Raw genomic sequence first — 144,179 nt, 5'->3', positions numbered from 1 at the left:
TCAGTTTCGTGGAAAAGCTTAAGGATGATGGGAGTAAGTCCTCTTTAAAGATTTGGAAGAATTCACTAGTGATTCCATCTGGTCCAGGACTTTTTTGCTTGGGGAGACTTTTTTACCATTTCAATTTCCTTGAAGGTGATAGGTCTGTTCAGGTATACCAGGTCTCCTTGGTTCAGCCTTATGAGGTTATAGGAATCTAGGAATTTATCCATTTTCTATAGATTTTCGTGTTCTGTGGCATAAAGCTTCTTAAAGTACTCCCGGAGTATCCTTTGAATTTCTGTAGTTTCTGATTTAATGACTCCCTTTTAATTTCTGATTTCGTTCATTTCCAGGAATCTTTTGATTTCCTTTCTGATTTCTTTTCTAAGCCACTCGTTGTCCAATAGTGAGCTGTTTAATTTCCAGGTATTTGCTTTTGTTTTCTGTTTGTGTGTGTGATTTACTTTTAATTTCAGTGCATTGTGGTCTGAGAAGATTGATAATACAATCTCTATCTTCTTAATTTCATAGAGGTATGTTTTGTGGCTACGCGTGTTGTTTATGTTGGAGAATGTCCCACGCACACTTGAAAAGAATGTATATTCAGCTTTTTGAAGATGAAGTGTCCTGTATATATCTACTAAGTCACTTTCTTACATTTTTCTCCTCAGATGACGTATATCCTCGCTAAGCTTGAGTCTGTTTGATCTATCAAGAGATGATAAAGCGGTGTTGAATTCTCCCACTAGTATTGTGTTGCTATTGGTTTCTTTCTGTAAGTCTATGCGTAGTTGTTTTAAGTACCTTGCTGGTCCCTCATTAGGTGCATATACATTTAGTATTGTAAGTTCTTTCTGTTGTACAGGTCTCTTGATCAATAAGAAATGGCCTTCACTCTCTCTTGTGACCTTGTTCAGTCTGAAATCAATGTGGTTTGATACTAGGTTGGCTACCCCAGATTTTTATGGGAGTCGTTTGCCTGTAGGATTGTTTTCCAGCCTTTGACTTTGAGCCCGTGTTTGCTCTATTGAGATGTGTTTTTTGCAGGCATCAGAATGTTTGGTTCAATTTGCTAATTCATCCTGCCGCTGTGTCTTTTAATTGTTGAATTTAACCCGTTGATGTTGAGAGAGATTATTTTCATGAGGTTTTGCCCTTTCTTTTGAAATTTGCTGTATTTGAGGGGTCTGTCTTGTCTTAAAGTAGCCCATGTAGTTGTTCTTGTAACCATGGTTTTGAGTCTATGAAGTTCCTGAGCTGTTGTTTGTCTGTGAAACTGTGTATTGTTCCTTCTGTTATGAATGAGGGGCTAGAGCGATTGCACAGTGGTAGGGCATTTGCCTTGCACGCAGACAACATCGCCGACCCGAGTTCGATTCCTCCGCCCCTCTCGGAGAGCCCGGCAAGCTACCGAGACTATCTTGCCCACACGGCAAAGCCTGGCAAGCTACCCGTGATGTATTTGATATGCCAAACACAGTAACAACAAAGTCTCCAATGGAGACGTTACTGGGCCCGCTTGAGCAAGTCGATGAACAATGGGAGGACAGTGACAGTGACAGTTATGAATGAGAGTCTAGCTGGGTAAAGTATTTTTGGTGAGGCATTTATTTCTTTGAGTTTTTTCACTATATCCCAGCACTTTTTTCAGGCCGTGAGGGTTTTATCAGACAAATCGGCTGTGAATCTTAAGGATGCTTCTTTATAGGAAATATCTTTCTTTGTTCTTGCTGCTTTCAGAATTTTATCTCTATCTAAGGTTTTGGTCATTTTGATCAGGATGTGTCTTAGGCATTTTTATTCGGATTTCTTCTAGCTGGTACCTTTCGGGCCTCCTGAATGTGGTCGCATTTTCTTCAGCTCTGGGAATGTCGCAGAAATGATGTCTTTGACAGATTCTTCATCAGGGTTTTATTCCTGTCCCTCTGGACTCCAATCATTTTTATGTTACTTCTCTTGGCTTCATCACGATCTTCTCTTGCCATCTCTTCCCGGATTGTGAGTCTCTTTTCTGTTTTCTGCTCTTTTCTGGAGAGTCTCTGGACTTTATCTTTGAGCTCACTGATTCTGTCCTCAGCAGCTGTTACTCTGCTTCCGAGGCCTTCCACTGAGTTTTTGAATTCACCTACCAGGATTTTCAGGTCTGACATTTTGATTTGTAATTTTGTTTGCATTTTCCTCATTTCTACCTTCAACCTCTTGTCTTTTATTGGCACTGCTTTCCATTGTTTCTTTTAGCTCCCTAAGTATCCTCAGTAGCTCCCTTCTAAATTCCTTGTTAGAGAGGTTGTCTAGGACTTCATTACTGTTGGGGTCTTATGGGATAGCTTCGTCAATAAGTAAGGTTGGTGGGCTTCTTTCTTGCTTTATCATTGTGACCTGTGTGGTTTAGAACTTCACGCTCACTGTTACTATTCTGCTTATGATGCAGAATTAATTGAGATGGGCTTGATGAATTATTGGCTTATGTGTTTCTGGCGGTTAAGCTAACCTAGTGAAAGTTCCATCTAGAGGGTAACTTATGGTTCCTATGGGACATGTAAGGGGAAATAACTCACAGTCACATTAGCGGCAGTGGCTCCAGGAAGGGGTCCTGCCGCGGAGCGGGTACCTGAATGAGTGAGCAGAGGGTGTTTGGAACGGTTCAGCTTTGGGTGCATGCGGTGTGCCTCAATTCCTGTTTCCCGCAGACCAAGGATGAAAACCGGCTGTTTTCAGGGGGGAGGGTCTAGTTAGACACGCAGTCCTGGGAATGGGTCCTGCTGCCGTTCAGGTACCTGGATGAGAGTACAGAATGCCTGGAACAGTTCAGCTTTGGGCAGTGTGCCTCAATTCCCGCCCACCACAGATCAAGGATGAAAACCGGCCATTCTTAGGGGTCTAGTTAGACATGCAGTCCCGGGAAGGGGCCCTGCCCCAGGCAGGTACCTGGATGAGTCTTATTTTTTACATTACTGAAGTGCCTCATGGCTATTCTGTTATTGAATTATTTTATCCTTGATTATATCAAGCTAGGTCCTGAAATGAATTGACAGATTAAAGTTGAGTTGAAATCATCTTTTCATATGTATTAGTTAATTATCTAAACTTGAATGCAACAAAATAAAACTGACAATATAAAATAGTTCTCACAATGTCATTTGCCCATTATTATATGAGTAATTTGGAGAAAACTTATTAATTTGCTAAAATATTAATGGATCGGATTCAACCTTACATTTTTATCTATATCATGTGTGGTTTTCTGAGCTAATAAAACACCAACAATGATTTTCAAAGTTTCATGCATGCAAAATAGTAAGAATTTTGACAACTAAATTGGTAATTATATTGAGCATTTCACTGAAAAAATCAGAATAAATGCTTTTTCCTAATGGTTTTAAAGAATATTTTAACTGATTTTGAACTGAATGGTTTCTTTTGGGGATTGGACAAAGAGGATTATATCTAATAAACAATTTATGCCAGTGTTAATTGAAATACTCCATGGATTCTAGCAGTAGACAAAAATCATTTTAATTGAAAAGTTACCAATGTTAGGGACACAAAATACCTTATACCTAAGTTTGTGGAATAGAACCAAAGACCTTCCATTAAGTTCGAACTCATCTTTTCATAAAACAGATTTACATGGCAACCTGAATCATTGCTTTGATATTGACAAAATTTCAAGTGCTTGACTTGATTTGTTCTTCTATATGGTAAAGGTAAAGGCCCTCCCGTTGATCGTCGATTTGCTCGAGCGGGCCCAGTAACGTCTCCATTGGAGACTTTGTTGTTACTGTGTCTGGCATATGAATACTCTCGGTAGCTTGCCGGGCTCTCCGAGAGGGGTGGAGGAATCGAACTCGGGTCGGCCATGTTGGCCGCTTGTAAGGCAAACGCCCTACCCGCTGTGCTATCGCTTCTATATGTAAGTACCTATTTAAAGAGACTATTTGCAGTCAATATGCAAACAAATCAGAAAATCAAACAAAATGCCAACAGCAACCCCCATCCTTTAGAAGAGAACTTATATAAAATGTTCATTGGATTCACATTAACTTTTCTGGTTCCTAAATTCACCAAATTCTCTAATAAGTGCTAACTTATCCTTTCACTGAACCTACTTTAAAACAGACCAAAGGTTGGGGAAAACCGTCTCAGCAATCAACGGTTCCAGAAACAAATCCATGTATCAGGAGAGGCATGAATGCATAATTTAAATGTAAAAGCAAATTAACAAATAACTTTAAAATATTTTTAACTTACAAGCTGTGTAAATACAGTTCAAAGCAAATAAAATCAATGGTCCTTTCCCACCAGAAATAAAATCAACAATGATTCCCAAAAAGGAACCAATTACACTAAGTACAAAGTTAAGAACAATTTGTTATTGCTCCTATTGAATAAAATATTTTCCAAAAACCTTCCAATAAGACCTTCTGAATCAATTTTTTTATATCATGGCTCAGATTATTTTGACAGACCCCCTTACTTCTAACAACAGGATGATGTATGAAATCTAGGTCAACAGACAAAAATAGATCAAACCAACTTGAATCCAAATATTGATAGACTAAATTAGGAGAACATTAAGAGTGGTAAAAATCTTCAAGTTCGTTTACTAAAGAGGCGTTTTGATGTCAAAAAGAATATTTCAGTAGGAAAGACAGAGCAGCAAGGAATGGTGGGTCTCAGACTGGAGGCACCTCTGAAAGAGAGCCCTAAGATTCAAAAACCTAATACCTCAAATAACAGATCAGAGGACCGATGGAAGTAGTGATCCAAGACACAACTGCTAGTGTGGACAGGAGTTAATCTCCACCATCATATCTCACAAAAAGCACAAATTATCCTGTTATATGGAAGTCTCATTAGGGCAGCCTGACGACACAAAACATATTAGGACAAAATAGCATTAGCCCCTACTCCAACTAACATTACAATAACAACAATAACAACAAAAATGAAGGCAATTGTGAGCAAAAGACTCCAATCTGCCAAGGGCAGGATTGTAAAGCAACACAGAAACCCACCAGGCTTAGTGAGTGAGGACACTAGCACAGATGACCAAACCATTAATAATAAGCTATATATCCTCTCTGATAAGGACTTTAGAATGGAGCAGTTAAAGATGCAAAAGGAGATCAAAGAAACAATGCTAAACACTACCAATAAAATAACAAAGGATATGAGGACAGAGCTCATTCGCCAACTCGGCATGGCGCAAGCCTCAGGCAACTGCAAGCGAATGTCCGAATGTCCGAGCTCAAAAGCAGTGCAGAGACGTGATAAAGGAGAACCTCAAAGAGAGAAGAGCAGCAGAGCCAGAAAAAGCATCTGCAATGCCCAACTGTCCTTCACTAACTACAAGACAAAGATGACTGCCCTCCAACGTCCTGATGGATCTATCACATCTTCCAGACGGGAAATGGAGAAGATTATCCATGACTTCTACTCAGATCTCTTCAATAGCCATGCCCACCTACCCACATACCAAATTTTGCAGGATGAATATGTCGTTCCCAAAGTTCTCCCTTCCGAAATCCAACACGCAATTTCATCGGTAAAGAAGCGAACAGCACTCGGCCCAGATAAGGTCAGGCCCGAACATCTGAAGAACCTTCCATCAGTACTCTTCAGTACACTGGCTCGGCTCTTCACATGCTACCAGTCTGAATGCAAGGTTCCGTCACAATGGAAAACCAGCAGGACTGTTCTACTGTACAAGAAGGGAGACATACACAACATTGGCAAGTATCATCTGATCTGCCTGTTGTATATCCTCTACAAGCCATTCACTTGAGTCATCCTGAGTAGGATTGGCAGAACACTAGATGAAGGACAGCCATGCTAGCAAGCTGGGTTCCGAAAAGGATTCAGCATGATTGACCATATCCACACGGTAACCTAGCTCATTGAGATTTCTAAGGAGTTCAAGATGCCGCTCTGTCTAACATTCATTGATTTAAAGAAGGCCTTTGATTCTCTTGGGACTGAAGTGGTCATCGAAGCCTTAGCCAAACAGGGCATTCAAACTCAATACATCAGGATCCTCTGTGAGCTGTATTATGGATTCACTACCAGGATCTCACCATTCTACAAAGAACTGATCATCCATGTCAAGAGAGGGGTTAAGCAGGGTGATACCATTTCACCAAAACTCTTCAGTGCCACCCTTGAGAACGTCATGTGATGACTGGAATGGGAAGGAATGGGGGTGAAGATAGGCGGTCGGCAACTACACCACTTCCGCTTTGCTGATGACATCATTCTAATGACACCAAACATTAGCCAAGCGGCACAAATGCTGGCCGACTTCGACCGTGAGTGTGGAAAAGTCGGACTACACTACAGCTGAATCTCACAAAGACAATGTTTATGAGAAACGGTCTCATTCCTGACGTTCCATTCACTCTCAATGGGACAAACATCTCCGAATGCAACAGTTATGTGTACCTAACATAAAGTACAGTATATGTAGATCGAGAAGTTAACCTGACAAATGACCTGGTACCTGAGATGTGCAGGAGAAAGAGAGCGGCTTGGCAGTGCCTTCAAGAACGTCGAAGAAATAGCTAAGAGGATGAAGAACCTCTGGCTCTGGGCACATCTCTTCAATTCCACTGTTCTTCCTGCATTAACATACGCCTCAGAGACCTGGGCCCTATGAAAACAGGATGAGACTGCTATTTGGGTCTCCCAAAGAGGAATCAAAAGAGCTTTGCTTGGAGTATCATGCTTTACTTGAGGGAAAAATTCCGGATTTCCGACCTCCGTTGACAATCAAGAATCAGGGACATTCTCTCGTTTGCCAAGGTGTCAAAAATCAGATGGGCTGGACACGTAATGCTATTTGAGATGACCACTGAACTATAGCCGTTACCAACTGGAATTCATGGGACATCAAAAGATCGCGTGGCCACCCACCTACAAGATGGTCAGACTTCTTCATCAAGATCCTGAGCATTCGGTTTGAGGCTCTTAGTTTTCCTGGATCGAGCAGACACCGTTGGGCTACACTAGCATGCAGCAAGGACGAATAGAGGCATTACTGGCACCAGTTCGGAGCAAATCTATGAGTAACAAGATGTCAAGTGACCAAGTGATCAAGTGATGAGGGTAGAAATGAGGAAAATACAAACAAAAATACAAACAGAAATGACTGATCTGTAAATCCTGGTATATGAAATGAAAAGTTCATTGGAAGGCCTCAGCAGCAGAGGAACAGCTGCTGAGGGCAGAATCAGTGAGCTCCAGGATGAACTGCAAAGAATCCCCAGACAACAGCAGAAAATAGAAAAGAGCCCCCAAATAAATCAACAGATCACAAGATAACATTTGGATGAATTCAAGAAAAACAATATAAGAATCACTGGAGTACAAGAGGGGCAGGAAGAAAACACTGATGAAGAAGCAACTGTCAAAACCATCATTGCTGACAAGTTCCCAGAGCCAAAGAATGCTTGTATCAGAATCCAGGAGGACCTAAGGGTAAATGAAATTCAAATGAAAAAAACTCCAAGACACATACTATTCAGAATGATGAAAACCATAGATATAGAATACTGAAAGCAGAAAGATCAAAGAAGGAAATTACTTATAAAGGAGAATTGTTAAGATTTACAGCAGTCTAATCTGAAGAAACCCTCCAGGAATGAAGACAGTGGTGGGATATAGTGAAAATCTAATGCAATGTACAACTCACAAAAATATTTTACTCGGCTAGACTCTCATTCATATTTCAAGGAACAATACACTGCTTCACAGACAACAACTCAGGAACATCACTTGTAATCCCTTGTCATCCCGTTGTTCATCAATTTGCTCGATCAGGCACCAGTAACCTCTCCATTTGTCCCTGTCACATGTTCCAAGAATAAGTTCTTCTCCAGTGTCAAAAATGATGTGATGTAATTGATGCCTTCTTGTCTCAGTCAGATCAATGATGTCGTACTTGATATACTGTACTTGCACCATCAGGTCTTCAATGGATGCATCCAAATCCAGCATATATGCATTGAAGTCCTTTGTTTTGGCAGCCTAGTTCAGCCCTGAGATTTTATCAGCCTCTCCTTGCTCTTTCTTCTTAATGCTGCCGTATTGGGTATTGGCTCTTTCAGGGTCAGGGGAATGAAGCCCATTATTGTTACTGGTTTTGGCATTTCAAATATGCCACGGGTAGCTTGCCAGGCTCTGCCGTGTGGGTGGGATACTCTTGGTAGCTTGCTGGGATCTCCGTGAGGGATAGAGGTTTTTAGGGCAGCCTCTAATCGACCTTGCAGGTGCTCCCAGTCTACCGGATGCAAGTTTTTGGTTGACTGGCATGTTGTAATGAACTGTAGCACCTGTTGTTTCACTCTTCACAAGTTGACACCGTTGCCACCCCACCCCCCCGCCACGATGAGGCGGTGAACCATATGGCTCACACCGTATTTGAACCCCGTCAAATATGGTGTGGTAATTATGCAAAATGTTTAGGAAGTGTCAGGATGTGTCATAAAAAGCGGCAGAAGCAGCTCAAAGCGGCGGAAGTGGTTCATAGAGGAACATGGCCTTGAGGGTGCCATGAGCAGATTATCTGGCGCCAGCAGGGAGTGGCTTATGCATATGACCCCTGGTTCACCAGAGATTGGGGGAAGTAGGCAGAGGATCTCTGATCCCAGGTCCTGTTGAGCCCAGAGTCCAAACGCAGTAACATCACAGACTAAAAGCCATGGTTACAAGAAAAACTAAACTAGCTATTTTAAGACGAGAGAAACCCTCAAACACATCAGACTACTTCAGAAAATTGGAGGGAAACCCCAAAACAGTAATATTTCTGAAGGCCAATGGGCTAAGTGAACCAAGAAAGAGAGTCACAATAGCATGATATATATTTTTTTAAATTTTATTAGTGAAACACCATGAGGTACAGTTGTAGACTTAAAATTTTTGTGCTTGGGTTTCAGTTATACAATGATCCAGTACCTATCCTTGCACCAGTGCCCATTCTCCATCATTTACATTTTTTAAAAAAAATTTTGTTAGTGAAACACCATGAGGTACAGTTGTAGATTTATAAATGTTTGTGCTTGGGTAAAGAAACTTTGGTACATACACACAATGGAGTACTATGTAGCTGTTAGAAAAGAGGAAGTCATGAAATTTACATACAAGTGCTACTACATGGAAAGTATCATGTTAAGCGAAATGAGCCAGAAAGAGAGGGATAGACATAGAAAGATTGCATTCATCTGGGGAACATAAAGTAACAAAATAGGACACTAACACCCAAGAGTGGTCGAGATTAGTACCAGGAGTTTTGCTTCATACCTTGGAGGCCAGCCATACACTCTAGGGGAAATGCCATGATATGTTGAACTCAACCCTCTGCTGCATTCCAGAAACACATCTGAACAGTCAGACATAGACTCAACTTGAAAGGCTGGAGAACAATTCTCCAAGTAAACAACCCCCTCAGAAAAGCCTGAAAAACTACTGAACAATCAGTGTCTGAGAGAGGAAATAAAAATATAAATAAAAAAACTCCTGGAAACAAATGAGAATGATGACATGAGATACCAGAACCTGTGGAACACAGCAAAAGCATGTTAAGAGGAAAGTTTATACCTCTGCAAGCATTTATCAGGAAGAAAGAAATGACCCACATAAATAATTTGACCTTACTGCTGAAGATCTTTGAAAATGATCAACAAAAAGAGCCTAAATCAGGCAAAAGGAAGAAAATAGTAAAATTTTATAGCACAAATTAACATCCTGGAACCCGAAAAACAATCAGAAAGATCAACGAAACCAAGATCTAGTTTTTTGAGAAAATAAACAGATTTACAAACCACTAACAAGAAAAGAGAGAGTGATCCCTAATAAACAGAATCAGAAATGCACACGGGAACATCACAACAGAACTACAGAAATTCAAAAGATTATCATTGAAATTCTTATGCCACTAAACAAGAGACACTCAAAAAATGGATAAATTCCTGGATTCCTATAGCCTCCCAAGGCTTAACCAAGAATATTTGTAATACCAAAAAAAAAAACCTATCACTATCAAGGAAGTTGAAATGGTAATCAAAAGTTTTTTTCCCAAACAAAAATCTTGGACTAGATGGATTCAGTAGTGAATTATTTCAAACCTTTAATGAGGACATACTACCAATATTTTCAACCTTTTCAAGGAAATTGGAGAAATAGAAACACTTCTAAACAGTTTTTATGACGCAAATATGATCCTGATTAAAAAGAAAGATAGAGACACGACCAAAAAAAAAGAAAATTTCTGGCCAATATCCCTGATAAACACAGATACAACCATCCTAAACAAAGTCCTAGTAAATATAATCTTAGAATTCATCATAAAGATCATACAAAATAACCAGTATAATTCATACCTGGGATACAAGAGTGGTTCATCACTCAAATTAATCAACATAATCACCATATAAACATAAATAAAGATAAAATCCATATAATCATATCAATACTTGCAGAGAAAGCACTTGACAAGATCCAGCACCAGTTCATTGTAAAAAAAATACTGTCAACAAAAAGGGAGTTTAAGGAGCTTTCCTCAATATAGACAAAGCCAAAAATAAATTTTTTTTTAAAATTTAAAAAGCCACAGAAAACATATTCTCAATCGAGGAGAACTAAATCCTTACCTCTAAGATCGGGACAAGACAAGGTTACACATTCTTGCCATATCTATTCAATATAGCACCGAAAATACAAACCATAACACGTAAGAAAAAGGGAATGCCCTGACACAGAGGCAGGGTGGGATGGGGAGATGGGGGGTGGGAAGGATACTGGGATCCGTGGTGGTGGGAAATGGGCACTGGTGGAGGGATGGGTATTTGATCATTGTATAATTGAAACCCAAACACAAACATTTGTAAGTCTACAACTGTACCTCATAGTGTCTCACTAATAAAAATAAAAAATATATCGATAGCACAGCGGGTAGCCTTACACGTGGCCAACATGGCCGACCCGAGTTCGATTCCTCCTCCCCTCTCGGAGAGCCCGGCAAGCTACCGAGAGTATTTGATATGCCAAACACAGTAACAATAAAGTCTCCAATGGAGATGTTACTGGGCCCGCTCGAGCAAATCGATGATCAACGGGAGGGCCTTTACTTACTTTTACTTATATATCAATGTATATCAATGACATCCAGATAGGAAAGACAAAGGTCGAGATATTACCATCTGCAAATACATGATAATTATACTTAGAAAATCCTGAAGGCTCTAAAAAAGAGCTCCTCACCAAACAAAGGGTGTTGGGAGTATCCTCCCAGGATGGAAGAAGCATGCTGAAAGTAGACTCTAGACAAAACATGATTGCCACTCAATGCCTCTTTTGGAAACCACAGCACCCAAAAGGAGAGAGAGAACAAAACGGAATGCCCTGCCACAGAGGCAGGGTGGGATGGGGGGGTGAGGGGGGTGGTAGGGATACTGGAATTAGTGGTGGTGGAGAATGGGCACTGGTGGAGAGATGGGTACTCGATCAATGTACAACTGAAACCCAATCACAAAAATTTGTAAGTCTACAACTGTCTCTCATGGTGTTTCACTAATAAAAAAAATAAAGGACATTAAAATATGAAAAAATTAAAAAAGAGCTCCTAAAAATAACAGCCTTGCATAGAAAGTGGCAGGTTACAAAATCAATTCTCAAATGGCTTTTCTATATGCAAATAATGAAATATAAAAAAGATATATAAAAATATTCACAATTGTGCCTCAGAAAATCAAGTACCTCAGAACCAGCTTAACGGGGGTGTGATGCCGCCAGCAGGTCAATCTGTACCTGTGAGGCGATTGCATCAGCAGCCTGATGGTGCCTTCAGACTTCCAGATACCCCAAAATTGCTGCTGTGCCTTTCGCCAGACCCCAAAAACTTGGGGCAAAGTTTACCAAGAAAGTAAACAGCCAAAAGTTAGGAATGTGGGAAAAATACCCACAAAACACCTCAGGCTCAGATATATAATTGGAGGCATGGCCTCTCTGGTTCCTGATTGAACTGCTTAATGACCATGATCCAAGAGACTCAGAAACAAATCTCGAAACCCAGCGGCTTTTGGCAGAAATGCGTCTGGTCCCTGCAGTAGGTTACTGGTGCTGGGCTAACCCAGGTGGGAATAGGTTTCGTGCCTCGACCTGTTCCCCATGGCGGCCCAGTGGCCGCCATCCTCCAGAGGCTACTGGACAGTCAGATTTGGGCCCGCAGTGACAAGACACGCAGGGCCTCACGGGCAGTGTCAAGACACGCAGGGCTTCACGGGATGGGGGTGGAGCCGGTCCTGTCCTCCCCACCCCAACGAGACCCTAAGATATCGCCCACGAACGGCTTCTCTGGCTCCTGATCAAGCTGTTTAACGGCCATGATCCCAGAGACTCAGAAACATATATCAAAACCCAGCGGCTTTTGGCAGCTATGCGTCCGGACCCCACAGTAGGTTACTGTCACCGGGCCACCCCAGGGGGGAAAGGGTGTTGTCCCTCTGCCTGCTTCCCTCTGGCGGCTTGATGGCCGTCATCCTCCAGAGGCCATTGGACAGTCAGGTTTGGGCCCGCAGTGTCAAGACACACAGGGCCTCATGGGCAGTGTCAAGACACGCAGGGCTTCACTTGATGGGGCTGGAGCTGGTCTTGTCCTCCCCACCCCACCGAGACCCCAAGTCATCACCCTCGAAGGGCCTTTCTGGCTCCTGATAAAGCTGCTTAATGGCCATTATCCCAGAGACTCTGGAGCAAGTCTTGGAACCCAGCAAGTTTTGGCAGAAATCCCTCCAGATTTAAGTGTTAAAATTTCGGAATTTCAAAGTTTCGTGGCCACTACTGCAGCCACATGACATCATATGTTATTCATAACCAGCAATAGAAAACAAATTGTCTACTGTTGCCTTTTCAGCAGAACTGAATATTGGGGTAAAATCTCAAATAATAATGGTGGGTCTGGTGTCAAAATATTGAATGTGATCAAAGTAGAGAGAGAATAATGTGGAAATCATCTGCCCCACAGGTAGGGGAAGGTTGTGGGATGGGGGTATACTGGGGTTGTTGGGGGTGGAGAATGGGCACTGGTGAAGGTACGGGTGTTTCATTGTATGACCGAGACTTAGACCCAAAAGCTTTGTAACTGCTCTCACGGTGATTCAATAAATAAAATTATAAAAAATGAAAAAAGTAAGGTGGAGTTCATGCATAATTCAATCAGCTAATCGGTGGCTGAATAAATTGCAGTACTCCTACATAAAAAAGAACCAGCTTAACTAAAGAGGTGGAGGACCTGAACAAAGAAAACTACAAAACACTACTTCAAACATGATTGCCTCTCAATGCGTCTTTTGCAGACCACAAGACCCAAAAGGAGAGAGAACAAAAGGGAATGCCCTGCCACAGAGGCAAGGTGGGATGGGGGGGATGGGAGGTGGGAGGGATACTGGGACCCGTGGTGGTGGAGGATGGGCACTGGTGGAGGGATGTGTACTTGATCATTGTATAACTGAAATCCAAGCACAAAAATTTGTAAGTCTACAACTGTACTTCATGGTGTTTCACTAATAAAAATTGAAAATGAAAGAAATAAAAGAAGACACAAGAAAATAGAGATGCATCCTCTGCTTCTGGATCAGGAGGATTAACATTGTCAAAACATTAAGACCCCCCAGAGCATTATATAGATTCAATGTGGTCCCTACAAGGATACCCATGACAGTTTTCAAGAAAAAGAAAAGTGCTCCTGAAAAAAATATGGAGCATTAACCCCTGAGAATATCTAAAGTAATCCTTGAGAAACAAAAGATTGGAGGCATCAGTTTCACCAATTACAAACTCTACTACAAAGCAGTAGCAATTAAAACAGTGTGGTATTGGAATAAAGACAGAAAGTAGATCAATGGAGTAGAGTTGAATATCCTGAAACAGACCTTCAAATATATAATAACTTAATCTTTGATAAAGAAGAAATAAATGTGAAGTGGAGCAAGGAAAATCTTTTTAACAAGTGGTGCTGGGAAAACTGTAGAACATGTAAAAAATGTACTCACATCTCCCACTAAAACTCCACAAAAATTTAAGTTCAAAATACATTATAGACCTCAATTTTAGACCTGAATGGGAAAATATTTACCTAGTACCCATTAGATAAGGAATTAATATCCATGGTATGTAGGGCACTGGTAGAACTTTACAAGAAAAAAATCTTCTACCCCATCAAAAAATGGGGAGAAGGAATGAACAGAAACTTCCTCAAAAACGAAATACGAATGCCCAAAAGGCACATGAAAAGATGCTCTACATCACTAATCATTAGGGGGATGCAAATCAAAACAACAATGAGATATGACCTTACACCACAGAGACTTGCCCCCATAATAAAAAGCAAGAATAGCCTGTACTGGTGAGGATGCAGGGAGAAAGAGACTCTCACTCATTGTTGATGGGAATGACTACTGGCCCAGCCTTTTTGAAAGCAATATCGGCATTACTGAAAAAACTAGAAATTGAGCTTCCATCTGACCCAGAAATACCACTTCTGGGAATATATCCCAGGGGTTGAACAAATACAGCCAAAATGGAACCTACATTTTTATTATCATTGCAGCACGGCTAACAATAGCCAGAATTTGGAAACAACCTGAGTGTCTGAAAACAGATGACTGGATAAAGAAATTATGGTACATATACACAGTGGAATACTATGCAGCTGATAGTCAAAAATGAAGTCATGAAATTCGCTTATAAATGGATGGGCATGGAGAGTATCATTACAACACAAACACTGAGAGGCCATAATGTTTGGTCCTTTACACACTTTCAGCACACATCTCCCATCCTGAGCAATGGATGGGCATGGAGAGTATCATTACAACACAAACACTGAGAGGCCATAATGTTTGGTCCTTTACACACTTTCAGCACACATCTCCCATCCTGAGCAATCCCTCCAACCATCAATGTTATAATGGTCCTATCTCTATCCTAACTGTCGTCTTTCTCAGCACATGCAGCAGGCTTTCAACTGTGGACCAATCCTCCTGGCCCTTGTTTCTACTGTCCCTTGGTGTTAGTCTCAAACTATGTTATTTTATGTCTCACGAATTATGTGAAATGATTAAGAAGGAAAGGGACAGACATGGAATACTGCAATAATTCGTGAGACATAAAATAACATAAATAACCATCCAATTAAAATTCTGACTTCAGTTGTATCACCCCTTTCAAAACTTTAGAATGGGATGCACAAAAATGTGGACGTGTGACATCTTAAACGCTACACATCTGATATATCAGCACACCACATTGGATGGGATCTGAAGTTGAAGCCAACGAATTTCAATTAAGAAAATATTAACACACAAGGCTTAAGCAATAACAACATGTTAGTAATCTTTTATGCAATGGCTTAGTGGCCCCAAGGTGAGATACAACAATCTTCACTCACTTTCTTCTAAGGAAAACTTTTTAATAATTTTTAGTGAATTATTCATAACACACAATACAAAATAAATTATTTAGGGTCTGCTCTGGGGCAGACTTGGGGGATGGTTGAGAAAATTGGAAATAATGGTGGTGGGAAGGTTTAGTGGTGATGGAATTGGTGTTGGAATATTGAATGTAATAAATCATCATGAAAAATTTAATAAAAATTAAATTAAAAATATAAGATATCAGCTCATAGCCTTAGGTTTCCAAAATATAACTTTTCTATATTTTCCCTTTACTATTAGATATTTTAGGGCAAAAATTTCTGTATAATCATGTTCTTTTTTCTATTTGGAGCAAAAATGGGAGGAGTTCCTTATCTATTTGATTAGAACAGAAATTATCACACAATTTTCCCTTGAAATGTTAAAGATGGTTGTATTCAATATCCCAGCAGCCCGGCAGACCTCCACTACCTCCACTACCTTCACTACCCAGCCGCCGACACGCTCCAGGATGCTTTCCCAACACTAGGGCTGAGACTCATGCACGAGTAAAGCCCCACAGAAGCAGGGAAGCTGAACACTGTGACCTTGGACTCCAGGCTTAACAGACCCAGGAACAGATATCCTCTGCCTGCTCCCAGCAGCCCAGCAGACCTCCACTACCTTCACTACCCAGCCGCGCTACGCTCCAGGACACTGTCTTGACACTCGGGCTGAGATTCACACACGAGTGAAGCCCCACAGAACTAGATAAGTGGAACTCTGTGACCTTGACTGTGACCTTGGCCGAACGACACATCATAAAACACTTAATACAAGATTACCGCACCATATTGATGGAGTTGAAATATGGTTTTAACCATAGGAACACCTGAAAGGATGATTAGATGCCACCCTAAAAGCCTCTTTCTCGCTAGGAGAGCCTGGCAAGCTACCAAGAGTGTCCCACCCGCATGGCAGAGCCTGGAAAGCTATCCGTACAATATTTGATATGCCAAAACCAGTAAATACAATGGGTCTCATTTCTCTGACCCTAAAAGGTCCACCAATATGGAAGCGTTAAGAAGGATGAGGAAGAAGAGGCTGATAAAATCTCAGGGCCGAACTAGGCTACCAAAACGAAGAAGGACAAACATGACTGTCTATACTTTCAATGCATGTAGGCTAGCATCGGATGCATCCATCGAGGACCTAATGGTGCAAGCGTGAAAGATCAAGTACAACATCATTGGTCTGACTGAGACACGAAGGCATCAATCACATCATGCCATTTTTGACACTGAAGAACTGTTCCTTGGAACATGCGACAAAATAGGCGCCGATGGTGTCAGTGTCCTTGTCAACACAAACTTGGCCATAAACATTGATTCATTTGAATGCTTAACAACCCGAATCAGATGATTACACTTGAATGGATGTGTCTCACTGCTGGCAGTTCCTATCTTCGTTGTCTATGCACCAACATCCAATTATGATGAAGGAGAAATTGAGAAGTTCTACACGGAGCTGGAGAAGTTCTATAAAGAAGATAAAACCTTCTACAAGATCATTGTTGGTGATTTTACTGCCAAGATAGGATCGAGAAGATCACCTGAAAAACTCCACATCAGGACCCAGGGCCTAGAATGGAAGGAACACGTTGAGAGACTGACTGAGTTCATCATGTCGAACAAGACCATCCATGGTAACTCACAATTCTAGAAGACAGAATCTAAATGATGGAAATGGGAGTCTCCCAGTGGACGGGTCCTCATGAAATTGACCACATATTTTTCAATCGACAGTCTTGCCTGACCGATGTTGCTGTTGTCCCTAAATTCCAAACGGGATCGGACCACCATCTCCTTCGTGCAAAATTCTACTTCACAGAGTGGGGAGAAAGGGCTGCAAAGTTTAAGAAGAGAACTCCCAGAATGACCACCAACTGGGAGCTCTTTGGCACTATTGAGGCAACATGGGAAGATGCTGTCGTTGACAACATTGATGAATAATATGATCGACTGGATCAGCACCTCCAAGATTGTGTGAAGAACGCTGAAAGAGAGATAGCCACAAAAAGACTCCTGTCTTCAAAAACTCTTGAGCTCATTCGCCAAGGTGGCTTGGCACAAGCCTCAGGCAACCGCAAGCAAACGTCCGAGCTCGCAAAACAGTGTGGAGATGCAATAAAGGAAGACCTCAAAGAGAGAAGAGTAGCAGTGCTGGCGGATGTGGCAGAAAACGGGAAAAGCATTTGCAATGCCCACCTGTCCTTCACCAACTACAAGACCAAGATGACTGCACTCCGACGTCCTGATGGATCTATCACATCATCCAGACGGGCAATGGAGAAGATTATCCATGACTTCTACTCAGATCTCTTCAATAGCCATGTCCACCTGCCAACATACCAAATTCTGCAGGATGAATATGTCGTTCCCAAAGTTCTCTCTTCCGAAATCCGACACGCAATTTCATTGGTAAAGAAGCGAGCAGCACCTGGCCCAGACAAGGTCAGACCCGAGCACCTGAAGAACCTGCCATCAGTGATCATCAGTATACTGGCTCGACTCTTCACACGCTACCTGTCTGTATGCAAGGTTCCGTCTCAATGGAAAACCAGCAGGACTGTTCTGCTGTACAAGAAGGGAGACATCCACAACATTGGCAACTATAGCCCGATCTGCCTGTTTTTTGTCATCTACAAGCTATTCACTCGAGTCATCCTGAATAGGATTGGCAGAATACTTGATGAAAGCCAGCAAGCCAGGTTCCGAAAAGGATTCAGCACGATCGACCATATATACTCCTTAAACAAGCTCATTGAGGTATCTCGGGAATTCAAGATGCCTCTAACATTCATTAATTTAAAGAAGCATAGCTCTGGCATGCGGGTACCAGGACAATTTTTTCTGAACCGCGCGGCCACGCTTATATACAAAGTGATCAATGGAAAGTAAATCATCCAACATTTCTCCCTGAAAATCAGGCTTAACTCTTTTGCAAACCACAACACCCAAAAGGAGAGAGGGAACAAAGGGGAATGCCCTGCCACAGAGGCAGGGGGGAATGGGGGGAATAGGAGGTGGGCGGGATACTGGGATCCGTGGTGGTGGGAAATGGGCACTGGTGGAGGGATGAGTATTTGAAAAAATAAATAAATAAAAAGAAAAAAGAGAGAGGGTTTAGGCAGGGTTATACCATTTCACCAAAACTCTTCATTGCCACCCTTGAGAATGTCATGCAATGATGGGAATGGGAAGGAATGGGAGTAAAGATAGACGGTCGGCAACTGCACCACCTCCATTTCACTGGAGACATCCATTCTAATAACACCAAACATCAGCCAAGAAGCACAAATGCTGGCCGACTTCGTCCGTGAGTGTGGAAATGTTGGACTGCAACTGAATCACATGAAGACAATTTTTATGAGAAACGGTTTGGTTCCTGGTGTTCCATTTGCTCTCAATGGGACAAACATCTCCAAATGCAACAGTTATGTGTGCCTAGGTCGATAAGTCAACATGACCAATGATCTGGCACCTGAGTTGCACAGGAGGAAGAGAGCAGCTTGGAACGCCTTCAAGAGCATGGAAGAAATAGTTAAGAGGATGAAGTACCTCTGGCTCTGGGCACATCTCTTCAATTCCACTGTTCTTCCTGCATTACATATGCCTTAGAGACCTGAGCCCTACGAAAACATGATGAGAATGCTATTCAGTTTCCCAAATAGGAATTGAAAGAGCTATGATTGAAGTGTCATGCATCACTCAAGGGAGAGAAAGAATCCGGAGTTCCGACCTCCATCAACGATCAAGAATCAGGGACGCTGTCTCCTTTGCCAAGATATCGAAAATAAGGTGGGCTGGACATGTAATGAGATTTGGTGATGACCGCTGGACTTGAGCCATTACTGACTGGATTCCATGGGACATCAAAAGATTGTGTGGCCGCCCACCTATGAGTTGGTCAAACTTCTTCATCAGACCCTGAATGATTGGTTTGAGACTGTTTGTGTTCCTAGAATGAGCAGATGCCATTGGGCTACACTAGCACATGACAGGGATGAAAGGAGATGTTACTGGTGCCCGCTTGAGCAAATCGATATGTATATCAAGTGATCAAGTGATCCAGTTTTCAATATGTTAAATACTAACCTGCTCTTATTAAAAACTAAGTAAATACATTTTTAAAATATTTCTGAGAATGTAAAATAGTACACCCTATTTGGCAGAGCCTGACAAGCTACCCGTGATGTATTCGATATGCCAAACACAGTAACAACAAAGTCTCCAACGGAGACGTTACTGGGCCCGCTCGAGCAAATCGATGAACAACGGGAGGACGGTGACAATGATTTGGGAAAGAGTCTAGCAATTCCTCAAATGTCTTAATATGAAATTTCAATATGACCCAATAATTGTGCTTGTTTTGGGCCACACCAGGCATTGCTCAAGGGACCATATGCAGTGTTGGGGATCAAAGGGTGGAAGTCACATGCAAGGCATACACCTTAACTACTGTAATATCTCTTCATTTAATGGCACAATAACTATTCTGATGTAAATACTTGAGATAAATGGAAATTTATGTCTATACAAAAATTTATACATGAATGCTTACAGTAACATTAGCACTACGAGCCAAGGAATATAAACAACTCTATGTCTATGAAGTAATGAAAGGATTAACAAAGTACAACATATTGTCTTGCTGAAAAAATATTTGATCATAAATGGTACAAATGCCAATATTAGTTATAACATTAATGAACTTTGAAAACTTTATGATGTGTTAGAAAATCCAGACACAAAAGGATACATACTCTATGATTCTATTGTTAAAATATGGCCAGGGCAGCAAAATATATACAAAAAGATTAATATTTGCCAGGCGGTTGAATCAATAACAATTCTCTGAGAATGAATCTTTGAAGGAGTTCTAGCTTTGCATGATGCCTCAAATAGCTGTAAGGTCATTGGTTTCCTCTGTGGCTGCATACTGTTCATATTCAAGGCTATTGTGGATCTGGAGAGGAAGGAATGGGAGTAAGGTAAATTAAAATGGAATAAAGTTCACCACTCTCTCTGAGATAGCTATTTTCCTTGAATAAATAATCTCTGAATTCCTCAAGCCTCAGCTTCTATGGAAAATAGGAAGAATTTCCTTCAAACAAATGGAATAACAGAACTCCCATATGACTCAGAGATCCTATTTCTTTGTTTCTATGCCCAAAACACAAAAATATCAATTTAAAAAGATATATGCAAACCTATGTTTATTGTTTAGTACAACAGAGAGAATATGGAAACAACCTATTATACAATAAAAGATGAAAGGATAAGGAAGTATTGATATATATAGACAAAGGAATATTATACAGGTGTAAGAAAAGATAACATATACTGCAATGTGGATGGAAGTAGTGTGTGTCATGTTAAGAAAAAGAAGTCAGAGGGAGAAGAACAAATACTGGATGAAGTAACTTATGTGTTTAAAATATAGAGACAAAACTAGAAAATATATAATATCAAACAATGACATACTCTTGGCCTTGGGTTACAAAACTGATTAAGAAACAGTGGGGAAGGGGAAATGAGTATCAGACCAGAGGTGATGTACAATGGTGGAAAGTAATGATCACTCAGATGGTGGAGGGGGGTGCAGTAACTTTGCTTATTAGTATCATAAACTTAAAAAACCTACTCTAAGCATAAAAATTTTATTCAAACATCTATTTCACTCTTTTTCATTTACTTGTAACGAAAATTTTTTTCATATTTTTTTCCTATGTCATTTTTGCTGCTATATAGAATTAATCTGTTTGGTGGTAAATGTTGGAATTAGGGGCTGGAGAGATAGCACAGCGGGTATGGCGTTTGCCTTGCACACGGCTGACCCGGGTTCAATTCCCAGCATCCCATATGGTCCCCTGAGCACCGCCAGGAGTAACTCCTGAGTGCAGAGCCAGGAGTAACCCCTGTGCATTGCCAGGTGTCACCAAAAAAGCAATAAATAAATAAATGAATAAATAAAAGGTAATTGATTCTTTTAAAAAAAAGTTGGAATTAGTGGTGGTGGTTGCACCACTGTGAAAATACCAAACCACTGAATTAATAAAGCTAAAAGTATGATTTTGGAGCTCCCCAGCTTCCAACTTTGGGGAAGCATACTCTGCGTGACTCTCTGCACACCAGTCAACCATAGGGACCCATACCAACTAAAATAATCTCTAAATCAAATCATGTGGGCCTAGTGGTATCAGCAGTCATACTGACACCCAGCCTGTGCACATGTATTAGAAGATAACTCGACTCCACTCTACTTAATCCATCCCCCACATAGCAAGGGGTAGAAGAAAACAACAGGGTCTTAACTATGTTCCAGAATACCTCCACTGAAACCCTGGTAATTAAATGAGAGAACTATACATAAATGTCCCACTGAAATACCATTACATAGTAATAGAAATAGTCAGAATTGGAGATCAGAAACAGTAGACCCTTAGTATAAAACAACAAATCAGAGCAGTACCTCAAGAATTAAGACCCTAAAGTTCAACTACCAGTACACACAGAACTCTAAGGACAATGGGGAAACAAAATTATTAACCTGTACTGACAGAGAAGTCCAGGCCAAGTCCTCAAACTCAGCTAAATTCTCAAGGCTCCTTCAGCAGGTCCTCAAATCAACACTTCATTCAATGGCAAAGGAAATTAAGCAATACATTGGTAATTAAGCAGTCACTAGAAGAGAAATTCAATCAAGTCAATGACAAACTGATTCCAACAATAAATCTATACAACTGGAATTGAAGGAGATAAAGAATACAACAGCAACAGAATTCTAGATACAGGGAACCATATCAGAAAATATAAACCAGCGCAACAATGAGGTAACAAAAGAAAAGAAAGAAGGCCAGTACTCCATGGGACTAGCAGGAACCAGGCTGGAGACAGCCCCAATTCTGAACTCAAGCTGCAAAGACCTAAAATGACAGGTCAAAGGCCCGGTGGGAGTTGCTTCCAGAGTTTCGAGTTAGTCTCCCTCTCCATACCCCACCAGAACCATAAATTAGACTCTTATGTGGAGCTTTCACTAGGGCAGCGTGATTACCTAAACACATTAGACCAGTAATTCATTATCCACAACCTCAATTAATAACTACAGCAAAAACACAATAGTAATAGTGAGTGTGAAAGTCCAAACCACACAGGTCACAATGGTAAAGCAACACAGAATCCCACAAGGCTTAGTGAGTGAAGAAGCTAGCCCAGATGGCCCAACCAATAATAGTGAGCTATACAACCTTTCTGACAAGAAATTTAGAAGTGAGATATTAAGGATACATAGAGAACAATGGAATGCACTGCCAATAAAATACAAGAGGATTTGAGAGCAGAATGAGGTAAATGCAAACAAAACTACAAACAGAAATGACAGATCTGAAAAACCTAGTAGGCAAATTGAAAAACTCAGTGGAAGGCCTCAGCAGTAGAGCAACAGCTTCTGAGGACGATCAGTGAGCTCCAAGATGAGGTGCTCCAGAAAAAAAACATAAAATGGAAAAGAGTCTCAAAATAAGTGAACAGATGCCAAGAGAAAATCAGGATGAAGTCAAGAGGAATAACATAACATAATCATTGGAGTCCTAGAGGGAGAGGAAGAAAACTCTGATGAAGAGGAAACTGTCAAAGCCATCATTGCTGAGAAGTTCCCAGAGGTGAAGAGCACATGCAAGCAGATTGAGGAGGCCCGTAGGGTACCATTTAAAAGCACTGTAGCACTGTTCTCCCATTGTTCATCGATTTGCTCGAGTGGGCACCAGTAACGTCTCCATTGTGAGACTTGTTGTTACCGTGTTTGGCATATCGAATACATCATGGTTATCTTGCCAGGCTTTGCCGTGTGGGTAGTATACTCTTGGTAGCTTGCCGGGCTCTCCGAGAGGGGCGGAGGAATCGAACCCGGGTCAGCTGGGCCAGCTGCTTGAAAGGCAAACGATCTACTGCTGTGCTATTGCTCCAGATCCACCACTTAAAAGCAATATATTGCCTCCTGGCACAAAATGGATGCCTGATTTGCTGCCTCCCCCACACTCACATTATGGGAAACTTCATGGTATCAACAGTATGGCCTCAGTTCTGGGAAATGTCCCAGCTTGTAAATGTTTATCTAGAGCACACCCTCAGTTTAACACGTCCTCTATGGTTATGTCTAAACCTGATGTGGCAGCCACTACACATCTAAAGGTTACGAGGGCTTGGGGGCTATCAGCCTACTGACAGTATGTGACTCATCCCACGCCCCTGCTTGCCTCTTCCCCTTCCCTGCCTGAGTTGGAGGGGGGATAAATACCTGTGGTGTGAAATAATAAAGAGAGATCCTTCACCATCTCCTGCATGATGGAACCCTGTGTGTCTCGAGTGTTGCTTTCACCCTGAGGGCCTTCCCCTGGCTCGGCCCCGCAGCGCCGGACGCGGCAGCAATCCAAATAAAAGTACTCCAAGGTGTATCCTTATCAGAATGACAAATAACATAGACAGAGACAAAAATTTAAAAGCAGCAAGATCAAAGAAAGAAATTACTTATAAAGGAGCATCCTTAAAATTTACAGCAGATATATCTGATGAAACTCTTAGAGCTCGAAGACAGTGGTAGGATATAGGAAAAAACTCAATCAAATAAATGCATCACCAAGAATACCCAACTAGACTCTTGTTCTTATTGGAAGGAAAAACACATATCTTCATAGAAAAACAACTCAGGAACTTTATAGACTCAAAGCCATTGTTAGTAAAGTAAGTAAAGGCCCTCCCGTTGATCATTGATTTGCTCGAGCGGGCCCAGTAACGTCTCCATTGGAGACTTTGTTGTTACTGTGTCTGGCATATCAAATACTCTCAGTAGCTTGCCGGGCTCTCTGAGAGGGGCGGAGGAATTGAACTCGGGTCGGCCATGTTGGCCACGTGTAAGGCGAACGCCCTACCCGCTGTGCTATCGCTCCAGCTCCAGCCCTTGTTAAAAGAAAAAAAAACTAAATGGACTACTTTAAGATAAGACAAGCTCCTCAAATATGACAAACATTGGCAGAAAGATGGGCAAAACACCACAATAATAATATCTCTCAACGTCAATGGGCTAAACGCACAAATTAAGACACAGAGTGGCAGAATGGATCAGAAAATTGAACCCAACATTCTGCTGTTCACAAAAAAACACATCTGAACAGTCAGAGAAAACACAGACTCAGAGTCACAGGCAGAAAATAATTCTTTTTTTACCATTATTTTTCTTTTTAAAAAATTTTTATTAGTGAGACACCATAAGGTACAGTTGGAGACTTACAAATTTTGTGCTTGGGTTTCAATTATACAATGATCAAATACCCATCCCTCCACCAGTGCCAATTTCCCACCACCATGGATCCCAGGATCCCTCACCCCCCCCCCCCACATTCAGCCCATTCCACCCTGCCTCTGTGGCAGGGCATTCCCCTCTGTCCTCTCTCCTTTTGGGTATTGTGGTTTGCAAAAGAGGCATTGAGTGGCAATCATGTTTGGTTTATAGTCTACTTTCAGCATGCCTCTCCCATCCTGGGATTTCTTCCCATCCTGGGATTCCCATTCAGATTTCTTCTTTGAGAAAGTTTCTGTTCATTTCATCGCTCCATTTTTTGATGGGGTTGTATGTTTTCTTCTTGTGGAGTTCAACTAGTACCTTGTATATCCTTGATATGAAACCCTTGTCGGATGTGTATTCGGCGAATCTCCTTTGCTATTCTGTAGACTGTCTTTGTATTTTGTTAACTGTTTCTTTTGAGGTGCAGAAGCTTCTTAGTTTAAGATAGTCCCATTTGTCTATCTCTGTCTTTACTTGCTTGGCCAGTAGTGTGACATCTTTGAAGATACCGTTAGCTTCAATATCTTGGAGGGTTTTGCCAACTTTGTCTTCAGTGAACCCTATGGATTCCGGTCTGATGTTGAGGTCTTTAATCCATTTTGATCTTACTTTTGTACATGGTGTTAGGCAGAGATCTGAGCCCACTTTCTTGCAGGTAGCCATCCAGTTTTGCTAGTAAAATTTGTTAAAGTGGCTTTCTCGGCTCCTCTTCATTTTTCTTTCCCCGTTATCGATGACCATATTCTTGGGGGTAGATGTCAGTATATTCAACCCTGTTCCATTGGTCTACAGCGCTGCCTTTGCTCCAGTACCATGTTGTTTTAATTATTACTGCTATGTAGTAGATTTTGAAGTTAGAGAGTTTGATTCCTCCCATTTTCTTTTTCCCAAGAATTGCTTTAGCTATTCGTGGGGGTTTATTGTTCCATATAAATTTTAGGAGTGTTTACTCCATTTCTTTAAAGAATATCATGGATATTGTAATAGGGGTTGCATTGAATATGTACAGTGCTTTGGGATGTATTGCCATTTTGACAATGTTAATTCTCCCGGTCCATCAAAAGGGAATATTTTGCCATTTCCTCGTGTCCCCTTTTATTTCCTGAATAGAGTTTTGTAGTTTTCTTTGTACAGGTCCTTTACTTCCTTAATTACGCTGATTCCTACGTACTTGATTTTCTGGGGAACAATTGTGAACGGGATTGTTTTGTTCATGTCACTTTCTTCTTTTTCACTATTTGCGTATAAGAAAGCCATGGACTTTTGGGTATTGATTTTATAGCCTGCAACTTTACTATACAAGTCTATTGTTTCTAGGAGTTTTTTGGTGGAGGTTATTGGGTTCTCTAAGTATAGTATTATATCATCTGCGAATAGTGAGAGCTTCATTTCTTCCTTTCCTATCTGGATGCCTTTGATATCTTTTTCTTGCCTAATCGCTATTGCAAGTACTTCCAGTACTATATAGAACAGCAGTGGAGAGAGTGGGAATCCTTGTCTCGTCCCTTATCTTAGTGGGAAGGCTCTCAGTCTTTCCCCATTGAGGATAGGGAAAAACCTCTACTAGAAAGCAGTAATGATTAAAATATTATCGTACTGGAACAAAGCAGAGATTCAGATTGATGGAATAGGGTTGAATATACTGAAATCACCCCTGAAACATATGACCATCTAATCTTTGACAAAGGAGTAAGAAATGTGAAGTGGAGCAAGAAAAGACTCTTTAACAAAATGTGCTGGAAAAACTGGATAGCTACAGGGAAAAAAATATGAGCTCGACAACAAAGCTGAAGGGGACCCTCTCCTCATTTCAATCAGGTACAGCCCGCCTCCAGGGCCTCTTTCTGGGCATGCACAGCTAGCTCGATCTCATAGCACAGCCGGTCTTTTCCCCTGATATGGGCAGGACCAGCGCAGGGACACTTTCCAGAGCCGCGGCCGCATTACCCGGGAAATACTCTCCCACTACATATGCTCTAGGAACCATAAGCTACCTTCTTAGATGGAATCTTCTCTATTTTAGCTCAGCCACTAGAAACACAGTAGCCAAAAACTCATAAGCCTATCTCAACTCACACTACATATCAAGCAGTATAGTAACAGTGAACGTGAAGGACTAAACCACACTTGTCACAATGGTAAAGCAACACAAAAGCCCACCAAACTTTCTTATTGAAGAGGCTAGCCCAGAAGACATCAACAGTACTGTAGTGTTAGACAACCTCTCTGACAAGGAATTCAGAATGGAGCTACTTAGGATGCTTAGGGAACTAAAAGAAACAATGGAAAGCAATGCCAATAAAAGACAAGAGGATTTGAAGGCAGAAATGAGGAAAATGCAATCGGAAATGTCAGATCTAAAAAACCTGGTAGGCGAATTGAAAAACTCAGTGGAAGGCTTCAGCAGCAGAGTAACAGCTTCTGAGAACAGAATCAGTGAGCTCGAAGATGAAGTTCAGAAACACTCCAGAAAAGAGCAGAAAACGGAAAAGAGACTCACAGCTCGGGAACAGATGGCAAGAGAAGATCGTGATGAAGCCAAGAAGGGTAACATACGAATTATTGGAGTCCAGATGGACAGGAAGAAAACCGTGATGAAGAAGAAACTGTCAAACACATCATTGCTTCAACGTTTCCAGAGCTGAAGAAAACTTGTAACCACATTCAGGAGGCCTGAAGGGTACCAGCTAGAAGAAATCCGAATAAAAATACCCCAAGACACATTCTGATCAAAATGACCAAAACCTTAGACAGAGACAAAATTCTGAAAGCAGCAAGATCAAAGAGCGAAATCTCTTACAAAGGAGCATCCTTAAAATTCACAGCTGATTTTTCTGATGAAACCCTCATGGCCCGAAAACAGAGGTGGGACATAGTGAAAAAACTCAGTGAAATAAATGCCTCGCCAAAAATACTTTACCCAGCGAGACTCTCATTCATAATAGAAGGAACAACACACAGTTTCACAGACAAACAACAGCTCAGGAACTTCATAGACTCAAAACCATGGTTACAAGAACAACTAAATGGGCTACGTTAAGGCAAGACAGGCCACTCAAATACACCAAATTTCAACAGAACAATGGGACAAAATCCCATAACAATAATCTATCTCAATGTCAATGGGCTAAACGCACCAATTAAAAGACATAGAGTGGCAGGATGGATTAGAAAATTGAACCCAACATTCTGCTGCCTGCAAGAAACACATCCCAATAGTCAAAGCAAAGACAGAATCAGAGTCAAAGGCTGGAAAACAATCCTACAGGCAAACAGCTCCCATAAAAAAGCTGGGGTAGCCATCCTAATACCAGACCACATCGATTTCAGAGTAAAGAAGGTCATAAGGGACAGTGAAGGCCATTTCTTATTGATCAAAGGATCTGTACACCAGGAAGAACTTACAATAATAAATGTATATGCACCTAATGAGAGACCAGCAAATTACTTAAAACAACTACTCATAGATTTGGAAAAAGACATTAATAGCAACACAATACTAGTGGGAGACTTCAACACCGCTTTGTCACCTCTTGATAGATCAACCAGAATCAAGCTTAGCAAGGACATACTTCATCTGAGGGAAACAATGGAAGAAAGGGACTTAGTAGATATATACAGGACACTTCACCCTCAAAAAGCGGAATACATATTCTTCTCAAGCGTACATGGAACATTCTCCAAGATAGACCACATGCTGAGCCACAAAACATGCCTCTATAAAATTAAGAAGATAGAGATTGTATCAACAATATTCTCAGACCATAATGAGCTAAAATTAGAAGTAAATCACACACAAAAACAGAAAACTAAATCAAACACCTGGAAATTAAACAGTGCTCTATTGAACAACTAGTGGCTTAGAAAGGAAATCAAAGAGGAAATCTAAAGATTCCTAGAAACAAATGAAAAAGAGAACACGAGTTCCCAAAACTTATGGGACACAGCAAAAGCTGTGTTAAGAGGAAAGTTTATAGCACTACAAGCATTCCTCAGGAAGGAGGAGCGAGCATGCATAAGTAACCTAACCTCACAGCTTAAGAGCGTGGAGAAGGACCAACAAAAGGAGCACAACCTGAACAGGAGAAAGGAAATAATAAAACTCAGAGCAGAGATTAACGAGATGGGAACCCAAAAACCAATCCGAAAGATCAATGAAACCAAGTGCTGGTTCTTCGAGAAAATTAACAAGATTGATAAACCTCTAGCAAAACTCACAAAGAAAGGGAGAGAGAAAACCCTAATAAACCGAATCAGAAATTAAAAGGGGGTCATTACAACAGAAACTACAGAAATTCAAAGGATCCTCAGGGAGTACTTTGATAAGCTTTATGCTACGGAACATCAAAACCTCGAGGAAATGGATAAATTCCTAGACTCCTACAGACTCCCAAGTCTGAACCAAGAAGAAGACCTGGAATACCTGAACAGACCTATCACCATCAAGGAAATTGAAATGGTAATAAAAAGTCTCCCAAGCACAAAAGTCCTGGCCCGGATGGATTCACTAGTGAATTCTTCCAAATCTTTAAAGAGCACTTACTCCCGATGCTCTTTAAGCTTTTCCACGAAATTGAAATATCAAAAACACTTCCGAACAATTTCTACGAAGCATATATGACACTGATACCAAACGCAGACAGAGATACCACAAAGAAAGAGAATTACAGACCGAGATCCCTGATGAACACAGATGCATAGATCCTCAACAAACTACTAGCAAATAGAATTCAACTACTCATCAAAAAGATCATACACCATGACCAAGTAGGATTCATCCCAGGGATGCAACGATGGTTTAACATTTGGAAATCAATCAACGTAATCCATCAAATCAACAAAAGAAAAGATAAAAAGCATATGATCATATCAATAGATGCAGAGAAATCATTTGACAAGATACAGCACCCCTTTATGATGAAAATCCTCGCCAAAATGAGGGCACTTTCCTCAACATAGTTAAAGCCTTCTACCACAAGCCTACAGCAAGCATCATCCTCAATGGGGAAATACTGAGAGCCTTCCCTCTAAGATCAGGGACGAGACAGGGATGCCCACTCTCTCCACTGCTGTTCAATATATTACTGGAAGTACTTGCAATAGCTATTAGGCAAGAAAAAGATATTAAGGGCATTCAGGAAGGAAAGGAAGAAATCAAGCTCTCACTATTCGCAGATGATATGATACTATACTTAGAGAACCCAATAACCTCCACCAAAAAACTCCTAGAAACGATAGACTTGTATAGTAAAGTTGCAGGCTATAAAACCAATACCCAAAAGTCCATGGCTTTCCTATATGAAAACAGTGAGAGAGAAGAAAGCAACATGAAATAAACAATCCCGTTCACAATTGTTCCCCAGAAAATCAAGTACGTAGGAATCAGCTTAACTAAGGAAGTAAAGGACCTGTACAAAGAAAACTACAAAATGCTACTTCAGGAAATAAAAGAGGACATGAAGAAATGGAAAGATATCCCCTGCTCATGGGTCGGGAGACTTAACATTGTCAAAATGGCAATACTACCGAAAGCATTGTATAAATTCAATGCAATCCCTATAAGGATACCCATGATATTCTTCAAAGAAATGGAGCAAACTCTCCTGAAATTTACATGGAACAATAAACCCCCACGCATAGCTAAAGCAATTCTTGGGAAAAAGAAAATGGGAGTAATCAACCTCCCTAACTTCAAACTGTACTACAAAGCAGTAATAATTAAAACAGCATGGTACTGGAACAAAGGCAGAACTGCAGACCAATGGAACAGGGTTGAATACACTGACATCTCCCCTCAATCATATGATCATCTAATCTTTGATAAAGGTGGAAGTAATGTGAAGTGGAGTAAGGAAATACTCTTTAACAAATTGTGCTGGCATCACTGGATGGCTACATGCAAAAAAGTGGGCTCTGAACTCTGCCTAACACCATGTACAAAAGTAAGATCAAAATGGATTGAAGACCTCAACATCAGACCAGAAACCATAAGGTACATTGAAGACAAAGTTGGCAAAACCCTCCAAGATATTGAAGCTAATGGTATCTTCAAAGATGCCATGCCACTGGCCGAGCAAGTGAAAACAGAGATAGATAAATGGGACTATCTTAAACTAAGAAGCTTCTACACCTCAAAAGAAACAGTGACCAAAATACAAAGACATTCTACAGAATGGCAAAGGATATTCGCCGAACACACATCTGACAAGGGGTTGATATCAAGGATATACAAAATACTGTTTGAACTCCACAAGAAGAAAACATCCAAACCCATCAAGAAATGGGGCAATGAAATGAACAGAAACTTTCCCAAAGAAGAAATCCAAATGGCAAAAAAGCACAGGAGAAAATGCTCTACATCATTAATTATCAGGGAGATGAAATCAAAACCACAATGAGATACCATCTCACACCTCAGAGACTGGCCCACATCCAAAAGAACAAAAGCAACCGATGCTGGCGCGGATGTGGCGAGAAATGGACACTCTTTCACTGATCGTGGGAATGTCGACTTGTTCAACCTTTATGGATGATTTTCAAAAAATTAGAAATTGAGCTCCCATTTGACCCAGCAATACAACTCCTGGGAATATATCCCAGAGAGGCAAAAATGTATAATCGAAGTGATATCTGCACTTGTTTGTTCATTGCAGCACTCTTTACAATAGCCAGAAACTGGAAGAAACCTGAATGCCCAAGAACAGATGACTGGTTAAAGATACTTTGGTACATCTACACAATGGAGTACTATATAGCTGTTAGAAATGATGAAGTCATGAAATTTATATACAAGTGGTACAACATGAAAAGTATCATGCTAAGCGAAATGAGTCAGAAAGAGAGGGATAGACATAGAAAAATCGCATTCATCTGGGGAATATAAAGAAACAAAATATGAGATTAATACCCAAGAATAGCTGAGATCAACACCAGGAGGATTACTCCATAGCTTAGAGGCCAGCCGGGCATTCTAGGGGAAAGGGCAGCTCAGATAGAGAAGGGAGCACCAAATAAAGGGTGTTTGGAGGATCCTCCCAGGAGGGGAGATGCATGTTGAAAGTAGACTATGGATTGAACATGTTTGCCACTCAAAGCCTCTTTTGCAGATCACAACACCCAAAAGGAGAGAGAGAAGACAGCGGATTGCCCTGCCACAGAGGCAGGGTGAGATGGGAAGGATGGGGGTGGGAGAGATATTATCCATGGTGGTGGAAAATGGGCACTGGTGGAGGGATGGGTATTTGATCATTGTATAATCGAAACCCAAGCACAAAAAAATTGTAAATCTACAACTGTACCTCATGGTGTTTCATTAAAAATAATAAAAAAAACTTTTTTAAAAAATGAGCTCAGATTTCTACCTACACCACGAACAAAAGTAAAATCAAAATGAATAAAAGACCTCCACATCACACTGAAATCCATAAGTTATAATGAAGACAAGGTTGGCCAAACCCTCCTTGACAGTCACGCCACTGGCCAAGCAAGTGAAAACAGAGATAGACAAATGGGACTATCTTAAACTAATAAGTTTATGCATCACAAAAATAACAGTGACCAAAATACAAAAACAGTCTACAGAATGGGACAGAATGTTCACCCAATACCCATCTGATAAGGGGTTGATATCAAAGATATACAAATTACAGGTCGAACTCCAGAAGAAGAAAACATTCATTCCATCAAAAAAAAATGGGGCGACAATATGAACAGAAACTTTCTCAAAGAAGAAATCTGATAGGCTAAAAGGCACATGAGAAAATGCTCTACATCATTAATCATCAGGGAGATGCAGATTAAAACAACAATTAGATATCATCTTACACCACAGAGACTGGCCCACATCCAAAAGAACAAAAGCATCTGGTGTTGTCTCTGATGTAGCTAGAAAGGGACCCTCCTTCACTGCTGGTGGGAATGCCGAGTGGTTCAGCCCTTTTGGCAAACCGTATTTTGATTCTAACAAAATTGTAAATTGAGCTCCCATTTGTCCCAGCAATACCACTCCTGGGAATATATCCCAGAGAGGCAAAAAATTATAGTTGAAGTGACATCTGTACTTGTTTGTTCATTGCAGCACTCTTTACAATAGCAAGAATTGGAAAAAATCTGAGTGCCCGAGAACAGATGACTGGTTAAAGAAACCTTGGTACATCTACACAATGGAGTACTATGTAACTGTTAGAAAGATTAAGTCATTAAATATACATGCAAGTGTACTAAATGGAAAGTATCATGCTAAGCGAAATGAGTCAGAAAGAGAGGGACAGACATAGAAAGATTGCATTCATCTGGGAAACATAAACTAACAAAATAGGAGAACAACACCCAAGAATAGCTGACATAAGTACCAGGAGGCCAGCAGCACATGCTAGGGGAAAAGGCAGCTCAGATAGAGAAGGGATCATCAAATATAGGGTTTTGGGAAACATATATATATATGTGTGTGTGTGTGTGTGTATATATATAGAAGGGATCATCAAATATAGGGTTTTGGGAAACATATATATATGTATGTATGTATGTATATATATATATATATATATATATATATATATATATATATATATACACTCCTCTTGGGTGCTGTGGTTTGCAAAAGAGGCATTGAGTGGCAGTCATGTTTGGTCTAGAGTCTACAACTGTACCTCATGTTATTTCACTAATAAAAATCTAAATAAAAAACACTCCTCTTGTAGAAGCAGACTGGTGAGTGGGAAACGTATGGGTGGGGACATGCATTGTGGTAGGAAGTGAGGGCATCTGTATTGAAACACTGTATGTCTGAAACCCCAAAATAAATAACTTTGTAATTTCATGGGAACCAAATAATAAAATAATAAATGCCTAAGGCAAATGGGGTGAAGTACTGTGCATATTGTTTGAATTTCTCAAGCTGCAAAAACAGTAACAAGAACCACCATAGTAGCCACACACCTTATCTCATGCCCATATCATGTTGGAAGAACATGACAGAAACATTAATATTTTTCACATTACTCAGTTGACTGAATGTTCCACTGATTTTGTAGTAAAATTTATAGTTCAGAAGTCAAAGTGTAATGACAAATAAGAACTTGAAAATAAGAAACTGTATATAATGAGAATTAGAAAACTATAATGAGAACTGAGACACTGATACCAACCCCAAGGTCAGCCAGAGAAGGGAGGAATAGTTTTTTTCTTTGCATGACCATAATCAGGTAGGATAAAGGCCCGCCAGATGAACGGGGGAGCCCGAGGCCTGTCAGACTTAAGAGAGGGCATGGAAGGTGACACATGAAGGTCACACCAAATGGGCAAGAGATACTGACAAACATTTCTTATTTGTTTTTTGGGGCACCTGTGGGCTGGGAAAAATGCTTCATTTTTTTCCTTTTTGTAGATTACAGCTTACCCTTAGAGAATAAAGAGAGACCCTCTCAGCAGACGTGGCTCCACATCTCTTTCTCTTTCTACTTGGCATCCTCAGAGCTGAGTCTCTAGTAAACTCAGTATCTAATCCTGAGCTGTCTCTCTCTCTGTTCTTTCACGGCTCACGCCAGCACAACAAAAGTAATTCATAAAAACAATGCAATGCACTGTATCAAGATTTTTCTTTAGAATTATATGTAAACAGAATTCCCCATTTATAGCGTGAATTTATGATACAGGATTTGACTCACCAAAAAACATCTCTCTGGGGCTGGGTAATATAGCAGGTAGGATACTTGCTTTGTATACAGACAACCTGGGTTCACTCCCCAGCACCCTATATGGTCCTCCAAGCTCTTTCTAGAATGATTCTTGAGTGCAAGAGTAAGCACTGATCACAGCGAGTTGCGGTCCCAAAACATAAACAAAAAAAAAAACCAAACCAACCATAAATAAAACAACATCTTTCTGGGGCAAGTGCTGTGAAACAGAAGACATCATATGGGTAGATGGATGGGTTAACCACAAATGGATTTATGCTTTAATGGTGTTATGCATTTACAGTAGATTCAAAGAAGATTTCAAGCCTGGAATATAGAGAGAAATATCCATATGTGGAAATGAATTCAGCCTTATGAAACCAGATTATCCAAGAAGAGAGAAAAATTGGCGAAAATTGCCCTTTTTGGTAATAATATGGTTCCTTAATTAAACTCTGAAGTGTGATACTGCTAAGGCCAAGAGCATAAGGTCTTTCTATATTCCTACAGTGGAACATATAGAAACTTTAAGAAATAAAAATCAATACAGAGAGACTACAGTGCTATGCATATTTCAACACACTAGCATTTCCTAGTATGTAGAGGAAAGATGCTGTTTATGTATATTAAAAAATGTCATTTGCAGAGCTATCATAATGGGGGTAACAATGAAAGCAATGGAAAAGATGATGAATGTCCGCTGTGTAGGAATGTCCCTATGTCCTTCTGCAGCTTGGATGTGAAACCAGATTTTATATGGATACTGACCTTCTAATCCATGTGCAAAGCACTTGGGAGCATGTGCTTAGCAAAAACAACTGCCTATTGGTCCAAATTCCACTTCCCCATGGTACTATAATGTGCACATGAGTTAGATGGGTTCAAAGAATACACAGACTTATTTTCCAAAGGATCTCTAGATCAACATAGTTGCCTCTAGAACAGCATTGTACATTTATAATCTATGTGAACTATATTTTCCAAGCTGTTGTTCATGTCACAATCTATGTTTTGGTCATTTACACTATGATAGAGAATTTTAAATTATTTTTTTCAGTCTCCAAATTACTGCTCAGGTGGCTCCTCTCAGTGATTATTGGTGAAGTGGAGTGGTGGTTCAACTTGAAGTTCTGAGGATACAATGCTGCACAGGCCCTGTGGTGCTGGGGATTACTTAGCTCACTACTATACCACTGCAGTGCTCAGGGCTCCAAAGCTGTGCCTCTCATGATTGAAGAATGATGTGGTTCAGGGAGTTAAGCTACATGTTGATCACATGTAAGGCATGCACAATCCCTCCTGCACTATACCTCCAACCACCAAAGAAGTTGCGGGTGGGTGGTTTGGGTCACACTAGCAGTTCTTACAAAACTCAGTTTTGTGCTCAGGGGTTATTCTCAAGGGTGCTCGGCAGACATGCATTGCCAAGGATTGGATTGGAGATGGCCGTTTGCAAGCAAGTACCTTAATTCCTATACATTCTGGCCCCCGAGCAATTTAAAAAACATAAAAATAGCAGCAATTTATGAGAAAATATCTAGGAAAGTCTAGCAACAAAATTCCCTTAAAGTATCACACTTGTGATTTTGGTTTAGTTTTAAATATATATTTTGAGTAAAATTCCTGGTACTAATCTCAGCCATTCTTCAGTGTTAGTTTCCTATTTTGTTACTTTATGTTCCCCAGATGAATACAATCTTTCTATGTCTATCCCTTTCTTTTTTTTCTGACACACTTCGCTTAATGTGATACTTTCCATACCACTTGTATGTAAATTTCATGACTTCATCTGTTCTAATAGCTACATAGTACTCCATTGTGTAAATGTACCAAAGTTTCTTTAACCAGTCATTTGTTCTCAGATACTCAGTTTTTTTTTTCTAGATTCTGGCTATTGTAGAGAGTGCTGCAATGAACAAAGAAATGCAGATGTCACTTCGACTATACTTTTTTTTCCTCTCTGGGATGTATTCCCAGGAGTGGTTTTGCTGGGTCAAATGGGAGCTCAATTTCTAATTTTTTGAGAATCGTCCATACTGTTTTCCAAAAGGGCTGAACCAGTCGGCATTCCCACCAGCAGTGAAGGAGGGTCCCTTTCTCGCCACATTTGCGCCAGAAGTGGTTGCTTTTGTTCTTGCCTTTGTTCTTGTGGATGGTATTGGGAAAATCCTCCTAGGATGGGAGAAGCATGCTGAAAGTAGACTATAGACCAAACATGATTGCCACCCATTGCCTCTTTTGCAAACCACAACACCCAATAGGAGAGAGAGAACAAAATGGAATGCCCTGCCACAGAGGCAGGGTGGGATGGGGGGATGGGGGTTGGGAGGAATACTGGGATCCGTGGTGGTGGGAAATGGGCACTGGTGGAGGGATGGGTATTTGATCATTGTGTAATTGAAACCCAAGCACAAAAAATTGTAAGTCTACAACTGTACCTCATGGTGTCTCACTAATAAAAATTAATATATATATATATATATATAGAGAGAGAGAGAGAGAGAGAAAAGATATGGTTTGGTTTGGTGCTTTTATTTTGGTGTTTTGAATCATCCATGCTCAGTGTGGAAAAATAGTTTTGTATAACCAAAGGAACTGTTGGTTCAAACTGTTAGTTTACAGTCTGTTTCAAACATTGTAATATACAGCAACGCATGTATTATTTTTTCTATTTATCTGCATTTACCTGCATACAAAATATCTTGCAAATGGTAAAGGCCCTATCCTATCTTCCCAGCTTCCAAACCTGGCACTGAGGGAACTCAGCTCGTAAGAGGCCCTGCCTCATCTCCCACTCAGTCTATCTGCACAAATTCTCAAATATTTCACCAATCACCCCTTCCTCTGGACCTAGCACCAAGGGCACCATCCAAGATGACTCACCTGTAGGGTTTTCCAGAATCTTGTGGCTGCGAATGTGGCTGTGGTGTGATACCTCGCTACGTCTCATGCCAAGTAGCACATTCTTGTGTTTCCTGCAGTGAATCAATAGACTCGGGAGTGCCATTGGCTAACTTGAAGCACAACATGCCAATATGATCTGTACTACATCTGCCTATCTATACAAAAACTTACAAATTTTTGGAGGTCAGAAGGAATTATAGAATCCTATCATAAATACTGAGGAGGGAAAGACTAAGTGGAAGTTTCCCTGTAATCCTAACATGAACTCAAAACAATTAGCCATCAACAGCATATCTAGTTTGCATAATTCTGTGAGGGAAGTGGACTGGTATCATGCAACTGTATCCTTCAGAAAGTTCCCTAGGGTGGTGAATTACAAAGCTTTACCTTCACACCACCAACAGATGTAATGGGGAAACAGCATAGAAACCTACCAAGCTTAGTGACTGAAGATAGTAGCCTGGAAGACTTGACTAGTATTAGTTGTCTTTATAACATCTTAGAAAAGCATATTAGAGATACCATGTTGAGAACATTTAATGACTTCAAAAAACAATGCTACAAGTACAAGAAAACATGAGTTTGAAAATGAGAAAAATACAATCAGAAGTCATAGACTGAAGAGTCTAGTAAGTAAAAAAGGAAACTCAATGGAAGGCCTTAGCAGTAAAATAATAGCAGCAAAGATTAAAATCAGTGACCTATAAGATAGAATTTATACTGCTAGAAAACTGAAGATGAAAAAAAAACTTAAAATAAATAAATAGATAAATAGCAACCCAGAGAACTATGAGATGAGTTTAAGAGGAAAAACAAAAGAATTGTTGAAGTCCCTGAAAAAACAAAAAGCATAATTTGAAGAACTATCAAAGAAATTAAAAATGAGAAGTTTCAAGAGATAAGGAGCACAGGTACCCAGATTCAAGAGTCCCAAAGGATTCCAGTCTAAAGAGACCCAAATAAAAATACTTCAACACATAATAATCATAATGATGAAAATCAAAGACAGATATTAAAATTGATATGAAAGCAGTAAGATCAAAGCAGAAAATCACATGTAAAGTTGTCCTCAAGATTAACGTATCTATCAAGTGAGAGTAGAAAAAAGAGGGGGGATATAGTTTGAAAAACCAATGACAGGAACACCTCACCAAGAATACTCTACCCAGACTATTCAGATTTGAAGTAACTACATAATGCTTCATGGGTTAGCAACAGCTCAGGAACTTCAAAGTCTCAAAACCACCATTGCAAGAAGATTTGAAGGGGCACATTTAAAACAAAACAGACTTCCTAAACACACAGAACTGTTTATTATGACAACAAACTCCTTCATTTCAATAATCTCACGAATGTCAATGGTTTAAACGCACCAATAAAGAAACACAGAGTGCCAGACAGAATGGATCAGAAAACAACCCAATTTTCTGCTTCCTACAAGAGACACATTTAAATAGTCAGGGCAAATACAAGCTCAAAGTCAATGACTGGAAAACAGTATTAAAAGCAAACAATTACTTTTGAAAAATCTGAGGTGATATTTCTATGAGACTGTACATTTCAAATTCCCTCTAATATCAGGTACAAGGCTGCCCATTCTAACCACTAGTATTCAATATAGTACTGGAAGTTATTGCCATAGCTATCAGGCAAGAAAATGATACTAAGAACATCCAAATTGAAAAAAAAGAAGTCAAACTCTCATTATTTGCAGATGACATAACTAAATCAGCACAGCGGGTAGGGCGTTCGCCTTACAAGCGGCCAACATGGCCGACCCGAGTTCGATTCCTCCGCCCCTCTCGGAGAGCCCAGCAAGCTACCGAGAGTATTCGATATGCCAAACACAGTAACAACAAAGTCTCCAATGGAGACGTTACTGGGCCCGCTCGAGCAAATCGACGATCAACGGGAGGGCCTTTACCTTTACCTTTACTACCAAAAATATCCTACAAATAATAGACTTGTAAGGTAGCAGGCTACAATAACAATGTGCATAAATCCACGGCTTTTATACAAGCAAATAAAGGGATAGGATTTTTCAAAAATCTCATTCACAGGGTCGGAGCAATAGCACAGTGGGAAGGGCATTTGCCTTGCATGTAGCTGACCTGGGTTCGATCACCAGCAACCCATATAGTCCCCCAAGCACCGCCAGTAGTAATTCCTGAGTGCAAAGCCAGGAGTAACCCCTGCGCATTGCCAGGTGTGACCCATAAATAAAAAAAAAATCCCATCCACAATTATACCTCATAAAGTCAAGTGAAAATCGACTTCATAAATACACAAAGAAACTGCAAACCATTACTAAAAGAAACAAAAGAGGACAGGAGTATATAAAAATGTATGGGAATTTGTACCCCTAAACCCTGCCCCTAAAGAGAAAAAAACAGAAAGGGATATACCCCTAAGTAAGTTAATTTAGGTATTAGAATGCAAAAGGTTTGCAAAATTGCATTCAGAAAAGAATAATAAAGCATAAAAAAGAATAGATAACAAATATCTGCCATTTGCAATTCAAGAAAGCATAGAATAAGATTGTTTAGGGTCTTTTAGATGTAGGGACTAAATGGGAAAAATAGAATAGGAACATTCCAGGCCTTTATATTTTAAGTGCCTTCTGCTAGCTATGTTAAATATCCCAGCATTTAATCTTCATGTAGCTATTGAATGGTGCTTACTGTCTTTAATGTCTCTGTCAACAATGGCTCAACTGTTGAGAGCCTCTTGTGGATGAGAGACCAATAAGGTACTGAATAAATGGCCTGCCTGTGAGTCCATGGTTGCTCAGGTGATCTGCAAGTTTGGGCAGACCAGGTGTTCATTTGTCTTCTGCTTGTTTTTCTCATTTTCTGCAACCAGCTTTTCTGGCAAAGGCTGCAGGACCTGTGTGAATGAATTCACAACAAATATGTATTCCCTGTACATGGGTTGGGAGAAATATTTTCAAAATGGCAACTTAACCCAAAGCATTATACAGATTCAATGCAGCCCCTATATACCATTTTAAATACCATTGGTATTTAAAACGTTTTTATTGAATCACTGTGAATTATAAAGTTACAACCTTATTCATGGTTGAATTTAAGGTGTACAATGTTCCAACACCAATCTCTTCAACTGATCACCAGTGTACACTTCCCTCCATCAATGTTTCCCTCCTTCCCACCATCCCACACCCCACCATGTCTGTCTCTATGGCAGACACTTTGTTCTTCTTTTTTGCCTTGTAGGCACTGTGGTTTATGCTACTGTTATTGATAAGGTATCACGCATACCACTTTGTGTCCTTTCAGCACCATGACATTTTTTAAAGACATAGGTCAAATTCAATAATAACCTCCACTGTCTGAAAATAAACAAAACCATCCTAGGAATAAAGAAGATGGGAGGCCTCTCTCTATCCAATTTCAAACTATACTATAAAGCTTTAGTAATCAAAACAATGTGGTACTAGAATATGGCCAGGCTCTCATACCAATGGAATATAATAGAGTTCAGAGACAGAACGTGGGTATGTGAGCAGCTAATCTTTTATAAGTGAGGAAAATGTATGAAGGAAAAGAATGAAAACTACTTCAACAAATCAACAAATGTTGTTTGGAAAACTGGTCACTCACATGCAAAATTTAAAAAAGACACTTTTTTTTTATGAAAGTCTTATCAGGCCTAATAATGATGGGTCTCATTCTCCTAAATAGCCTTGAATATAATCTCAGGGCTAGGATGAAAGAGACGTTACTGGGGCCTGCTCGAGGCAATCAACGAATAACAGGATGATGAAATGAAAAATGAAAATCAGGCCTAAGCTCACAAGGTAGGTTCTTTTCAGCATTGTATTTTACCAAGCACGAAAGTAAATCAAAACAGATTAAAGATCTTAAAGACCTCATTATCAGGCCTGAGTCCATAGTTTATTTACTTATTTATATTTTGTTTTAGGGCCACACTCCATTGTGCTCAGGGCTTACTCCTGGCTCTGAAGTTGGTGGGCCTCAAAGGTTGCTTATGTGAGGAAGAGAGGAGAGAGATGGTCACTTTCTCCTGATCTGCCTCTGCCATCCGGGACCAGTTGGGAATATTAGGAATGATAAAGCCTGCTATGAGCCCCTGCATGGCATGGGCCAGAGCCCCTCCAGTTCTACTAGGTGACCATCAAGTCACGTCTGACTTCTGTCTGGTCTTCTCAGCACTGAAGTTGATCCCCACCACCCTACTTCTTGGGGAGTCACCGACTCAGGTTGGAGCCAGGATTTGCTCTTTGCAGGAAAGGAAAGTCAGTCCTAGGCCTTAACCAGGGTTACTGAGTCTTGTCTTGCCTCACAGAAACGAGTTTCAAAGGAGTAGATGAGCCATGAAGTAAAATTAGATTTTATTTGGGAGGCTTTTAAGGAAGGGGAAGGAGGAGACAAACTGGGAGAGAGTAACATGCTCAAGAGAGAACATGGGCTTCTTCAAAGGCTGAGAGAAAGAGCCCCAGTACATATCTAAGATGAGAGATGCGGGCAACATCTGTGCTTTGGCACCACATGTCCTCAGCTACATGGGCACAAGCAGCACCTGGGTTTGGGAAGAATATTGCTCTCTTCCTTTGTTCAAGGTGGCTTTTATAGGGTTTCTCCAACCTACCCCATGCGGGGCTCTCTAGCTAGGTAAGAGTTCATCGCAAGGGCGGTTGCCAATGAGGTAGAGTTGAGAGTGGGCAATGGTCTTTGAAATTTCTCTCCTCGTCTTTTATTCCTGCTGGAGCTTCTCTCAGAGGAGGATCCAGCCTTTTCTGAGTCTGTTGCCGGCGCCAGGTGAAAGTCTTATCAGGCCTAAGCTCACAAGGTGGGCTCTTTGCAGCATTGGACTATTGGTTTTATTACATTCTGGGAATTCCAATGCCATGGGTCCTTCCCTGTATAATTGTCTACATCAGCTCTGCACTCAGGGATCACTCCTTGTGGTGTTCAGGAGACCATATGGTGTGCTGGTGATGAAACCTGGATTGGGTGTATGCAAGTCAAGTGCCTTACCTGCTGTGCTATCTTTCTGGGCCAGGATTTATAAACTGTATAGAGGAAAACATAGGTAAAACACTTAATGACATGGAGTCTAGACTTATCTTCAATGATTCAGTGCCACTGGCCTAGCAGACAAAAGTAAAAATAACAAATGGGATGATGTCAAACTAAGAAGCTTTAGTAGTCAAAAATAAAACAATGATCAAAATAAAAAATACACCCCATAGACTTGGAGAAAATATTTGACCACCAAAATATTGACAGCAAGTTAATATTTAATATATGTATAGCAATGGTAGAATTTTACTAGAACAAAAACAACCATCCCCATAAAAATTGGGGGATGAGAAAAACAGAAACTCCTTGAAAGAAGATACACAGATGGCCAAAAGGTACATGAAATATGGTCTGTATTACTTATCAACGGGGGAATGAAAATCAAAACTGTCATTAGATAACATCTCACATAAGTGAAACTGGCACACATCACAAAGAACAAAAACCAGAAGTGTTGGCACAGATGTGGGAGAAAAGGAAACCTTAATCTCTGTTGTTGGGATTGTTGACTGTCCAATATGGACACTTCTCAAAAGACTAAGAATTGAGATTCCATATGATGCAGCAATTCCACTTCTTGACATTTACTTCAAGGGTCCAAAAACTGTATTCAGAAAAATGCATGTGCACACTATATTTATTGCAGCACTATTCTCAGTAGCCAAAATCTGGAAAGAGCCCAAATGTCCAACAGCAGATAATTGGATAGAGAAATTATGGTACATGTACATAGTGGAATACTTGGCTATTGCAAAGATGAAACCATGAAATTTGTTGCTATGTGGAGACTATCATGCTGACTGAACTTAGTCAGAAGGAGAGGGACAAACAGGAATAATATCTTTCCTGTACAGAATACAAAGAATATAGTGGAGGAATAGTGAATGTCCAAAGGCAACATAAACTCAGAACTGGCTTTCTATAGGAAGCTTACCACAGGGGTATTGAGGGGAGCAATGACGGAGAAAAACAGATATTCTGGTGGAAGATGTAGTGCTGAAAGTTTTACATATGAAATCATACCATTAACATTTTTTAAAACATTGGTGCTTAAAATAAAATGCAAAAAAGGGTATGTACCATTACATAAAAATAAATGTAAAATTCCATTTTAGGGAAAAAAGGTATTTGCAATGTGGGATTTTCAGTGTAGGAAAATTGTGTTCCCCTCCCATTTCAATCTGAAATTTGATAAATTAGAATACCTAGCAAAAAAAATTAAAATTAATTAACATGGTGTAAAAGACTTTTGCTTTTAGTTAAACTAACTAAAGATAATCAGGGAAGTTTTTTCCTCAATGTTTCTCTCAATTTTGATATAATGAAAAGTTAGCACTAAAATATTTAATATGCTTTATTGAATATGCAATTTAATCCAGATTATTTTTCTCCCAGGATAACTAATCTGTTTTAATTATCATCAACATGTGGCAAGTTAATTTTTTACACATAAACTCTGGTTAATCCTGTTTCTGTTCCTAGTAAAGAAGACTCCCAGGACAAAAAATTCACATAAGAAAGAAGTGACAGCAGAGTCTGGCAAGCTACCCGTGGTGTATTTGATATGCCAAAACAGTAAAAATAACGGGTCTCATTCCCCTGACCCTGAAAGAGCCTCCAATACAGCAGTGTTTGGAAAGACGAGTAAGGAGAGGCTGCTAAAATATCAGGGATGGGACGAATGGAGATGTTACTGGCGCCCACTCGAGTAAATTGGTGAACAATGGGATGATAGTGATACAGACAGTGATACAGTGAAGAAAGGAGTATGGTGTGTAAACACACACAAATATGGGGCACGGCACCCACACGGCGGTGGCTCTATCTCTCCCACCGCCCGCGTTCGGTAGTCTCACCCTTCTCCCATCCCGGAGAGGTCGATGGCGATGGTCAGGCAGAGGAAAGAACGAGGGCCAGGCTGGTAGGTATTAGTCGTAGTTTATTCTGATCCTCTCCTCATCTCTCTCTCTCTCTCTGCCCCCATTCTTCCTCCCCCAGCTACTTCATTCTCCTTCTCCATTCCCCTTCATCCTCCTTCTCTGGAGTCTGGGTTCTGGTCCTCTCTGAACTCTCTTCTTCCTTCTGCTCTTCTGCCCCAGCCCGCTCCCACAGTACAGTTAAATCCTCTCTCCATGAGGAATTGGGGAAACAACTACACATAGGTGCGGTCACAATCAATAGGGGTAGAAATCTTGGCCTCAGGGAAGACCGCTCCTAGGACAGATCCTTCCTCAGCAGGAGGACCCACCCTAGAGCAGAATCCCATGGGCGTGCCTCTCCTCTCCTTGTCCGACAAGCGTACAAGAATATAATATAAATCATTTTGTATGGATACAGTAAGAAATATCTTAAAATTATAGAATTGCTCTCCTAGGGCCATCTTGATCTCAGACTACAGTGCTCAGGCCAGATAGTCTTTCCCACCCCTAGCAGGATCCTAGTCTTGTCGTTACCTTTGGATCATGACAGCATTTGTCTATGATCAAACTCTTAACTTATAGTTAAGAATCGTGGCACTTTGGCCTGGCCCATTTCGCTGCCAGGGTAGCTCACTGCTTGCCCTGGGTCCATTCAGTCCCTCGTCGGGACCCTGCTTTTGGGGTGTTAGGAACTAAGGGCAACTGAGGCTTAAGTCGAGAAAGATGCCCGGGAGTGAATAATATTCAAGGCCAATCAAATCCTAAATTACAAGCATAATGTTAACGTTCTTTCTGTATCTATACAAAAAGGATATTACTTTAAGGTAAACTGTTCATAAGGCATAAGGAGAGGAGAAAGGCAATATTTCACTCATACATATAAAATCATAGATTTCTTGGAAACTGATCTTACAAATTAACAAAGTCTGATTAAGGGGAAAGCTGATTAACTGGGTGGGAAGGAGAGCATAGGGAAGACTGTTTACATGTTTACATGTAAACACAATGGAAGTGGAAGTGCTTCAGGAGCACTGTGATGGGTGTAACCAGATTGATGGGTGTAACCAGATTAATGGGTGTAACCAGATAAAACCTAAGCTTCTTGAAGGACAAAGCAATGTTACCCAACATCATGGCTTGATTTTTTTTGGCAAAATAAATGTTTAAATATTCTGTATTTAGCCTTCTCCAGGAACTAGGAAACTAAAAGTTCGGAGGATAATAGTGAGCACATTCCATTTTAACCAAAAATACAATCCTTGATTAAGTGCTTGAATTCTAAAAAGAGTTGATAGAGTGACACAAGAAAATATTTGGTTGGCTGATAGTAGAGAAAAACATTTGAATGTATTTTAGTCTGAAATTCTAATAAGACATTTGCTTTCAGAGAAAAAATATTCTCCTTACCCTACCCTGTCTCAGTATCATAAGAAAAGTGACAGTATCACTACACCAAAACTTTGAATCAGATTTTTCCTTTAGTTTGAAAAGTTGTATAATAACAGTTTGCAAGTTTTTACAAGTATCAGCATAGCTTTAATTTATCCTATTACAAAACTGTTCTGGAGTTCTTTTGATTAAAAAACAACACCTAACAGAGCTAGGAATGAGCCAGGAATAAGCCAGCTGTGGTCCAAAAGAACAACAGCGAAGAATTATCAATCTTGAAGAGAAAGTTTATTATGGTTTTCCCTTCTGTCAAGTATTATTTCAGAGCTAAGTTACACAAAAGTTTTACTGACACACCTTTATTTCATTTCAGTGACTGTGCCATATCTTAGCAATATCTATGTCAGGTAATTATGTAAAGTCACCCAGTAATCAGCATAATTTTACAGAAAACACAATAGATAACAAGTAGCACTGTAGCACTGTCCTCCTTTTGTTCACACAATAAATAAGAAGAAATAAAAATTTCATGCAAATTGAATCTGAGATACAGGTAAAACTGAAAATCTAAATATGCAGTATTGAAGAAGGAAAATGATAAGCGTTGACTCTTGCTCTTATCAAAGACAGTTTAAAACTATGTTACAGTCCTCCCGTTGTTTATCGATTTTGTTCGAGTGGGCCCAGTAACGTCCCCATCGTGAGACTTGATGTTATTGTGTTTGGCATATCAAATACGTCATGGGGAGCTTGCCAGGCTTTGCCCTGCGGGTGAGATACTCTCGGTAGCTTGCCAGGCTCTCTGAGAGGGGCGGAGGAATCAAACTCGGGTCGGCCATGTTGGCTGTGTGCAAGGCAAATGCCCTACTGCTGTGCTACCGCTGGAGAAACAGCACAGCGGGTAGGGCGTTTGCCTTGCATGCAGCCAACATGGTCAACACAGGTTTGATTCCCAGTATCCCATATGGTCCCCCGAGCACCGCCAGGAGTGATTCCTGAGTGAATGAGCCAGGAGTAACCCCTGAGCATCGCCGGGTGTGACCCACAAAGAAAAAAAAAGTTAAAACTATGTGTATGTTTCTATATTTTAACATATCCCCATAAAATAAAAATGATACTCACTAAAATTGATGCAGACATAAGGTAGGAACAGTAAAATTATTCAAATTAAATAAAATTTTAAAATAATATAACCATATGGGTTATGTTTTAGTCATTAATAATTCAATATAATCAAAACCACCTACATGGCTTGTTGATATCAGGGAGATGTTAATAAGTGGGAGAGAAGTAAGAAAGTTTATACATTAAATAGGTCCACATGTGTACATAAGAGTACAAAACACAAGATTCATCTGTATGTTGAGAATGTTATAAGAATGTATGTTATTTTAGGTAATTTTTTCCTGAATTAGATTATCTGTAATTATGCCATGTGTTACACACAGATGAGATTGGAGGGACTCATGACAAGTACGAGATGATCTTTTCATACTTGGTATATATAGCAGTGGAAGAGACAATGTCCAGTGAAAACAAATCATTAGTCTCTGAAGACAGAACTGATGTCACCAGGTGGTTGTGACGTAGGCAGGTAAACCAAGGAAGGGGCCCCTCAGATCATGACAATGAAATTTCTGAGAATAAATAAAGCCACCAGTCCTAAATCTGACTCACTGTGTGGATACAGAAAGCAAGACCTGATAAGAGCTTCTCAAGCAGCCCACCCTGAGGAGACTGGACCCCTTCTTACAGAAAGGGCCTGAAGGAAATTATTCAAGAACCCTCAATTCCTTCCTTTAATCTGATTAACTCTCAGCTATCCCAGTCCAGAGAAGGCTGGATCCACCCTCTGAGAGAAGATCCAGCAGGAACAAAGGTCAAGAAAAAGAGTTTCAAAAAAGACCACTTCCAACTTTACCCACTTAACAACAACCTAGCAAAGGACTCTTATCTAACTAGAAAGCCCCATGTGGGGGTGGCTTGGAAAAACCCTATAAAAGCCACCTTGAACAAAATGAGTTCAAGCATATGCTGCCCGAGTCCAAGTGCAATTTGCGCCCACATGGCCGAGCATATATGTCGCCCTCACACATGTGTCTCCTAAGTCTCCCCTCTTAAGATGTTGTATTTTCCTATCTAATGCTGGTATGTGTGTACAGCCTCACTCTGATGGCCAACTGGTCAGACTGCTGAGGCTTTGGCCCCTGCCAAGGAGGGTCTCAACACAGATTTATCAGTCGTAGTTTACCCAGCAGGGTCTCGGGGTGGCAAAGGTGGATCAGGAAAAGTGACTGTCTCTCCTCCCTGCCTCACACAGGACCCGTGAGGCCCACCAACATCAGTTCAAAGAGGGTGAAAGGGATCAATAAAATTGTGGTAAGGGATCATTGGCACTTGAGTGGTAAGTCTGATATGGTAACACTGAAGCATTAAAACATAATAAACATTTATACTCTTTTATTGGATAATGTTGGTTTGTCCTTTCTCCCTTGCTGCAAGGAGTTCAGGTTTATTGAGTTATATCCATCACAGTGCACCCCAGGCACTCCCATTCCTCTGTTTTTATCTTTAAATTCTCCTTTGTGCTCTGCTTGCCCTATCTGTTAATCACTATACGCCCAAATCAGACCCCGTGACTTGTAAAGCCAGATTCTTCTAAGGACTCTACAGTGGATAGGGAGCTAGCTTTGCATGGCACTGACCTAGGTTTGATATCTGGCATACCATATGATTCTCCGGTCCCATCAGAAGTGAGTCCTGCTCATGGAGCAGGGAAGAACTCTTGAGCACCATTGGGTGTAACCCCAAAACAAAGAAATAAAGGCAAGAGGTGGAGGGAGAGAAACTTAAATCAATATACTCAATATATGGGCACTGTTTGGAGCCAGTATAAAAAGAAATTTTAAAAAATAATGGGACACTCGGGCTTATTTTTAACACTGACTAGATATTTAATATTAAGGAATTATTATTTCTGTATAGTAATTTTAAGGTATTCTAGCTTTTGACAGATAAGGTATGTCTTGAATTTGCTTCATAATAAATCAGGGGTGAGTAATAGATGAAACAAGAATTTACTAACACAAGGTGTATGTACCTCTACTTATCTGTTGTTGGCCACTTGGGTTGCTTCCAGATCTTGACTATTATAAATAACACTGCAATGAACATAGGTGTGCATATATCATCTCAAATTAATTCCTTTGTGTTCCTGAGATATATACCTAGGAGTGGAACAGCATTTTCCAGAGGCTGAGCCAATTTTCAATTCCGCTGCCAATAGCTGAGGGTTAGTGTCACCAAATCCCCACCAGTACTTTTTTCTCATCTTCTTGATATAGGCCATTCTCATTCTCAGTAGCATAAATTGATGGATCATTGTCACTGATTGGAATAATCCATGATATACAACATCTCCTTGTTTCTGTGTCTGTTGGCCATAGCCATCTGTGTGTCCCCTTTGGAGGAGTGTCAATTTAGCAATACTCCCCATTTTTTAATAGAGATGTGTTTTTGGAATTGTTGAATTTGGGGAGTGCTATCTGTCTCTTGAAAACAAGCCACAAGGGTACCACTGAAGACAATCAATTTCATGGAGTGTTGTGACTATATTTTCTCAGATGTATTTTATGGATTTGTTTCTAAAATCTATGCCTTGAATCCTTTTTGAACTATTTTGTGTGCATGGTGTTAGTGGTCAAATTTCAACTTTTTGTGTGTTTTTGGGCCACACCAGCTGTACTTAAACCCAATTACCCAAGCACTATATACTAAAAAGTCTTTTCTATTTTATAAAATGACTGCCCATATACGTGAAGGTTTATCTATGCGCTCTCAATTCTATTGTTCTGAGTTTTCTGAGCAGGGGAAAAGGCTTGGAGTCAAACAGTTGTTAGGAGGGCTTCTGAGAGACAGAAAATGAAGCTGAAAAGTCTATGTAAATCAAGCGTTTATTGCCATAGGAGTCTGACCTGATCCCAGACAACAGGAGGAAGTGCCAAAAATGTTTTAAGCAGGGAAGGGCATGGATTTGCACTTTAATATAAACACTTTGGGGGTCCAAAGTAAAGCAGGCAAAAAAAATCGAAACATCGGCTGAACATTGGTTTATTTCTCTGGTACTTTCTGTATTTGTGATAGTACAATATTGTTACTGAGGGGTCCTTATTAGGATTTAAAGCTTTTGTAAATAAATGCTTCAAAAATGTTTACCAAAAATCCGAATTTGGGTGAACTACATCATTCACATTTTTTTTTCTACTGCTAGCCTAGCAGGGCATTTTAGACTCAAAAGTCTAAAATATAGACTTTTGGCATATATTTGACATTTTTAGACCATGGTTATTGAAATCTAGTTAGGGAACATCAGCTAAGCCAGTTCCGGTACACACTGACCCCTAAAGGAACCCTTTTTTTCCCTTTCATTACAGAATCCAGAAGATACTGACTTTTTTTTTTCTTTTTGGGTCATACCCGGCAATGCACAGGGGTTACTCCTGGCTACGCGCTCAGGAATTACCCCTGGCGGTGCTCAGGCGACCATATGGGATGCCGGGAATTGAACCCGGGTTGGCCGCGTGCAAGGCAAACGCCCTACCCGCTGTGTTATTGCTCCAGGCCCGATACTGACATTTTTAATCAAGCCCAAGTGTGTCTCCGCAGCGAATACAAACAGGAGAACCGCGGAAAGACTCTGGGACGTCTCTTTCCTGGTCTACTTTACTCCAGCTAAAGCTTGGAAAATGTCCTAAAAAAGCATCGCAAGGACCCGCCCTGTAGCCCCCAAGATTAGCGCTCAGGTTTCTTTTGTTCTTTCAGATCAAGACCCAGTTGACTGCTGACGATCCTCGCCAGGCCAACGCCATTTTTAGGCAGCTGTTTGCCAGTTGGCACTGGGGGACGAGCAAGACAGTCAGCTCCTTGCTGGGGATTGGGAAAGAGCAACTTCCCGGGCGGGGGAAACTCTAAAAGCGTTAGTTCAGTATTCCCCGATCTTGCCAGTTCTCTCGCTATCCCACTACGAAACTACCTCCTGTTTGCTTCGAAGCTAAAAGGAGCCTTTGTAGTGTCACTAGACACTACATCTGCGCCCAAAGAACCTAAACAAGGTTTGCTTGCCTTCACGTACCTTCGCTGCCGCCACATCCGCTATTTTCTCCGCCCAAACGTTCGTACAGAGCGCGCGGAGGGACAAAATAGTTCTACCCGGCTCCTGTCGCTAGTCCCTGCTAGTACTTTAGCTCACCTGCTCCTTGTCCGGGTTCTTCTCGGTCCTAGTGCCAATTTGGGAAGCTACCACAGTTTAGTCAGTTGTCTTCCAAAACCCTTTTTTTAAAGTTCCCTTTCTTCCTTTAATATAGTCATCGAGAACTTTCTCCTGGTTGCAATTGCTGTTTGGCGGGTCGCAGGATTTTTAATTGTTATTATTACCTGTATCACGTATATTGACTAGTTTATATAAAAATAAATCTCAAAATGGGAGCCATGACCAGTTGTTTTGGTTTGGGGGCCACACCCGGTGGTGCTCAGGGCTTATTTCCGGCTCTGACTTAAGGAAACACTCCTTTGGGGGCACGGGGTAACAGGGATCCAACAAACCTAGGAGGGCCGTATCCAAAGACAAAGCGCCACCGGAGCCAGAAGGCGAAGAGGCGGGAGCTGGAGCAGGCGGACTATGGGCGTGATCCGGTGACCAGCAAAGAGATCTGGGTAGAGCTGTTTTGTCCCTCCCCGCTCCCTGTAAGGACCTTTGCAAGGAGGCGATCGCAGATATGGCGGTTGCGAAGGTACGTAAAAACAAACCAACCTCGCCCACTTTCTTTGAGAGCTGGTAGCATCCTGCTAGCTCTAGAAAGGCTCCCCTTAGCGTCAGATGGGAGCCTCGCACTAAGCGGTAAGTAGCGGAGCAGTGCGATTGCGAGAGAACCGGCAAGGTCGGGGAATCTTGGACGGTAGGAGCCACCAGACACCTGCCTCTCGCTTGTAGAGTTTCCTCTGCCTGGGACGCTGCTATTCCTGATCCCCGGCAATGAGCTGTCTTGTAAGCCTTTCATTGAAAACCGCTCTTTCCCGATCCCCGGCAGGGGGCTGTCTCTATAGTAATCCAGTAAAAACTGGGACATAATTATAAAAATGGCCGCCGGCCAGTCCGTCAGCAATTATTTGGGTCTGGATCTGAAAGGAGGAAAAAGGAATCCTCCAGGGTGGAGCCTTGCGACCCTTCGAAGGACTTTGTCCAAACTTTATTTGTTGTGGAATAGACCTTGAAAGCGACGTTGCAGAGTCTCACCGCAGTTCTCCTGTTTGTTTTCGCGGCAGAGAGACTCTTGAGTTGGAGTAAAAATGTCAGTGTCTTCTAAATTCTGGAATGAAGAAAAACGCTTTCATTTAGTAGTCAGTATGTACCGGAGGTGACTTGTGTGGCTGCTCGCTGATGTTCCCCAAGTAGATTTCAGTAACAATAGTCTACCCACGTCAGATATGGATGTATTGGGTCTAAAATGCTCTGATAGACTAGCAATGGATAGAATTGTGAATAATGTCGAACAGCGAAATTTGGGTAAACATTTGTGAAGCCTTGTTTACAAAAGCTTTAAAACCAGATAGTACCCCTTGTATTGCAAATAATGTTTTGTTTTAAAAGAATCACAAAGTAGTAGCATTGTATCCACAAAACAATGTTCAGCCAATGTTTAGATTGTCTCAGTATTAGTCTCAATTCATGCTTCTCACTTTGTTTCAGCAAGTTCTGGCTCTCGTGCTTTATTTGAATTACCAACACCATCCTTTCTTTTTTTGTGTGTTTAGGCCACATCCTGCTGCTCAGGGATGGAAAGGTCCTCGGTGGGGTGGGGGGACTTTATGGGGTGCCAGGTATTGAATCCTGGTTGGCAGTGTGCAAGACAAGCACTCTACCTGCTCTACTATTGCTCTGGTCCACCAACACCCTTCTTACTGAACTGCCTCTGGCTTTATTTTTATGCAATCGTTTTTGCCGGTTTTCCCTTGGTTCCCCAGTGTTTCTGTAAAAATGCAAATCTAGCTATACCCTCCCTTGCTTAAAACAGTTGCAGCACTCCATCCTGATCTCTGGGGTCTGTCAGACCCTCATGGTTAGAACATTTGATTTGCTTTATCCTCTCAGCTCCATCTCTTATCTCTCCAAAACCCCAACAACTGTTGGACTTCAAGCCTTTTTTTCCTTGCTCTTCCTCTGAGTTCTGTGTTCCCTTTTCCCACTCTCCGTTCCTGCTCGTAGTTCATCCCTTTATCAGGTATGTTTATATTCTCCCAATTTGCTAAGCATACAATTCTTCTGTAATAAGAGTGTCCTTGGCCTCTCCACTCTTATTTTAATAATAGAGGGCAATTTTTTTTCTGTAGTCCTTAACTTTAAGCTACTTTAATGACAATACTTAACATTAATTTTTAAATCTTTAGAACCTAGCCACAGGTCTGACTTATGTACTCAATAAATTCTACATTTAGTAAGTTAGCGTCAGGTAATGAAGAATAAAGAGATTAACTTAAGTAGTTGAGTTTATACTATATAACACAAATAACTGATTTGTAGTATGGGAATGCTTTGCTTTAAAGAGTAGGAAGAAGTAGTCTTGAGGGTTCAAAAGAGAGGGCTCATAACTGTTGTGAGAGAATATAGAAAGACTTTATAGAGGAGATGCAGAGTCAGAAGAAATGGTCAGTGGTAAAAAGCAAACCATGATAATAGGATTTCTCTGAATCCTAAGGTAGAAGAGAGTTGAATGTTTGTTATATTTCATTTTAACATTGGCAGTTACCACAGTACTTGCCATGTCCATGTTTAGACTGCCCTCCCGTTGTTCATCGATTTGCTCGAACGGGCCCAGTAACATCTCCATTGTGAGACTTCTTGTTACTGTGTTTGGCATATTGAATACTCTTGGTAACTTGCCAGGCTCTCCAAGAGGGGCGGAGGAATCGAACCCGGTTCGGCCAGGCTGGCTGCGTGCAAGGCAAATGCCCTACCGCTGTGCTATCACTCCAGTCCTATGTTTAGACATTTTACTTAATTCTCAAGACAGCTTTATGTAGTAGATAATTATAATTATCATTTACAGATGAAAATAAAAGATTTGAAGAAGCCAAGTAAATTGCCCAGAGTCACGATGCTAATAAAAGTTGAAGTGAAATAAATGATTTGATTCTGGAAACCCTAAGAAATGATTCAACCTGCACAGGCAAAGAGGCAGGGTCCAGTCGGTGCAGCCCACTGGTTGACTCAGGATCTTTTAGAGTCCAAGACGCAGATTATTGGGTGATGCAGGTGGAAGGCATGGAACACATGTGATGAAACGGGAATTTGAGGTTGGTACTACATTTCTTCATATGAGAGAAATTTGTCAATTTCTCTTCAACCTCTTGCAATGAAAGTTATAGGTGCTAGCCCTGGACAGTCAAAAATCTGTATATAACTTTTGAGTCTTCAGAAACTTAATCACTTACTAAGTTTGTTATTAATCAGAAGCCTTGATGATTATATGGCCCGTTACTTCACATGCATGTTACATATACTATGTATTGTACTCTTATAATAGAGTAAGCTGTTGACACTGATGGCGGGATCTGGGTTTCAATATTGTATGTCTAAAACTTAATTTGAGTAAGTTTGTAAATCATGGTACTTTAATAAAATTGTTATAAAGGAAAATATTACTAAGAAAACATTGATGGAAATACATATATACTAAGAATATATTAATAGATATATATGTATATGGTACCATACACTTTATGGTTACTACAAGTACATCCATCTTTGAAATGAAACAAAGATATTTAAAAGAAATAAACAAGTAAGTCAGCTCCAGTTGTTTAGACCCATGTTGTTGAAGGACCAGCTGTGCCATATAACTTATTTAATGTATTTATTGCCTGTCTCTGCTCCACTAGAATATTATTAGCTATGCGAGAGCAAGAATTTGTTTTGATCCCTAATGTATCCCAATACTGAGATTAGGATCAGACATACAGTAGTTGCTCAGTTAATATTTATATACCGAGTGACTACTATTATGTATCTCATTTTATTTCTCATAGTTTCGATTCACTTCTTCCTGTTAATTATCATATTGCTTTATTCCATTTGAAGTAGTTAATTATCATTGCTAAAAAGGATCTTTTGAAACTGAGGCCTGATTAAATTAACTGGCACTACCCAGATTCAAGAGGAGCAAAAAGTTGTGATAAGAACTTGAGAGAAGACTGCCAAAAATTCAAATTTTTTATGACAATTCCTGGAATAAACTTTTATATATGCAAAGAACTGTAGAACAAGGGGAAGTGGAGAATATTCTGTATAGCCCCTTTGCGAGATTGGTTCAGGTTTTTCTCATTTTTATTGAATTTATTGTTTGCTCCCCCCCAATAGTCCCAGAACAAAATTGTTTTGCTTCAAATAATAAGTAATACTTTACCATCTATCACGAGAATTTTGAGTACATGGAGTCATTTGGAATGTTTACTATAATCAAATAAAGCGCACAGTGTTTATCAGAAGCCCCCAATTTATACTGTCTTTTTGATAAATGTTTTTCTAGATGGGAAAGCTGACAACCATACCTGCAAGTCTGATATGCACATCTATAGTTGTATATGCAGCTAAAGAAGATGAACTAAAAATGCAGCTAGTGAAACCAGAGCAGGTAATTAAAAGTTTGTGAATATTATATAATGTAAATATGATGCAAATGTGATCATAAAACATATATAACATAATCCCTAAATTTATAGTACTCGTATTGCTAGTATACTAATATATTATATATCATGCTATTCATATTATGAATTATTATGTACATACACCACGTGTTTTATTAGTATATTGAGGGACACTATGTTTCTCTTATGTTGGCTTTTGTGACTAAGTCTGCAGTGAAGATAGCCACTTTAAGATCCAGGTTTTATATCCTTTGTATATATCCTAAGAAACGTGAGTCCTGTATCAACTTTTTTGAGAAACATCCATAGTTTTTCATAATTGCTATACTAATTTATATTTGTACCAATGTGTATATATATGATATAGGTCAAGTCATAGGTGATTTATCCAGTTCCCCAAAAGATATAGGTCTCCTAGGGTACTTCAAATCATGTTCATGGAAGAAGCAGGAAGTGAGGGAGGTACTGACTTCCAAAGATACTGCTATGGACTTCCTATTGTACTCACTTTGGTCTCCCTGGGCAGTGTCTGGGGTGTGAGGTTCAGATTAGTCACATCTACCACAAGTACCTGCAGAGGGTGAATACTAGCATTCCAGCAGCCCTACTGAGCAGCTTCTTCAGTAGACTTGATCTAAATGTTGGGAAGCTGTCCTTAGCTGTCCCTATAGAGAAAGAAGAGAGAGGGAGTGAGAGGAAGGTGAGAGAGATAGAACACACATACACACAAAGCCCTGAGGACTCACTCAGTGACAGGAGGTATAAGTGTATAGTGTGAGGTGCAGTTAGTAGAGTTGCATATGCACTTGCACAGTTCAGAGTACAAGCAACTGCTAAAGGAATTATGGGAGCAAAGAGTGGATGTTGGCCTGGAAGGTTGAATGAGCAAGCAATGCCTCGAAGTGGCACTTAGGAGATGGCAGAGTTCAGGCATAGATGCTGCTGGCACTCAGTCAGAAGGGAGGATAATTATCTTCCTCTTCCCAAAAGACCCTAGAGATGTCATTAAGAAATTAGTCTCAGCTGTATGTTTAACTGCCCAGAGGACTAAGTCTGGGATTTATGGTAAAAGCCTTGCTTGCTCTCAGCCCAGAGAACTGTTTTGGAATCTGTAGCTCTTATTGTGTTTATCCAAATAACTGCAAGTATTAATAAGAAGTAAACATAATTGTTTAATATGTACAACTTAAGGGAAAGAGGAAAGCAATATAGAAGTCCTTGGGAGATAGAGTGTATTCTTGAGTTAATCTTCCCAAGAGAATTGCCTCTGCTGAAATGTTTTACCTCTGTAAATGATCAATCGCATATATGTGCAGTCCTATACCTCAAACCCCTTCAGATGTTCTTTGAGTACGCTAGCAGCCTTGCATTAAATGGACCATTTCCACCATCAATTTGTGGTCCCGACTCTTTGTTTCTCTGAGGAGGCCTGGGGAGGATGGGGAGGCGGCTCTCAGCCACCGAATACACGTGTAGTGCAGCACCGACACTTTGTGCCTGGGTAGGCACGAACAACCGACCTTTTGGTTAGATGTGAGCCTAGGTTCACCAGGAATGATCTCTAAGTACAGAGTCAGGAGCAGGCCTTGAGCACAGTTGAGTGCAGCCCCCCAAATCAGAATGTGTTGCTGTAGTTATTATTGTCGCACTGTAGCACTGTACTCCCGTTGTTCATTGATTTGCTCGAGTGGGCCCAGTAACATCTTCATTTTGAGACTTGTTGTTACTGATTTGGCATATTGAATATGTCACAGGTATTGAATACGTCATGGGTAGCTTCCCAGGCTTTGCCGTGCGGATGAGATACTCTCTGTCTCGGTATCTCTAGGTAGCTTGCTGGACTCTCCGAGAGGGGCGGAGGAATCAAACCCGGCTCAACCAGGCTGGCTGTGAACAAAGCAAACGATGTCCTACTGCTGTACTATTGCTCCAGCCCCCCACCCCCTTTTTTGTATATGGTTTGGTAATAGGGATCTGGCCTCTTTTTTTTTATGTGGCTATCCAGTTTTGGTAAAACTCCACTCAGCATTATCCCCTCCACTTTCATCAGAGTAATGGTAAATTATCCAGTTCTTGGCCCTTAGATTGTACTCAGATCTTGACTATTGTGAATAGTGCTGCAATGAATTTGGGAGCAAAAATGTATTTTCCAAATAGAGTTTTTAGACCCTTAGGGTAAATGCCAACAAGTGGAATTTATAGCTAACATGTAAGCTCTGTTGTTAGTTGTGGTTTTTTTTTTTTTTAGAAATAATCATGTTCTGGGGGTATGGTGCCGCCAGAAGGCCGATCTGTACCTGTGAGGCAAGTGCATCAGCAGCCTGATGGCACCTTCAGACTTCCAGATACCACAAAATTGTTGCTGTGCCTTTGGCCAGACTCCAAAAACTTGGGGCAAAGTTTACCAAGAAAGTAAATGGCCAAAAGTTAGGTATGTGGGAGACATCCCCACACACCACCTCCAGCTCAGCTATATAATTGGAGGCAAGACCTCACTGGTTCCTGATTGAACTACTAAATGGCCATGATCGCAGAGACTCAGAGACAAATCTCGAAACCCAGTGGCTTTTAGCAGAGATGAATTCAGTCCCCTCAATGAGTTACCAGTGCTGCACCACCCCAGGGGGGAAGGGTGTTGTCCCTCGGCCTGCTTCCTCTTGGCGGCTCGGTGGCCACCATCCTCCAGAAGCCATTGGACAATCAGGTTTGGGCCCTCAGTGATGAGAAACGCGGAGCCTCACAATATGGGGGTGGAGCCGGCTCTTTCCTCCCCACCCCATCAAGACCCCCGAGTCGCCCCCCACAAACATCCTCTCTGGCTCCTGATCAAGCTGTTTAATTGCCATGATCCCAGAGACTCAGAAACAAATCTTGGAACCTAGTGGCTTTTGGCAAAAATGCGTCTGGTCCCTGCAGTAGTTTGTGGGTGGCGGGCCACCCCAGGTGGGAATAGATTTCATGCCTTGGCCTATTCCCCCTGGTGACCCGGTGGCTGCCAACCTCCAGAGACCACTGGTCAGGTTTTGTCCCGTAGTGAAGAGACACACAGGGCCTCACGGGGTGGGGGTGGAGCCAGCCCTTTCCTCCCCATCCCAATGAGACCCCGAATTACCGCCCATTAACAGTTCTCTGGCTCCTGATCAAGCTGCTTAACATCCATGATCCCAGAGACTCAGAAACAAATCTCAGAACCCAGCGACTTTTGGCAGAAATGTCGGTCCCTGCAGTTGGTTACCGGCGCCGGGCCACCCCAGGTGGGAATAGGTTTCTTGCCTTGGCCTATTCACCCTGGCGGCCCGGTGGCCGCCAACCTCCAGAGACCACTGGACAGTCAGGTTTGGGCCCGCAGTGATGAGATACGTGGGGCCTCATGGGATGGGGATGGAGCCGGCCCTTTTCTCCTCATCCCCAAAAGACCCCGAGTCACTGCCCACAAACAGCCTCTCTGGCTCCTGATCCAGCTGCTTAAATACCATGATCCCAGAGTCTGAGAAACAAATCTCAAAACCTAGCGGCTTTTGGCAGAAATGCGTCTGGACCCCACAGTAGGTTACTGTCACCGTGCCAGCCCATGGGGGAAAGGGTGCTGTCCCTCTGCCTGCTCACCCTAGGCGGCTCAGTGGCCGCCATCCTCCAGAGGCCATTGGACAGTCAGTTTTGGGCCCGCAGTGATGAGACATGCGGGAACTCATGTGATGGGGGTGGAGCCAGCCCTTTCCTCCCCACTACAAAGAGACCCCGAGTCGCCACCAACAAATGGACTTTCTGGCTCCTGATCAAGCTGTTTAATGGCCAGGGTCACAGAGACTCAGAAACAAATCTCGGAACCCAGTGGCTTTTGGGAGAAATAGTTCTGGTCCCTGCAGTAGATTACCGGCGCCTGGCCACCCCAGGTAGTACTAGATTTCGTGCCTTGGCCCATTCTCCCTGGCGGCCCGGTGGCCACCATCCTCCAGAGGCCACTTGACAGTCAGGTTTCGGCCCGTAGTGATGAGACACTCGGGGCCTCATGGAATGGAGGTGGAGCCGGCCCTTTCTTCCCCGTTCCAACGAAACCTCGAGTTGCCGCCCATGAAACGGCTCCTGATCAAGCTGCTTAACGTCCATGATCCCAGAGACTCAGAAACAAATCTAAAAACCCAGCGACTTTTGACAAAAATGCATCTGGACCCTGCAATAGGTAACTGTTGCCGGGCCACCCCAGAGGGGAAAGGGTGATGCCCTTCCACCTGCTCCCCCTTGTGGGCTTGGTGGCCACCACCCTCCAGATGCCATTCAACAATCAGGTTTGGGCCCTCAGTGACGAGACAGGTGGGGCCTCACGGGATGTGGGTGGAGCCAGCCCTTTCCTCCCCGCTCCAACGAGACCCCAAGTTGCCACCCATGACTGACCTCTCTGGCTCCTGATCAAGCTGCTTAACAGCCATGATCCTAGAGACTCAGGAACAAACCTCAAAACCCAGCAGGTTTTGGCAGAAATCCCTCCAGATTTAATTTTTAAAATTTTGGAATTTCAAAATCGTGCAGTGGCCACCACTGCAACTCCGTGACACCATATGCTATTCATAACCAGCAATAGAAGACAAATTGTCTACTGTTGCCTTTTCAGCAGATCCGAATGTAGGGGTAAAATCCCAAATATTTTTGGGTCTGTGTAGAAATATTGAATGTAATCAAAGTAGAGAGAGAGTAATGTGGAAATCATCTTTTCTTAGTAATTTCTTTAGCTTGAATGCTCTTTTATCCAATACAAATATGATAATTACTGCTTTTTAAAATCTGTCATTTTGGAGGACATGAGGAAATGGAAAGATATCCCCTGCTCATGGCTCGGGAGACTTAACATTGTCAAAATGGCAATACTACCGAAAGCATTGTATAAATTCAATGCAATCCCTATAAGGATACCCATGACATTCTTCAAAGAAATGGAGCAAACACTCTTGAAATTTATATGGAACAATAAGCCCCCACGAATAGCTAAAGCAATTCTTGGGAAAAAGAAAATGGGAGGAATCAACCTCCCGAACTTCAAACTGTACTACAAAGCAGTAATAATTAAAACAGCATGGTACTGGAACAAAGGCAGAACTGCAGACCAATGGAACAGGGTTGAATACACTGACATCTCTCCTCAATCATATGCTCATCTAATCTTTGATAAAGGTGCAAGTAATGTGAAGTGGAGTAAGGAAAGCCTCTTTAATAAATTGTGTTGGCATCACTGGACGGCTACATGCAAAAAAATAGGCTCAGAACTCTGCCTAACACCATGTACAAAAGTAAGATCAAAATGGATTAAAGACCTCAACATCAGACCAGAAACCATAAGGTACATTGAAGATAAAGTTGGCAAAACCCTCCATGACATTGAAGCTAATGGTATCTTCAAAGATGCCACGCCACTGGCCGAGCAAGTGAAAACAGAGATAGATAAATGGGACTATCTTAAACTAAGAAGCTTCTGCACCTCCAAAGAAACAGTGACCAAAGTACAAAGACAGTCTATAGAATGGGAAAGGATATTCACCGAATACACATCTGACAAGGGGTTGATATCCAGGATATACAAAATACTGGTTAAACTCCACAAGAAGAAAACATCCAACCCCATCCAAAAATGGGGCAATGAAATGAACAGAAACTTTCTCAAAGAAGAAATCCGAATGGCAAAAAAGCACATGAGAAAATGCTCTACATCATTAATCATCAGGGAGATGCAGATCAAAACCACAATGAGATACCATCTCACACCTCAGAGACTGGCCCACATTCAAAAGAACAAAAGCAACCGATGCTGGCGTGGATGTGGCGAGAAAGGGACACTCCTTCACTGTTGGTGGGAATGTGCACTGGTTCAGCCCTTCTGGAAAACAGTATGGACGATTCTCACAAAATTAGAAATTGAGCTCCCATTTGACCCAGCAATACCACTCCTGGGAATATATCCCAGAGAGGCAAAAATGTATAGTCGAAGTGACATCTGCACTTGTTTGTTCATTGCAGCCCTCTTTACAATAGCCAGAAACTGGAAGAAACCTGAATGCCCAAGAACAGATGACTGGTTAAAGAAACTTTGGTACATCTACACAATGGAGTACTATGTAGCTCTTAGAAAAGATGAAGTCATGAAATTTACATACAAGTGGTACAATATGGAAAGTATCATGCTAAGCGAAATGAGTCAGAAAGAGAGGGAAAGACATAGAAAGATTGCATTCATCTGGGGGATATAAAGTAACAAAGTATGAGATTAATACCCAAGAATAGCTGAGATCAGCACCAGGAGGATTACTCCATAACTTAGAGGCCAGCCGGGTATCCTAGAGGAAAGGGCTATTCAGATAGAGAAGGGAGCACCAAATAAAGGATGTTTGGAGGATCCTCCCAGGAGGGGAGATGCATGTCGAAAGTAGACTATGGACTGAACATGTTTGCCACTCAATGCCTCTTTTGCAGACCACAACACCCAAAAGGAGAGAGAGAACACAGGGGATTGCCCTGCCACAGAGACGGGGGGATGGGGGGATGGGGGTGGGAGGGATATTATCCATGGTGGTGGAAAATGGGCACTGGTGGAGGGATGGGTATCTGATCATTGTATAATTGAAACCAAAGCACAAAAAATTGTAAATCTACAACTTTAAAAAAAAATAAAATAAAATAAAGGGGGAAAAAAAAATCTGTCATTTTGGGGGCTGGAGTGATAGCACAGCTGGTAGGGTATTTGCCTTGCATGCGGCTGACATGGGTTCGATTCCCAGCATCCCTTATGGTCCCCTGAGCTACCGCCAGGAGTAATTCCTGAGTGCAGAGCTAGGAGCAACCCCTGTGCATCGCCAGGTGTGATCCAAAAAGCCAAAAAACAAATCTGTCATTTTATTGTTTTGGATTGCTTTCCATCATTTCACCTGTAGCGTTTATTATGCAAACTCAAGTTTGTTTCTCATTAGCAATAAAAGTTTCCTGATCCATGTAGCTTCTCTGTTCCATTTTATAGGAAAGTTCAGCCCTTCATGAATAGGGAGATTATTGATGTTAAGAAATTTGTTGCTATTTTTCTTTGAGGATTATTATTCTTCTTTCAGTTTAACACTTATATTTCATAGACTTTTCAGTAATTATTGCAAAACTGTTTTGTTGCCACCAATGCCTTAATTTGTTCTTTGTCTCTAAATGTTTTTTATCCCTCGCAGATATGAGATAGAGTACTCTTGGTTGAATATTCTTTTCTTTCAATACATTGAATGTATCACCATTTTCCTTCTTGCTTGTGAGATTAATTTGGGAACTCTGGTGTTGATTTTGTGTTATTTCCCTTGTGTTTTTGGCCTTGTTTCTCTCTTGTCACTTTAAGTACTCTGTCTCTCAAGTTGATTCTTTCAATTTTGACTTTGGAATTTCTTGTTTTTTATTGATTTATGTTGTTTGGCACTCTTTTGGTCTCCTGGATTTGTATTCCTCCTCAGACTGGTGAAATTCTCAAATATTATATTCTCAAATATTATATCTTTCACCAGTCAAGTGCCCTACCCACCACTTAGGATATTCTTAGATATCTTTTTTTTTTGTTAATGCTAAGGAGTTAGCTGTCCTCACCTGGCTGTCCTCACTGGGGCCCTTTGGAGGAGGGAGGGTTGAGTTTCCCTTTCCACCCCGAGCAGAGTCCCAATAGCTGAAGACCTCCGGGACCCAGCCAAAGCCATGCTGAGACCACTCTCCACACGCTTGAACGAGGAACCGGCAGAGAAACCCAGGTGTGCGGCACCCAGGGCTGAGATCTCCAAGCCTGCTTGGTTCGGGACTGGGCCTCCTCCATCCAGCTCCCCCACCTTCTAGTAGCTAGACAGTTACACCCACCAACTGCCATGTAACCCCATCAATGGCCATGCAGAGACTATAAAATCAAGCTCCCAGAAGCTTATTCTTATTCTCTAGTTCTCACTCTCAGAGAACCTGGCAGGCTACTGAGAGTATCATACCCACCTATATGCCTGACTAGGAACACCTATAAAGGTGATTATAGGCTGCCCCCAAAGCCTCCATCCATCTCGGAGAGCCCGGCAAGCTACCAAGAGTATCCCGCCCGCTTGGCAGAGCCTGACAAGCTACCCGTAGCGTACTAGATATGTCAAAAACAGTAACAATGAATGGTCCTCATTCCCCTGACCCTGAAGGAGCCCCCAATATGTCATTGGGCTACAGTTGCACATGACAGGGACGAATGGAGACGTTACTGTGCCCGCTCGAGCAAATTGAAGAACAACGTGTTGATAGTGATAATGATAGCTAAGGAGTTTTTTTGTAATTTATCTAATTGTGACTTGCTTTTCATTTACCTTACTTAGGACATATTGGATTTTAATCTATCAACAGTTGTTCAGTTGTTGTTTTCATAAACTACCTCTGTCCAGTTTTCTTTTCTTCCTTCTGGAACTCTTCTACACACAAATATATGTGTGTGGCATATATGTATATATATGCATACATATATTATGTATTTCTAATTCTATCTCCCATGTTTCTGTCATGTAAGTTTTGTTTTTCTGCATAGTTTCTTCAGATCTACTAGTTCACTTAATCTCTCAGTAGCTGTATCCACTTCACTGTTTTTAATTCTACTTCTAGATTTTCTCTTATTAGCTTTGGTAGTATGTACTGTTTATTGCTTTTAGTAAATTTTCCCTACATTCTTCTCTATAAAAGTAAAAATGTATTTACTAGTACATATGGTTTTATATCACTTGACCACTTGATCCCCCGTTATTCATTGAATTACTCCAGCGGGTGCCAGTAACGTCTCCATTCATCCCTGTTGCGTGCTAGCATAGCCCAATGGCATCTGTTTGTTCTAGGAACATGCAGAGCCTCAAACAGATCATTCAGGGTCTTGACGAAGAAGTCTGACCACCTTGTAGGTGGGCGTCCACGCGATCTTTTGACGTCCCGTGGAATCCAGTCAGTAATGGCTCTAGTCCAGCGGTTGTCTGTAAACCTCATTACGTGTCCAGCCCATCTAATTTCTGTTGATGGTTTTGGAGCGATAGCACAGCGGTAGGGCGTTTGCCTTGCACGCAGCCAACATGGCCGACCCGAGTTCAATTCCTCCGCCCCTCTCGGAGAGCCCGGCAAGCTACTGAGAGTATCTCGCTTGCACGGCAGAGCCTGGCAAGCTCCCTGTGACATATTCGATATGCCAAACACAGTAACAACAAAGTCTCCAATGGAGATGTTACTGGGCCCGCTTGAGCAAATCGACGAACAACGGGAGGGCCTTTTTTACTTGAATTATATATATTTTGCTTTTTGGATCACAACTGGCGATGAACAGGGGTTACTCCTGGCTCTGCAACCAGGAATCACTCTTGGTGGTACTTGGGGGACCCTATGGGATGCTGGGGGTCAAACTCGGTTCAGCCACTTGCAAGGCAAACACCTTACCCTATTTGAATCTTTTTAATGTTTCTGTTACTTTTAAAATTTTTTGGAATCACACTCAGTATTGCTAATTGATGGTTTACTCTTGTCGCTGTGCTCAGGGATCACATTTGGGGCCTGGGGAACCATATGACATGCCAAGGCTCAAACCTGGGTTGGCTGTGTGATGTCTGAATGATAGCATTCTACCCATTGTACTATCACTTTGGCCTCCCTGGTACTTCTTGTCTAGTTGCTTGCTTGTGTTTCTAAATGTCCCTTGCTGCAGAAAAACTCTGATTTCATATTTCTTAGAACTTTATCTGTTATACTTATTTGATGTCTAGTTAGCTTCCTTTAGAGAGGAGGCATTTACTTACTTCTGATAAAGACCCATGTGAGAGATACTAGCCTGGAGTATTGTAAATGTGTCTCAATTTGATTTTTTTCCCTTTCTTTCTGTGTTCTCAATTTGAGATTTCTCAGATTACCCAAGTAGTTTTATGGTGCAGATTATGAGTTCTTGTTTGTCAAATTTTGCGTAATATTTCTCTCTTCTCCGCTTGGTGCCCAATCTTGAAATGCTCAGTTTTCTAAGAGACTTGAAGTACACTGTTTATTTCCAGTTTACCATTAACTTGAGAGTGTTAGCACTTTGAAGCACATGCTTTATAAGGACATCCTGTTTATCAGGACCCTGTTTTACAGCAAATTATAACAAGGCAGAAACTGATTAATGGCTTCTGAATGAATAGTCTTTCTAAGCAGTTTAAAATATTTTTATATTTATGATGATGTTTTCTCCTTAATTGGAGATGGAGGCTCTCAGTCATTATGTTGGGGGCCCAGGGACCAGTTCCCCTGATAGTTGACCAATCAGTCAATGCTGGAGCAAGGAGTGTGGAGCTGCCTCGGCCCAGCAACCATGGGGCACAACACAGTCATACTCCAGCAGTGCTACGAGGCCATGTGGAGTCCAGGGTTTTGAACTCAGGTCCTTGAACTTGCAAGAATCCCCTGATCCCTCACCTGTCATCCTAGTCTCCATTTAAGATGATTTTTAAAAAATAATAGAATTTTTAGTTGTCTTAGGAGGAAGATTGATGAGCATTCTTTCCTCTTTTGCCATATTGCTGATAAAGAAAGGAAAGCATTTTAACATGAGATTTTTTTTCTTTTTTGCCTATAGCTGCCCATATATACTGCACCACCTCTTCGGTACAAGTATGTTCAGGAGCAGCCTGGTCATTTACAAATGGGCTTTACATCCATTCGTTCTACAACTGGTTGTTATATAGGTTGGTGCAAGGTAAGCCAGTTCCCATAATGGTTTCTGATGTGTATTACATACTAGTTGTTGCTGTTACTCACTAATGTGTAACAAACTCCCCCAAATCTAGAAGCTTAAAATAGCAATCTTTCTATGATTTTTATGCTGTCTAATGATTTTGTGGGTCAGAAATTTGATTGGAACTCTGAAAGGTAATTCTTATGTTTCATATGGTGTTGACTAAGATCACTTGAAACACAAGAATCAGATCAAGTGATCTTAATACCACATGAAGGCTATCCATGTCATGAATGAGCTCATCTGAACAGTTTAAGACAACCACATTCACATGCCTGGCACCTTATCAAAGGTTGTTAGAAAGTCGTCTTTCATTGGGGAAGTTGATACATGGCCTCTTAGAAAAGGTGGTTTCAAAGTTGTCAAATAAGTTACCTGATCAATTCAGGACTTCTAGAGAAACTATTACTACAGACCTCAGGCAAAATTTGCCAAGCCTTGTATTTATCCTCAGATGACCAAGAATTCCACTTCTACAGTATTCTTTTGTGAAATCTCCAAAGTCAATCCAGGGAGGTAAATTAGAATCTACTAAATAGAATGATCAGCAAAAAAATTGTGACCATATTTAATCCATTGTACCTGTTACTTACAGCCCCATATGAGATCACATAATTTTTTTTATTAAAGCACTGTGATTTTTAAAATTGTTGATAGTTGAGTTTTAGGCATATAATATTATAACACCAATCTCACCACCAGTATCAACTTCCCTTCACCAGTGTTCCCATATTCCCTGCCAACCGTCAACCCCCACCCCATCCCCGCCTGTAAACCTGACAGGCACATTACAAAGTTCCAGTTGTTGCATCTTAGAAAGGTCACATAAATTTTTAAAACTTTATTTTAAAATGAATTTTTATGATTCATTATCAGTAAATGATTTGTATCTAATTTACATTTTTATATACCCAACAGTTGTGTAAAACTTTCTCAGGCCCAGTGGGATCATGAGTGGAAAAAGTTTAAGAAGACATTTTCTATACCACTACTGTGTATTAAAGTAACTCATTAAGTATTTATATTACTTAACATTGATCAAACACTGTTTGGCCTTCATGTGAAATTCTGAAATAACTTCTGAAATTTTTCGTATTTGTTTAAGCAAACTGACCACTTAGACTTAGCTTAAATGACCATTCTGCCTATTGTTAGCTGTTGGGCCAAAGTAGAATTCACCTTATTTTAATATTTTGCCTTCAATCAGCATTATCCAGCAATAGAATGGTTGAAGAAGCTGATACAGGTACTGGTATTTCATTATCATCACATCAACATCCTCCAGTGTCAGTTTCATAAATATTATTGTTACCATTGTTTTCATTATTCTGATCTAGTAACAACATTTTTCAGATCTACCCTATCCAGTTGTTAACCTAGTTCTTTTAAATTTATTTTTCGGGGGTTTTGAACCGCACATAACAGTGCTTGGGGCTTACTCCCAGCTCTGTGCTTGGGCGTCGCTTCTGGCAATGATTGGGGGGTCATGTGGTATGGTGATCTAACCAGGGCCACCCGCATGTTAGGTAAGCACCTCCTATACTATTTCTGCTTTTTAGGTGTGGTGTTCGAATTATGTGTATGGTAAATCATCATTGACAGTATTGTAAACCGTGAACTCAACCAATTAAAACATTTACAAAATTAAAATAAGCATTCATATTCTTTGAATCGCCAAAGATAAAACTCATGTCCTCATATATGCAAACTACTATGCTCTGAGCAAAATTCCTAGCCCACCTAGTCACTTGAGGTTGGAGTGTAGTGCTCAAGGACCACTAAATTTACTCTTAGTGATGTTCAGGGGTTCAAATGGTGCAATGGATCAGGCCAGGTTTCTTGTATATGGAAGGCATGTGTCCCTGACCACAGAACTGTCTTCCTTGGCCCCATCCCCAGCCTTCTAATGTACTATTATTATTACTACTGTTATTATCATCATTTTTATTATTTTGTTTTGGGAGCTATATCACAATGGTACTTAGGGCCTATTCCTAGTTTGGTACTGAGGAGTCACTCCCAGTGAGATCCAACTATGCCCTTTGAGCTATTTCTTTGGTCCTGGTCCACTATTTTAAAAACCAAAATTCACTGTATTTTCGTACATTGACTTTGAAAAATAAACTAATGAATGCATAAAATTAATTATAATTAAATAACAAATATATACATTCACATCATTCCAGATTATTTTGAACACCTGATGAATATATGATGTTTTTGGAAAAGTCTATGTGTCATACAATTCTAATAGAACTAATTGTGCTCCACACTCTTAATAATGTAATCAAAATAGTAGCCCTGGGGCTATATGCCAAAAATCAGATTTAAATTGCTTTGAGACCTAATTTCCTGACTGTTCTCAAACTTGAACTCAGTGAGGTTATTTTTGAGAAGTTTTGCAGCTGCTAGTGTTACCCAATTTAAGACTTAAAGAGCTATTTATCCTATTAATAAAATGAGATAAATAGGTTGAAAAGGGGTGATTAAAAATTCATTTCATCCTTTATGTAAATTATTTTTCCTTACAATATTCCTCTAAAAGTGTTTTCTATCCTTTACTAGTAACTTTTACTCAATTTATATTATACATTAGACTTAGAAGCATATTGAGAACATTCTGTTCCTACCCCGATTCCTTAGTGTTTTTAAATTTTAGCTGGCAATCACCTAAAGTACCTAAGGGAAATTTCCCAGATCCCTCAACAATATATGATTCTCATGCAACTGAAGTTGAAATTTTCTCGAGATACAGTCCCTGAAGAGAAATAACTCAATGACAGTGAATTAAACATGGTAATTGAATAACATGAAGCTTTGCATCTATGATCACTGTGAAACACTGAGAAAAAGTAGATATCAAGCTATCTCCATAGCATTACTGATTTATTTTCTATCAATATAATTATTTCCATTTTCTTTGCTTTAAATATCCATTTTTTATTGTTTTCATTGCATGATTTCATAGCAGCTACTTCAGAAAAGGAGGCATTTGTTTGGGTTGTGTTTTCTGTTTCTTTCATTAAGAATGTAACATGGTTATGGACAATTGCTATGGATAAATCATTACGTGCCTTTATTTTCATTATGATATAACTGTAATAATTCAATAAACGTATGTAAATTTTACCTTTTTTTTTAAAGTACATTAAAAACAAGTAAAACTATTTATTAAAAAGTTTAATCTATTCACTGGGATAATATAATCTTGAATTGTAGGGGATTCCTATTCTTATATAAATACTAGATGAATACTAGTCTGTATAAGATGATTTCTGTTCTTAGATAAAGGTCATATTTAGCATTTTATTAATTCTAATGCACAGTAAAATGTTAAATGAAACTCTTTTATTTAGTTTGTTTTGTTTTATTATATCTATGCAAATCATTATAGATTCCAGGTCTTTATTAGCAGGATATTGTTTCTGAGCTGAAATATATACCTCTCTTCATGCTTTCTTTAAATACTGCTTGTTTTTATTTTATTTTATTATTATTTTTTTTTGCTTTTTGGGTCACACTCGACAATGCACAGGGGTTACTCCTGGCTCTGCACTCAGAAATCATTCCTGGCGGTGCTCAGGGGACCATATGGGATGCTGGGAATCGAACCTGGGTTGGCTGCGTGCAAGGCAAATGTCCTACCTGCTGTGCTATCTCTCCAGCCCCCAATACTGCTCGTTTTTAGCTTTATGAAATGAGATAATAAAACTTTGCATGTCATCAATATATTTTCTGTGAGATGCTCTGATCATATTATAACCATGACTTTATTGTCTCATAAGACAAAAGTCATAGTTATTTTTATTTTTTTTTATTTTTTGCTTTTTGGGTAACACCCGGCGATGCACAGGGTTACTCCTAGCTCTGCACTTAGGAATTACTCCTGGTGGTGCTCAGGGAAACATGTGGAATGCTGGGAATCGAACCCAGGTCAGCTGTGTGCAAGGCAAACGCCCTATCTGATGTGCTATCGCTCCAGCCCAAAGTTAATAGTTATTGTCCATGTTAACTATCCATTAAAAGTAAAAAATGAAAGAAAATTCAACATTTATGCTTATAGCACATAAATAGGAAAACTAGGTTTACATTTGGTGACATCAACATTGTAATATATTATTGGAGACAGAATATTTGATTTAATTGAAAAATCTTCTAAAATGCAAATATCCCCCCCATCCTTTTTATTTAGGGTGTTTACATCTTTGTGAAAAATCGGATACTAGATACAGCACAATTTGGAAAAGGTAGGTGAATGAAGCATGGTAACTGGAAATATTCTATTGTATTTTTACTAACTCAGAGCCCAGGCTGTATACTCTTAAATTGTAAATTAGAAACATGTTTTCATTATTTTATTTACCTTAAATAAGTGCTAATTGCTTCTAACATATATGATGTTTTGTTATTGAATGCTCAGAAACACTGTATATGCCAGCTCACCCACCCTAGAACATATACACTAGTAGGCAGCAATTATATTTGATTACAGTTTAGTGGTTTTTTTGGGTGGTGGGACTCCTGACAGTGCTCAGTGGTCACTCCTGGCTCCGTTCTCAAGGGTTGCTTCTGTTGGGGATTAGGGTACCATAAGAGGTGCCAAGGATCTAACCCAGCTTGGCTGCATGCAAGACTAATACTTGACTAGCTATACACCTCTCCAGCCTCTAGTATAGTTTAGTTTGATAATGGTGTTTGGTGGCATCAGTAGCTTCCTAATATTCTTATCATCTGTCAGACTAATTGTGTACGGAACAGACAAACTAAAAATCATAATTGTTTTCATGATGTAAACGAATCATATATGATTGAAGGTGCATAGGAAGTAATTCAAAATTATATTCCTTAACAGTCTCAGAATGTTACTAAATTAGTATTGTTAGAGTTCGATACCTGAAAGACCACAAAAAGAAATGAGCTTTGTAGTATAAAGTTTTATTCGGCACAAGCACTGAGTTCAGAATCCAGAGAAAGCTGATTGGTCAGGGCTGTCCTCTCTAGTAGGATAGTGACTCTCTCCTTTGTTCTTACACCCTTTTTTATCCCTGATTTCTGCAAGTTGCTCAGTTCTTGGAGGTCTAGCTAACTTTCTGGTAACCTTTTACTTGATTGGCTGCCTCAAGCTGGTTTGTGCTGGGCAAGTGCCATGTCAAACTCCTATTGGTTGTTACCATCTGGGGGTTCATGTTTCATCTCTCTCTGAGGACTGACTGACCGCAGGTTTCCACATCCTGTTGTGCATCAGGGTTTCTAGCTAATTCTGGAATCCTGGGATATGCCTCAGGGTCATGGTCAAGACTGTACAAATTTTACAGTAAACAAGCTTTGGGTGCAGAATGACTGATACTTAGTGATGGTGGTGCTTGTGCTATGCTGTATTATAATAGGTATTATTCATAATAATATATTCATAATAATACCTGGCAGTAGGGAGGATGGTCCCGCAGTATCACCATTAAATAAGTATGATAGAAGACTGTGTTTTTGTATTATACAGTCACGATCACGACCATCCTGTTGTTCGTTGATTGCCTCGAGCAGTACCCAGTAACGTCTCCTTCGTCCTAGCCTTGAGATTTTTAAAAAGTGCCATATTCAAGGCTCTTTTAGGGTTAGGAGAATGAGATCCATCATTGTTACTGGTATTTGGCATATTGGGAACGCCACGGGGAGTTTGCCAGACTCTGCCTTGTGGGCAGGTTACATTCGGTAGCCTGCCAGTTTGTCCAAAGTAGGAATGAGATAATAAGATGTCACGAGGCGGGCTGCGCGCTTCCGGGAGCTGGGTTTTATAGTCTCTGGGTCTTGGCCGTTGATGGGATTACACGGCTCCAGGGCACCAGTTCCTGCCTACTGGAAGGTGGAGGATCTGGGTGGAGGATACTCAGCCCCGATCCGAGCAGGCTTGGAGATCTAAGTCCCGGGACCTGCATGCCTTTGTTCGTCTGCCGGTACCTTCATGCGTGTGGAGAGTGGTCTCAGCATGGTGGTGGCTGTTTCTGGAGGTCTTTGGCTGGCAGAGCCCTGGTCGGGGCGGGGAGGGACACTCAAACCGCACCCCTCCAAGGGGCCCCGGCGAGGACAGCCAGGCGTGGGGGCAGGAGATTCTGCATTATACAGATTATACAGTATCAGAAACAATTTACATACAAAGCGAAGAAATTTGGGTTTTTGTTCCCTCTTCATATCATTTTTTATTTTTAGTGGTTTTTCACATTTTTTTAAATTGTATTTTTCATTAGTGAAACACCATGAGGTACAGTTGTAGACTTACAAACTTTCATGCTTCGGTTTCAGTTATACAATGATCAAGTACCCATCCCTCCACCAGTGCCCATTCTCCCCATTCACTACCAACAATTAAACCAGTAGCCCTCTCACGCCCCCCACCTCCCACCCCACCCCACCTCACCTCTGTGTCAGGGCATTTCCTTTTGCTCTCTCTTTCCTTTAGGGTATTGTGGCTTGCAATAGAGGTATTCAGAGGCCATCATGTTTAGTCTGCAGTCTGCTTTCAGCACACACCTTGCATCCAGACCAAGTCCTACAAACCCCTTTTACTTGTTGTTCCCTTTGCTAGCTGAGCTGCCTTTTCCCCCAGCATGTGCTTCCAGCGTCCAACCTGTGGAGCAGACCTCCTGGTACTTATCTCAACTATTCTTGGGTGTTTGTCTCCCCATCTCTTACTTTATATCACCCAGATGAATGCAGTCTTTCTATGTCTGCCCCTCTCTTTCGGACTCATTTCACTTAGCATGATACTTTCCATGTAGAACCACTTGTTTGTACATTTCATAACTTCATGATTTCTAACAGCTGCATAGTATTCCATTGTGTAGATATACCTAAGTTTCTTTAACCAATCATCTGTTCTCGGACACTCGGGTTTTTTTTTTCCCAGATTTTGGCTATTGTGAACAGTGCAGCAATGAACATAGAAGTGCAGATGTCATTTCTACTGTGCTTTTTTGCCTCTCCGAGATATATTCCCAGGAGTGGTATAGCTGGGTCAAATGGGAGCTCAATTTCTAATGTTTTTGAGAATCGTCCATACTGTTTTCCAAAAGGGCTAAACCAGTCGGCATTCCCACCAGCAGTGAAAGAGAGTCCCTTTCTCCCCACATCCCCACTGGTTGCTTTTGTTATTTTGGATGTGAGCCAGTCTGCATCTCCCTGATTATTACTGATGTAGAGCATTTTCTCGTGTGCCTTTTAGCCACTTGGGTTTCTTTGACAAGGTTTCTGTTCATTTCATCACCCTATTTTTGATGGGGTTGGGTGTTTTCTTCTTGTGGAGTTCAACCAGTGCTTTGTATATCCTTGATATCATCCGCTTATCAGATGGTTATTGGGTGAATATCCTTTCCCATGGAGCGATAGCACAGCGGTAGGGCGTTTGCCTTGCAGGCAGCCAACATGGCCGACCCGAGTTCGATTCCTCCGCCCCTCTCGGAGAGCCCGGCAAGCTACCGAGAGTATTCGATATGCCAGACACAGTAACAACAAAGTCTCCAATGGAGACGTTACTGGGCCCGCTCGAGCAAATTGACGATCAACGGGAGGGCCTTTACTTTACTTTACTATTCTATAGACTGTGTTTTTTATTTTGGTCCCTGTTTCTTTTGAGGTGCAGAAGCTTCTTAGTTTAAGATAGTCCCATTTGTTTGTCTCTGTTCCCCTTGGTTGTTCAGTGGCATGTCATCTTTGAAGATACCGTTAGCTTCAATATCATGGAGGGTTTTGCCAACCTTGTCTTCAGTGTACCTTATGGATTCCAGTCTGATGTTGAGGTCTTTAATCCATTTTGATCTGACTTTTGTGCATGGTGTTAAGTCGAGTTCTAAGCCCAGTTTTTTTTGCATGTGGTTGTCCAGTTATGCCACCACCATATGTTAAAGAGGCTTTTCTTGCTCCAAGTCACATTTCTTGCTCCCTTATCAAAGATTAGATATTCATACATTTGGGGTTGTGTGTAGGGGTTATTCCCCCCTGTTCTATTGGTCTGCGGCTCTGCTTTTGTTCCAGTCCCATGCTGTTTTAATTGTTACTGTTTGTAGTAGAGTTTGAGGTTCAGGAGAGTGATTCTTCCCATCGTCTTTTTCCATAGAAAGCCATGGACTTTTGGGTATTGATTTTATAACCTGCAACTTTACTATTCAAGTCTATTGTTTCTAGGAATTTCTTGGTAGAGGTTTTAGGGTTCTCTAAGTATCTATCATTATCTAAGTATCTATCTATCTAAGTATCTATCTAAGTATCTAAGTATCTATCTATCTAAGTATCTATCTATCTAAGTATCTATCATTATCTAAGTATCTATCTATCTCTAAGTATCTATCATTATCATCTGGGAATAATGAGAGCTTGATTTCTTCCTTTCCTATCTGAATGCCCTTAATATCTTTTTTTTTTTTTTTTGCCTAACTGCTCTTGCAAGGACTTCCAATACTACATTGAATGGATGTGGCAAGAGTGGGCATCCTTGTCTTTTTCCTGATCTTAGAGGGAAGGCTTTTAGTTTTTTCCCATTGAGGATGATGCTTGCCATAGGCTTGTGGTTGATGGCTTTGACTATATTGAGGAAAGTCCCTTCTATACCCGTTTTGACAAGGGTTTTCATCTAAATGGGTGCTGGATCTTGTCAAATGCTTTCTCTGCATCTATTGATATGATCATATGGTTTTAATCTTTTCTTTTGTTGATATGATGGATTATGTTGATTGATTTCCAAATGTTAAACATCCTTGCATCCCCAGGATGAATCCCACTTGGTCATGGTGTATGATCTTTTTGATGAGTTGTTGAATCCTATTTGCTAGTATTTTGTTGAGAATCTTCGCATTTGTGTTCATTAGGATATTGGCCTGCCATTTTCTTTTCTTGTAGTGTCTTTGTTTCTTTTTGGTATCAGGGATATATGAGCTTCATAGAAACTGTTTGATAGAGTGTCTGTTTTTTCAGTTTCCTGGAAAAGCTTGAGAAGAATTGGCAATACCTCCTCTTTACGTGTTTGGAAAAATTTGCTAGTGAATCCATCTGGACCTGGGCTTTTGTTTTTGGAAGACTTTTGATTATAGTTTTAATTTCCTTGATGTTAATAGGACTATTTAGGTAGTCTAGATCTTCTTGATTCAGCCTCGAGAGATTATAGACATCATGGAATTTATCCATTTCTTCTAGGTTCTCTAATTTCGTGGCATACAGACTTTCAAAGTAGTCTCTGATGATCTTTTGAATTTCTTTGGTTTCTGTTTTGATATCCCCCTTTTCATTTCTGATTCATTTTATTTTGTTCTCTCTCTCTTTCTTTGTGAGTCTTGCTAGTGGTTTATCGATCTTGTTTATTTTCTTGAAGAACCACCTCTTGGTTTCATTGACTTTCAGATTGTTTTTTTGTTTCCATGTCATTGATTTTTTCTCTAAGTTTTATGATCTCTTTCCTTCTGCCTGGTCTAGGCTCCTTTTGTTGGACCTTTTCAAGATCTTTAGCTGTGGAGTCACACTGTTTATGTGGGCCCTTTCTTCTTTCCTGAGAAATGCTTGCAGATCTAAGTTTCCCCTTAACATGACTTTTGCTGTGTCCCACAGGTTCTGGTAGCTTGTGTCTTCATTCTCATTTGTTTCCAGGTATTTTTTGATTTCTTCCTTGATTTCTTTCCCAACCCTCTCGTTGTTCAATATTGAGTTGTTTAATTTCCAGGTTTTTAATTTGGTTTTCTCCGTCTGTACATGATTAACTTCTATCTTCATTGCATCGTGATCTGAAAAGATAGTTGATACAATGTCTATTTTCCTGATTCTGTTTAGATATGCTTTGCGACCCAGTACATGGTCTGTTCTGGAAAATATTCCATGTGCACTGGAAAAGAATATGTATTCTTTTTTGGGGCAGATGTATAGTCCTATATAGCTCTATTAGTGCTCTCTCTTCAATTTATTCCTTCAGAGCCATTATTTCCTTGCTGAGTTTTACTCTTTCACATTCTTTTTGTTATGCTTCTCATGCTGATCATGAATTTTTAATTAAGGTCAGTGGCTTTTTTCAGGTTATTAAAGAGTATAGGCATGCAGATTATACTAGCTACGTGTACACTTAAACTGTTATCAAAGCTCCCTCTTGAAAACTTCAGTTCTTACTGGATCCTTCCCATCTTTGTATAGATAAAACCAGACCAAATGGATCTGGAATGATAATACAGCAGGTAGGGCATTTGTCATGCACACAGCCAACCTAGTTCCTTTGTAGGTTTCCACATGATCCCTGAGAACCACCAGGAATAATTCCTGAGTGCAGAGACAGAACAACCCCTGAGCATCTTCAGCTGTGGCCCCAAAACAAACTAAAAAAATCATTGTTAGGTTGTGTATTCTGACATCACATTTCATTTAAGAGAAGTAATGCCTGTATTATTAAGAAAACATATTGTTAAATCAGGTATGGAAGGAAGATTTTAATTTGTAATGAGTAACCAGCTTTCTAAGTTGATGTTCAAATCATTATTTTGTGTAGCAGTTTTTGATATCTGTAAACCATCTGCTATTATGTAATGCCCAGTTATATTGTCATTTATATTAATTTTCATTGATTTCTTGAGATGCATATGACTATCTGAAGAATCCACCCCAAGATTTCCTTCCAAAAATTGGAGTGATTACAGTGTCAGGATTGGCAGGCTTGGTTTTGGCAAGAAAAGGTAAGGTTTTTAAAAATACTCTATCTCTTTCAATGATATAATAATTTCTGAATTTTATAGGAAACCTAATGCCTGGAGTTAAGTATTATTTGGATAGGCTACCATAAAATGTATAGATCCTTTAGTCGAGCTTGTTGACCAGATATTATAAAAAATGTTCAATACAGGTAGTTGGTAGGAATTAAAAATGAAAGCCACCTTTTATAACGTCTAAAGTTTAAAAGACTTGCCGTATAATTGTATTCAAAATTATTTAGCAACTAATATTTTAAGTACTTCTGGTGAGTAAGCAAAATGGTATAGGTATGGCAGAAAATAATGATTTTTCATAAAATTAAATATAAAGAAATGTAGCAAGGAATTAACAGATATTGACTAAAGGCAACAGAATTTGACAATGTTTTGTAGAACTGAGATTATTGTGGTGTTGGATCAGGGTTGAGGGGTAACACTAGTGGAAGTTGTGGTGGGATACTGATGGATGGTGTGATGTTGGTATATTTTATGCATGAAACCCAATTATTAATAGTATTATAATTCATAGTACCTAATATTTTAAAGGAAGCTTTAAGAATATATACTAACCATCAGATTCAATATTAATCTGTGTGTTTACCATGGGGACTTGAATAGCCTATATACAAACTTCTTGGTAGCTCTATTAATAATCACTGAAATCTAGGGAGAAAAACTAAATATATTTCATGATAAACTGAACTCTGATACCTCCATACAAAATACTATTCAAAACCCGAAGGACCGAACCATAAACACATACATATTACTTAGTCTTAATGAATCTGAATTAAAGAAGTCAATCTAAAAACAATAAAGCTTTAAAGTATGCCGCAGACTGGCTCGGTCGAAGACCACCAGGCTGAGGGGAAAACAGGGGAGAAGGTCCACAGGAAAGCAGGAAATTCGGCGCGATGGACAGACAGACACCAACACAAGAGAGGCTGAGTGCTGCTGCGAGTTTATTGAGCCCAGAGTTCCTCTTATTATACAGTTACAGAACAAAGAGCCAGGGGTCCTTATCAGACATTACATCAGTCTCTTCATTAAGTTCCCAAAGACGGTACAGGGTCCGCTTTACATTAAGACAAGGCATCCGCTTGTAAATCTTTACATAGGCCTTTCATGTTCAAGGGTGTTTAACCACAATCCAATTTACAGAGTTCTTTTATCCTTATCTTTCCCAATACAAGTTCTGCTTTATTTTTTTAACCAGGTCAGTACATTAAAGAGACAGGGAAGGTCATTAGGTTACCAAACTGTGTTTAGCATTGTCACATTAATGAATTACGGGGTGCACGTGCAGGGGCTGACGTCTGCAGTGTACGTGCAGGGGTTTGATGTTTGCAAAAGAGGGCATAGGGGTCTTTCAACATCCCCTCTCTCCCACACGTAGGCCTGCTGTTTGTTCATTAATGACTGCGTTGTAAGCTGAGGCTGGCACTCTTCCAAAGATAACTTTCAGTGGCCTTGACTGGCTCTGCTTTTGTCTAGCTTCAAAATGAACTCTGACTTTATTTAAAACCTCTTTTCCATGAGCTAAGGTAACTGACAATAAAGTAATTTAAACTGCAACTACAGCACCTCTTCTTATAAGTCTTAACCTAGTCTTATATTCCTATATTCCTATTGTCCCAAGACCATGAACTTATTTCCCTACATTCCTGTGGTTAGTGATTATGTTTTCTGCAGTAGTCGATACTTAAGCTAAAAGTAAGACTGGCAGGCAAATATTAAAAGCTCCATTTGGGAGGCTAGAGAACCGCATACCAGAAGCGTCATGGGCACTTGTTAGGCCCAGGCAAACAAAGGGGGCTGCCGGAGGCATGGACCCGTGGGCCGCGAACCTCCCATTCCCAGGAACCTGAGGCCTGCCCAGGTTCCCCCGTAACATATTGCTGCGCGGGCGACACTGTTGATGGCGTGGCAAAAGTATATACCTATTCACATTAAAATTGTAGTATATTATTTTCTTGTAGGTAATTTCTTTTAGGTCTTAGCATTCTAGCTATGGGGGCCAGGAAATGACTCACTACCTAAAGCACCTGTTTTGCAAGTGTGAGACCGTGAGTTCAATCTCTGGTGCCACCCACATACTCTTAATAGGGATCCTAACAGTTTTGCTGTTTGTGAACCTTGGTGAGATGGGTAGCGAGAGTTAACTTATATAGGTAAAGTGCCTCCTTCACAGTTTGTGAAGCTGTGAGTTTGCACTTAGCACAATTCTAACAGCTTTACAATGTTTGTGCTTGCCAGTGATGTTATCTGTTATACCTGATGCAACCAGCAATTTCTAGCAGTACCACAGTCAGGTAGTATGTGCAGAAATTAAAGGGGGAAATTCCTAGTGAAATCCACAACTAAAAAGATTGTGTGAGCACCACAGTTAGGACTGTGAATCACTGGCTAGCACATGTGTAAGTACCACAACTGAAGTGTGTGACCCTCTACAAGCATGTATCCAAGCACCACAACAAAAGGAGTGGGATTCCCAATTACCACGGGCAAATATGCAATCATCAGAACTGGATTTGTGACCTCCAGCAAATTATACCACTATATATGTGAGCACCACAATCAAGCAAGCATGTGTTGCATGTACTGCAGCAACAGTATGCACAGGAGAAGGGAGGGACAGAAAAGAAGTATCTCTTGCTATCAGAACTATCTTGAAAGTTTTACATTAATTGAAAATGTGTAATAACAAAAATACTTTGCTTAGTTATGACCAACACATTTTGGATTTGGAGTACAATATTGATATCTCAGATAAAATTTTGTGTGATGCTCAGGGGCTACTACTGACTTTACACTTAGGAATTACTCCTGGTAGTACTCAGTGGACCTTATGGGATGCCAGAGATAAAACCCAGGCTGGAAATGTTTAAGTACACCCTGTTGTACTATTTCTTCAGCCCCAGAAAAAATTTTATATCCTCTCAGTTCTCATATTGACTGAAGTTATGCACATCAGCAAGCTATAGGCTATCACATCAGACTAACTAGTCTGACTAGCATAGCCTATAGAATACACTTCAAATGCGTCCAGTTTTATATTAAATATAGAATGTTATAATACTCCATACACATTAGGAAAAAGTCAATATTTTTAGGAGAATGGTGGGCATGTGTAGATGAACAACATACAATAAGAATATAAAACTGGGCATTCAGGGATAGAAGAAAATAAGGGAAAGGTTATTCAGACTGGATATTTCACCCCAGGCTATCCAGAATAGATTGAAATTTATAGGTTTTTGTATGTTTAAATTCCTAGTGAGGTTCTGTTTGTAAGATTTCTTTTTCTGGAAGGGTTGTGGTCTCATAAGAGTGAAAAATATCCTACCTGTAGTACTATTGCTGCAGCCCTATATTTCCTGTCTTTTTATTATTTCTTAAGGACTTAATTTTTTAAGTGTAAAGATAGTGTTCAGAAACATGATATCACATATATGGAAACTGTGGTTCCATTTTTTTATTTATTCACACAGTACCTCGAAAATGCCAAGAATATAATTAGTGCCTCTTATTTAAGTAATTATCAGTATTAGATGGAAAACTCTTTTCTTTTTACCTTTTTTTCCTATTACTTCTTTTGGGGTCACTGTGTTTTATTAGTAGGGTTTCATACAAGAGCTATTCCAGCACTACACCTTCCAGTCAGGTATCTGCTTCCTTCCACCATGTCCCAAGATCCCTCACCCACCCTCCCACCACAGTGGTAAGCTTCATACTGAAAACAGATTCTCAGTTTATGTTGCTTTTAGGCATCTGTTATTCCCATTTTCTGTTTCTTCATATCCCACATATGAGAGAGATCATTCTGGAGAACCCTTTTCTTAAATTTGACATAACATTTATATGGGTATTAATTAAATTGTGAGAGTAACTGCCATCTTAATTAGTATTATTGTTTATTTTTGTAATTTATGTAACCTATTTACAATTGCATGATTCATGATCTTTAGCATATTATTAAAAGAGTAACACAGGGTAAATAGTTTGAAGGCAAACAGGTAGTAAACAAAATCATAAAATCAAGTCATTGGAGCATCTGGAGTTTAATTATGATTTTTAATTTCATAGGTTCTAAGTTTAAGAAAATTGCTTACCCACTTGGACTGGCCACTTTAGGAGCAACTGTTTGCTACCCAGTTCAGTCAGTAATAATTGCAAAGGTAAGTTTTTAAGTAATAGCAAAATTCTAATATATTCAAACACTCAGCATGGCAATCTTTAAATATCATATAGAAATGAACATTTAACTTTCAGAGAAATATATTTCATACCAACTTTTATGTTAACAAAAACTGTGTAGGGTTCAGTAGACCTAAGTTTGATTCCCAGCATCACATATATGGTCCTGTAACCACTGCCAGGTGTGGTTACTGCAAGGCCTGAGCAATACTGCATTCTCTGGTCCTTGCATTGAGTTACCAGCTGGATGTCAGAGAATCACTGGCGGGGGCCCCAGGCCTCCTGAGCACTATTTAGGAACAACTTCCAAACATTTCAGCATGGGAAATTCATTTTAATTATGTGACCATAACAGATAAAACAGAATATATTTATTTGAATATAATTCAACAATGTAAATGCTGGATTTACATTGTTTAGATTTGAGGATTAAGATCAGAGACATTGAACTGGAATTTATGTGGGGAAAAGATTTTCTTCTTTGGAATGAATCTTCATTTTTCCCCTTCTTTTTCTTTTAGTGATGTAAAGTCCAGTTATTATCAGAAAATTATACTTGCTGCAGTGTTTTTTTTTAAATTTTATTAGTGAAACACCATGAGGTATAGTTGTAGACTTAAAAATTTTTGTGCTTGGGTTTCAGTTATACAATGATCGAGTACCCATCCCTCCACTAGTGCCCATTTTCCACCACCACTAATCCTGGTATCCCTCACACTCCCCATCCTTCCATCCCATACTGCCTCTATGGCAGGGCATTTCCTTTTGTTCTCTCTCTCCTTTTGGGTGCTGTGGTTTGCAAAAGAGGCATTGAGTGGCAATCATGTTTGGTCTATAGTCTACTTTCAGCATGCATCTCCCATCCTGGGCAGATCTTCCCAATACCCTTTATTTGGTGCTCCCTTCTCTGTCTGAGCTGCCTTTACCCCTAGAGTGTGCGACTGGCCTCCAAGCCATGGAGTAAACCTCCTGATATTTATCTCAGCCATTCTTGGGTGTTAGTCTCCTATTTTGTTACTTTATGTTCCCCAGATGAATGCAATCTTTCTGTCTGTCCCTCTCTTTCTGACTCATTTCACTTAGCATGATACTTTCCATGTAGTAATACTTGTATGTAAATTTCATGACTTCATCCTTTCTAACAGCTACATAGTACTCCATTGTGTAGATGTACCAAAGTTTCTTTAACCAGTCATCTGTTCTCGGGCACTCAGGTTTTTTCCAGATTCTGGCTATTGTAAAGACTGCTGCAAAGAACAAACAAGTGCAGATGTCACTTCGACTATACTTTTTTGCCTCTCTGGGATATATTCCCAGGAGTGGTATTGTTGGGTCAAATTGGAGCTCAATTTCCAATTTTTTGAGAATTGTCCATACTGTTTTCCAAAAGGGCTGAACCAGTCAGCATTCCCACCAGCAGTGAAGGAGGGTCCCTTTCTCTCCACATCCACACCAACACCGGTTGCTTTTGTTCTTTTGGATGTGGGCCAGTCTCTGTGGTGTGAAATGATATCTCATTGTTGTTTTGATCAGCATCTCTCTGATGATTAATGATGTAGAGCATTTTCTAATGTGCCTTTTAGCATTCGGATTTCTACTTTGAGAATGTTTCAGATCATTTTGCCGCCCCATTTTTTGATGGGTTGGATCTTTTCTTCTTGGGGAGTTAAACCAGTACTTTGTATATCCTTGATATCAACCCCTTGTCGCATGTGTATTTGGCGAATATCCTTTCCCAACTGTAGACTGTCTTTGTATTTTCATCACCGTTTCTTTGGAGGTGCAGAAGCTTCTTAGTTTAAGATTGTCCCATTTGTCTATCTCTGTTTTCACTTGGGGGGAGATGTCAGTATATTCAACCCTGTTCCATTGGTCTTTGCTGCAATGTTTTGTGTTGTAGATTAACATAATGCAGAACAAGCCCAACTAATTAGGTAACAGAGGCTTCTGAAGGTTAAACTAAAACTATATAGATACATAACAGTCAATTTTGAAACCATCTGGAACTAAGTAACATATTTATTGAATCTCCAATATACTATTTTGTCTACCTACAAACCCTGTGGTTCTCCTAATAAATTAAATAGTTTGTGTCAGTATTTAATTCAACACATTTGGATTAATAAAAGTTTTCCAGTGTGTGAAACTTTCTATTTCTTATTTTAAGAATATTGAGTTTATAGTGTCCTACTAGTGTATCATGTGACCAAGCTCTAAAAGCATGTAGCAGAGGAAGAGATCACTATTTTTAAATCTAATTGTGCTTGAGTTAGTGATTAATAAAAATGTTTTCCTGTTTACCAGTATCAAACTATGGCCCAAGGAAGTTTAACAGTGATTGATTTGTTTAGGGTAATATTCAGTGTAATGTTTCCTGCTTTTCTTTTCATTTCTATCCTTAGGGCATGGTCCTGTCACTGATTATTTTTCTCATTAATGATCTTTTAAAATTAAATTGTACATGCACATTGATCCTTAAATAATTTTAGCAATATAGAGAAGTGTAAGCAAATATCTAACTAAAGTTTTCCATTGATAAAACTATCAATGTCAACATTTGACATAATTTGACAGATTTTAGGGCCAGTTTAAAGAGCTGGATGCATGCTTTGTATATTGAGCCCTAGGTTCAATCCTTTCACTTTATAGTTTCCCGAGTACCCAGCTGAGAATCTATTATGCACAAATCTGCCATGTTTTATCCAAAAATAAACAAAAATAATGTTATTCTCGGTATTTCCCCAGGCATACATATAGGCAGATTCAGCATCATAAAGTAGGGCTTTAACAAAATAAGGCTTTTAGTATTATATGCATCTTATTTTTAATTATAAAAATAAATTATTAAATAAAATAAGGACAAAAGAAAAATTAATGTAGAATTCCTGAGAATAAAAATAAAACTTTTCTGTGATTAAGAAGTTACTAGTAAGAGCTCCTAAACGTTTTTCTATGACTAAATCATGTTATATTTCTAAAGGTGAAACAGTTTTCCTCTGAATGTCATATAACATACTACATGTGTTTGGAAGATTATAACATAATACATATACATATTACATATGTTTACATGTAACGTTACATGTAGCCAATTAATGCCTTGTAATTTTGTATTCTCAGGATCATTGGTCAATAGTAAAAATCTTAAAAAAGGAAATTAAAATATTATAGATGTGTTATCTAAATGTTGTGTTTCAAATTAACATATGTGTGTATATTTTTCTCTCTGAACTTTTCTACAACTGTGGGTCTCTGTTTTGAAATTCTGTAACATCTTTCTTATAGTTATTTTTTTCATATTATTTATTCTATTCTTTGTTGTTACTGTGTCTGGCATATCGAATACGTCACGGGGAGCTTGCCAGGCTCTGCCATGTGGGCGAGATACTCTCGGTAGCTTGCCGGGCTGGGCCCACTAGAGCAAATCAATGAACAACAGGAGGGCCTTTACCTTTTATTCTATTCTATTCAGAATATTTTATTTAACTAAAATAACCATTTAAAAACATGGCTTTTTAAAAATTGTATGAGTACAGAATTCACTTATATTTTTATTCCCTTTAACCAGTATTTTATTGCAGTTGTTTTATCCTTTTCTAATGTGATAACATTTTTTGTGATTTAGTTTTGTATCTTTTAAAGCATTTAACTTTGTTCTTCCAGAAACAATCATGTCCACATTCGTATTTTTTCATTACCTTTTAATTGGTTTTAGTGTGTTAAATGATTTACCAAATATAAATATTTGTAAGTTTTAGGTGTGCATTGTTACCACAAAACAACATTCATCAATGTATCAGTTATCCTTCCACCACATTCCATGTAATCCTTCCCACCCATGCCTCTTTGACATCTTCAGTACTTACAGTAGAATCTTAGCCTTTGTTGTTACTGGACTTTTCCTTGTTTTATTTATAAGACATAAGTGAATGGGATGATCTTGTATTCACCTTTCTCTTTCTGACATATTTTCCATAATGTCGCACCTTCTAGTTCTTTCCATGTTGTATCAAAATGTAATTTTTTCCTTTTTTGTTTTGTTTTGGGGCCACACCCGCAGTACTAATGGTTTACTTCTGGCTCTACAGAAATAAATTCTGGCAGGCTCGAAGTCCATTTGGGGTGCCATATCTGGGTCAAATACATGCAAAGCAAATACGCTACTCACTGTACTATCTCTCTGATCCTTCAAAATGAAAAATTTGGGCATTTATTTTAGCCCATTAGTATTCCTTTATGTATATATGCACAAATACAAATACGTTTTTTGATGGGCTGGAGTGGTAGCACAGTGTGTGCCTTGCACGTGGCCGACACGGGTTCGATTCCCTCGTCCCTCTTGGAGAGGCCAGCAAGCTACCGAGAGTATCCCTCCTGCACGGCAGAGCCTGGCAAGCTACCCGTGACGTACTTGAGATGCCAAAAACAGTAGTAAGTCTCACAATGGAGGTGTTACTGATGCCCACTCGAGCAAATCGATGAACAATGGGAGGACAGTGCTACAGTACAGTGCTACTTTTTTTGATGTTTCTGATTTTTTATTCTTTGTTTAGGTACTGTTATTTATAGTATGATAATAATGATAATATTCAGGGATACAATATTGCTACACCACACCCACCAGCCTCCAACATTTTCTTTGGGTTCCCTCTCACTCCTTTATCCCCCACGCCCCCCCCCCCCCCCACACACACACACATCAAACTCAGTTCCACAGGCTGACTCGGGGTCTGTTATCATTGACTCTTTTAAATTTTCTTACTGTGTTTCTTTATGCGCCATGTATGAGAGAGATGATTTGATATTCTTCCTTTGACTCACCATGTTCAGCATGATACCCTCTAATTCCAACCATGTTGAAGCGAATTGTGAATTGTGATATTACATCTGTTCTTGTAGCTTTATAGTATTCCATTGTGTATATATGCCACAATTTATCAGTCAACTGTTCTTGTACTCTTGGGTTGTTTTCTCTTTTTTTCTTTTAAATTTTATTTTTATAAAGTTGTTCGCAACATTTGATTACATTTAATATTCAAACACCAATCACACCACCATTACACCTTCCCACCACCATATTTTGAATGTTTCTACCCTGAACCCCAAAACCTGCCCCCAAAGCAGAACCTAAATCATTTATTTTGTGTTGCTTGTTATGAATAATCTACTAAAATGATCCTAAAAAGGTTTCTTAGAGGAAAGTATGTGAAGATTGTTGTGTTTCACCCAGGAGCCATTAAGCCCTTCTATATAAGATAGTAACATGCTGTTAAAGGTTGAGCCTTGTGTATTTAATATATTTCCCCCTAAATATAAATAATTTTATATAAACTATTTATAAATATATTTCCCCCAAAGATTGGTTGACTTCTATTTTAAACCCCATCAAATGTGGTGTACTTTTGGTATATCGGTGATGTACCAAATATACAAATTATATTTGTATGAGGTATAGCGTGGCAGCAAATAATGCTGTGTTCCAGAAATAGATTTACCTAGAATGAAACAGCCTGGCACAGGGTCTGGAGGCATGTCTATGGGTTTTGTTCTGTGCTCTCTTCCAAGAGATTTATTGTTGAGTCTCTGGATCATGGCCATTAATGAGATTATATAATGCCAGAGGCAGCTTGTGGGTGTGACTGCAAAGCTTCCAGAAATAGGGGAAGATGGAGGAAGTCGTGCATTCCCTGATTCCCTTGAGCCTGAAATGTTCAGTCAAAAGTTCTGCAAGCCTGGATTTTCCTGCAGATTCACTCATGGGTGATGCTTATCTGAGCATGTGTAGTGTGGCCTTGAGCATGGCAGCGGTTGAGTTCTGTGGGTTTTTGGCTGCCGGGACTGGCTCCATTGGGATGAGGAAGAGCCTCATCTGGCCCCTTCCAGGTTTCCCCAAATGAAACAGCCCGATATGGGTTCAGGAGGCATGTCTATAGTGCATTGTTCTGTGCTCTTTTCCAAGAGATTTATTCTTGGGTTTTTTCTGACATTAGTTTTTGCAAATAAATTTACAGTGAGCATAGCAGTTCAAGTAACTTTTTGAGATAATGTTTTTTGCTGTTAGGTTAGATGGCAAAAAGTAGAATTGATGAATCATGAAACTTCTATTCTTTAATTTTTTTAGTCTTCATACAGTTTTCTATAGATTCTAAACCAGACAATATTGTCACGAATAGTTTCTTTACACATTCATCCATCATTGGACATGTGAGTGGTTTCTAGATTTGCACTATTACAAATAGTGTTTTAATGAAAAAAAGTATATGTATATTCAAATGAGTATATTTCTGTGTTTGTAGTAGATCTCTAGGGGTAGAAATGATGCATTATATGATGGTTTTTTTTTACACGTTCAGAAATCTCTATACTGTTTTCTACAGAGGCTTCTGCCAGCTGTGAATATGTTTTGCTTTTATTCCACATTCCCACCAGCACTTGTTGCCGGCCTTTGTGATAGAGCTATTTTTATAGTTTAAGATGATATTCGGACTGGTTGGCCCCAGGCCCTGTGACTTCTTATGAAATCTCATCTCTCTGATCCCAGTCTCTGGTACTCCACCAAACAACCAAGATCCAGAGATTATAAAACAAAGCTCCCTGAAGTGCGTGGCCACATTTGTGGCTATGCAACTCTTATAGTCTAGTTCTTCCTCTCGGAGAACCCAGCAAGCTACTGAGAGTATCCTGCCTGCATGGCAGAGCCTGGCAAGCTCCCCATGGTGTATTCGATATGTCAAAAACAGTAACAATAATGGGTCTCATTCCTCTGACCCTGAAAGAGCCTCTAATGCAGCACCATTGGGAACGACGAGTAGAGAGAGGCTGCTAAAATCTCAGGGCTAGGACAAATGGAGACGTTACTGGCGCCCGCTCTAGCAAATCGATGAACAACAGGATGCCAGTGGTATAGTGAAAATGATATTATATTATCATATCTTGGATATTAGCCCATTGTCAGGGTACGTTGTACAGATAATTTAGTCGGCTCTGTTTGTTTAACAATCATTTGTTTTGCAGCATACAAACAGCAAAGGAACTTTTTTATTTGATGTGTTCTAATTTAGGTTTTTTGTTTTTTGCTTCGTTTCTTGCTAGTGGAGTCAGTACATTGTAGACACCTTAGAGATTAGTGGCATGTCGAATTTTTCTTTGATATTTTTCATGCATTTTGTGAATTTTGTTCTGGCATCTAAGTCTTTAATCCATTCTGAGTTACCTTTTGTATGTGGTGTGAAATAATGATCGTTCCTATCTTTTGCATGTCCCTACCCAGTTTTCCCAGCACACTTCTTGAAAGGACTTTTGTCTCTTCACTTTATGCTCTTGACTTCTTTGTCTTATGTTGACTCTCAAAGATGTGAGCTTATACATATGACCTCTCAAATATACTTAAGTATCTGAGCATATATTTTTTGAATTATGTTCCACAAGTCTTGAGTGTCTGCTTTTATTTTGATGCTGCATTACTTTGATTACTGTAGCTTTAGAATATAGTTTGAATTCTATCAATATTATGCATTATCTCTCTCTCTCTCAAGACTGCTTTGGCTGTCAGGGAGTTTTATGGTTCTCTGCAAATCTCATTAGTAATTGATTTATGTCTTTGAAGAAAGTTATTTGCATTGTTACAGGGATTATACTGAATCTGTGCAATGCTTTAGATAAGACAGTATCTTTGTTAGTTCTTCCAATCCACAGGCATCGGTGTTTTTCTCTGTTTACTTGTGTCTTCAGTTTCTTTTACCAGAGACTTTAAGTTTTTTATATGATTCTTTCACCTCCATTTTTGTGTTTGTTTTTGGTCCACACCCAGAGGTGCTTCAGATCCTACTCCTAGCTCTCTGATGGGCTCAAGGATATGGAATCCTAAGTATTGAACCCAAGTCAGCTGAATGAAAAGCAAAAACCCTACGTGCAGTACTATCACTCCAAGCTATCACCTCCTTTTTTCTTTTTTTAAAACTTTTTAATTTTATACATTAGTTCACAATGTTTGATTACATTCAATATTCAAACACCAATCCCACCACCATTACACCTTCCCACCACCAAATTCAGTGTGCTTCCATCTCAAACGCCAATCCCTGTCCAAAAACACAAGCAAAATAATATATTTTGTATTATCTGTTACAAAGAACTGGTGAACATACTTACAAAAATTTGTTGATATAGGAAACAGTGTGAATATTGTTCTTTTTTGGCAGGAGCCATTAAGACAGTCTATGGGATATCACTAAAAGTTGTTAAAGTTTGGGCGATATGAGCTTTGTTTTATATATATATATGTGTAAAAATATGTATATATGCATATATATGTAAAATATGTATATATGCATATATATGTCCCTCTATGATTTGTTGCCTACTATATGAACCCCATCAAATGTGTGGTAATTATGGAGAAAGGGTATGGAGTGTTTTATGATGTGTCCAGGAATATGTTCACTCACATGTGAGGCTCAGCCCAAGCGCATGGGGAGCGGCCTTGAGTGTGGTGGCTGTTGGGTTATGGAAGTTTTTGGCTGATGAGCTGGGGTGGTGAGGGCTCTCACCCGCCCCCTCTGGGGCACCCCGTGTGAAACATAACCTCCTTTTAAAATTTGATTCCTAGGTACTTGATTTTTTAATTTAATTATAAATGCAGTTTTTGAAAACTAAAGGACAGCTAGCTAAAAGACATTTAACATTCTCTTGATTGTAGTTATTTTTCTAATTTTATTTTGTGAAAGCACCATGATTTACAAAGCTATTTCTAGTTGGATTTTAGACATACAATGCTCCATCACCAATTTTACCACTATTTCATCTTCCCTCCACCAGTGTTCACAGGCTCCTTCCACCCTGCCCACTCAGCCGCCATCTCAATAGGCACCTTCTTTAGTTTATTATTAAAGTTTGGTCCTGATAATTTCAGTGTTGTTGACTCTATGATCTGGATATTTAGCTCTATCATTCTTTAACTTGATTGTAGTTTGACTTGAGAAATCTAATGTGTGTCTGTTGCTGTCACTGTCCTGTGGTGACTGGGGTCCCTGGTATGTTCAGGGACAATGAACTTCTCCACTGAATGATCGATGATGGAACGGGTCACAGGCTGGTAATCAGTGGCTATGTATTCAAAATCTCTCAGAGTTATTATATAGAAATTGTGAAGAGTTGGGGGCAGCAATTACACATAGGTGTGGTTGAACATTGACATAAACAGTGAACAAATGTAAAGCCCTTCCTTCGTGGTTAGTACTTCTAGGAGATCCACCCAAGGACAGAATATCATCTAAGGGCTCCAGCACTCTAGATTTCTACTAAGAGATCCACCCAATTCCATCTAAGGGCATATTGCTTTCTCCGTTTTCCTCTGCTGGCAATCCATTTAAAATCATATTAAATTTACTTCTTAATAATATTTCTAATCATTTTATATGAACACTGTAAAAGATATAGGGTTTATCTATACCCTAGATTACCTTAAAGGGTGGCTTTTCCTGGTGACATCTCACTTTGTTTCCTAGACTACAATCCTCAGGCCAGGTTAGTTTTCCCTAATCCCAAGAGTCCTTATTCAGTTACTTCTTTTGTGGTCATGACAGTTTTTTCCATGACCATGCTCTTGTCATACTTCTTAAGGCACTTAGACTGTCCCTTTCAAAGTCAGGGTTGCTTATAGCTTTCCCTGAGTCCATCCAAGTCCCTTGGCAGGATCTACATTTTGTGGGGTTAGGAACTAAGGTCAATATAAGTGCAACTGAGGCTTAAGTCAAGTAAATATGACAGATGCCCAGGAGTAAATACTATTTGGAGTCAATTAAATCCCATGCTCCCATGTTACAAAAACTTAACATTAACTGTCTTCCTGGATCTAATACAGAAAGGATATTCCCCGAGATAAAAATATGCAAATGGCATAAAGGAAAGAGAAAAGCAATATTTCACTTACATATAAAAAATCCAGAGCCTTCTGATTTTGTAAAGCCTTCTTCCACTCTTCTTTCTTCTCCTTCTGGAATTCTTATAGTGCAGATCTTACTGCTTTTGACACTCTCAAAACTAGAGTTTCCTCATTCATTTATCTGTTTTCTTACCATTAATTTGTTGATACTATTGTTTATCTTATCTTTCATATCACCTATTTAATTTTTAGATATTGTCATTCTACTGTTATGCCACTTCACTCTTTAGCTCTTTAATTTTCATATCAATGACTTCTTTTATTTTTTCCCATTCATACTCATGTTTGAAGACATTTTCAATTGTTTTTGAGCCACACCCTGTGGTGCTTAGGGATTATTCCTGTCTCTTGCTCAGGAATCACTCCTGGCGGAGTTCCGGGTACTACAAGGGGTACTAGATGGTGAATCCAAGTCAGCTGTTGCAACACAAGTGCCTTACCCACTGTACTTATTTCTCCTGCCTTTAAGACCTATTTTTTAAACTAAAAAACTTGACTAAAATGCATATTTGAACTATATTTAACATCTTGTTTAATATTTTTCTCTTGCTTTTTGAAAAAAGGTTTGGTATTGGAGTGTGGTATATGTTTTAAAACATATAGTCATAATTATTGTCTTTTGAAATTTCTGGATTGAGAACGTTCATTCAAACAATGTATTTTTTGTTAACTTTCTTTAGTTACAGCATAGATGATAAAAGTGACCAGTAAAGCAAAAGAGTGTGTCCTAAAGGAAAGTCATTGTGTGTTTCTTTGTATACAATGCTTGAGTTCAGGTAGGGATTGTAAAAGCAGCATTTTAGATTAGTGTATATAGAAAGTTGGATTATTCATGAAATATGTAATAATAGTTGTGTATTTGTTAAAATATGTAGACTTTTACCGATTATCATGATAAAGATGAACATTTGCTAAGAAAATGAAAGCATGAGCAAGCAGTCCACAGTAAGAAACATAAATGACTTATGAAATATACTAAATTATATCAACAAAATTTCACAAGGATTTAAGATTCATAATACTGCTGCTGATAAATGTGGTAGGAAAATTAGCATGGTGTACTCTTAGTGCAGTGTATCATTCACTTCTAGAGACAGTGTGCCAATATTCAAAATTCAAACCATATACTTCTTAATTCAGTTACATAACATGCAGGATGTCATAAGGAAATATCACAAGGATATATGTTCCCAGGAGTATGTTGAAAGGTACTAATCACATCTTCCTCATAGTTGTCCATATTCACATAAAAATTTAAAAATATGCATACCCACTAATAAGGGATTTGTCAAACCATACTGTATATATGTCCATCGATGGGAAAAGAAACTATCAAAACAGTATGTATAATGTATTAGTATTAGTTTTTTTAGCATTAATGTTTAAATGTAAAACAATATGTACTTTTTTTTGGCTTTTTGGGTCACAACTGGCAATGCTCAAGGGTTATTCCTGGCTTTGCACTCAGGAATTACTCCTGGCAGTGCTCGAGGGACAATATACGATGCTGGGAATCGGACCCGGGTTGACTGTATGCAAGGCAAATGCCCTACCCACTGTACTATCACTCCAGCCCCAATATAAAATATACATATTTTAAGTATAAATTTAGAACATAATTGAGATGTAGTATATGATCTATTTCTAATCTTTTTTTTCAAATTTTTTATATTTTTTTCAGTGCTATATATTTATTATGTATACTAAATTTTATATTAAATTTTGCTCTTTTTTTAGATTTTTATTAATGAATCACCATGAGGTACAGTTGTAGATTTACAAATTTTTGTGCTTGGGTTTCAGTTATACAGTGATAAAATACTCATCCCTCCACCAGTACCCATTCTCCACCACCACTGATCCCAGTATCCCTCCCACCCCCCATCCCTCCATCCCAATCCTACCAGTTCTGTTGTTCATTATAAACTTATGTCCATGTCAGTGCATATATAGTACATATGTCTTTTTTTAATCAATTTTTGTCAGCATTTTATTTAGCTTAAAATGCTTTGTGTGTAAAAAAAAATAAAGTGAAATGCTGTGTGTGTATATATTAAATGTATATGTAGATGAAAACCTCAGGAAGAATATTCACACAACTATTAGTAAAAGGTTACACTGATGGGAGGAAAAAGATTTTATACAAATAGTTTGATTTTTTTTTCTTAAATGGTGATCTCTACTAATGAGTCAGAAAGAAAGGGACAGACATAGAAAGATTGCATTCATCTGGGTAACATAAAGTAACAAAATAGGAGACTAACACCCAAAAATAGCCAAGATAGGTACCAGGAGGTTTAATCCATGGCTTGGAGGCCAGCCACACATGCTAGGGGAAAAGGCAGCTCAGATAGAGAAGGGAGCACCAAATAAAGGGTGTTGGGAGGATCCTCTCAGGATGGGAGAAGGATGCTTAAAATAGTCCATAGACCAAACATGATTGCCACTCATTGCCTCTCTTGCAAACCACAACACCCAAAAGGAGAGAGAGAACAAAAGGGAATGCCCTGCCACAGAGGCAGGGTGGGATGGGGGTGATGGGGGGTGAGAGGGATACTGCGATCAGTGGTGGTGGAGAAGGGGCACTGGTGGAGGGATGGGTACTCGATCATAGTATAACTGAAACCCAAGCACAAAAATTTGTAAGTCTACAACTGTGCCTCATGGTGTTTAACAAATAAAAATTGAAAATATATACACTTCTGGGGATCAAACCAGGGTCAGCCACATGCATTGCAAATGCCTTTCTCTTATACTGTTTCTCTGGCCCCAGCAACTGAATATCTTTATGGAGGAGAAATGAACATCACTTGTTACCTCACAACATGGGAAACATTTCCATGAAATGAATCATGGACCTAAAACTGTAAAATCTAAAACAACAAATCTAGAAAATAGTGCTAGAGAAAATATTTGTGACTTTACAATAGACTTTGATTTTTGAGTGCTCAAAAAGCATGAACCATAAAAGATCTAATAAACTGGACTGTTGAAATGAAAAATCCTGCTCCTCCTAGTTCGGGAGAGAAGTGGCAGCACAGCATCAGATGCAAGAGCTGGCAGAGTGGCAGCAGCTCTCAGCGGTCAGAACAGTGGGGCTGATGGGGTCATAAAATTTCTGCATGAATGGCTGAAAGTGCCCTTGAAATATTTTCTCTCAAAAAGCGTGCCATTCAGTGGAAGCGAACTGGCGCCCGCAACAGAACAGGCCAGAGTGAGACTCCTGAGGATGGTGGTGCTCAGGGAGGTTTTCCTCCATCATATGCTGTGGGCAGCACTGGTGAAGTGGGTTGGTCCTAGCACCCGTGCGAGAGCTACTGGAGCTCCCGCACCCTCAGTTCTGTGGGCAGCTGGCCACCATGGAGGCCGAAGCTTAGCCTGAATGAACAGGGTTCTTCAGATCCAACTTGACACTGCCGCAGGTCCTGGAGTTTACCAGGCACCCAGGTTCCCACCATGGGAGACTGCTCAGGCAACGTTTACCGCCCATGTCATTTCCCTACCACCATTTCTCCCTTGGACCAACCCGCTTCACCAGTGCTGCCCACAGCATATGATGGAGGAAAACCTCTCTGAGCACCAGCTGTCTGGAGATATAGGATGGGCGGATTCTGCCAGACTGGTGGCTACAGCCCAGTCACAGTGCCCAAGCTGTGAAGTGTAGCAGCCCTGGCTTTGGTCCTGGTCTTCACCACCAGTGGGTCAACCTGGACACAGAGACTGGAGGAGGGGGTAGTGAGCGCATCAGTAGCCTGATGGTGTCGGTGGCCTTCCTTACAACTCCCAAATTGCTGCTTTGCCTCTGGCCTGACTTCAACAATTCAGAACCAAGTTCTGCAAGAAATTAAACCACCAAAAGTTAGGTATGTGGGAACCATGCCCAAAAACCACCACCAGCTCAGTAATACAAGCTCATTTATCGGCCTTATCCAGAGACCCACAAATCCATCATGGAGCGATAGCACAGCGGGTAGGGCGTTTGCCTTATACGCGGCCAACATGGCCGACCCGAGTTCGATTCCTCCACCCCTCTCGGAGAGCCCAGCAAGCTACCGAGAGTATTCGATATGCCAGACACAGTAACAACAAAGTCTCCAATGCAGACGTTACTGGGCCCGCTCGAGCAAATCATGAAAGAGATAAAAAAAAAACCCTGCAGTTAATCTCAGACCTGTGCAAGGCTGAACAGACCTGAGTAGGTTGGAGGGACTGGGCAGGTTTGCCTGGTGCCCACTCAAGCAGAACCACAAACTGTTGCTTGTTCCCACAAGCCAAACCGCCACCATGCCCTGGGCCAGACTCCACCAGAAGGTTATATGACTGAAACCCCAATCATGAACAGCTTTGTAATGGTCTATCATGGTGATTAAAAAAATAGTGAGATATCAAAAAAATCTTGCTCCCCCCAAAATATGAATTGGAAGTAATATTTACAATACATTTGACAGATTTATATCAAAATATATGAAATCATCTTCAACTCAGTAGTAAACTAATATTTTCATGTGAGGTGCTGAGGGTTGAATACAGGCATTATACATGCAAAGCATTATACAGGCATTATACATGCATACTCTACCACTGAATTACATCCCTCGATCCCACATGCAAAAGATACAAATAGGTAAATCATCAAATATTTATGAATTTCAAGTGAAGACAAGTGGTACATACCTTTGGTCATCAAGAAAATACCAGAGCTGGGGAGATAGCTCAGGTGGTAGAATGTGTGAAGCATGGATTTGATCCCTAGCACTATGACCTCCAATGACAACTGGAGATAACCCCAGGTGTTTGTGACCATCAAACTGTCAGATCACTCCTAGGGTGGGTCCAGTTGGAGATGCAGCATGCTAGATGAGGTTCTCTTGGGTACAAAATATCATTCTTGCTTAATAAAGCTCGTTTGGGTGTCTTTTGTCTTTTCTCTTTGTTACTAAATCCTAGCTATATTTTTTTCATTTTTATAATCTCCAAGGAATCTCAAGGGATTAATCTAACACTGAGCATCAGTGGGGTGGCCCTGGTGGTCCCCAGTAGAGCAGCATTTTATCACCAGTGTTGAACTGTCCTGAGAAAATTAAGATGTACTTTTTTTTCAGATCTCATCAGAGCGTTTTTCAATTTACAGTAATATTAAAAAGATGCAGAGATGTCCCCCATACCCCCTGCCATCAAATATGCATAGCTTTCTCTGTTATCAACATCACCTTTCCTTCTACAATGGTACATTTGTTAACAGTCAGGTTACTCTGACACATTATTACCCACACACCTCTGTATACATTAGTATTCACTCTTGGTGTATTACTACCATTGTTCCTCCTTATTCTCAGTGTATGTTCCAAGATGCTCACAGATGCCTATGTGAGCATATATATAACATATAACTATGTTATATATATGTATATATAGCATATATATAACATATAACTATGGTTATAAATATATAACATATATATAACATATAACATATAACTATGGTTATAAATAGTCCTGAACTCTCCATACCTTGTTATTCCTATGCATACTTATGATAAAATTTAAACACTAAGCACAATGGTAAAACATCAATATTATAATTAAATTTTAGAATGTTTAAGATAATTATAAAATTATTTTATACTGTATATGCATTACATATGTAGTCTATAATTACATTAATATAACAGAATTAGTATAGCACTGTAGCACTGTCCTCCCATTGTTCATCGATTTGCTTGAGTGGGCACTAGTAACATCTCCATTGTGAAACTTGTTGTTACTGTTTTTGGCATATCGACTATGCCACGAGGAGTTTGCCAGGCTCTGCTGTGCGGGCGGGATACTCTCGGTCGCTTGCTGGGCTCTCCGAGAAGGGCGGAGGAATCGAACCCGGATTGGCCGCATGCAAGGCAAACGCCCTACCCACTGTGCTATTGCTCCAGCTCATAGTGCCTCGATCAATTAAAAAACAATAAAATATAAAAATATATAAGTAGAGTTTATTTAAATGTGATCTGCTTCAAAATATCGTCTTGTTATATATTCCAGCTGTGGTTTGAGTAAAATGCAAAAATTTAAAACATGAATGAGGAGTGTTGGCTGTTTATATTTTTATGGGGAATATAGGCCATACTGAGAGGTGTTCAAAATATTAGAAAATATTAGAAAATAGATTATACGCTACAATCTCATTTAACTTTTCATAAGATATACAGATATACACTTAGTACTTAGTTTTGTTTAAACACTACTCATTTTTTACTATTTTGAGATTTAATCTCCAGCACCTTTATGTGACCTTTATGATTTTTTTAGCAAACCCTTTATTAATTGACATGTGTGATATTTTCTTTTTGTGGGAGTAAAGGCAACTGTGAACAGCTGTGATTAGCACATATATTACTGGGACCAAGCACCATTGTGGTATTTTTAGTTTTTATATGAGGCAAGTAATTTTATATAACATTTAAAAAATAAAACTTTAGATGTTATTTTATCTCTAACGTTGGTTCTGACCTAGATATTCATACAGAAGAGCTGATGTACTTTTAAGTATTTGTGAAATGTTTTCAATTTTAAATGCTGGTTAATGTGTTACTATTTTAAAAATACATATTATTGACTCACTTTTTTTGAATTAGGTAACTGGAAAAAGGGCATATGCTACAAGCCAGCAAATTTATGAAGCAGTTCAATCATTGTGGACAAAAAAATACACCAGTGATTCTCTTCTTGAACCTAAAGCCAAAACCAAGGTACAGTTTCAGTGGACCAAAATGAGAATTTCATTTTGATGGGTATTAGCTGATAATGGGAGTATTAGAAGTAAAGGAGAGAATGAAATGAGATGAAACAAAAATATTTTTACATGCTCTAATTTTGTAGGATTTTTTTTATCATTTTTATAAGATACTTATGAAAGAAACATCCTTTTGGTACACAGCTAGAAAACTCCACTGAAACGGAAATATCTGCTAAAACAACTAATGATCTGAAAAACTCAGTACCTTTGGTGGCAGAACTCAGCACGGAGGCCAAGACCAAATCAGAATCCACATCAGGTTTGTTTAGAATAATTCATCTTACAGTCATTGTTAATGTTTTTAGAAATTTCATTTTTGAATAATTACTATAATTAGTGCTTATGTGAATCTATGTTTGCTTCAAATACATTTTGTCTTTATCGTATCTGTATTCCATATATCCCTTAAAATTATGAGGTACTTAAGGGCTTGGGACTTTTTCTAATCTTCACATTTTTCATAGTACAGATCTTTGCATATGGAATATAGAGTAGCACTGGCAGCTTGGTTTAAAGAAGCTTTAAATATCATTTTATATAAATGTGAGTTTCCAATTGGATGGAGGAAATAACATGTCACAGATTTCTGTTCTGTTTTTTATTTTCTTCTACTTTGGGATTCATTTGTTCTTGTCTGAGGTTTGGAGGTTAGGTGATTAATTTGAGCTTTACTTTCCAGATGTAAGTCTAAATTGCTATGAACTTCCCTCTTACTGCTTCTTTTCTGATATTTAGATGATATTTTGACATTTTTGTCTTTATTGTTGTTCATTTCAAGGAATTTTTTAGCACATTTTAAGAATTTCCTCTTTTTTAAGACTCAGGATACTTTTTTTGAATGAATCACTATGAGATACAGTTACAGACTTACAAACTTTAGTGACTACGTTTCAGTCATACAGTGATCAAGTACCCATCCCTCCACCAGTGCCCATTCTCCACCACCAATGTTCTCAGTATCCCTCCTGCCTCTCCATTACCCCCACCTTTGTGGCAGCACATTCTCTCTCTCTCTCTCTCTCTCTCTCTCTCTCTCTCTCTCTCTCTCTCTCTCTCTCTCTCTCTCTCCTTTTTGGTGGTATGGTTTGCAATACTGGTACTAAGTGGTCATCATGTTCAGTCTATAGTCTACTTTCAGCACACATCTCCCATCCTGAGTGAGCCCTCCTAGCATCATTTACTTGGTGGTCCCTTCTCTGTCTCAGCTGCCTTTTATACGCAATTGTTATTTAACAGTATGTTTCTAAGTGTCCAAATATTGGAGATTTTGATAGTTTTCCTTGATTGATTTCTATCTTCATGATATAGCACTGTAGCACTGTAGCACTGTCCTCGTGTTGTTCATCGATTTGCTCAAGTGGGCACCAGTAACATCTCACAACAAATTGTGAGACTTGTTGTTACTGTTTTTGGCATATCGAATACGTCATGGGTAGCTTGCCAGACTCTGCCGTGTGAGTGAGATACTCTCGGCAGCTTGCCAGGCTCTCCAAGAAAGGCGGAGGAATCAAACCCAGGTAAGCTGTGTGCAAGGCAAATGCCCTACCTACTTTTCTATCACTCCAACTCATCTTCATGATATAATGGTCTGAAAATAAATTTAATATGATTTCTATTTTTGACTTTTATGGATACTCTGTGTCTCAGCATTTTACCTGTCTTGAATTATGCTCTGTGTGCAATAGGGAATAATGTCTATAGCTTTTATTAGAGGGAGGGTGGGTGGTGGAGCATTCTATCTTGGTCTTTTAGACCCAAAATTGGATTCTTGTTTTTTAAATAATGTTATACTTGATCTGTTCAGTCAGGTGAATGGAATATTAAACTCACCCTCTACTACTGTGTTGCCATTGGTGTATCTCCTCAGGTTTATTAGTAGAATTATTATAAACTTTGCTTGCCCTTCATTTTGTATATATATCTTGATACGATTTAAGTTTTATTGATATATTAACCCTGTACCCATCATGTAATGCCCATTCCTATCTTTTATTTTCTTCCCCCGAATATTATTTTTTAAATTTTTTGGTCTGATATAAATATGGCTATACTGCTTTTTGCAGGTAGTGGGGCAGGGTCAAGGAGCACACCCAGCAGTGCCCAGGTCTTGCTCCAGCTCTGAGCTCAGGGATCACTCCTGGCATGGCCTGGGGGTCTATGTATGGTACCAGTATGAACCTGGGTGGGCTGTTTGCAGCTATGTGCAAAGAAAGCACCATACTCCATCAATTGGGGCCAGTGTAAAGAATGAAACAGAACCAGTCATCTGTTCTAGGGCGCTTGCGTTGTTTCCAGATTTTGGCTATTGTGAATGGTACTACAATGAACATATAAGTACAGATGTCATTTCTACTGTGCTTTTTTGTATCCTTGGGATATATTCCCAGAAGTACTATTGCGGGGTCATATGGAAGCTCAGTTTCTAGTTTTTGAAGGACTGTCCTTATTGTTTTCCAGAAAGGTTGACCTAGTGGGCATTCCTACCAACAGTGAAAGAGCGTCCCTTTTTCCACACATCTCCACCAGCACTGGTTGCTTTTGTTCTTTTGAATGTGTGCCGGTCTCTGTGGTGTGAGATGATATCTCATTGTCGTTTTGATTTGCATCTCTCTGATGACTAGCAATGTGTAGCATTTTTTCATGTGCCTTTTGGCTATTTGTATTTCTTTCTTGAGGAAACTTTTGTTCATTTCTTCTCCCCATTTTTGATGGGGTTGGAGGTTTTTTCTTGTAAAATTCTACTAGTGTCTTTGGTACATTTACAGAGTGGAATACTATGCAGCTATTAGGAGAGATTACTTGATCACTTGATCACTTGACATCCTGTTACACATCGATTTGCTCAAGTGGCCACCAGTAACGCTCCATCTGTTCCTGTCACATGCTAGTGTAGCACAGTGACGTCTGCTCATTCTAGGAACACGAAGAGCCTCAAACTGATTGTTCAGGGTCTTGATGAAGAAGTCTGACCATCTCCTAGGTGGGTGGCCATGCAATCTTTTGATGTCCCACAGAATCCAGTCGTAATGGCTCTAGTTCAGCGGTCATCTCCAAATCTCATTACTTCACCTCTCAGTAGGAGAGATAAAGTCATGAAATTTGCTTGCAAATGGAGAGACATGGAGAGTATCATGTTAAGTGAAATGAGTCAGAAAGAGAGGGACAGACATAGAAGGACTGCACCTATTTGTGGAGTATAAAACAACATAACATGAGGCTGACACCTAGTAGATACATGGGACAGGAAGATTGCTCCATAGCTGGAAGCCTGCTTCATGAGCAAAGGGGAGAAGGCAGCTGGAATGTAGAAGGGATCACTAAGAAAATGATGGCTGGAGGAACCAGTCAGGTTGAGAGATGTGTGCTGAAAGTAGATAATGGGCCAAACATGATAACCTCTCAGTATCTGCATTGCAAACCATAATGCCCAAAAGTAGAGAGAGTATGGGGAATATTGTCTGCCATGGAAGCAGAACGAGGGTGGGAAAGGGGGCATATACTGGGGATATTGGTGGTAGGAAATGTGCACTGGTGGAGAGATGGGTGTTTGATCTTAGTGTGATTGTAGCCCAAACATGAAAGCTTGTAACTACCTCACAGTTATTCAATAAATTTTTTTAAAAAATGAAATGGATGTGGCATTTCTAAATAGGAAGCTAATCTCAACAGTTTTGAACAAAAGACTCCTTTGCCTTTTTATTAGGTACAGCATCCATTTTACTCTTCCCTCTTATCACACACAGCATTCATAATGAGTTACTATATAGAAAAGTTATTAAACTGCTAGTGCAGGTGTGAGCATGGGGACAGAGGAGTAGATAAAAAAATAGCCTTGAGACTGTGGGAATACTTTTCTCTTTTGGCAGGACTCTCCCTGCCAAGCTGTCTGTTTTACCCACAAATCTCCTCAAGCTCTCCATAGCAGGATATTTCCTGCCTGTATTTAGCAGGACTTTTCCTGCTTAGACCCGCTGCTTCTCTAGCAGGATGTTTCCCCACATACAGGCAAGTGCTTTTCTTATCTGAACACTTTCTGCTTACGTCAATGCTTTCCCTTAAGCTTGTTTATCCCAGGATACTGCCCACATCTTAGTGCCTGCATTCATGGGATAATTTCCCACAGGCAAAAAAAAGTTGAATTTGTTTCCTGATCCATTCGGCCACTCTGTGCCTTTTTATGGAAGAGTTGAGTGCATTAATATTTTGATTAATAATTTATATGAGGGAATTTGTTACCCTGTGTCTGTGAGAAGTTTGGTTGCTTAGCTATTTTTTTGTTGTTGATTACATGGAGAGCTGGTTTAGATGCTACAAATGTCTTCAGTTTCTTTTTGTCTAAGAATGTTTTTATTCCTCTTTAAACTTTCTGGATTGATAGCACAGCGGTAGGGCATTTGCTTTGCATGCAGCAAGCCTGGCCGAGCCAGGTTCAATTCCTCCGCCCCTCTCAGAGAGCCTGGCAAGCTACCGATAGTATATGCCAAACACAGTAAAAAGAAGTCTCACAATGGAGATGTTACTGGGCCCACTTGAGCAAAACTTTCTGGATAGAGATTCTTGCTTGGAGTTTCTTTTTCATTCAATATGATTTTTCTTAATTCTTTTTACATATAGAATTTTTTTAGAGAAGTCTGTGTATCTTATAGTTTTTCCCTTGTATATGAGATTTTGCTTCTCTCTTGCAGCTTTAAGAAGTCTGCCTCTGTATTTGGATCTTGACTTTTTGATCACGATATGTGCTGGTATTTTCTTTTGGATTGCTTTGGTACTCTTTGGGGCTCTTGAAATTCATGTGCTTTCATCTCCTTTTCCTCCATCTGGTATCCCTGTGATTATGAAGTTGTTCTTCCTATACTTGTGAACAATATCTCATATTGCTTCTTTATTGATGGAGCTGTTAGATATCTTAAAATCACTGATTCAATGTCTACTTCATCTGTTTTCCTCTGGAGACTTTCTGTTTTATTCTTTTGTTCTTTTATTTCTATTTGAATGAGTTCTTTAATTTTTTATATCTCCAATTTTTTAATTCTCTATTCAAATATTTTTGATGACTAAACACTGGTGGGATTATTACTATGCAGTCTTCTTCAGCAGATTATAAAAATCTGATATAATTGGAGATTTTACTGGTGTTTTGTCACCCTCTGTTGACAAAACACATAGCTGAGTTTCTTATTATATTGTTCCTGGTTCTCCATAGTCTGAGTGGCACATTTATTGCTTCTAGGCAATAGTGGATGTTGTTTGATTTACTCCCTGGGTCACTATGGGGTGGAAACCCCTGGTGGTATGTCTGTACTGTCTGGAGTATGCAGCTATGGCTTCACTTGTCTTCTGTGGTGTGTCTCATGAATGACTTGTTATTTTTTATAATCCCCCTTGGTAACTCTCACCCAGGAGTTCAGCTTTCCTGAATGTTTCCTAGTCATCAGTGCAGGGACAAGGCTCCTGTCTCTGGGAGCTCCAAAGACTTGCAAGACACCAGGCTGGGGCTGCAGCACTTAATTCTGGATACTTGCATTTCTGGGTAATTGGTTTGTGGGGCTTTGTTCTGGGTGGGGTCTTACAGGGCTTGCTCATTTCTGGGCCATGCTGGAGCACTCACTCATGGGACCCTTTTGTTTCTGAAAGGTTGGTGATCCTTCTTATAGCATTCTTAATGAGAGTTTGAAGATAATATCAATCACCTAAGGTAATTGTTTATTGAGCTAATAAACCATTTTTCACTGAGCACACTTGGGGACTAGATCACTTAGCTTGGACGCTTAGTCATTACCACTATTTATCACCACATAGAATTCATTGGTTGTGCTTTGTATCACACCTTTGAATATAAATTTGGTTGTTTTTGATCATCTATATTCATTTATACTGAAACTATATTATTTTGAGTTTACAGATAATTTAGTCAACATGACAATGAAGTTTTTGTAAATCTTGTTTTTTTAAAAAAACAGTGAAAACTCTCACAGTCTAAAATAATTAATATTCTTAATATTCTTACACCTCAGATGTTTGCAGACTGTTACCTTACCCCACATCTGCCTCACTACCTGTTTTTGTACATTCTGTAAGGCAAGAATAATTTCTATGTTAACCCATCAAAGAAAAAATACGTGACAAGTGAAAATTAAATGAAATTCAAATCTCACTGTTCATAAATAAAACTTATTGGAACAAAGCCCATTCTTATTCATTTCTGCATTGTCTGTGACCACATTTCATTATAGTGACGGAGTTGAGCAGTAGTGATAGAAATCTTATGGTTAAAGTAAAAAATATGCCCAGCGCTCCTGCTTCCACCCCCGATTGCCTGCCACCCGGACAGCTCCCTGACAGCACCTAACGGAGTTTTGCCATGCGCCCTCGCCCAACCAGCCCCCACCTTTCCTCTGTACAGGTGGGTCAGTCTGTGCGCCCCAATCCTGTCCTGCCCTGCACTCCTGGTCTCCTGCCACCCAGATAGCTCCCTGAGGGGACCCACTGGAGTTCTGCTGCGTGGACACCCACTCAGCCCCATCTTTCCTCTGCACATGCCCTTGGCCCCAGGTCTATGGACTAGCATCTGGACTGTCTGTGGGTGTGGCCTCCATGGTAGGGGCGTGGCCTCCTCGAAATGGGCGTGGCCTTTTGTGAGGCCACAGTTATATTTCCCACTCCCACCATTCTCGACTCACATCCCAACCTTTATCACCTCATTCTGTGGAAAAAGTCCTGGCCACATCAAACACAATATGACAATAATCCACTGGTCTTCTCCAATTCCAACAAAAGACCACTATACATAAGAAACTGTACAACTGCATTATAAAAGAGCTCCTCCTCCAACACTTCACTAGATGCCTATCATAAGCCACAGAATAATGTCTGAGAGGAAGGACATCTTCTAGATGGGGAGAAGAATGACCACCCTTGACTGACCTTATTCAGAATCCTTTCCTGCTATAAGAGGGAACAGTGCTAGTTTACTTCAAGATTTTTACCTCTGTACAACCACAACAGCACGAGAAAACAGCACAAATCTCCACTATGAGGAGACGAGGAAGAAGACTTCTGAGTCCTCAATAGGGGTTACCCACAAATACAAACTCTCTGATAAAAAATTCTGAGATGAAATGCTGAAGATGTACAAGGAACTCAAAGAATCAATGGAGCAGACATCCAGAAAATTAAAGGAATGAAAGAAACAGCAGAACAGATAGTCGAGAAAATACAGGAAGAAATAAGAGAAAAATAAGAAAGCTACAAAAAGAATAAAGGATTCGGTAGATGAAATTAAAATGTCAGTGGGCACCCTCAGCAGTAGAATGACTACAGCTGAAGACAGAATTAGTGAACTTGAAGATGAGCAAAAGAAATCTTACAGGCAACAACAAACAATGGGAAAAGACCTCAAAATAGCTCTAAGGGGAGTCAGAGACCTAGGGGATGACTCCAAGTGGAACAACATTAGAATCATGGAAGTACCAGAAGAACAGGGAGGCAACTCCAATGAAAAAGCCACAATTAAAGAACTCATTGCTGCAAAGTTCCCAGAGTTAGAGAATGCAGGCACCCAGGTCCAAGGAGCCAGAAGGGTGCCAGATAAAAGAGACTTTAATAAAGACATTCTGAGATTCCCGCCTGAAGCCCAGTGGGGAAAGCGCCCGTCCATCTCCAGGGGACCGACCAACAGTCCGTCGACTCCTCCCCTCCAGGTGGGTCGGGGGCGTCCAGCCGGGAAGTGCTCCTGCCCCCCCAGCCGCGCCTCAGATTCCCGCCTGAAGCCCAGTGGGGAAAGCGCCCGTCCATCTCCGGGGGACCGACCACCAGTCCGTCGGCTCCTCCCCTCCAGGTGGGTCGGGGGCGTCCAGCCAGGAAGTGCTCCTGCCCCCCCAGCTGCGCCTCAGATTCCCGCCTGAAGCCCAGTGGGGAGACTGTAGACCACCCTTCCTCCATTCCAGGATCCTGGGTGGGTGTCGCCTAGGACAGGCTCGGGGCGTGGCCACCAGAAAAGGGGCGTGGCCTCTTAGAAGTGGGCGTGGCCTTCTCCTGAAAGCAGCAAGATCCTCTTACAAAGGAGCATCCTTAAAATTCACAGCTGATTTTTCTGATGAAACCCTCATGGCCCGAAAACAGAGGTGGGACATAGTGAAAAAACTCAGTGAAATAAATGCCTCTCCAAAAATACTTTACCCAGCGAGACTCTCATTCATAACAGAAGGAACAACACACAGTTTCACAGAAAAACAACAGCTCAGAAACTTCATAGACTCAAGACCATGGTTACAAGTACAACTAAATGGGCTACTTTAAGACAGGACAGGCCCCTCAAATACACCTAATTTCAACAGAACAATGGGACAAAATTCCATAACAATAATCTCTCTCAATGTCAATGGGCTAAACGCACCAATTAAAAGACACAGAGTGGCAGGATGGATTAGAAAATTGAACCCAACATTCTGCTGCCTGCAATAAACACACCTTAATAGTAAAAGCAAACACAGACTCAGAGTCAAAGGCTGGAAAACAATCCTACAGGCAAACAGCTCCCATAAAAAAAGCTGGGGTAGCCACCTTAATATCAGACTACATCGATTTCAGAGTGAAGAAGGTCATAAGAGACAGTGAAGGCCATTTCTTAGTGATCAAAGGATCTGTACAACAGGAAGAACTTACAATAATAAATATATATGCACCTAATGAGAGACCAGCAAAGTACTTAAAACAACTACTCATAGATTTGGAAAAAGACATCAATAGCAACACAATACTAGTGGGAGACTTCAACACCGCTTTGTCACCTCTGGATAGATCAACCAGACTCAAACTTAGCAAGGACATACTTAATCTGAGGGAAACAATGGAAGAAAGGGACTTAGTAGATATATACAGGACACTTCATCCTCAAAAAGCTGAATACACATTCTTCTCAAGCGTACATGAAACATTCTACAAGATAGACCACATGCTGAGCAACAAAACATACCTCCATAAAATTAAGAAGATAGAGATTGTATCAACAATCTTCTCAGACCACAATGCGCTTAAATTAGAAGTAAATCACACACAAAAACAGAAAACTAAATCAAACACCTGGAAATTAAACAGTGCGCCATTGAACAACGAGTGGCTTAGAATGGAAATCAAAGAGGAAATCAAAAGATTCCTAGATACGAATGAAAATGAGGACATGAGTTACCAAAACTTATGGGACACAGCAAAAGCTGTCTTAAGAGGAAAGTTTATAGCTCTACAAGCATTCCTCAGAAAGGAGGAGCGAGCCCACATAAATAAACTAACCTCACAGCTTAAGAGCTTGGAGAAGGACCAACAAAAGGAGCACAACCTGAACAGGAGGAAGGAAATAATAAAACTCAGAGCAGAGATTAACGAGATGGAAACCCAAAAAACAATCCGAAAGATCAATGAAACCAAGAGCTGGTTCTTTGAGAAAATTAACAAGATCGATAAGCCTCTAGCAAAACTCACAAAGAAGGGGAGAGAGAAAACTCTAATAAACCGAATCAGAAATGAAAAGGGGGTCATAACAACAGAAACTACAGAAATTCAAAGGATCCTCAGGGAGTACTTTGAGAAGCTTTATGCCACGGAACATCAAAAGCTCGAGGAAATGGATAAATTCCTAGACTCCTACAGACTCCCAAGTCTGAACCAAGAAGAAGACCTGGAATACCTGAACAGACCTATCACCATCAAGGAAATTGAAATGGTAATAAAAAGTCTCCCCAAGCACAAAAGCCCTGGCCCGGATGGATTCAGTAGTGAATTCTTCCAAATCTTTAAAGAAGAATTACTCCCAATCCTCTTTAAGCTTTTCCACGAAATTGAAATATCAAAAACACTTCCGAATAGTTTTTACGAAGCGAATATCACACTGATACCAATAGCAGACAGAGATACCACAAAGAAAGAGAATTACAGGCCGATATCCCTGATGAACACAGATGCAAAGATCCCAACAAACTACTAGTAAATAGAATCCAACTACTCATCAAAAAGATCATACACCATGACCAAGTAGGATTAATCCCAGGGGTGCAAGGATGGTTTAACATTCGGAAATCAATCAACATAATCCACCATATCAACAAAATAAAAGATAAGAAGCATATGATCATATCAATAGATGCACAGAAAGCATTTGACAAGGTCCAGCACCCCTTTATGATGAAAACCCTAGCTAAAATGGGTATAGAGGGGACTTTCCTCAACATAGTTAAAGCCATCTACCACAAGCCTACAGCAAGCATCATCCTCAATGGGGAAAAACTGAGAGCCTTCCCTCTAAGATCAGAGACGAGACAAGGATGCCCACTCTCTCCACTGCTGTTCAATATAGTACTGGAAGTACTTGCAATAGCGATTAGGCAAGAAAAAGATATTAAGGGCATTCAGGTAGGAAAGGACGAAATCAAGCTGTCACTATTCGCAGATGATATGTTACTATACTTAGAGAACCCAATAACCTCCACCAAAAAACTCCTAGAAACAATAGACTCGTATAGTAAAGTTGCAGGCTATAAAATCAATACCCAAAAGTCCATGGCTTTCCTATACACAAACAGTGAGAGAGAAGAAAGCAACATGAAAAAAACAATCCCGTTCACAATTGTGCCCCAGAAAATCAAGTACCTAGGAATCAGCTTAACTAAGGAAGTAAAGGACCTGTACAAAGAAAACTACAAAACGCTACTTCAGGAAATAAAAGAGGACATGAGGAAATGGAAAGATATCCGCTGCTCATGGGTCGGGAGATTTAATATTGTCAAAATGGCAATACAACCGAAAGCATTGTATAAATTCAATGCAATCCCTATAAGGATACCCATGACATTCTTCAAAGAAATGGAGCAAACACTCCTGAAATTTATATGGAACAATAAGCCCCCACGCATAGCTAAAGCAATTCTTGGGAAAAAGAAAATGGTAGGAATCAACCTCCCTAACTTCAAACTCTACTACAAAGCAGTAATAATTAAAACAGCGTGGTACTGGAACAAAAGCAGAACTGCAGACCAATGGAACAGGGTTGAATACACTGACATCTCCCCTCAATCATATGATCATCTAATCTTTGATAAAGGTTCAAGTAATGTGAAGTGGAGTAAGGAACGCCTCTTTAACAAATTGTCCTGGCATCACTGGACGACTACATGCAAAAAAATGGGCTCAGAACTCTGCCTAACACCATGTACAAAAATAAGACCAAAATGGATTAAAGACTTCAACATCAGACCAGACACCATAAGGTACATTGAAGAAAAAGTTGGCAAAACCCTCCATGACATTGAGGCTAATGGTACTTTCAAAGATGGCACGCCACTGGCCGAGCAAGTGAAAACAGAGATAGATAAATGGGACTATCTTAAACTAAGAAGCTTCTGCTCCTCCAAAGAAACAGTGACCAAAATACAAAGACAGTCTACAGAATGGGAAAGGATATTCACCGAATACACATATGACAAGGGGTTGATAACAAGGATATACAAAATACTGGTGGAACTCCACAGGAAGAAAACATCCAACCCCATCAAAAAATGGGGCAATGAAATGAACAGAAACTTTCTCAAAGAAGAAATCCGAATGGCAAAAAAGCACATGAGAAAATGCTCTACATCATTAATCATCAGGGAGATGCAGATCAAAACCACAATGAGATACCATCTCACACCTCAGAGACTGGCCCACATTCAAAAGAACAAAAGCAACCGATGCTGGCACGGATGTGGCGAGAAAGGGACACTCCTTCACTGTTGGTGGGAATGCCGACTAGTTCAGCCCTTTTGGAAAACAGTATGGACGTTTCTCAAAAAATTAGAAATTGAGCTCCCATTTGACCCAGCGATACCACTCCTGGGAATATACCCCAGAGAGGCAAAAATGTGTAGTCAAAGTGACATCTGCACTTGTTTGTTCATTGCAGCACTCTTTACAATAGCCAGAAACTGGAAGAAACTTGAGTGCCCAAGAACAGATGACTGGTTAAAGAAACTTTGGTACGTCTACACAATGGAGTACTATGTAGCTCTTAGAAAAGATGGCCCTCCCGTTGATCATCGATTTGCTCGAGCGGGCCCAGTAACGTCTCCATTGGAGACTTTGTTGTTACTGTGTCTGGCATATCGAATACTCTCGGTAGCTTGCCGGGCTCTCCGAGAGGGGCGGAGGAATCGAACTCGGGTCGGCCATGTTGGCCGCGTGTAAGGCGAACGCCCTACCCGCTGTGCTATCGCTCTAGAAAAGATGAAGTCATGAAATTTACATACAACTGGTACAATATGGAAAGTGTCATGCTAAGCGAAATGAGTCAGAAAGAGAGGGATAGACATAGAAAAATTGCATTCATCTGGGGGATATAAAGCAACAAAATATGAGATAAATACCTAAGAATAGCTGAGATCAACACCAGGAGGATACTCCATAGCTTATAGGCCAGCCTGATATTCTAGGGGAAAGGGCAGTTCAGATAGAGAAGGGAACACCAAATAAAGGTTGTTTGGAGGATCCTCCCATTAGGGGAAATGCATGTTGAAAGTAGACTATGGACTGAACATGATTGCCACTCAATGCCTCTTTTGCAGACCACAACACCTAAAAGGAGAGAGAGAACAAAGGGCAATGCCCTGCCACAGAGGCAGGGTGGGAGGGGGGTGGGGGGAAATGGGCACTGGTGGAGGGATGGGTATTTGATCATTGTATGACCGAAACTCAAGCACAAAGATTTGTAAATCTACAACTGTACCTTATGGTGCTTCTCTAATTAAAAAAAATAAAAATAAAGACATTCTAAGGCATATCATAGTCAGAATGATGGATGCTGTTGATAGAGACACAATACTGCAAGCAGCAAGGTCTAAGGAGGAAATCACATAAAAAGGAGCACCCCTTAGATTTACAGCAGACCTATCAGAGGAAACTCTCCAAGCCTGAAGACAATGGTGAGATATAGTGAAAAAAACTCAATGAAATGAATGCCTTACCAAGAATACTTTATCCAGCTAAACTCTCATTCATACTCGATGGAATGATACACCATTTTATAGATAAACAACAACTCAGGAACTTCATAGACTCAAGGTTTTAAATCTATGAAGACTCAAAGAAGGACGAAAAGGGCTCCTGTAATTCAAGAAGGAAAACATCCATAAGCACAACACACCCTTATAGAAAGATGGCACAAAACCCCATTACAATAATTTCTCTCAGTGTCAATGGTCTAAATGCACCAAAAAGAGACAAAGAGTGGCAAAGTGGATCCAGAAACTGAAACCAACATCCTGCTGCCTAAAGAAACTCATCTGAAGAGTCAGAGCAAACACAGACTCAAAGTTAAAGAATGGAAAACAATCCTGCAAGCAAACAGCTCCCGCAAAAAATCTAGGGTGGCCATACTAGTATCCGACAACATAGATTTAAGATTGAAAAAGATTAGAAGGCACAGCGAAGACCATTTTTTATTTATCAAGGGATATGTACAACAGAAAGATATCACACTCTTAGATGTATATGCCCCTAATGAGGAACCAGCTAAATACTTAAATGCTAACAGATGATAAGAAGTACTTTGCCAGCAATACAGTAGTAGTTGGAGACTTCAACACCACCTTATCACCTCTGGATAAATCAACAAAACAAAACTCATCAAGAAAACAATGGCTTTGAAGGAAAAAATAGAAGAGATAGGGCTAACAGACCTATACAGGGCTTTACACCTTAAAAAGAAAGAATACACATTCTTTTCTATTGCACACGAAACATTTTCCAAAATAGACCACATGCTGGGTCACAAAACATACCTCAGTAGAATCAGGAAGATAGAAACTGCATCAATTATCTTTTCAGACCATGATGTGCTGAAGATAGAAGCAAATCACACACAGAAGCAGAGTACCAAATCAAACACCTGGAAATTAAACAGCTCGATGTTGAAGATCTAGTGGGTCAGGAAAGAAATCAAGGAAGAATCAAAAGATATCTGAAAACAAATGAGAATTTAGACACGAGCTACCAGAACTAATGGGATGGAGATAAAGCCGTGTTACGGGAGAAATTTATAGCATTGCAAGCATTCCTTGGGAAGGAAAAAAGGGCCTACATCGATAACTTGACTACACAGCTCAAGATCTTAGGAAAAGACCAACAAAAGGAACCCAAACCTGGCCAACGGAATGAAATAATAAAACTCAGAATAGAAATTAATGACATAAAACCCAAAAAAAAAATCTGAAAGGCAATGAAACCAAGAGCTGGTTTTTGAGAAAATAAGATTGATAAACCACTTGCAAAACTCACAACGAAAGAAAGAAATAAAATCCTAATAAACGAAATCAGAAATAAAAAGGGTGCATTACAACAGAAACCAATGAAATTCAAAAGATCATCAGAGACTGCTTTGAGAGTCTGTATGCCACTAAGCAAGACAACCTAAAAGAAATGGATAAATTCCTGGATTCCTCCATCTTCCAAAACTGAGCCAAGAAGACTTAGAATACTTGAATAGACCCATTGATATCAAGGAAATCAAAACCGTAATCATAACCCTTCCCAAAAACAAAAGCCCAGGTCCAGATGGATTCACTAGCAAATTCTTCCAAACATTTAAAGAAGAACTGTTGCCAATTCTCCTCAAGCTTTTCCAGCAAATTGAAAAAAAGAAACTCTCTCAAACAGCTTTAATGAGGCACCTATCTCCCTAATTGCAAAAGAAAACAAAGACACCACTAACAAAGAAATTCACAGGCCAGTATCTCTGATGAACATGGATGCAAGGATCCTCAACAAAATATTAGCAAATGGAATCCAACAACTCATCAAAAAGATCACAAAACACGACCAAGTGGGATTCATCCTGGGTATGCAAGGGTGGTTTAACATTCGGAAATCAATCAACATAATCCATCATTTTAACAAAAGATAAAAACCATATCACCATATCAATAGATTCAGAGAAAGCATTTGACAAGATCCAACACCCGTTTATGATGAAAACTCTCACCAAAATGGGCAAAACTGAGTTTCCTAGGTTTTTAGTGCCAAGTATACATAAATTCATTAGTCTCTCCATGGGCATGATGCTTGGTAGTGTCTTACCTGTGGAACTGAGAAGAAACTGTGATGGACTAAATCCTGATAAAACTGCAGTTTATTGGATTGAGATGATAAGAATTTCTCCTTTCCTGAATGAACAAGTGTCCTCTGTCTAATAGATAATAACTTCAGGAGTTTTCATGTTTCTTTTCTACACAGTACCAATTACATGAAAAAAAGTACTAGTCATGCAAAGAGGGTCGATAAAATGACTGTGTGTATGTTTAGTACCTGACAATATCCTGTAACACTTGCTTTACACCTATACATCTTGTTGTGGTTCTATAGGCCTCCCAAGTGCCACTGGGTATGGCCCTGGGGACTTCCTGCACCTCAGATCCCCAGCATCATATTGCGAGGATCTAGCCATCAGTCTTGAGCACAGCTTGGTGTGCCCCCTTGCTTGACATGTAAGTGAAAAAATGTGAGAGCTTGGTTATCAGTGAGTAGATTCTGCCTAATGGTCCTTGAAACAATGATCCAATGATTTAAATATCTTTCTTTCCTGTTTGTTATATTTAAGCATCTTTCTTTTTATCAGCTTCTTATAAAATCTGCTAAAAATTACTTGAGGCAAGACATGCTTTTATTAGAAATTTTATTAGAAATTAACAGTGTTAAATGAAGTTCAGGGGATAGAGATTTTATTTTGTTTTGGGGCCACACCAGGCAATGCTCAGTAGTTACTCCTGACTCCGCACTTAAGAATCACCTCCATTTACATCATGGCTTGGAGGCCAGCCACACACGCCAAGGGAAAAGGCAGCTCAGAGAGAGAAGGGAGCACCAAATAAAGGATGTTGGGAGGATTCTCCCAGGATGGGAGAAGCATGCTGAAAGTAGACTATAGACCAAACATGATTGCCACTCAATGCCTCTTTTGCAAACCACAGCACCCAAAAGGAGAGAGAGAACAAAAGCAAATTCCCTGCCATAGAGGCAGGGTGGGACAGGGGGGATTGGGGGGGATGGATACTGGGATCTGTGGTAGTGGAAAATGGGCACCGGTGGAGGGATAGGTACTTGATCATTGTATAATTGAAACCCAAGCACAAAAATTTGTAACTCTAGAACTGTACCTCATGGTGTTTCACTAATAAAAATTTTTTAAAAAAAGAATCACCTCCAGGCAGTGCAACGGGAACTATCTGGGATGCCAAGGATTGAAACTGGGTAGGCCACTTGAAAGGTAAGCTCCTTGGCTGCTTATACTATTCAACTCCATCAAGGATGGATATTTTAGAAGGTTTTTAATTTTTTTATTTAATTTGAGAACTGATTTACAAGACTATTGGATCACTGATAGTTAACTTTTAGGCATATAATATATCAACACCATTCCTACCACCAAGAAGATAAAGAGCCCTTGAATCATTAACCAGATTAAGAAATTTCCAAGTTGAATGATGCGATCCTGATTTACTCCATAATATATTATGTGGATCTTTCTTTAAAGACAAAAATCAGATAACATAGGCTAGGTAGATCTGATCCGGAGGGGGATTCATATAATACTTGGTTGTTTTTCTCCAAAAAAGAAATTTAGTCTGAGAATTATAAGGCAGAATTTTCAGAAGTGAAGTCTCTACTAGCAGGTAGATTATAGGTAAAGAGTGATAGGGGATTTTGATGTATATTCCTCGCCGCCAGGACCCCTTGGAGGGGAGCGAGTTGAGCTTTCCTCCCCGCCCCGACCAGGGCTCCGGCAGCCAAAGACCTCCAGGACCAGCCACCACCATGCTGAGACCACTCTCCACACACATGAAGGTACTGGCAGAGGGACAAAGTCACACGGGTTCCAGGGCCGAGATCTCCAAGCCTACTCGGATTTGGGCCGAGCATCCTCCACCCAGATCCTCCAAATTCCAGTCGGCGGGGGTCACACCCACCAACTGGCCCCCTGGTGCCGAGTAATCCCATCAACGGCCAAGACTCAGAGACTATAAAAACCAGCTCCCGGAAGAGAACAGTGCAGTCCCGGAAGAGAACAGGGCCCCTTGAAGGGGAGCGGGTTGAGCTTTCCTCCCCGCCCCGACCACGGCATTCGCGGCCGCTTGACATCCTATTATGACACCTTATTATCATTCCTACTTTGGACAAACTGGCAGGCTACCGAATGTAGCCTGCCCACACGGCAGAGTCTGGCAAACTCCCCATGGCGTACCCAATATGCCAAATACCAGTAACAATGATGGGTCTCATTCTCCTAAAGAGCCTTGAATATAATCTCAGGGCTAGGATGAAGGAGACGTTACTGGGGCCTGCTCAAGCAATCGATTCCTCTAGCTTATAATGTTTCTGAAATGTTGTGGATAAATTAAAAATTTGAAAACCTGTGGCTGGTGAAATATTATAGCAGGCAAGGTACTTGTCTTGACATAACTGACCAGGGTTTAATCCCCAGGGATATATTTCCAGAAGTGGTATTGCTGTGTCATATGGAAGCTCAATTTCTAATTTTTTGAGAATCGTCCATATTGTTTTCCAAGTAGGCTAGGTCAGTCAGCATTCCTACCAACAATGAAGTTGAGTCCCTTTCTCCCCGCATCTGTATCAGCATTGGTTGTTTAATTCTTTTGCATGTGTGCCAGTGTCTGTAGTGTAACATATCTACTGGTTGTTTTGGTTTGTATCTCCCTGATGATTAATGACAGAGCATTTTTGACAAAGTTTCTGTTCATTTCTTCTCATTTTTGAAGGGATTGGATGTCTTTTTCTTGTAAAGTTCTACCAGTGGCTTATATATATCTTGGATACTAACTCCTTATCAGATGGGTATTGAATAAATAAGTTTTCCCATCCAGGAGCTGTCTTTGTATCTTGGTTACTCTTCCTTTTGAGGTGCAGACATTTCTTAGTGTAGCCTCATTTTTTAAATATTTGCTTCCACTTGTTTGGTTAGTGGCCTTTTATCTTTGAAGATGTCTTTAGCTTCAGCGTCATAGAGGATTCTGCCTAACGTTTTCCTCCAGGTACCTTATGGATTCAGGTCTGATTTTCAGGTTTTTAATCCATTTTGATCTGACTTTTGTGCATGGCGTTAGAAAGAGGTCTGAGTTCATTTTTTGCATGTAGTTGCCCAGTTTTCCTAGCACCACTTGTTGAAGAAGCTTTCTTGTTCCACTTCATAGTTCTTCCTCTTTTATCAAAGATTAAATGATCATACATTTGAGGGTCTGTGTTAGGGTATTCAGTTCTATACCATTTATCTGCAGGTCTGTCTTTATTCCAGTACTATGCTGTTTTAATCACTACTGCTTTGTAGTACAGTTTGAAGTTGTGGAAGGTGATTTCCCCACATCTTTTGTTTTCCCAAGGATTCTGTCAGATATTTGTGGGGGGTTATTATTTCATATGAATTACAGGACTGTTTGAGCTATTTCTTTGAAAAACCTTTTGGGTATCCATATAGGGACTGCATTGAATCTGTATTAAACCTGCATTGAATACTTTGGGGAATATTCCCATTTTGACAAGGTTAATCTTCCCAATCTACAAGGAAGGGTGTGTGTCTCCATTTCCTCCTGTCCTTTTATTCCTTGAAGTTTCTTTGTATATGTCCCCTTCACTACTTTAGTTAAGCTGATTCTAAGCTAGTTGATTTTTTAGGGCACAAATGTGAACAGGATTTTTTAAACTATGTCTTTCATTAATTATTTGTATGTAGCAGTGGAGTTTTGGGTATTAATATTCTAACCTGCCACTTTACTGTAAAAACCCATTCTTTCTAGGAGATTTCATGTAGAGTCTTTAGGATTTTCTTAGTATTGTATCATCTGTAAATAGTGAAAGCTTGACTTCTTTCCGATCTGGATGCCATTGATATCTTTTCTTGCCTAACATCTATGGCAAGTACTTCCAGTACTGTAGTACTATATTGAATGAGTTGTAAGAGTTTCTTGTGCTTGATCTTAATGGGAAGTGTTTCAGCTTTTTTACATTGAGAATAATGCTTGATGTGGGGTTGTGGTAGATGTTGTTGACTATATGGCAACTACTTCTAGTACTATAGTACTATATTGAATTTGAATGGTAAAAGTATCTTGTGCTTGGTCTAAGAGAAAAGTGTTTTAACACGTTTCCATTGAGAATAATGCTTGCTGTGTGGTTGTGGTATATAGTGTTGACTCTATTGAGGAAAGTTCCTCAAAAACTCCCATTTTTGAGAATCGGTGCTGGAGCTTCTCAAATGCTTTCTCGGTATCTATTGATATAACTGTGTTTTTTAGTTTTCATTGATATGCTGTATTATGTTGCTTAATTTGCAAATTTAAGCCATTCTTAAAATGCACCCAGGGAGTAACTTTACTTGGTTGTGGACTTTGATCTTTTTGATGACTTGTTGATTTCTACTTGCATAATTTTGTTGAGTATCTTTGCATCTGTGTTTAACAGGGACATGGGCAGTAATTCTCTTTTTTGTGGTGTCTCTGTCTGGTTTTGGTATCAGCGTGATACTTACCTCGGAGGTCTGTTTGGGAGTGTTTCTGTTTCTTTAATGTCCTGGAAAATTTTGGAAAGGATTGACAGTTGGACCTCTTCAAAGGTTTGAAAGAATTTGCTAGTGACTCCACCTGGGCCTTGATTTTTCCCCCACATTTTATTTAAACACTGTGATTCACAAAGTTTTTCATGATGATTTGTTACAGGAATCCAATATTCCAAAACCAGTCCTACCACCACTGTTACCTTACCTTCATCACTGTCTCCAGTTTCACAACCACCCCTCAAACCTGTACCCCTACTAGGCCCACCATGATTTATTTTATATTGTTTGTTACCAGTAAATGACTAACAGAATGATAAAAAATATTTCCTTAGAAAAAATGCTGAAAATTATTGTATCTCATCATGGTTACATTAAGTTCCTATCTGAGGAATTACTAAAATGTTTCAATTAAGCCTGTTGTATTAATTACTTTGTTAATCAAGATTGGTTGGTTTCCACATTACATCTCATCCAGTTTTGGTATACTAACTACTGGACTGCCAGTGTTGTAAAGTTCAGAGATGTTTCATTGCAGGTTCGTGTTCCAGAAAATCCAGAATTTTAAACTGGATATTCCAGCAGGAGTTGAATTTTTAACTGGACTGTGAGAAATTTTCATGGCTTGTTGATCTCCTTTGAGATTTATAAGTCTCTAGAGAGTTGGGGGAAGACTTTTGATAACCATTTTAATTTCCTCAATAATGATAGGTGTGTTCATATATTCCCAATCTAGTTTCAACCTTGGGAGGTTATAGGAATCCAGAAATTTAATTCTTCTTGGTACTCTTGTGTCATGATATAAAGATTCTCAAAGTAATCTTTAATGTTATGTCCTTTGAATTTCTGTGGTTTCTGTCTTTTGTTCATTCCTGATTTGGTTTATTAGGATTCTCTCTCTCATTGGTAAGTCTTGCTAGTAGTTTACTGATCTTGTTCATTTTTCCAAAGAACTAGCTCCTTGTTTCATTGATCTTTTGGATTGGTTTTCTGATTCCTGTTCATTAATTTCTGCTCTAAGTTTTATTTTCTTCCTCCTTGCTGGTATGGGCTCCTTTTGTTGGCCATTTTCCAAGCTGAGAAGACAAATTTGGGCATGACGGGTGGGAGAGGCTTCCTTCCTGAAGAATGCTTAAACTTACTTATAGCAAAGTGCTCCACAGGTTCTGGTAGGTCATATCCTTATTCTGTTGGTTTCCAGGAATATTTTCTTTTTTTTAATATTTATCAGTGAAACACCATGAGGTACAGTTGAAGACTTACAAATTTTTGTGCTTGGGTTTCAATTATAAAATGATCGAGTACCCATCCCTCCACCAGTGCCCATTTCCATCACTACTGATCTCAGTATCCTTCCCACCCCCATCCCCCCGTCCCACCCTGCCTCTGTGGCAGGACATTCCCTTTTGTTCTCTCTATCCTTTAGAGTGCTGTGGTTTGCATTGAGTGGCAATCATGTTCGCTCTATAGTCTACTTACAGTATGCATCTCCCATCCTGGTAGGATCCTCCCAACACCTTTATTTGGCACTCCCTTCTCTATCTGAGCTGCCTTTTCCCCCTAGCATGTGTGGCTGGCCTCCAGCTATGGAGTGAACCTCCTGGTACTTATCTTGGCTATTCTTGGGTGTTACTCTCCTATTTTGTTACTTTATGTTCCTCGGATGAATGCAATCTTTCTATGTCTGTCCCTCATTTCTGACTCATTTCGCTTAGCATGATACTTTCCATGTGGTACCATTTGTATGTAAATTTTATGACTTCATCTTTTCTAAGAGCTACAAAGTACTCCATTATGTAGATGTATCAAAGTTTCTTTAACCAGTCATCTGTTCTAGGGCACTCAGGGTTTTTTTTCCAATTCTGGCTATTGTAAACAGTGCTGTAATGAACAAACAAGTGCAGATGTCACTTTGACTATATTTTTTGACTCTCTGGAATATATTTCCAAAGTGGTATTGCTGGATCAAATAGGAGCTCAATTTCTAATTTTTTGAGAATCATCCATACTGTTTTCCAAAAGGGCTGAACCAGTCAGCATTCCCACCAGCAGTGAAGGAGGGTCCCTTTCTCACCACATCCGAGGCAGCATTGGTTGTTTTTGTTCTTTTGGATATGGGCCAGTCTCTGTGGTGTGAAATGATATCTCATTGTGGTTTTGATCTGCATCTCCCTGATGATTAATGATGTAGAGCATTTTCTCATGTGCCTTTTAGCCATTCGGATTTCTTCTTTGAGAAAGTTTCTGTTCATTTTGTCACCCCTTGTTTTGATGGGGTTGGATGTTTTCTTCTTGGGGAGTTCAACCAGAACTTTGTATATCCTTGATATCAACCCCATGTCACATGTGTATTTGGCGAATATCCTTTCCCATTCTGTAGACTGTCTGTATTTTGGTCACTGTTTCTTTTGAGATGCAGAAGCGTCTTAATTTAAGATAGTCCCACTGAACATGTTTGCCACTCAAAGCCTCTTTTGCAGACCACAACACCCAAAAGGAGAGAGAGAACACAAGGGATTGCCCTGCCACAGAGGCAGGGTGGGATGGGAGGGATGGGGGTGGGAGGGATATTATCCATGATGGTGGAAAATGGGCACTGGTGGAGGGATGGGTATTTGATCATTGTATAATCGAAACCCAAGCACAAAAAATTGTAAATCTACAACTGTACCTAATGGTGTTTCACTAATAATAATAAAAAAGAGAGTTCCATTTGTCTATCTCTGTTTTTACTTGCTTGGCCAGTGGTGTGACATCTTTGAAGATACCATTAGCTTCAGTGTCATGGAGGGTTTTGCCCACTTTGTCTCAATGTACCTTATGGATTCCAGTCTAATTTTGAGATCTCTAATCCATTTTGATCTTACTCTTGTACATAGTGTTAGGCTGAGATCTGAGCCCACTTTTTTTTGCATGTAGCTGTCCAATTTTGCCAGCATAATTTATTAAAGACGCTCTCCTTGCTCCACTTCACATTTCTTGCTCCCTTGTCAAAGATTACATGATCATATGTTTGGGGGGAGATGTCAGTATATTCAAACCTGTTCCATTGTTCTGCAGTTCTGCCTTTGTTCCAGTACCATGCTGTTTTAATTATTACTGCTTTGTAGTAGAGTTTGAAGTTAGGGAGGTTGATTCCTCCCATTTTCTTTTTCCCAAGAATTGCTTTAGCTATTCGTGGGGGCATATTGTTCCATATAAATTTCAGGAGTGTTTGTTCCATTTCAGGAGTGAAAGTTCCAGCTAAGAGGGCAACTTATGGTTACCCTACTTATAGTTCCTATGTGATATGTAGGGGGAGAATAACTCGCTAACGCAGCTGCGGCACCGGGAAGGGGTCCTGCCGCTGGGGGGCGGGTACCTGGATGAATGAGCAGAGGGTGTCGAGATGGCTCAGCTTTGGGTGCACGCGGTGTGCCTCAATTCCCGTGCCCTGCACAGCAAGGATGAAAACCGGCCGTTCTCAGGGGATCTAGTTTGACGTGCAGCCCTGGGAAATGGTCCTGCCATCATGCGGAGACCTGGATGAATGACAGTTTCCAGGAATCTTTTTTTTTTAATTTATTTATTGAATCACCATGAGAACAGTCACAAAGCCTTTCAGTTCAAGTCTCGGTTGGTCATACAATGATCAAACACCCGTCCCTTCACCAGTGCACATTTTCCACCACCACGAACCCCAGTATACCCCCCTCCCCCCACCCTACCCCCAGCCTGTGTTGCAGATTTCCACTTTATCTCTCTCTACATTGATCACATTCAATAATATTACGACAAAAGACCCAACATTGTTATTTGGAATTTTCCCCAACATTCAAACCTGCCACAAGGACATCATTAGATAACTTTTTTTCTATTGCTGATTATGAAGAGCATATGATGTCATGTGGCAACAATAGCAGCCACATGAATTTGGATTTCTGATATTTTAGTAATAAACCTAGAGGTATTACTGCCAGAAGCCCCTGGATTCCGAGATTGGTATGTGTGACTTCCAGCAATCTTTTGATTGCATCATTTATCTCCTCTCTAATCCACTGGCTGGTCACTAGCTGGATGTTTAATTTCCAGGTGTTTGATTTGATTCTCCATTTCTGTAGGTGATTAATTTCTACTTTCAGGGCCTTATGTTCTGAAAAGAGAATTAATACCATTTCTGTACTCTTAGTTTTATGGAACTGTGATTTGTGGCCCAGCATGTGGCCTCTCTTAAAGGATGTCCTGCAAGTACTGGAGAAGCATATGCATTCAGCTTTGGGGAATGAAAGCCCTGTATGCGTGTGTATGTATTTCTATCTATCTATAAGTGAAATATTATATATATTATATACTAGCCCCCTCTCTTTCATTTATCCCTGGGTATAATATTCTTATTGAGGCCTTCATTTCACTGTTTTTAAAACTATATCCCACTATTGACTTTGGACTCAGAGGCTTTCATTTGATAGGTCTGCTGTAAATCTAAGAATGATCCTTTGTATGTAAATTCTTTCTTTGGTCTTACTGCTTTCAGTATTGTATCTCGATCTATGTTTTTCTTCGTTCGTATTAGGATATGTCATGAAGTCTTTTAATTAGGGTCTCTTTTAGCTGGTACCCTTTAGGCTTGTTGTATCTGGATGCCTGCATTCTGTAGCTCGGGTAACTTTTCATCAGTGATGTCTTTGAGTGTTACTTCCTCATTGGGGTTGCCTTCCTGTCCCTCTGGACTTTGATGATTCTTATGCTGTGCCACTTGATTTTATCTCATAGTTCTCATTATCCCTTGCATTATTTTCAGGCCTTTTTTCATCTTCTTTTGTTGCCTGGAATCTTTCTGCAGCTCATCTTCTACTTCACTGAGTCTGTCTTCAACTGTTGTCATTCTTTGAAGGCATCCATTAAGTTTTTTGTTTCATGTGGTTATTCCCTGTTGAGGTTTCAGAGCTCCTATTTTTATCTATTCTTTGTGGTGGTGTTCTGTGCTGTTTCCCCATGTTGTCTGTGGTAATAAGAAGGGGTTCTTTCCAATATACCAATACACTATCAGCGACCCCCCCCCCATCATTGCCATGGAGCATTCTGGGAGGAGCTAGGTTAGTGGTGGTCTCTTCTTTCTCCCTCAGGGATATTTCCTTCCAATTTGGTGTTCCTGTGTAATTGTGTGAAATCTTTTGCTCTCATTTAGGGAATATGTTCTTTGGCCTGAACTTACTGTTTCTTTTTATTAGGTTTGTATTGTTTATTGTGACTCACCATTACTTTTGTGGGTTTTGAGAAAATGTTGATTGGAATAGGATCTAATGCACTATTGGCCTAATGTTTTTAGGCTAGCCAGCCTGCACTGGTGAGAGTTCTGTTTAAGAACCAATTTGTGAATTTTATGGAATACAGTGGGGAAGATTTTATTGGTGGGTCACTCACTCAAACAACCATGCCCACCTATGATCTGACCTGTTGGAGGAGCCAGGCATTAGGAGCGTGCAGCATCCATCTCAGTGTGTGGGTTTGAAATTACCTCCATTTTGCTGGCATGCACGATAAATCTTCTAGCAGACTCTTGTGTCTTTCTTTAGCTCCTAGAAGCTTGGAAAACCATGCCTACTACTAGTCTGCAGTTTCTCTATCTCACTAAATTAAAATTTTCTTATTTGTAAAAGTGGGTGATATAAAGACCCACTTCATCTTGCAATTGTGAGATAATGTATGTAAATAGCATATTTTGTCAGCCATGCAATCCATTTGTCAAAATCATCATTTATCAAGATCACCCACACAATGCCAAATCCAAGATTTGATTGATTGTAAATCCCCTTCTTATGCAATCCATTTTATGCAATCATCCATGTGGTTGATTTATTCTCACTTCCTTTGAATAATCTCTTCATGTGGTCAGTAAGATAAAACCTGATTTGATATCTCATACTTTATTGATTAGCTCTTCATTTTTAGTCTTCTTGGCAATGTTAATTTAATCATCTTTCCCTCAAAAACTCAGTATTTCCAAAGGATTATTTCTTAGACCTCTTCTCCAATACTCCAGATTATTTTATATAATCCCCTAGTTTAAAATTCCATAGGCTAGAATCATGAAGTTAAAAACCAGTCCAGGGTTTAATAAACTCTACGAACTAATATTTCTAGCTGCTTATTCAATATCTATACTCGCATATTTCATTAGTGATATAAATTTAGCACATCTAAAACATAACACTTCATTTTCCACCTAGCAAGTGAATAGTGACAAAGGACAGGATGTGGGTAGCATGGTTGGGAGACACTTAGAGAAAAATCTCTACCGAGTGTGTTTTTTTTTTTTTGAGGGACACAGTTGACTAGAATGTACAAATATAGTTCAGCATGTTTTTATTATCTCAGTATATGTGAACTCAATTCCTTCAGTTTTTCAACTTAAGCTCTTATATAACATATTCAGTCCCTTAGGAAATCCTATCCATTTTATGTTCAGAAGTTATCTGGGATCCAGTCCACTACTGCTACCCTAATTAAAGGATATTGGCACTTCTCCAAAACTTCTCGACACGGCTTCTGCATTTCTTCCCTTATAGTCTCCTCTCCCAATGGTGTAGAGTAATTATTTTAAAATATAGCTTCATGTCATTCCTCTGCCCAAAACTATGCAGCAACTTATTTAACTTAAAGAGAAATCTTACCATGGCTCTTTGTGCCCTCTGTTATGTTTCTGATCATGTCTGCTATCACTATCACTGTACCCATCATCACATTTTACTTAATCAGTTCTAGCCATTATTGGTCATTTTGTACTTCCTTAGATAATGTCTTAGTTATGTTATGATTACTTCTGTTGGCTCACTCTGTATGGTGTTTCCTTCAGATACAGTCTCACTGACTTTAGTCTTTGCCCAGATACCACATTTCCAGGAGACTTCTATTTTAAAATCAGATCTCTCTAGACCTATATATGCCCCTCCCTGTTTTTCTCCATTAAACTACCATATATTATGTCTTTTACTTAATTTTTCTGTTTCACCCAACTTTAATGTTATGCCCATGCTAGCTGAGACTTTCTTATGTGTCTTGCTGTTGCATTTCCAGTACCAATTTATTGCATGAATAATCTGTACTTTTATTTTGATACTTTATCAGGTGCTGCACAGTTCGTGCCTGACCCCAAGCTCATGGATCATGGGCAGTCCCATCCAGAAGATGTAGATATGTACAGCACAAGAAGCTGAAATAGTCTGGATAGAAAACCACAAGATGTGTGAAGTTGCAGATACTGATGAAAAAATCATGTTGCAGGTAGCTGTAATGAATAGTATAATTTAAACCAAATGTTCCTTTGCATCTGCTAATAAATATGTAGTATGTGTGACTAATTACATGAGTGACTAAAACACAAGCTGAATAAAATCTAAACACATTAAATTATGATAATGGCAGAGGAAGAAGTATAAGATAGAGTTGATGGCTTTTATGGATATTTAAAAAATAGTAAATACATTTTGCAACAATGAGCCTGAATTATGTATATACAGATATATGTGTGTATACATATATGTGTATGTTTGTATTTCTTTAGATTTTCTAGATTAATGTTTCCTAAATTTGAAGACATCTGGACATATAGTAGAAGGATTCATTTCTTGATATATGTGCCCTTTTTCATGATTCAGTGGTAGAATAAAATATCTCTATTTTGTGTCTCCTGGACCTGGCTTTGTCTATTTATTTCCCTTAGTTTTAACACTATTAAATGTCAAAAACACCCGTAAGTATTAAAGAGGACCATGTGCTCCTTAATAATCCTTCTGCTGGTCCCTAGGTAGTTTCTTATTCTGTTACCCAGGAGAGATATTATAAGTCTTTTATTCTCAAACCTCCAATAATGATTATATCCCCTATCAAGAGCTTCTTAAACACTTTTTACTAGCAACCCCTTTTCACCTGTTAAAAGTTTTTGTGAGGGATGTGAGGGGCTGGAGTGATAGCAAAGCGGGTAAGGCGTTTGCCTTGCACGTGGAGACCCAGGTTCGATTCCCAGCATCCCATATGGTCCCCTGAGCACCACCAGGAGTAATTCCTGAGTGCAGAGCCAGCAGTAACCCCTGTGTATTGCCGGGTGTGATCCAAAAAGAAAAAAAAACTTTATGTGACCCTGGGCTTGTAGGTATACAAACAAAACATTCATCATGCTGCCCCTATATTAAATTATTTGGTGCCCTGTGATTCAGTTTAAGAAACTTGATATAGTGCTGAAGAGATAGTTAAAGGGGTAAGTCACTTGCCTTGCATGTTGATCCTGATTGTATCTTTAGCAACATTATGGTCTCTGAGCACTACCAAATAAGATCCAGGAGCCCAGAGTCAGGCATAACCCCTGAGTATTGCTGGGTATGGTCCAAAAAGCTAAAACAAAAAGCAGCAGCACATTTATATCAAAGAGAAAAAAGGTGTTTAGACATGAGCAACACTCCCAATATCTCATGTAACTTCAAAGTTTGCCCCCGTTTAGCTTTGTGTCCCCCTTTTCTAAGTCTAATGATTTGTGTCCCTGATTTTATTCCTTCTCTTGTTATAGAAACCTACTATGTTTAATATAGCTTTTTCCTCTTTTCACTCACTTTTTTCTTTAGCTTATAAATGACATCAGATCTTTTCCTTGCCTGCCTTTCTCTTGAGCTATCTTTTCGTTCTATTTCTAAGATGAGCACATGTCATTTTTAAAAAACCTAAAATCAAAAGTAGCTTTCTTTCTTCCTCACTTTTTAAAATATTTATTAGTAAAACACCATGAGGTACAGTTGTAGATTTACAAATTTTTGTGCGTGGGTTTCAGTTATACAATGATCCAGTACCCATCCCACCGCCAGTGCCCATTCTCCATCATTTAAATTTTTTTTATTTTTGTTAGTGAAAACACCACGAGGAACTGTTGTAGATTTACAGATTTTTGTGCTTGGGTTTCAATTTTACAATGATCAAACACCCATCCCTCCACCAATGCCCATGTTCCACCACCACGGATCCCAGTATCCCTCCCATCCCCCATCCCCCCATCACATACTGCCTCTGTGGCAAGGTATTCCCTTTTGTTCTCTCTCTCCTTTTGGGTGCTGTGGTTTGCAAAAGAGGCATTGAGTGGCAATCATGTTTGCTCTATAGTCTACTTTCAGCATGCTTCTCCCATCCTGAGAGGATCCTCCCAACACCCTTTATTAGGTGCTCCTTTCTTGATCTGAGCTCTCTTTTCCCCTAGAGTGTGTGGCTAGCCTCCAAGCCAGGCAGTTAACCTCCTGGTACTTATCTCAATGGGTGTTGGGTGGTAGACTCCTATTTTGATACTTTAGGTTCCCCAGATGAATGCAATCTTTCTATGTCTGTCCCTCTATTTCTGACTCATTTTGCTTAGCATGATACTTTCCATGGAGTACCACTTGTATGTAAATTTAATGACTTCATCCTTTCTAACAGCTACATAGTTCTCCACTCTGTAGAAGTGCCAAAGTTTCTTTAACCAGCATCTGTTTTCGGGCACTCGGGTTTTTTCCAGATTCTGGTTATTGTAAATAGTGCTGCAATGAAAAAACAAGTGCAGATATCAGTTCAACTATACTTTTTTGCCTCTCTGGAATATATTCCCAGGAGTGGTATTGCTGGGTCAAATGGGAGCTCAATTTCTAATTTTTTGAGAATTGTCCATACTGTTTTCCAGAAGGGTTTAACCAGCCGGCATTCCCACCAGCAGTGAAGGAGGGTCCCTTTCTCGCCACATCCGCACCAGCACTGATTGCTTTTGTTCTTTTGGATGTGGGCCAGTCTCTGTGGTGTGAAATGATACCTCATTTTTGTTTTGGTCTGCATCTCTCTGATGATTAATGATGTAGAGCATTTTCTCATGTGCCTTTTAGCCATTCGGATTTCTTCTTTGAGAAAGTTTCTGTTCATTTTGTTGCCCATTTTTGAGCACTGCCATGAGTAATTCCTGAGTTCAGAGCCAGGAGGAACCCCTGAGCATCACCGGGTGTGACCCACAAAAGAAAAAAAAAAGGCGAGAGGCCATGCAAACTTCAAAATACTCAATAAAGAGTGAAGTTCCTAAGATCTTCAGAGTGTTCAAATCACTGAAAATCTTTGGAAGTGGAAAAACATTCCATATTTATAGATTACAAGAATCAATATTGTCAAAATACACCATCTTACAAAAACTACTATACAGATTCCATGCAATCCCTCTCCAAATGCAGAAAACATTCTTAAAGGACTTAGCACTATCATTCTAAAGTTTGTGTGGAATCATAAAAGACATGCATAGCTAAAACCATACTAAAAAACAAAAAGCTGGGAGGCTTCTCCATTCCTAACTTGAATCTATGCTTATAAAGCAATAATAATCAAAACGGTATGGTACTGGAATAATAAAAAAGACTTTCTGTGAGGCACATCTCGCGGAAACAAAGCTGAACGGCTCCGGGCACTCTCTCCTCATTCGACAGGTACTGCTCAGCACCCAGGGCCAGGGACTCTTTCTGGGCATGTGCAGCTAGCTTGATCCCCGAGAACAGCTGTTTTTTCCCCCTGGATCTGCACAGGATGGGGAACTGACCCACATCTCACGGAAACAAAGCTGAAAGGAGCTGGGCATTCTCTCCTCATTCAAACAGGTACTGCCCGGGGCTCAGCGCAGGGACCCATTCTGGAGCTGCGACCACTAACATGGCCGCGAATTATTCTCCCACTACATATCCCATAGGAACCATAAGTTACCCTCTTAAATGGAACATTCTCTACGTTAGCTCAACCACTAGAAAAACATTAGCCAATAACTCTTTAAGCCTATCTCAACTCACTCTGCATATCAAGCAGAATAGTAACAGTGAACGTGAAGGACTAAACCACACTGGTCACAATGGTAAAGCAACGCAAAAGCCTACCAAACTTTCTTATTGAAGAGGCTAGCCCAGAAGACACCAACAGTACTGTATTGTTAGACAACCTCTCTGACAAGCAATTCAGAAGGGAGATACTTAGGATGCTTAGGGAACTAAAAGAAACAATGGAAAGCAATGCCAATAAAAGACAAGAGGATTTGAAGGCAGAAATGAGGAAAATGCAAACGGAAATGTCAGACATGAAAAACCTGGTAGGCGAATTGAAGAACTCAGTGTAAGGCCTCAGCAGCACAGTAACAGCTGCTGAGAACAGAATCAGGGAGCTCGAAGATAAAGTACAGAGACTCTCCAGAAAAGGGCAGAAAATGGAAAAGAGACTCACAATTCGGGAACAGGTGGCAAGAGAAGATTGTGATGAAGCCAAGATGGTAACATAAGAATTATTGGAGACCCAGAGGGACAGGAAGAAAACCTTGATGAAGAAGAACTGTCAAAGACATCATTGCTACAACGTGTCCTGAGCTGAAGAAAACTTATGACCACATTCAGGAGGCCCTAAGGGTACCAGCTTGAAAAAATCCGAATAAAAATACCCCAAGACACATATTGATCAAAATGACCAAAACCTTAGAGACAAAATTCTGAAAGCAGCAAGATCGATGAAAGAAATCTCCTACAAAGGAGCATCCTTAAAATTCACAGCTGATTTTTCTGATCAAACCCTCATGGCCCGAAAACAGTGGTGGGATGTAGTGAAAAAACTCAATGAAATAAATGCCTCTCCAAAAATACTTTACACAGCGAGACTCTCATTCATAACAGAAGGAACAACACACAGTTTCACAGACAAACAACAGCTCAGGAACTTCATAGACTCAAAACCATGGTTACAAGAACAACTAAATGGACTACTTTAAGGCAAAACAGGGCCATCAAATACAACAAATTTCAACAGAACAATGGGGAAAAAACCCATAACAATAATCTCTCTCAATGTCAATGGGCTAAACGCACCAATTAAAAGACTCAGAGTGGGAGGATACATTAGAAATTGAACCGAACATTCTGCTGCCTGCAAGAAACACATCTCAATAGTAAAAGAAAACACAGGCTCAGAGTCAAAGACTGGAAAACAATCCTACAGGAAACAGCTCCCATAAAAAAGTTGGGGTAGCCATCCTAATATCAGATGACATCGATTTTAGAGTGAAGAAGGTAACAAGAGACAGTGAAGGCCATTTCTTACTGATCAAAGGTTCTGTAAAACAGGAAGAACTTACAATAATAAATGTATATGCACCTAATGAGGGACCAGCAAAGTACTTAAAACAACTACTCATAGATTTGGAGAAAGACATCAATAGCAACACAATGCTAGTGGGAGACTTCAACACTGCTTTATCACCTCTTGATAGATCAACCAGACTCAAGCTAAATAAGGACATACTGCATCTGAGGGAAACAATGGAAGAAAGGGACCTAGTAGATATATACAGGACACTTCATCCTCAAAAAGCTGAATACACATTCTTCTCAAGCATACATGGAACATTTTCGAAGATAGACCACATGCTGAGCCACAAAACCTACCTTCATAAATTTAAGAAGATAGAGATTGTATCAACAATCTTCTCAGACCATAATGCACTGAAATTAGAAGTAAATCACACACAAAAACAGAAAACTAAATCAAACACCTGGAAATAAAGCAGTGCACTCTTGAACAACGAGTGGCTTAGAAAGGAAATCAAAGAGGAAATCAAAAGATTCCTAGAAACGAATGAAAATGAGGTCACGAGTTACCAAAACTTATGGGACACAGCAAAAGCTGTCTTAAGAGGAAAGTTTATATCTCTACAAGCATTTCTCAGAAAGAAGGAGCGAGCCCACATAAATAACCTAACCTCACAGCTTAAGAGCTTGGAGAAGGACCAAAAAAAGGAGCACAACCGGAACAGGAGGAAGGAAATAATAAAACTCAGAGCAGAGATTAACGAGATGGAAACCCAAAAAACAATCCGAAAGATCAATGAAACCAAGAGCTGTTTCTTCGAGAAAATTAACAAGATCGATAAGCCTCTAGCAAAACTCACAAAGAAAGGGAGGGAGAAAACCTTAATAAACCGAATCAGAAATGAAAAGGGGGTCATTACAACAGAAACTACAGAAATTCAAAGGATCCCCAGGGAGTACTTTGAGAAGCTCTATGCCACGAACGATCAAAACCTTGAGGAAATAGATAAATTTCTAGACTCCTACAGACTCCCAAGGCTGAACCAAGAAGACCTGGAATACGTGAACAGACTTATCACCATAAAGAACATTGAAATGGTAATAAAAAGTCTCCCCAAGCACAAAAGTTCTGGCCCGGATGGATTCACTAGTGAATTCTTCGAAATATTTAAAGAGGATTTACTCCCAATCATCTTTAAGCTTTTCCACGAAATTGAAATATCAAAAACACTACCGAAGAGTTTCTACGAAGCAAATATTAACCTGAAACCAAAAGCAGACAGAGATATCATAAAGAAAGAAAATTACAGGGCTATATCCCTGATGAACACAGATGCAAAGATCCTAAACAAACTATTAGCAAATAGAACCCAACAACTCATCAAAAAGACCATACACCATGCCCAAGTAGGATTCATCCCAGGGATGCAAGGATGGTTTAACGTTTGGAAATCAATCAACATAAGCCATCATATCAACAAAAGAAAAGATAAAAACCATATGATCAGATCAATAGATGTAGAGAAAGCATTTGACAAGATCCAGCACCCCTTTATGATGAAAACCCTAGCCAAAATGGTTATACAGGGGAATTTCCTCAACATAATTAAAGCCATCTAGCACAAGCCTACATCAGGAATAATCCTCAATGGGGAAAAACTGAGAGCCTTCCCTCTAAGATCAGGGATGAGACATGGATGCCCACTCTCTCCACTGCTGTTCAATATAGTACTCGAAGTACTTGAAATAGCGATTAGGCAAGAAAAAGATATTAAGGGCATTCAGGTAGGAAAGGAAGAAATCAAGCTCTCACTATTCACAGATGATATGATACTATACTTAGAGAACCCTATAACCCCCACCAAGAAACTTCTAGAAACAATAGACTTGTATAGTAAAGGTGCTTGCTATAAAATCAATAACGAAAAGTCCATGGCTTTCCTATACGCAAACAGTGAGAGAGAAGAAAATGACATGAAATAAACAATCCCGTTCACAATTGTGCCCCAGAAAATCAAGTACCTAGGAATCAGCTTAACTAAGAAAGTAGTAGTCCTGTAAAAGAAAACTACAAAACACTACTTCAGGAAATAAAAGAGGACATGGGAAAATGGAAAGATATCCCCTGCTCATGGGTCTGTAGAGTTAACATTGTCAAAATGGCAATACTTCCCAAAGCATTGTACAAATTCAATGCAGTCCCTATAAGGATACCCATGACATTCTTCAAAGAAATCGAGCAAACACTCCTGAAATTCATATGGAACAATAAGCCCCCATGAGTAGCTAAAGCAATTCTTGAGAAAAAGAAAATGGGAGGAATCAACCTCCCTAACTTCAAACTCGACTACAAAGCAGTAATAATTAAAACGGCATGGTACTGGGGGTATAGTGCCACCAGCAGGTCCATCTGTATTTGTGAGGTGCGTGCATCAGCAGCCTCATGGCGCCTTCAAACTTCCAGATACCCCAAAATTGCTGCTATGCCTTTGGCCAGACCCCAAAATCTTGGGGCATAGTTTACCAAGAAAGTAAACGGCCAAAAGTTAGGTATGTGGGAAACACCCACAAACCACCTCCAGTTCAGCTATATAATTGGAGGCAAGGCCTCTTTCGTTCTTGATTGAACTGCTTAATGGCCATGATCCCAGAGACTCAGAAATGAATCTCAGAACCCAGTGGCTTTAGGTAGAAATGCATCCAGTCCCTGCAGTAGGCTACCGGTGCAGGGCCAACCAGGTGGGAATAGTTTTCGTGCCTTGGCCTGTTCCCCCTGGTGGCCCAGTGGCCACCATCCTTCAGAGGCCACTGGATAGTCACATTTGGGCCCCCAGTGATGAGACACAGAGGGCCTCACGGGATCGGGGTGGAGCCGGGCTTGTCCTCCCCACCCCAACGAGACCCCCAAGTCATCGCCCACGAACGGCCTCTCTGGCTCCTGATCAAGCTGCTTAACGGCCATGATCCCAGAGACTCAGAAACAAATCTCAAAACCCAGTGGCTTTTTGCAGAAATGCATCCGGACCCCACATTACGTTACTGTCGCTTGGCCACCCCAGGGAGGAAAGGGTGTTGTCCCTCTGCCTGCTCCCTCTTGGCGGCTTGGTGGCCGTCATCCTCCAGAGGCCATTGGACAGTCAGGCTTGGGCTCACAGTGACGAAACTTGTTGGGCCTCACGGGATGGGGAGGAGCCGGGCCTGTCCTCCCCACCCCAAAAAGACCCCAAGTCATTGCCCACAAACGTCCTCTCTGGCTCCTCATCAAGTTGCTCAATGGCTATGATCCCAGAGACTCAGGAGCAGATCTCGAAACCCAGTGGCTTTTGGCAGAAATCCCTCCAGATTTAAGTGTTAAAATTTCGGAATTTCAAAATCCCGCAGCCACTACTGCAGCCACGCGACATCATATGTTATTCATAACCAGCAATAGAAAACAAATTGTCTACTGTTGCCTTTTCAGCAAATCTGAGTGTTCGGGTAAAATCCCAAATAATAATGGTGGGTCTGGTGTCAAAATATTGAATATAATCAAAGTAGAGAGAGGGTAATGTGGAAATCATCTGCCCCAAAGGTAGGGGGAGGGTGTGGGATGGGGGTAAACTGGGATTTTGGGTGGTGGAGAATGGGCACTGGTGAAGGTACGGGTGTTTCATTGTATGACCGAGACTTAGACCCAAAAGCTTTGTAACTGCTCTCATGGTGATTCAATAAATAGAATTATAAAAAATGAAAAAAACAGTAAGGTGGAGTTCATGCACAATTCAATCAGCTAATCAGTAGCTGAATAAATAGCAGTACTCCTTCAAAAAAATAAAATAAAACAGCATGGTACTGGAACAAAGGCAGAGTTGCAGGCCAATGGAACAGGGTTGAATGCACTGACATCTCCCCTCAATCATATGATCATCTAATCTTTCACAAAGGTGCAAGAAATGTGAAGTGGATTAATGAAAGCCTCTTTAACAAATGGTGCTGGCAAAATTGGAAGTCTACATGCAAAAAAAATGGGCTCAGAACTCTGCCTAACACCACGTACAAAAGTAAGATCAAAATGGATTAAAGACCTCAACATCAGACAGGAATCCATAAGGTACATTGAAGACAAAATTGGCAAAACCCTCCATGATATTGAAGCAAATGGTATCTTCAAAGATGTCACGCCACTGGCTGAACAAGTGAAAACAGAGGTAGATAAATGGGACTATCTTAAACTAAGAAGCTTCTGCACCTCCAAAGAAACAGTGACCAATATACAAAGACAGTCTACAGAATGGGAAAGGATATTTGCCGAATACACATCTGACAAGGAGTTGATATCAAGGATATATAAAGTACTGGTTGAACTCCCCAAGAAGAAAACATCCAACCCCATAAAAAATTGGGCAATGAAATGAACAGAAACTTTCTCAAAGAAGAAATCCGAATGGCAAAAAAGCACATAAGAAAATGCTCTACATCATTAATCATCAGGGAGATGCAGATCAAAGCCAAAATGAGATGCCATCTCACACCTCAAAGACTGGCCCACATCCAAAAGAACAAAAGCAACCGATGCTGGCGTGGATGTGGCGAGAAAGGGACACTCCTTCACTGGTGGTGGGAATGCCAACTGGTTCAGCCCTTTTGGAAAACAGTATGGACCATTCTCAAGAAATTAGAAATTGTGCTCCCATTTGACCCAGCAATACCACTCCTGGGAATATATCCCAGAGAGGCAAAATTGTATAGTCGAAGTGACATCTGCACTTGTTTGTTCATTGCAGCTCTCTTTACAATAGCCAGAATCTGGAAAAAACCTGAGTGCCCAAGATCAGATGACTGGTTAAAGAAACTTTGGTATATCTACACAATGGAGTACTATGTAGCTGTTAGAAAAGATGAAGTCATGAATTTTACATACAAGTGGTACCACATGGAAAGTATCATGCTAAGCAAAATGAGTCAGAAAAAGAGGGATAGACATAAAAAGATTGCATTCATCTGGGGGACATAATGTAACCAAATAGGAGATCAATACCCAAGAATAGCCTAGATCAGTACCAGAAGGATTTCTCCATGGCTTAGAGGCCAGCCGGGCACTCTAGGGAAAAGGGCAGCTCAGATAGAGAAGGGAGCACCAAATAAAGGGTGTTTGAAGGATCCTCCCAGGAGCGGAGATACATGTTGAAACTAGCCTATGGACCGAACATGATTGCCACTCAATGCCTCTTTTGCAGACCAAAACACCCAAAAGGAGAGAGAGAACAAAAGGGAATGCCCTGCCACAGAAGCAAGGTGGGATGGGAGGATGGGTGTGGGAGGGATACTGGGGTTCATGGTGGTGGAAAATGGGCACTGGTGGAGGGATGGGTACTTGATCATTGTATAATCGAAACCCAAGCACAAAAATTTGTAAATCTACAACTGTACCTCATGGTGTTTCACTAATAAAAATTTAAATAAATAAATAAAAAACTTTCTGACCAATGGGCCATAATAGAATATCCAAGGATAAATCCCAAAATATATATGGTCAGTGAATTTTGACACAGGAGTTGAGAGTATGAGATGAAATAAAGACAGCCTTCAACAAATAATATTGGGAGAGTTGGATAACCACATGCTAGGAATTTTTTTATTTTTTAATTTTTTTTTAATTTTTAATAGTGAGACATCATGAGGTACGGTTGCAGACTTTCACATTTTTGTGCTTGGGTTTCAAGTATACAATGATCAAATACCCATCCCTCCACCAGTGCCCATTTCCCACCACCATGGATCCCAGTATCCCTCCCACCCCCCATCCCACCCTGCCTCTGTGGCAGCGCATTCCCTTTTGTTGTCTCTCTTATTGGGTGTTGTGGTTTGCAAAAGAGGCAATGGGTGACAATCATGTTTGGTCTATAGTCTACTTTCAGACATGCTAGAAATTTAAGATAAATGTATTTCTCACACATTACACAACAGTAAACTCAAAGTGAGTCTGGAGATCAGACCTGAATCTATAAAGTACATTGAGGAAAATATAGGTAGAACGCTCCAAGACCTAGACCTCAAATGAGTCTTCAAAGATAAGATCCAATTGGCAAAAGGTACAGAATAGAAAGTAAATAAATCAGATTATATCAAGCTTAGAAGTTTCTCTGTAGCAAATGAAACATGGGCTAAAATCTTGAGATATTTTTGTTTGGATTTCTTTTAGCTTATACTCTCAAGGTCTCCTGGATTTGGTGCATGCACTCTTCAGACCTTCTGGCAATGATCTCTGTTGATTCATCAGTGTTGTGTTCCTAGCCCTCTGGGACCCCAATGATTCTTATGTTGTTCTTCTTGAATTCATCCCAAAGTTTTCTTTGTTAGTTGTTTATTTTGAGGGTTTTTTTTCCCAATTTTCTATTATGTGGAGGCTTTCTGCATCTTATTTTGGAGCTCACTGATTCTGTCCTCATCAACTGTTATTCTGCTGCTTAGACGCCCCAGTGAGATTTTCATTTTGCCTACCAAATTTTTCATTCTGTCATTTGTTTCTAGTTTCCCCATTTCTGCACTCCTGTCTTATGTTTTGTTGGCTGTCCATTCCATTTATTATTTGAGCTCCTTAAACATCCTCAACAATTTCCCTCTAAATTCCTAATCAGAGATGTTATTTAATTCATTACTATTGGTTGAGTCTTCTGGGCTACCATCTTTCCTCACTAAACCTCCTGGGTTTCTGTGTTGATTTCCTGTTGTGACTTGTAGTTTATAGTTCTTGGGTGTTTTGTGTAGCTAGGTGACTACAGTTAGGATGTCTTTGTATGCTCACAAAAAGTAATGGAAAAGTGAAGAAATGATTAGTTCATAGAGGCTGTCCTTTTTGTGAGGGGATATTCCTTACCTTGGGGCACTATGGTGATCCTGAATTCCAAGCTGGCCCCCAATACCACTGCTGCACTTGCCTCAGTGGTGGGCAGGGGCTGGATGGAAACAAGCTCAATTGGCTAGCAGCCTTCCCCTTTCTTTTCCACTTCATGGGGTGGAGGTAATCCTGACCTGTGCAGCAAGATGGTAATCCTGAGTACCAAGCCAACCCCTGATGCAGCTGTGCTATGTCTCAGTGTCCTGAGATTGGAGCTGGATGGAGCCAAGCGGATCTCTGGAATTTTTTTTTTATGTCATGCTTCATATTTCAACTTTCAGCACATCCTTCAAACCCATTTCCAGTTTCACCATTCTCAATTCTCCAACATAGAACATTCTTATGCTCTTTCTTTCGTATCCCATTGACCTTGGTATTTGTAGCTACAAACTCCCATAAAATGTATTATAAAATTAACATTAACTTAGCATTTTTTCACAGATCATTGTTCTTGTGGTAATCACTTCTTAGCTTTTATGCCCATGAAATTGCCTATTATATGGTAATAATTCACGTATTTTATTATGCTGGTTGCAACACAGCATGCGAAAATATGATTCCATCAAAGGACTAGGAAGAATAGAAACAAAAAATAATAGAAACAAAAAATTATACTTTGTAGTATATACACTGATACAACTAAAATCAGGGAAATACACTTGCTCAGAGATACAATGTAGTTATGGGGTGATGAAAAAGAGGCAAAAATACTTGAGCTGGTCAAAGTGGGGAAGCAGTTCAATTACAACTGAAATCTTCAAAATTAGATTTTGTATTTGAGATGGGCTGGAGCGATAGCACAGTGGGTAGGGTGTTTGCCTTGCATGCGGCTGACCCAGGCGACCTGGATTTGATTCCTCCGCCCCTCTCGGAGAGCCCAGCCAGCTACCAAGAGTATCTCACCTGCACAGAAAAGCCTGACAAGTTCCCCGTGACATATTCAATCCGCCAAACACAGTAACAACAAGTCTCACACTGGACACTTACTGGGTTCACTCGAGCAAATGAATGAACAATGGGAGGACGTGATAGTGATAGTGACAGTATTTGAAATAAAACCTTTCTGTTTCTGGACATTTCATACCAATGTACACATATTTCATCAAATATAATAGGCATTGTTAACCACTAAGAAAAAATGGTACCATCAATTATTACAATTACCCAAGTTTCAGATAGATTATTATGTGGATATATAAGAATCTTTAAGTTGGTAAGGTATGATAGGTAAATAAGATAAAATACTGTGCTAGAGAGATAACTCAACTGGATAAGTGCATACTTTGTATGCAGGAGACCTTGATTCAAATACCAGCACTGCCTGGTTCTTAGAGCACTACTGGGAGTATCCCTGGGCACTGCTTGATGTGACAGACCGCTCCAAAAAATCCCCTCAAAAATAAAAATGCCTGAAATCAAACTGATATTTTAAAATTATCTGCTCTCATAGATTAATACTTCTGCTAATAGCCTCTCTCTATATATTACATCTGCATATGTATCTGATATTATTTTCATTTGGATAATGGAGAATAAATTGCATGCGTAAAATCTAATTCAAAGTAAAATATCTCATCAACTCAGTATTTGATCACTTGCTTTCATTGTACTGTTAAGTGCTGTTGGACTCAGATGACTTTCAGAGTTTGGAGTTTACATTGTAACAAGTTATGATGAGTTGTTCAATCTTTCCTTGCCATTTCCATGAGTTGGCTTTTGTTAAACTTGAACAGATGCCAGCCCTCCTGAGCAGAAAGATCTAGAGCCCCTCTGTGAGTGTAGTATTCCGTAGAAGCCTTGTTCCAAGTGACGACAAGAAAGTGCATGCTGTTACAGTTATTTTTGATGGCTATCTGTTTAAAAAAAAAGTGACTTTTACTCATCAACAAATTTCATTAAAGATCTATACGCAAGGTACTGTGAGTGGATAATGAGTGGATAATACATCCAAGTAATAATAGTTATATCTCTTAGACTTCTCTAAAGAGGTTTTAAAAAAGGGTCCTGTTAAGTTCTTTATTTTAATATAGTTTCACTAATAGGTTACACAAGTTTTCAAACTCCTGATGATGTACAAAGTTACTACATACTTCCATTTTCTATTTCTGAGATTTGGATCCTCCAAACCATGCTTGGTGTGGGTGTGAGGGGCAAGGATTAACCCCAGAAATACTCAGCCAACCAGGCTGGATAGTTAATGCTTATGCCAGTGATGGTGTGATCCTTAGGTCCAGCAGTACTGGGGCCTTCATGATTATTTCCAGTCTTGCCACAGATCGAACTCAGGGCCCTGTTCATGCAATGTGTGTGCTCCATTCTTTTGTACTATCTTTCCAGTCTCTATTGAATTTAACACTGTCCTTAAAATTCTAATACTTTCAAAATCCGGTACTCACAGGATTTTTAATATATTTGACTCACTATTCTTCTTTATACGGGAATATTTTCTAAAACTGCATGTATTTGCAAAATATAAAAGAATCTTGTTTTGTACTATCATATGCATACTATGTGCCTATCTTAAGGGTAAAACTGCCTCCTCATCTCCTTTCTGTGGGCAAATAATATATATATATATATATAAAATCTTTAGATTAAACAAAAGTAAAATTTTAACTCAAATATAACCTATATGAACATTTGATTTTAAAATTCATTTATGGACTAGAGTAGCACAGCGGGTAGGGCGTTTGCCTTGCACGCGGCCAACCAGGATGTGTTCCCAGCATCCCATATGGTCCTCCGAGCACCGCCAGGAGTGATTCCTGAGTGTATGAGCCAGGAGTAACCCCTGTGCATCGCTGGGTGTAACCCCAAAAGCCAAAAATAATAATAAAATTCACTTTAGTTGGAATTAAAATTTTGGTGGTTATTTTGAGATGATGCAATTATAAAAGGTAAAGGTAAAGGCCCTCCCGTTGATCGTCAATTTGCTCGAGCGGGCCCAGTAACGTCTCCATTGGAGACTTTGTTGTTACTGTGTCTGGCATATCGAATACTCTCGGTAGCTTGCCGGGCTCTCCGGGAGGGGCGGAGGAATCGAACTCGGGTGGGCCATGTTGGCCGCTTGTAAGGCGAACACCCTACCGCTGTGCTATCGCTCTTTTTGAAAATAATTAATGAGGAAATAAAAGCTTTGAATACCAATAGAAGTACTAATATATACCTGACTTAGCCTCTTCAACATTTCAGCTCCAATACCTAGACCTTTTAAAGAGATAATACAAAATTAAAAATTATTAAATTGAAGATTTTTCCTTAAGTAATTTGCTTTAGTTTAAGATTCTATAAAACCTTGTATCTGGTTGTTATATAGTTTTAGTGACTTGCATTGAAACAACATCTGAGTGTTTTCTGTATCTTTTTCTTAGTTGGAGTGTAGTCCAGAGGTTTGGGTATTATTTTCTTCATTTATTTTCAAAATTAGATGTTACTTTTAAAATGTAACAGCAGAAATGCATATACAGGTGCATGTGAGAGAGGTCACTGGGTTTTTATAAAAGATAAAGCTCGGGTGTCAATTAAAACTTGACCCATAGAAATGATGGCCCCTGTCTGTAAGGACAAAACCACAACATGTGCTTGTCTTATAAGTCATTTTGTTCTTGCATAAAAGTAGAATGCATGAAAGACAAGCAATATAGGCAGACAGGCAGGAGCTTTGAGATCTTTACCTCTACTCTAATGTGCTCTCCTTGGTGCCTTAGAAAATTAATCTTACAATGACTTTCAAAAGTTTTTTAAATTTTATTTAACTTATCATTATTTACAATTTTGCAATACTGTCAATAATAGGATTTCATATAGACAACATTCTAACACAACACCCCCCAATAGAGTGTCAATTTCCCTCCACCATTTTCTCAGGAGAACCCTTGCACCCTGACCCCAACATCTCACTGCTATTGTAAGCTTAGTTATGTATTTGCTATTTCTTTACTCTGCTTTGTTATATCCAGTCTATGAGAGAGATCATTCTATATCTGTCTCTCTCTCCTTCTGACTGATTTCACTCAGCATGATACCCTCTGTTCCATGTACATAGAAACAAATTACACGATTTCATCCTATAGCCTAGTAATATTCAAAGAATACTTTCTGAAGTTGAAAATAGATTTGAGACTGTAACTAAAGGTACACAGAAAGGTCAGTGGCAAGAATATAGTTTGTGTTCCAGAAGAAAAAGTTTCACAAAGGGCAGTCTCTAAATCTATATGTGTGTTTGGAATGAAATCTAACAGAATGGTGGTGCAGCTCCTCCTCAGTGAGATTCTCACCCAACTCTTTCTCACCCAATTTAGATTTTTGAATGTTTATCTTCCCAACTTTACTAGTATAGAAGAGCTTAAAAGCTTCTTTGTTATCTTTGCCAGACATTTTCTGAATCACCACAAAAAACTCACTAAAGTACACATTATTTCTGATGTTTGCCTCTCAATTTTACCTGTTATTTTCTTGATCACTTCTTTCTTGGTTTCAAAACCCAGTGGATTTGAAGGTTTATTTTAAACATCAGTTAACAGAAAATGACTACTTGTCACTATTTTCACAGATTTTCCTTATTCATTCCTAGGGAAACAACCCCAAATGTGAAAGCATTTTAAATATTCTTTTATTGTTTGGGGAGGACATACCCAGTATACCGGTAGGTTCTGAGCCTACTTCTGCCTCTGTGCTCAGAGGACACATGTGGCAGAGGTCAGAGGACCATATGTGGTTCCAGGAATCAAACCAGTGTCTCCTGTTTGTAAGGCAAGTAAATTAACTCCTGTGTTATCTCTCAATTTCTAAAAACATTTTTAAAGTTTAAAGCATGGGAAGGTGTAATAGTGGTGGAATTGGTGTTTGAATATTAAATATAATCAATTATTATGAATAACTTTATAAAAGTAGAATAAAATTATGACTGAATCTTTGACAGTGCTTAAAAGGCACTGGTCACTCAACAATTTGCTAAAATAAAATGTTATTCATGAAAAAAAGCATAGCTTTAATAGGTTGGCTTATTCAAGCCTTAATAGGAACTAATAATAAGTTTTGATTAATACTAAAATGAGATTTCGTTTCAAAGAAATAGTGTGATGCCTTAGAGTACCTGACTTGCAAGTATTTCATCACAAGGTGAAATCTCTGGTTTTGGCATGTGCTGACAATTCTGACAGCTCTGCTATTTAAACCTGGCAGCTTGTTGCCTGTGATCCATAGTGCCATAGGAAGTTTCCAGCTGCATCACAGGGCTGATCACCAAACAGGGATGCAAGTGCCACAACTTAAAAATATATGAGTACATAGTCCAGAAAGTGCAACCCCTGACTGACACATTTGTGAGGACCATAGCAACTCACTGAAAGCACCAGAACCGTAATGTATGCTTTGACTGTGTGACACCTTCAAGCACATGTTCAGGCACCACAGCTAAAGAACTATAAACATTAGTAACCTGATCAAATAGATATTTTTCAAGGGTCACCACTGAGAAGATACATTGGAGACCATTGACATCTATAGTCATGAACTGTCCAAGGAACCCAAAGGTTTCCAAGACACAGCTCAGTGCATTTCCAAGGAGGGAAAAGTGAGCATAGATTTCAGAGCCAGAGTTTTGCCCTGATTGGAACATCAAGCTGATTAGTAGTGCAATCTGGATAAGCATAGGACTGGTATATAAACACTTCTATATCAGGTTCCCCTGCTAGACAACAGTGAAACATAAAAGCTATCGTCCCAGGCTGCAGGTGAATTGGTGGTGTACAGTTCTTCATTCTGGTGTTTGAGGCAAAACAAAAGCACATAGCTTTCTCATCCTCTATGTATGGCTGCAGTACACTTGACAGCTGAGTGAGAGGATTCACTGTAACTGCAGGGTGGAATCCCTACTTCTGACTCATGCACACATCTCCCTCTGAGGGCAAGATTCCTTCCGGACCAGAAAGCCGTGAAACTTTTATATTCATTTTTTTTAATTTATTTTGGCCACACCCCAGCAGTGCTCAGGGATTATTCATGGCTCTTCACTCAGGAGTTACTCCTCGCAAGCTCAGGGGACCATAGTGAGTTCCGGGGAATCAAACTTGAGATGGCAGCATGCAGGGCAAATGATCTACTATCACTATCACCCTAGCCCCGAGAAACACTTCTGAATTCAGCAAATATGTCTTGTTATCTGAAGAGGAAGAGTCTCCATCCTGACTGGTAGAGGTCAGAGGACCAAGAAGCTAGTAGAGAAGTAAAGGGCCCATTGCTTGCTGTGAGTTCAAGAACCATCAGTAAGAAGGAGAGAGTTGCCACCCCCAACCAGGGCAGAGGAGTAGAGATAAATGGCAATAGGCAACTCCAGAGAAAATAAGGCCACCTTTCCCCCTCCACATCTGACTGCATATGTGCTACTCATGGTTGAATAGCTGAAATTTATCCAACGACCAGGTCTGACTCAGGGCAGCAAGTACCCAACAGAAGGTAGTTGGAAACATAGGCACCCTGATAGGTACTGGGTCAGTCTATCAGTGTAGGGAAGTTGAGCATTATCAAATGCTAGAGATCAACTTGTCCATCCTAATATGGTGCTATCACACCACAGTTATGGTTAAGCATCAGCAGACATGAACACTTAGGGAGGCAGCACTGAGAAGTCTGTCTTCCTAATTCCCCCTGACCCAGTCAACAAATTTCCAACATCAGCCCTATCATTGCAGGAAATTTGCAAATTTAAACTATATACTGCCACTCAGAACTGAAAGAACTAAATCCTTACCTGAACCACTCACATTCCACCAGACACAATGAAGAAATAGAATGTGAGTGGTTCACCTACATTAATGGATAAGACAAGGCTTAAGAAGGACACTAACTGCATAAAGGCTCTCTAATCTCCCTGAGAAATTCAAAGTGACAGTAGTTAATCAGTTCACTGATTTAAGGAAAGAGAGGAGAGCACCAACAAGGAAGTAAAGTATTAGAAATCTTTAATCAGAAATCACTCATGTGAAAATTATAATTAGTGAACCGAAAACCATAATGAAGGTACTAAGCAGAATGGTAATGCAAAGTGACATATCAGTGTGCTTGAAGACATCATGCATTAAGCCATTAAATTATTCTAATTCAAATAAAAATAATTCAAATAATAAAAATAAATAAGGGGTCAGGGAATTAGTACAGGGCTTCAGCACATGCAAGGTGAAGTTTGAGCCCTGGCACTAAATGATCTCCCAATAAGCAGTACTGTGTATTTCTCTGGATGCTGCTGGGAACACAAGGATACTGAGGTGGTCTCTGGTCACCAAAGACCCCAAGCAGAACTACATCCACAGGTTCTAGCACAGAGAGCCATTGTCCCTGTTTCTCAAATATTGCTAAGAGTGTCCTCTAGGCCGCCTGATTTTTTGAAAGATCCATTAAAATAATAATAAAAGAAAGAAAAAAATACTTAAATTAAAAAAGCATTAGGTATCTATGGGACAGCAACAAGAGAAACAATTTTCAAAGTATAGAAATCCTGGAAAGAGAGGAAATAGAAACTGGAAGAAATTTTGGTGGGAAGAATAACAGCCAAGAACTTCCCCAGTCAAAAAATTATCTCATATGACCAGATCCAAAAAGTTCAAAATGTTACAAACAAGATAAACACAAACAGAAAACCCCCAAAACACATTGTAAAATTACAAAACCCTAAGATAGAAAATTCTAAGAGCATCAGAATAGAGGAAAAATACATTTTTTTTAAAAAAGGAAATCTCTATAAAGACAGAAGAGCAATCAAATAAAATTTTTCAGGCTTATAGTCTACTTTCA

The 144,179-nt window shown here is 39.9% G+C and overlaps 1 protein-coding gene across 3 annotated transcripts; it reads left to right on the top strand.

The window, feature by feature from the left end:
- The first annotated feature begins 51,410 nt into the window (after positions 1-51,410).
- APOOL (apolipoprotein O like) lies at positions 51,411-125,099 on the top strand. Of its 3 annotated transcripts, none has more exons than XM_056124155.1 (10): positions 51,411-51,529; positions 55,322-55,426; positions 66,049-66,168; positions 67,415-67,453; positions 70,400-70,454; positions 76,803-76,901; positions 81,003-81,094; positions 97,683-97,796; positions 97,985-98,102; positions 124,533-125,099. In XM_056124155.1, exons 1-10 carry the CDS (start codon positions 51,515-51,517, stop codon positions 124,619-124,621), a joined length of 846 nt encoding a protein of 281 aa, XP_055980130.1. In that variant the 5' UTR covers positions 51,411-51,514; the 3' UTR covers positions 124,622-125,099. The 3 variants fall into 3 exon arrangements, with proteins under 3 accessions (XP_055980130.1, XP_055980132.1, XP_055980131.1); XM_056124156.1 differs by lacking the exon at positions 51,411-51,529 and adding an exon at positions 51,616-51,636; XM_056124157.1 differs by lacking the exon at positions 67,415-67,453 and having other exon boundaries at positions 51,412-51,529.
- Positions 125,100-144,179: the final 19,080 nt, after the last annotated feature.

The sequence above is a fragment of the Sorex fumeus genome, unplaced genomic scaffold (assembly GCF_029834395.1).
Source record: "Sorex fumeus unplaced genomic scaffold, SorFum_2.1 ptg000050l, whole genome shotgun sequence".
In the NCBI taxonomy this organism is placed as follows: domain Eukaryota; kingdom Metazoa; phylum Chordata; class Mammalia; order Eulipotyphla; family Soricidae; genus Sorex; species Sorex fumeus.
Note: the sequence above shows the minus strand (reverse complement) of the source record. Positions and strands in the feature narration are given on the sequence as shown.

Bases quoted from the DNA above. Each gene is read 5' to 3' on its own strand.
- APOOL (XM_056124155.1), top strand. The intron at 55,427-66,048 runs GTAATTAAAAGT...TTTTGCCTATAG, and splicing joins AGCTAGTGAAACCAGAGCAG to CTGCCCATATATACTGCACC. The intron at 76,902-81,002 runs GTAAGGTTTTTA...TTAATTTCATAG, and splicing joins CTTGGTTTTGGCAAGAAAAG to GTTCTAAGTTTAAGAAAATT.